The sequence below is a fragment of the Xiphias gladius genome, chromosome 1 (genome assembly GCF_016859285.1).
Source record: "Xiphias gladius isolate SHS-SW01 ecotype Sanya breed wild chromosome 1, ASM1685928v1, whole genome shotgun sequence".
Taxonomy (NCBI): Eukaryota; Metazoa; Chordata; class Actinopteri; order Istiophoriformes; family Xiphiidae; genus Xiphias; species Xiphias gladius.
Window position 1 is genome coordinate 10,002,283 of NC_053400.1, and position 144,179 is coordinate 10,146,461.

At 39.2% G+C, this 144,179-nt stretch overlaps 1 protein-coding gene and 1 long non-coding RNA gene across 3 annotated transcripts; both read right to left on the minus strand.

Annotated features, from left to right (window-relative positions):
* Window positions 1–19,929: 19,929 nt before the first annotated feature.
* Window positions 19,930–59,089, minus strand: tox3 (TOX high mobility group box family member 3). Of its 2 annotated transcripts, none has more exons than XM_040138102.1 (8): window positions 59,045–59,089; window positions 57,371–57,648; window positions 35,305–35,370; window positions 28,050–28,301; window positions 21,579–21,842; window positions 21,247–21,477; window positions 20,981–21,061; window positions 19,930–20,778 (listed from the first exon to the last, which is right to left on the minus strand). In XM_040138102.1, the coding sequence occupies exons 2-8, from the start codon at window positions 57,470–57,472 to the stop codon at window positions 19,930–19,932; spliced, it is 1,845 nt and encodes a 614-aa protein (XP_039994036.1). In that variant the 5' UTR covers window positions 57,473–57,648; window positions 59,045–59,089. The 2 variants fall into 2 exon arrangements, with proteins under 2 accessions (XP_039994036.1, XP_039994027.1); XM_040138093.1 differs by lacking the exon at window positions 59,045–59,089 and adding an exon at window positions 58,217–58,270 and having other exon boundaries at window positions 57,371–57,645.
* A 61,279-nt stretch (window positions 59,090–120,368) lies between these two features.
* On the minus strand, window positions 120,369–120,949 carry LOC120796513. The gene is made up of 2 exons (XR_005708387.1): window positions 120,907–120,949; window positions 120,369–120,565 (listed from the first exon to the last, which is right to left on the minus strand). It is a non-coding gene; the product is annotated as an uncharacterized LOC120796513 (long non-coding RNA).
* Between the last annotated feature and the right edge of the window lie 23,230 nt (window positions 120,950–144,179).

The following is a 144,179-nucleotide window of genomic DNA, read 5'->3' on the forward strand; positions in this document are numbered from 1 at the left end:
TTGCTACGAGTGGATGTTGTAGTACAAGAGTGAATATTGTAGGGGGAAACGATATGGTATTGGTTGGTAAAATATTGGTTGCAGGTTGCTTTGTAGAAGTAGCTGAGGAGGACAGCGTTTAGAGGTGAGCTCAGAGTCCTTCAAAAACTGTCATCTATCCAGAAACAGATGAGATGTACTGCCTTGAGGAAAACTGTTAACAATTGCCATATTATATGAGAACTGAAAGAAACAATTATGTAAGGACATGCTCACATCAGGTTTTTGTTACATGTTAGACCCAGAGGGACACTTTCTCAAAAATCACAGTTTTCTCAGCTGTTAATGTCTGATCTGGCACATGCTATACTGTTAACCCTTAGCAGCTCTACTTTTATGTATAATTGTTGTTATATAAGTGTTTTTTAATATCAAGAAATGGTCGGCTAGCAGTTTCCTGAAAGCTGCAGTAACCTGTCCTTTCTCCCAAGTTCTGCCATTTCCCTACAGCAGATGGACACGGAGCCCTCAGAGAGCCAGTGAAGCATGCAGGAAGCTGGCCTCAACATACAGTAAGACCTGCAGCAGAGAGAAAGAGGAGCAGAGAGCGAGCAAAGGGGGCTCAGGTTCAGCACGTGTTCTGCTGTTCTCTGCTCCAGATGTGCAGTCTTGCTTTTTCAGCATTTTACCTAAAGCCTCCGTAATAGAATAAGAGGGTTTTCATTTATTCTCAATGCAAAAAAAAAAATGGCTGTTTATCACTGCAGTTCAGTTCATAATTCTCTAGAATCTCTCTCTTCAGGCATTTACTTTATTGCTGTATTTATGACTGCTGGGATTTTCTTTTTTTTATTTTTAGGATAAGCTTGCATTTTGTACAATTCTTCAGTGTGGTGTTGCACTATGAAAGACTATCTTTGTGACCTTTAGCTTTCTGTAGTATTGAGATTTAATGATATAAAGGTACATGGGGTGAGATTACATGACAAAATGAGATGAGAGTAATCAAGTGAGGAGGTCTCTGGGCAATGTTCATAGACCAGAGGTTACAATGTACAGTATAGCCAGTCTTTTCCTTCTAAGTAGCCCATAAATTTACCAAATATTCAAATTTGAGTAATTATGTCTTAGAATAATAATCCTTAAGATTTTAGTTCTTGATTGATTTGGCGGCAACCACAGTTGGTGGTAACGGTAAAGCTAAAGGGAAACGCCTTCCATCTTACAGATCAAAGTCTGATTACAGGTTTTGAGGAGTAATACTATACGGGAAAAAAAATTGCAATAAAGCCCTTTGTGGCTCCGGAGGAAGCTGCACAAAATCTGAAAACTGCGTGTCAAAGTGATGACATAGAGTCGGTTGGGGCTGAAAGACTACAAGTTGGAAAATGAAAAAAACATTTTCAGGTGTGCAGTTAAAAAGAAGTGAGCTTACCAGACCACTGCAGACCGCTCCTCTTCTCAGCTTGAGGCTACATTAACAGCTACTGGCATAACACACCTGAATCTCCGACAGAGCCGTTGGCGGCCGTGTTGCATTGTGGGTAATGTAAGCGCCAGGTTTTAACAAGAAAGAAGAATGTGTGGGATAAAATCTCTGGTTCTGCTGCAATGATTCTCATCCCTCTTTTAAACTTCCCATTGTGAGTCCGACAGTGTAATAAGAGTGCAATGCACAGCAAACACATGTAATGTCAAAGGGGTCACCTTTATTGGAGAATTATCACCTAAATCTATATTTCCCCTCAGCTCTAAAGAGTTTTATTTTCTTTTAGCTCATTGTTTTGTTTGTTTGTTTGTTTGTTTTTTGCAACTTTACTGTTTTGGTTCGGTCTCATTGCTCTCTTGAGCATTGTCACCAGCAGAAGCTGGCAGCTGTTTCGAGAAAGAAGCTGTGATAAGCCCGTCCAAAAACCGACGGACAAAGTTAGCAACTAGCTGGGTGAACATAGTGCAGCATTTAGCAGCTAAAGAGCCAAACATTTCCCTCAGGAGTTGGCGGAGACTTTAGCGTTGCAGATGTATTTCTGATGAACAATCACTGTGAGCGCTGGCCTCTGTACCAAATAGGTTGTATTTCCTGTGACCGCTTCACTGTAAAAGCCACCCGGTTGTTTAGAAAGTTGAATGCTTTTAATGTAAAGTAGCACCGGGAGGAAATGTTAGGTTTGGCATTAGTAGGAACTTCATAGAGCTCTGATACTGTGTTAGGAAAGTGAAATGTAAAGAGTGGGACTGACTTAAAGGAGATGAAATTTCAAACAGTATAACATTAGATTACATACACTACATGCATTGTTTCCTGTGAATTCATTGTGCATGAGTAGGTGGATCATTTAAATCCATCACAGGAAAGGTTCACCCCGGTACTAACAATAAAAACTATTACATAGAGAGATACATACACAATGTAAAGTAAATACACTAAAAAAATGTTGCTCATTAGTATTAAAAATGGGGTTTGATTTCTTGAAAATCTCAGTGTGAAAATCTTCTATAACTTTAAATTTAATGAAATATCAAATGAAAATGAAAATGTTTGAAGCATTTCTGAGCATTTGCATCTGATGGTGTGCAGGTAACAAAACTAATCAACAAAGGCTATCTAATCTTGTCACAAAAGGAGCATTTTATCAACATGCCAGGATGTCCTACAGTACTGTACGGTGTGTAAACTGGCAGCTTGTTTGTCTTTGTTAATTGATTGCCTGTCTACAGATCTGCAGAGCTGAGCTTAGCCTTCATCAAAGTAACCAGATCACAGCTGAAAATTCTCGCAGCGGCTCAAATGAGCGATGTAACATGACAATGAAGACATTGCCCACTCTTTGCTTTTTCTTGCTGCCCTACTTTTTTCAAATGTTACCCAGGGAGACTTGAGGTAGCATTGCAGTAATTCAAGCTCTTATCCACATGTAGGGAGGGGGGAAAGAAACACTTTGAACTCCGCAAGAACAGCAAACAGATGCTAATGAAAATGATTTTCTGGTACAAGCCTCTGGCAACAGGATTAAAACAATTTAAAGAGAAGTCAGGAAGAGAAGATATCCACATGAGCAAGGATGAACAATGAAAATAATGTACTGATGAGGATTCATACTTGCCTGGCCTGGTTAGAATTACCAACAAAATGATTTTCCTTATTAACTGTTTTCATGAGCAGTGGAGCCATTTTAATATTACAATGATCCAATTCAAATGTTATTTTTTTGTTTGTTCCATAATTTGAATGGCTGTTAATATGTTATAGTATTCCCGCAAGCAGTTATTCTTTTGAGGTCAATCACTGTATACCGAGTAAATGAAAATTAAAGTGGCAATAAACAACTTTTCAAGTGTTTTCAAGTGCTGATACTGTTGGCGCTGCTGTCGCAAAGACTGGATGACTTTCCATTTCCCTCAGAGCCTGGCGACTACCAGCAACACAGCACACAAGATGATCAACACCACTTTGGAAATAAGAGAAAAGAAAGAAGCATGCTCACTGAAGAGGTAAAGTGAAATTCTCATCATTTTATTTGGAGTAATAACATAGCTTTACTATTCTTTTGCAGAAACAAGTAACTACAGCACTGCTTTGGTAAAGGGAGAGTAAAACACCCTGTTGTATTAATAAGCAGACAGGTTTTTGTTTCTAAACGCAGGGGGTGTCATTATTCTATAGCCATTACATTGTGCAATCAACATTTGCTTCATAATCACAAGTTAAAGCGATAAACTTGTCTATTGCCACTTTTAGGAGGTCTCCTCAACTGTCAAGCTCTCTGTCAGTGAATTTTCATCAAGGACAGTCTAATGGGTTTCAAATGATCACTACACCGTCTTTTATCTGTAGCCTTGAGAAAGAAATAGAAAAGACTCGTTTCTAGCATCATCATATCAATTATGGATGTGAAGAAGACTGTTTATTTATCCACCTTGTTTTCCTCACATGATGTCAAGTGTCAGAGTTTTGTCCAATATCATTGTATTATTATTTATTATTGAACTGACCATCTGTTCCTCCCACCCCAGCACCAGTAACAGGAGAGCCAAGTGTAATTGGTTACCTGACCAGCGTAGTTACGGATGTTGTGGACCGTGATGGATGCAACAGTGAAAGATGAGGCGTAAAATTACATATTCGGAGACAGGCCAGCCGGCTAGATTTGTTACAAAAGGTTGGAAAATGTCATAAGCTGCGTCTTGGTGTAGCATTAGCGGGCAGTAGCATGGCACAAACAGAAGCATGAATAATGTATTTACATGTGCACACACCCGCCCCCAAAACCGAGTACACACACACACGTGTGCACACACACACACACACACACACACAAAACAAATCACGTCAAATAAATGCTTGATTATAATGTATGAAATGTTTCTGATCAGTCAGCTGAAAAACTAATTTCATTTTCTCATTAGAAGTCTCTGCCTGAGGCTCATTCTCATGTCAGTGTTTATTACTCTGAAAACAGAAAATTAAAATCATCAGCTTGGTGAGAATCAGAGCTGTGATTCACTATTTACGACCGAGAGAGCGAAAGAGATGGAGGGAGAGGGAGAAAAAATATTAAAGACTGGACAACAATAGAAGAAATATATCTCAAGTTCCTGTGGCAATGGATTTATAGCCCACATGACCTTTCCTTCTCCAGAGATTTGTTTTATGCAGTCGTCCATCATGTTTCTAATTTGGCATAAGGTACAGTAGGTTAATGAATAGTTTCCATTAGGTTATGAGTAGATTTTGGCAGGTAAATAAATGGGTTAGTGTAAACATTTGAAGGACCAGAGTTTGACTATATTTATAGCTGGCTAAATCATTTACATTTTGTGTTATTAAAGAGTTTAAAATGTAATTAATTACGTTTGTACATCACCATAACTCATCATAACATGTAGTTTAACTTCAGCCAATTTCAACGCAACCAAACCGCCTCTGTGTTACTGTAACATATTGTCCCTGACACAGACACATCACAGAAAAAAATCCCCCACTAGTTTAAATATCCTTTTATAAATCGCAATGAAAGACCAACAAATGTCAAACTACAACAGTAGCTGGAGGGGAGTAGAATTTTTAATCATATTTACAAAATTCAATGCAAGAATCTTCCAGAAGAACTTAACCCATATAATCTGTTGTTTGTTATGTGAGAGATGTACTTAAAGCTGCACTAATCAATATTTTTGACACTAACAATGGACCAAATGATGACGTGTAAAGTAGGGGTCTCTCATAGTGATGAACCCACAGAGAATTAACACTCAACTCTGCAGCTCCACTCAGCTCTACGTGGCATTGTAGCATCTTTTAGCTCATTGATTTGGTTTTGCATCCAACAACTCCACAGTTTTGCTTCTGTCTCATCCGTGCTGCTTCCAGCAGCAGCAGCAGCAGGCAGGTGTTTTCAGTGAACAAAAGCTTTGATAAACTCAATGTAAACTGCTTGCCCAGCACCAAACAACAGACAAATGGAGTTAATGAGTAGCTAGAGCATATAATGGAGCATTTAGCAGCTATAAATCCTGAGGGAAATATAGGAGTTGGTGGAGTCAAAACAGAGCTAAAAGGAGAGTGAATATTGAACTTAAATTTGCCAAGTAGCTAGAAAAACAACTTAAAATGAATGCCAATGTTGGTGCGCGTCTGCTTTATGGGTACATTAGCCCTCTGGATGGGTTATGATATGTCAGTGTAGTGTTTACAACTCGTACTGCCTCAAAGGGGCAAAAAAATCAATGAATGCAGGTTGAAGTTAGTTACTATTCTTAAAAAGCATGCTTCAATATGCAAGTAACCTCTGTGTAAAAATCAGGACCATTTTAAAAATGTCACATGTATTATTCTTCACAGATGCACCAAACCCAGCAAACCTTGGCTGGTATTTTGATCCCTTCTCCTTGGATCTTAGTATAGCTCAGATTTACATTTGTGCCAAACAGTGTGCTACAGTGGTGTAAACTACAGCAACAGTTACAACATAGACCCACATTTGAAAGGCACATGATTCTTTCTTTTGAGGATTACAGGTTTTTTGGATACAGTTAATGTAAGGTTTTACTCCACATCCAATCCCCTAAAGTGTGAAATAATTTTGATATGATTATATGGAGATCAAACCATGTGTTCCTCCCTTTGGGGTTGATTACTCTACCACAGTATTTTTTTTTAACAAAGTTTTACCTGACCTTACACACCTAAGCCCGCAGATTGTATGTGTATTTTTCAGCACGGTCATGATTATTTCATAGTCTACAATGAAAATATTTGGCTGCATAATACTACTACTACTAATACTGTAACTGGATTTAAAAAGATATAACAGTGATCTAGCCCTGTGGTGATTAAGCCCCGAGTGCGGGCTGTAGGCTGCAGAATTGACATTTATACATAGATGAATCCAATGAACCGATCCTGAATCAATTGAGTTACAGAAGTTAAAAGAATCATGCTTCTCTCCACTGAGGGATGTGTGTGCATTGTCCTCACCAGAATATACTGGGGGCTGATGTGCAGTCATTACTGATAGCTCAGTTTCTTTATGCAAACTCGGGTAAGTCAGACGTGTTGCTGTCTCTTACTGTGCCTTGTTATTAATGCAGCTTAGGCAATAATTTTCAACAGATCACTTCTTCTGTAAGTTGAACAGTGCTTGAGATAATGCTGTAATTATTGCAAAAAATAACTCTTAAGTATTAACTCGTTAACTATAATATGTTGCTGCAATAGAGAACATGAAATAAACATGAAATAAAAATGAACATGAAATAGAAAATAGAAATAGAAATCCTTACCCTAATATGATCCTAGTATCTCTACTGTCTTATTATTTCACTGCCTAATATCTCTCTACGTGTTTTGTAGACCCCTCTGCAGAGACATGCTGGCCATTCTGTATCACCTCATCTTGTTTCCTCTATACAGCTGCAAACCCATATTCTACTCACAACTGGTCTTAGCTGGTCGGCTCTAATTGTTGTCTGTGGGGAAACATCCAAGTTGGATTTTCTTTTCTCATCTCATCAACTAAAAAAAAACAATGGTAAGTACAGTGTAAACCATACAGGTAGAAACACGTGCTGGGTCACAGCCTTTCTGCCAACGTTGGTTATTATAAATCCACTGATGTTGGTCATATCTGATGAAATACAAAACAAACTCAGGAGTCAGTGTTTTAAAATATTTCGCTTATGTAGGTCAATAGTTTCGGTTTTAACTAGTCAACCACAGAATGTTTTATAGGTTCCTCAGAAATGATCATGCAGTATATGCAGAAAGTATTTCACTGAGACTCAATAAGCTTTGATTTGTTGAGGCCTCTTTTTATGGAGGTGCAGTCAGGCAAACCTTGCTATAAACAGACTTTATTCCACATCACAGAAACATGTGTCCTGACCTTTCCACCAAGACCTTTCATTTATTTTCTAATACACTTCCCCTTGTGAGTTACTCTGTTCTCATAGTCATAGAAAAGGTCAAAGCAAGCACTCATGTCTGATGTCTACCTGCTGAATTAGCTGTGTCACCTTTAATTTCTCCAGAATCAGACCTCACCACTCTGCCGAGTCTCATTTGTTGGTACTATGTGTTCAGTATTCATGCTGTATTAGGCACAGCGATTGTGCTGTATATATGAATATGAAAGTTTGGGGGCAATAATAAACTGAAATACCTTAATTTTGTATTTACAGAGGGTCTCCCTGTCTTGTAAGTCAAGCTGTTTAATATAAAAGAGGATTCTCCGAGGTAACTGGTATTTTGTTTTGAAAGAATCAAAAGCTTTAGCTGTATATTAATAAAAGCTTACAAATATTGAGTCTTTTAGAGCTGTATCATTGTGGGCACCAAAAACAGTAAGTCTGTATCTCTCTCTGCTTCTTTCAGTGAGTAAAACAGATATAAAAGAACTGCAGAGTGCTGCATCCCTTCTGCAAACCTCATTCATCCTAAAAACAGATGTTCCTTTAATAACCAAAAAAAGAAGAAGGGGATGTGATCATCTATTAATCAACAATGGCATAGCAAGCTCATCTGTATTGTGAGGGAGTGAGATTCTGAATTTAGGACATTGTGAAGAAATGACCCCCTTATGCATGCCAACAGCCTCAGCAAGGGGAGGCAGGGGGTGGAGCCTGTCACAGCGATGTTGATCGATGATGCCGCCTCAGATTATGAACACAGAATTAGCACATTAGGACTTGTATGATAAATAGACCAACCACCAGCCAGTCCCCGAATCACCTCAAAGAGCAGCTAGACAAATTGACAGCGACAGGAGAGGCAAAAATGGAGCCTAAAAATGAGGATTGACCTAACTACGTACAATATTAATGTAAATGGCTGGTCACACCGGTATTAAAAAAAGGCCATCTAAATGGAATTGCCATGATTAGTGGATTTGCTCACAGGGGCGAGGCAATTTCAAAGAAATATTTCATGTCTATTTCAACATTAGTGAACTGTGACACTCAAATGTGGGCTGCTGACCAACTGCAAGCCACCTTGGCAGCGCTAACCTTTCGAAGGGATGGATTTAAAAAATGGTGGAAGCTGTGTTGCACCCTTCACTCTTATTTAACCCATCCTCCGTTGGAGTGTAGACTGCTCCACAAAAGAGGAATGGCTTACGAAACACTGACGTGACATCAGGCAATGGTGCAAATATGTCTTTTAAGTAAACTGCGGGAACTTATTGCCCTGCTAGCAACCGAGCTAGCGAGCTTGTGAAATGACAGTTAGAAAGCAGTCTTCCCTCTTCCCTGTGCTGCGAATTTAGCTCAAAGTCCCTGCACAGCCACAGTCCATCCACACAGGTGTTTTCACTTATTTGCCAAATGAGACCTCTTCTCAGGACTGTTTGGCCACGTGTACAGACTATCAAACGGACTGTTTGATTGACATCTCCGTGACTCGTTAGTTTTGTTGCACCTGTCAGGGTGGGACAGCTTTATACCTTTATCGTTCTTATTTGTATATGGAGTTCTTGACCTCGGGTTATTTCCATCATAGCTCCGCCCAACTTCATCCTGAGCAGAGGGCTAATCTGTCAGAATAATCAAAAACACCTGTGTGGGAGTGAGGGGTTCTTCACTTAACAGTGTAACTGTTGAAGCAGGAAGGAGGAAAATATAATCGTTTAAATTAAATTAAGATTTCTTTAAAATAAAATAAAATGCCTCCGGTTAATTATTACAAAATGGATGGATTCACAATTTACGGATACGGTTTAGGCTTTGAATGTCTTTTCGACACATCTATCAAATATCATCAATCAGCAATTCCACATTTGTTTTGATCAGTGCAGTCCTAAAAAGCTGCATAGCGATGTGACCCTGTGCCGCTCTACTGCTGATGTTAACCTCCTTGAGTTAATGAGCCACAACAACTGAAATTTGTCTGACAGGATGAGATGAACCTTGGTAGTTTGTCTGAACTGTTGTTTTCAATATTGCTGCTTTAAACTTGCTCAAGACACACAGTGTCTTGACAGCAAACAGGGAAAAGGAGAGGAGAGAGCTACTTCAGCGTGCAAAAGAGTAGAACTGGCTACACCCCCACATCTGACACTGACACGGGCTGAGATGAGGCTGGAAATGAAACGAAAGTAAACTTTCTAAATCGCTGATTGGCACGAGCTATTTGTGACCTCTATCTTTAATCAGTGATACATTTTAGACGCAAATTCATCTGGAAATCTAAAGAAGAATGTTGCAACCGTGACCATTCATAATAACAATAACACATTTTTTTTTTTTCAAATATAAAGTCAAAATTAAATCACTAGAGAATGTTAGCTGGAAAATTGACTGCATGTCACTAATTTCTTCCTCTTGACTGCAGAGCATCTTCAAAAAAGTTGCCTCGTGTGGCTGAATGTTTTGTCGCTGTTTGATTAAAATTTCTGAATCATACAATACAGTCCACTGACTGCTGACAACAGTTGAATTGCTATTTGCTTCTGTCTGTTAATTTGTCCCTTTGTTGACTGATTGACTACAGAAACACCACAGCGGTGTGAACTCAATCAGCAACAAAGACCAAACCAAAATGGTAAAGGGGTGCAAAAGTGACATCAAGAAACAGTGAACTGTCCAGCACATTAATCTGCTTTCCCTTTCAGGTTCACAAAGGACCTGGATTCTATCACAGCATACAGGAGGTAGAATACTAGGAGAGATTACCTATTTACTGCAAGGAGAATCCAGATACAGTTAATAAACCTGTATGTGGAAGAAATGTGGGTCTCTGTGAGATCAGCTTTAACCACTGAGCTACCACGCAACCATTCAGTGCTTCACAGCATATGGACTAAGTGCTCAGTACATATTACGATAGCTGAAAGCTTCCAGAACCTGGGAAACATCCAGTTATTTTTCGTATACAAAAATTCTAATTTTCATCACATTACTAGTTGAGAAGTAATCATCTCTGCAGATTAACCTCTGTAGCCATGCTAGCAGCCTGGCTCTGTGGATGGCAGAGACAGTTGGTCCACAACTTTGGTCCAGACTGAAATATTATATCCCCATGGCGTTTCCTCTGGTGCCATCATGAGGTTTACAGTAAAATCCATGAACCTCAGAGGATGAATCCCACAGACTTTGGTGATCCCACACTTGTCAATACAGCACTATCATCAGGTCCAAACTACCTACCTACCTACGTTCTCAGACAGTCTCAGCTGCACTAAATGGTAGCATGCTAACGCGCTAAACCACGATTGTGAAAATGGTAAACATTATAGCTGCTTAACAGCAGCATGTTAGCATTGTCATTGTGAGCATGTTAGCATGGTGACATGGGCATTTGGTTCAAAGCACCGCTGCGCCTAAGTGCAGCCTCAGAGAGCTGCTACAGTGGCTGCAGAGTTTAATCTAATGTTTTGCTTATTGAATCAAACTGTTCTGATCGCCTCAGTCCAAACCTGACTGACTCTCCCTCTCTCCTCCACTGCTCTTCCATGTTAATGTCATTGCATTTTGCATGGAAGCAGATACTAATATTCTTAATTCTTTGTTACATTCCAGCTTTTTTTTTTAATATGAAGCTTTTATATCAGTGGGAGAAGTCTGTTTTTTAAAACCCCTCCATACCCTTTAGGTAGCCGTTCTATACTATTTTTGCCTGCCTTGATGCTAAGAAAGATTCAATATTTGAAATATTTCAGCTGCGTATAGAAAAATCTGACCTCCAAAGTCTGAACTGAAGTGTCTTCAGTATGTGTATGTGCAAAAACACTGGTACACATAATAAACATTATGCTGCATGGCCTTCTAGGACTAAAAGGACTGTAGGTGAGAATGTGCTGAGGCTAAGCGCAGACCCCTGGCACCCAGCGAGACCCCAGATCTGCTCCTTCCCTCCCCTTTAGCTGGCCCCTTCTCTCTCTGCAGGCAACTGAACAAAGAGAGGACCCAAACAATGGATCACTCTGAGAACTGAATGGCTTTGCGGGTCAAGCACTAACCCCCCTCCCTCTCTGACAGAAACACAAACCACACTTGTTCTGCCGAAGAGAGGCTGACCCTCCCGGCTAAGAAATAATGAACGCTGCCTGGGCATTAAACTGATAAAACTAGTGGGACTGGAATCAGTTTGGCAGACAAATCACCTCTAATGGCGTGAGGCTGGAGCCTGTCTTCTGTCCTGTCTCTCCTCGCTTCATTACAAGTCTACTGTACACTGTCCAGGCATCCACACTGCCGTGTTAAGCTCCTCAGCAGAGGCCATAGCTCAGGACCTTAAAGAGCAGCTGTCCAGACATTGCTCATTTTTACATTTATTTCATTTTTGTTTGAGTTCAAGGTTGCTTGAAATGGTGCTAGAAACAAAGAGGCCATCATGTGCAGCCAACTGAAAATGTGTTGGAAAGTTATTTGTTAGGCAAATTGACTGATCAACTGCCACAGAAGCTTCTGTTTATAAATAATATCCACCTATGACATCTCTCACAGCATCAGGGTCCAACCCAGAGATTTGCATGTTTCATAGTCAAATTGTTAACGAATACATTTGCAAATCATCTCCAGCATTTAGTATAATCCTCCTTCCTCTAACGTCCTAGCATCTGGAATTTCAGGTAATTTCACTTAGGTTATAAATCACATCACAAATTTATTTTAAACTGTTTTCCTGAAGCTTCTTGTGCACATTCTCTTGCTTTATGGCCGTGAAAACACACCCAACCATCTGGTACTGTGAGGTTAAGGAATTATTTTAATGTTATGAATTATGTGAAAATGCAATTAGATCCAGGTCTGTTCATAGTCAGCATAAGGAACTGTAAGATAAAACCTAATTATCCCCATGGGGACAATGGGTGAGATCATCATCATTTACTGATCCCTCTCTCCTTTTCTTCCTCCTCCACTTTAACTTTGCTCCCTCTCAGACCGCTGTTTAACTGTTGTATTGTGACTTCCTGTCAGCTTTGTATATGGCTGCCGTGACACTTCTCTGTGGCTCAAACGGTGGTTTTATAGCTCGCCGTCTGCATGGGCAGCTGAGGTCTGGAGGCACGCAAGCTGTTCGGTCTTTCACCTTCGCTCGCAGCCCCTCCTCCAGGTCAGCGACCATACATTAGATCAAGCTAGGCCTCACGGGGTCGAGGACCGGTGCCAATCACACCACAATGCAGCATAAAGCAGGGGAGGGCAAAAACTATAAGCCTCACTGAAGCAAGGACACATGTGTTTTTCGTCCCTTATTCCAGTCCATGTATGTTTTTTATAAGTGGCTGTTGGTAATTGTTTGTATTATAATTGTTATATCAGATTTTCTGTGTAATCTGTCCCAATTTAGAATTGTTGTCTCAGTTGTGGTCTTAATTAACTGTCTGCTGTCAACAGAGTGGAGCATGAAAAATGAAATAGCTGACGTAATCAGTCACTTAATCAATTAGTTGATTTTAAGAAAACTGAGTAGCAACAATTTACTTAAGTATTTTTTCAAGCAAAAATTCCCAAACTGGTTCCAGCTTCTTAAAAGTGAGTACTTGCTGCCTTAGACGTCTATGATAAGAAACCAGTGGTGGAAAGTACATTTACTTCACAAGTGGCAATCTCGAAGATTTCAGTCCACGGTTGATTTGGCGACACCTGTAGTCTGGTGATAACAGCAAATGTGGTTTATTACTACAGGTCGCGGAATTCTGGAGGCAGCAAAACAAACTATTGTCGTTTTAGTAAAGAAGTCAGGCAATAATTGGCCTTTCTCCATTATTCTGTGATGATTCTGTGAAGGCTTGAGTCTGCGAACGGCAGGGCACAGTGAAAGGAGTTGGTTACCTTCCTGAGAAGTTGGAGGTGTGCAGCCTGTCACCTGCAGCTCTTCATCTAACAGTCCACTGTGGCTGCTCCTTTATGTTCCATTACTCCCTGCAATATTTAAAACCAATCCGCTGCCTGAAAATGCCCAAAATAACCGTTGTCTTGTTTTGTAGACGCGGTTTTGATGAACGATAGCGGTAAGGCTAGTATTATACTTCCAACATCCACAAGTACGTGAGGGTCCGATCGGGTCCGAGTAGTGTAAAGTTCATCATCAGAGGGTGTACGCGAGGCTCTATGCAAACGTTTGCGTACCCACCAATTTGCTGTGACGCAAGGGCGCCAACTGTCCATGGTCCACGCCAAGCAGACTCCAAGCAGACTAGAAAGTAGTATAAAAAGAACAACTGTGCGTCTTTGGTGTCTGCAGCTGTTCGTGTGCACGTCTGCAAGGGAGTATAATTGATTCTTAAGTGCTAAGCTCACTGACAAACACATTGCATTTCCTGTGACTACTTCATCATAAAGGTCAACTTGTGTTTCGCCGGTTAAATGCTTCTATTCTGAAGCTGCAGCAGTAGGAAATGTTCAATTTTTATTAGCAGTAACTTAATACAGCATTTATTTTCCAGGAATGTCACCACAGACACCCAGTTTGTAATACTCCAAATATATAAATATTGCAGTACTTTTCACCAGAGGGCCATAGGCTCAATCACCATTGAGAGATAGATAGTAACTTAACAGACATTTATTTAAATGAAAATCTTCGAGATTGCCACTTTAAGTACTATGCGTACGTACAAAATAGAAGTTCTAGTTCTTTACTTGAGTATTTCCATTAGTTAGTTTATTTCACAGATACTTTGCAGATTAACATTTTACATTTTACATTTGACATTGGTAGTTTTTTTTTTGTTTTCTTTCAGCTCTGACAGTAAAATGCTCTTCATGTGTTATTACAGCAATAATAATTCAAGAACAGTAACAGTGTGCTCTTCCTGGATGGCCTGCATGTATAGTACCTGCATGTGCTTCAGATGGCAGCTGTACACTGTGAGGAGACTCTATGGCTCATTTGACTGTGCTCCTGCAACCTGAGAATTGACTGTGTAAAAGAAGCATCCTCAGTTTGAATCTATTATCACCTGACCCTGTACTGTTTCAAGTCTGCTAGGCCCACAGACTGAATGCCTTATATTTAACCCTTTCCCTGTCTCTCTGCTGGATGGCATCCCATTTCCTTGACTATTACCAAGAGTAAATGTTTACATTCGCCCTCTACAATGAGTAATTTTTCGTGTCGAAGTTGTCTCTAACCTTTTCCTAGTCCTTTTTGTTTGGCTTTTGTTTGGCAACAGCTGTTATCATGGATTTCTTTTTTTTTTTTTTCTTTTTTTTTGGTCAGCTGTGATTGCTCCGGGCAAAACAGGAGCAGATGGTGTTTTGCTATGCATGAATGGAGCGTTAGAGGAGTTGGACTGAATAGGCCAAGTTTTGAATGGTGTCTACACAGCACCTGCCTCTTGTAGCAGCAGGGACATCCTAGTGGCATGATCTGTCTTGGCTTCACTGGCATTGTAAGGGATGAAAGAAAGAAACAGAGGGGGAACCTTGTTGGGTACCGTCCATATTTATTGATTTTCGTGCAAGTCGTGGCATAATGTGGTGTACAGTCAGTTTGAGTTAATTGGATGTGACACAGTGTGCTCATGTAATCTATCACTCCAGTCTCCTGGTACACTTTATCAGTTTTGTTGCCATAGAAACATGTTGGCTCTGTAATAGCCTATATTAACAGGCTAAGTAAGTTGCAATAAAAGGCAATTTCTGAGTTTGGATCCTCTGCAGAACACAAAGCCTATAAAAAACTGATGAAATAAATCGGAAAGTGGCAGCGGGGGGGGGGCAGCTGCATTTTACATTCTTAAACCAAACAAAGTCCAAATAAAAAGAAACTGCTATCGTTTGCATGCAATGCAGGGACATCTGTCAACCTCTGGGGCATGATGATCTGTCACAATAAAGAAAGCTTTCTCAAATCACTGACAGCTTGCAGTGCATTTTTTTTTTTTTTTCTTCAGAGCACTGTATAACTCATCAGAGAATAAATGCTCCAGATGCATTTGGTCTGCTAAATACTGACAATGCACAGTAACATACTGAGCAAACCATAATAATCTGAAACAAAGCAGCTCCTCATACGCTCACTGGTGTTATTGTCTTGAAGAGAACCGCTCCTAATAAACAGTTTTACTTTGGGCTTTAGATGTTTATTCCATGACCTTTATGATGTTGACAGCAGGGTAATAGGGGTTTGCTTAACAGCCCTCAGTCTATCCTGTGCTATACATATATAAAAATATATATATATTTGCACCACCGACTATGTTTACCAACAGTGGCACCGCTTCTTCTGGCTATATTAAACATATAACTGATGTATCCTTGCTGTATGAAGTCAAATATATTAGAAAGGCTGTATCAGAATTGTTATAGTGAGGTGGTGCACAGGCTGACAGAGGTCAAAAGACAGGCAGATCAGACTTACCATAACAGCATTCAACAAAAGAGGGGGATACGCCTAATGGCTGAATCAGTGTCACCAAGACAACATCACTGCACAGAAATCCAAGGATGGAAAATGTGTCCATTTGTGAGTTTGCATGTTCCATGTGCATGCATGTGGTTGTGAAAGCCAAAACCATGGAGAGGGAACAAGAGAAGTGCATATGGGATTATTTATGCTTGAGATCATTTTTTAAACATTTATATTTATATATTTTTTGGTATATTTTCCTGATTATTCATGAAAATGAGCACTATCTTTAATTAAGTGCTAAATCAACTTACCAATCAATGATGAACAGAGAGTTTAACGCCCCAGTTCAAAAATTTAGATAAGATTATCAGAAAGCTTGTACAAGGGTATCATAATATTTATACTAGTCCCCCTGAATGTACTATTAACTTTGCTCGGAGGCGTCGTCTGTGGCGCTCCTTTAGTCTGGCAGGTCAAAAGTTCTCTAAACAAACGTTACCATTGGTCAGGGATGTCAACAGTCCGACCAGCCAACAGTCCCCCAAACAAAGTTCACTATTCATCTAAGAGGTCAATAGTTCTCTCCATGAAGCTCATCATCGCAAGGTCAAGAATTTCTTAAATGTAGTCAGCCATTTGACTGGAGGCCTACTTCCTCCCTGTAAACAAGGCCTGGCATTGGACTTGTAGGGTCAGCTGTCTCTGCACTCCCCTGAACCAGGTCTCATCAGCAAAAAAGGCCTGTTTTCTTATTTCCTTTCTCTTAAGTAGACAAAGTTTAGTGTCAGAGCAGAGTGGCAGGTCCTGCATCTGTGACCTGAGTCCAGACTGTGAGACTGGCTGCAGCGTGGGTCTGATGGTCAGATGGTCAGTGTCAGCAGGGCTTTTGTTACGCTCACATTGTATCTGTGCACTGAACGGGAAAACAACAAAAGAGCCAAATAATTCATTAAAATACAAAATCCCCTAGCTTCCACATCTGACTCCTTAGTCATCCTTGGCACTGTGCCGAGCAACTGACCTCAGTGGGGAGGAGCAGTACAATTAGGTCACCTCGTGATTGCATTACTCAAATGACATATTAATGTCATAGTGCCCTTCATGCATTTCACCAGCGATAGTTAATGATGAGCACAGAAAGAGAGAAAAGCATGGGTGAGTCTGATTGCTTCATGCTTCTATGATCATATCATATCGCACTGTGAAAAAAAATAGACAGTCTACTGTATAAAGCAGGTGAAATTTATTTATTCACCTATTCAAATTAAACCAATCCCCCTTATAGAAGGAACAGTGTATTATCCTTGTAAATTATGTGTGTGTATAGCAATGTTTTGAAAATATCTGTAACCTTTTTATTGCAGAGTCCCATAAGTCCAACCCTGGCTGTGAGATATTTGTACACACAGTGACCGCAGTACTGAGGGGTTATGGAATAACAAGGAGCTCCATGCATTATTAATGGGCTCTGCTGTGAATCTGTTCAGAATAATAACACCGATTTCCCAGAGCCTCATTATTGTGTGTTTTTAAAGCATGTGTTTGGTATCCATGGACACCCGCTCTCACATTCTTCTTTTCTCCCCTTGTATTGAGATTCAGGTCATGCACGGCACTTGCTGTTTTTAATTTTCATTTCATCATAAGCACTTTAAGACTGTTGCCAGCACTTATTTGCAGTTTTCCTGCAGACCTCTTCACTCGGGCTTCTGACAGGACAGATGCTGCAATTAATCAAGGCAGAGAAATGGGCATCGTTTCCATAGCGAGCTGAAGAGCCAATCACCGCAGCAGCAGTGACAGGCCTCGGCCCAAATTACAAATGCGTTTCTAAAACTAACTAATTGAAAACAAACCAAAATTTAAAAATTCTATCAAGCCGCTATCACATAGGCACAGGAGCAGATTCTCGCTCGTAATTTGTAACTAACATTAACCCGCGTTTAAAATGTCTCAGCTGCCTGTGGAAAAAAGAAGGCCCTTCTCTGGGCCAGTGGATTCACAGCCCATTGTGAAGATATGATAATTATTGTTTGCCTGCCTTCCCTCCCCCGCTCGCCATATTATTCAAGGGAGCTCAGAAAACCCTTGGGGATGTCTTGGAAATGAAGCGATTTTGAAGGGAGTAAGAAAGAGGCAGAATCCAATGCACTGGTGTGTGAGAAGGGGACTGTTATTGAGACAAGTACCAGTTACATGCTGACCTTGTCCAGTATCAACACTGTTTTTACACACAGTTACAATGGACTTCCATTCAAATCACTGGGAAACAGCACACACTATAATAATGCCCACATGAATGCTCACATATCCCTGCAAAGTATTTTTTCTCTTGTAGAATTACTCAGTAGAAAACATACAAATTTATTTTGTATATCTAGTAAAGAACTGAGTGCTTTGAATATTTATTAGTGTATTTATTTTCAATAGCTAACAAGGAGACGTGAAGAAATACCTCATAAAAATTATGGCTAATGTAACTTTTGAAATAAACCGATTCCTTCAAATAAATATTTGTGATTGATAGTTTAATTTTGAACAGAGACACAAAGAAATATATAATACTTCATACAAAATTATGGCTACTATCATATTAGTGATGGAATGTCTCTGAATTCGACTTCATGGCCCAGCAAAAACTCAGACATTAAATTACTTTACCTGTTTTGAGCTGAAAACCAGTTTTCTAGAACTCCATACCGATATGCATTTATTCTATGGACAGTTTTCAGAAGCAGTTGGTTTTTTTTTAAGCAAGATACAAACAAAATTAATTGCTGCTATTGTAACTCATAAAAAAGTATAAAAGAGCAGAAATGCACTATGTGATATAGCAATCCACAGGTCGTTAAACAATGTTTTAATTAAAGCCTCACATATTAAAACTTTACAACAGGTGATATGAAAAATGTACAACATTTTCTTTTTTTTCCAGGGACTTCTATACAGCTGGCAAAAATACCTCCGATGCCTTTTCAGTTGGCTTTGGCAGTGCAACAAACCGGCTCTGCAAGTTTTCTTTTTTCCTTTTTTAAAACAATGACGGTATCAAGGAGCAGAGTAAAAATACATCAATCCCCAAACCATCCTCCTTGATCCGGAAATTTTTGTTTACCATAAAATATCCCCTTTGTTACACAAAATAAAAACATAATTTAATTGTTAAACATCTGAAGTAAAAACAAATAGATAAAAGAACAATTTTTTTTTTTTTTGGAGGGGTGGTGGTGGGGGGGTTGTTTTGGGGGGGGGGTTGCCAGTTACACGCTTTTGGGCAAATCACCTGGAGGGTAGATTACTGGATAAAGGAGGTCTCATCTCTCCCCACTCTACAAAACATGTACAGCAGATTACAGCTACAGTTTGATGATGTGATAACATAAATGATTTATGGCAGTCTCTGTCTCAGTCTGTTCAGTCAGTCATCCAGAGATCTGCATCCCAAGATCTCTTATTTTCAGTTCCCCTTATTCTTCAAGACACTGTCTGCATTTGTGACATGGTTTATGTGTGTTCAAATATCACCGGGCCTCTGACATGTGACAATTTCATCAATGATTTCTTCCATGCCATTTCTGAACAGTTACATCTGCGAGAATGATTGGTGAAAGAGAAAGGTTGGAGTAAAGAAAGTCTTGTTATATACTGGCCAGTGTTGGAACAAACACTGATGTGTGGGTTACTGGTTTCCAGCAAGGATCAGGTGAGTCATTCAGTCCAGGCAAGAGCTGATAAAAATCCTTTGTTTAAAACGCATTCAAAATGTCCTTTTGCTGCGGTGAACTGACAACTCTGGCCTCATAAATAAAGCTTTATTGTTAAATAAAACAGTGAAAGACACATCTTTCAACATCTTGTGTGCCCAGTCATTTTAAATCGACAACTGAAAGACCTCACAAACAAACAAATAAACAATCACTGGGCGCTTGCCCTAACAGGCATCTGTCATAGCTTAGCCTATTTTATAGACAAAAACCCCAGCTAACATGTTTACCTCCTGTACACGCGTGTGCATATCCGTCTATAACAATGGACAAGTTCTTTGTATAACATTCTAAATCTTACACACTTCTTAAGTGCAACTTAGAAAAGCAACATGGAATGATGCTTTTATTTTATTCCTGTTCTTTGAGATAGGATTTCCATTTGGCTCAGTAAATGCTGACCTGGGACAGGACCTGGGCGTGGGCCTGGATTTGGGAGGGGTGTGGTTGCTGCTGTGGGGCTGGCTGGGGGCTGCCAAGCGATGCAGAACCTCCCACTGAATGGGGTGTACCAGGAGAGTGCTGGGGTGGGGAACACTGGGACTGGTGCTGCTGCTGCTGCTGCTGTTGTTGCTGCTGGAGATGTTGAATCTGCTGCTGATGCAGCTGATGCTGCAACTGCATGTGCTGCAGCTGTATCTGCTGTTGCTGCTGCTGTTGCTGCTGCTGCTGCTGCTGCTGTTGTTGCTGCTGCTGTTGTTGTTGCTGCTGCTGCAGGTGGTGCTGCTGCAGCTGTTGCTGGAGGTGGTGTTGGAAATGCTGGTGCTGCATCTGTTGCTGGATCTGCTGGTGATGCATCTGCTGCTGCTGCATCTGATGGTGCTGGAGGTGCTGCTGCATCTGCTGCTGCTGTTGCTGCTGCTGGAGCTGCTGCATTGCATGCTGCTGCACTGGTTGCATGGGTGGGCTCATCTGAGACACCGCTGTGGATTGGGCACCTGCCACCATGGCTCCTCCGGCACCCATCTGGCCAAGCAGCTGCGGTGGCATCCCGGAGGACATGTTCTGGTGGGAAACTGTGACTGAGGTCACGATCTGACTGCCCCCTAGTCTCATCTGCAGAGGTTTCGGGGCAATGGCCCGTGGTAGGGCTTGTTGGAGGGCCTGGGATGCTGATGACATGGAGGGGTGCTGGTTGAGGGGTGAAGGCAGCACCAGGCCTGGGGACAGGCTGGTGGAGGCCAGGGTCTGCTGCACTGAGCGGATAGTCTGGGCCTCAGCTGATTCTGCTGCGGCCTGAAAGGAGAAAAAAATATCAGAAATGATCGATAAAGCACCAGCTTTCGCAGAATTCTTCAATATACAAGTATACAGTTAAATTCTTTCTACAAATTCACAGTGCATAATACAGTATATTACAAAGAATCCTGAGAAATTATATTTAGTGTACTGTCAAAATCACACAATTTTCAGGTGAAAACAAGAAGTGGTTTCTCACCTTGGAAACCAGGCTAGCACGGTATGCTGCAAGGGCTTTTAAATATTCTTTCTTGGCAGCTTCCGTTTTGCTTTTGTAAACCTGTAATGACACAAAGTTACATGTGAATGGACACGGGTTAAATGGACAGGTTCTTTTTAATTAGAGATAATTCCTTCCTAATGCAACATACATTACACACATATACCATATATATTCCACATATACATAAAATAAATCCACATTTGTTTTCTGCCAGTTGTCTGAATAACTACATTTTGTAGTACCTGCTTCTGCTCCTCTCCCAGACCATCCCACATGGAGGCCACAATCTTGGACACTTCTCCGAAGGTGGCGTTGGGATTCTGACCCTTGATGGCAGCCTGGGTGTCTCTGAAGAAAAGGGCATAAGCTGACACTGGCTTCTGAGGCTCATTGGGATCCTTCTTCTTCTTCTTCTTAGGAGTCTTGGGCTTCTTTGTGGGATCTATGGGGGCTGGTCGCTTCTCTCCAATCACCTGCAATGATTTCAATTTTTGAGATGATAGAAAGAATTTTTAAAAAAATGCTTTTTAAATCAGCAGGTTAATTCCCAACAATTACCATACAACTAACTCACCCTGTTGCCATCGTCCTGGTCATCCTCATTTATTGAGCTGGAGGGGGACGGTGTGGCGGACTTGCTGGCAGGCGGAGATGGGGACGTATGGGTGATGCTGGGTCCTGCCATGTTAAGGCTCAACTGTGCGTTGAGTTGGGATTGGTTGATGGTGGTCAGCTGATTCCGTGATAGCATCCCGTTGGAGCTGTTCATGCTGATGATGGATTTCATCACCATGGCTGGGTTGGGTGGGTACTGGCGAAGGTGGCCTGGCCCCACATTCTGTGATACAAAAGCAAAGAGAAGGGTTAATGAGAAAGCAATAATATAATATTTAATGGAATATTTTACTGACCCATGTTCCTCTGCTTTCACACTGCTGCACAAAAGATATCTCTCTACACATTATAACACCCTGCTTCGCAGTGAATGAATATCATGAAGCTGTATCCCTTTACCAGAGAGGAAATCGGGTCATTGGATTCTTTGGATTGTTACGTGGCGGATCACATGTCACAATGTCCTGGGTCTTAAATGTCTCTATTGCAGGCCATGATAAATTATCTTGACACCCGAGTAGCCATTTTATAAGCCAGTAATAGATGGCTACACAGCTCAGTTGATTCATTTCAAAACTCTATTATATGGAAATTTGTGGCACAGCTTTTGACTGCTCGGTCCCTGAAGGGGAAAAGTGGACTCAGTCCCCCCCACTGTGATTACTTCAAAATGTTTGTTACAGTCGCAGCTTGTATGCATGCACCTACATGTCACTTTAGTTTGAGGCGACCACAAGTCTACATGCTTTAGTGTAATCTAACTTTAAACTTATAACTCTGTGAAAGAGGCACCTTTCATTGATCACGTTTGACCACCAAAGAGTGGAAAAAGACTTCTATATAATCAAATCCATAAATCAACCAGTTGAAGGTATGAAGCCTAAGAGCTTTGGACAGGTCACCTCTCTCCTACCATCGAGGGTATAATGTAATAACATTTTCAAAATCTCTTGAACTTTTCTCCTGGTAAAACATTCAGTTCTTGAAAGAGTCTTAGAGAAGGTGTAGGGAACATGTTTGCATTGATTGTGGTGAGGATGAAGTTATGAGGCCTGCTAGCTCCCCAGAGGGAGACTGATCAGAGAGCCAACAGAGCTGACGTGGAACAGAGGAGGGGACGTGAACACAACAGAAAAGGTGATTTGTTCTCCCTGGGTACATCCATCTGGTATTCAGTAGCACAAACTCAATCTCTGCCAACATCAACACATCATAAACCCACGCACCTGGCGTTATTGAAAGAACCTTATGAATGCCCGTCCTCAAAAACAATATTGTAACACCATTTCAGACAGAAACATATTGGATCTACGATCCATTTCTTTCTCATATGCCATGTCTACTGCTTATCATAAATACAATCTATGAAGTTAGAGCAGATTTATATTTACATGTGCGAGGAAGATTGTGCGAAAGGTGAGACAAAGGTGGGGAAGAACTGAAGAAGTATTGTTGTGACTCTTCAAATATGGAAGCCTTCAGTTCTTTCAAAAATAAAAGCTGCAATAAACAAGCCTGTGACCAAATGACTGTGATTTACATATCTGCAACCCACCATGTTCCAATTGCTATTGTCATCTTCATTACTGAGAACACGATGGCTCGCAGTTTGCTCTCTGCTCGCTGTGAACATCAAAGACGCACACACTGAGCTCATTAGTCGTGGCCATCTGTATAATAACACTTTTTCCCAATCCCAATGATGCAGTTTTGATTTAGAGCAATGGCCCATTCTGCCATTGTTTGGAATATGGTGATCTCTTATGAATTTCCTTTGGATGTTGTGCATTTTTAAAAAATGCACTAATGACCACAGTTAAACACTTAATCATATCACATTCAACATGCTGCACATATTATAGCAATAACTGGAATAGCAGCGGTTTTGCTATTCACTTTATGTTACAGAAGAGGGAAGACAGTTGTGTCACTGAAACTCCAGCATTAGCATGATTCTGATTTGAATGAAAAGATAACAGCTAATAACACACTAGTGAAAGAAATCATCTTAAATAACAGTTGCCTTGATTGTGAATATGAATCTGGTACTAGGTTGTTTATTTATGTCCCTCTGCCTTCTCATTTGCATTTTGATTGCAGTATTGTCAGCAGTCACAGCAGACATCTAACCAGATATTTTGATAGTCATTGTAAATCCGCAAATAAGTCCTTATCTTGAGTACACAGTGGCCAGATGTGCCCTCCTCAGTCGGGATTGTGTGCGGCTAGGTGTGTTGTCTGTCTGTGTGTTTGTACTTCAAACACTAACAAGCTGACATCTACTCTGTAATCAATAAAAATATATATTTTTTTTTTTTGGTAAATTCAGTTCATAATGTTCTCCATTTTGTTGCTTTTAATGTCAAAGCTGAAATAGTTGGAATCAACATTATGCATTACTGTTGGCTTCATCCACTCTTAACACAGCAAACACTCCACACATAGCCACATAACGCATCTCAAAAGATGAGAAAAAATAACCCACAATTGACACTATGTGTGAACCTTTTCCACAATAAACGCAGGCCAATAAACACAGCAACTGGACGCAGAATGCAACATTATGCATTCACCGAGTGATAAAAATCTCAACACTGATGTCAATGAAAGCCAGTTCCGGTCTGTTCTTAAAGATATTGGAAATCAGAATTTGGGGAGAATTTATGAACAGTGGCACTACGCACTAAGCTGTAACAGGCTGAAAAGAATGTTAACAAGTTCAATTTCCATTCAATCAATGCTAGAGCTCTTGGAAATGTTCCATGGCAGGAGAGGGGTAAAATCATCTATATGGTAATTATAAGGATGAATCCCCCAGTAACTTTCGCCAGCATGAAAGGTCAGTCCTATTAAAGATAGTTTATCAGCGCTCTGCACATATTCCTTTACTCGGCTTCTAAACGGGTACATCATTTTATTTTTTTTTTCCTCCATTTTCTGCAACCTGCTGAAGTCTGTGCTTAAGCCAAATGAGAAAATGGAATTCTGAATGCCGGTAAAGGCTATAATAGCATGAAGATAAATTGTTTTTCTTTCCCCTGCCCTGTCTCAGTCAAACACACTTCTCTCTCTTTCTCTCTCTCTGTGGTGTGCAAACTCAGACTATCTATCTCCCCAACCTATAACCCCCACTTAAAAACAAATCTCTCTCCCTCTCACCCCGTTCTCCTCCCCCCCTCAGACTGTGAGGCCAGGAGGTTCCCTCTCCTTGGTCCGGTACAGGCGCTGACCCATACCCCTCTCCACCATTTCTCCTGATGCATTATGGGTATTTAAAACGTGTCCAACATGACATCATTTCATCTTGAAAGCTGCCTGAGAAAAGTAAGAATCAATCATGCAGAAGGTCAAGCTGAGACTTCATTACAAGTATTGCATGCCTGCATGAATATCTTTCATTTCTGACTGACCCAATATGTCACAATAGTGGCCTGTCGAGGGAGAAAAGAAAAAAGAAACGAAGCGAAAAAAAATCCACTCTCTTAAATTGATGTACAACTCATGTCAGTGCTTCTTGGCTTGGGAGGGAGATAAGAGGGAAGTGTAGAGAAACATGCTTTCTGCAACAGTGCTCACATTTTCCATTTGATTCAGGATATAGTGGTTTTTGACCAGTCAAAACCAAGGATATTATACTTACTGGCAATCTCCACAATATCAAAGCATATCAAATCATGTGAACAACAAACTGCAAATGGCTTTTTCAGCCTCACTTTCATCTTGCATGATGCATGTGGTCCAAACACTATCTTGGGTTAGACATTAGCATATCTTTGCTGCTGTAAAGCTAATGACATGTGAAACAGCCAGTCTGTAATGAAAAATATATAATACATCACCACATAGTGGTAAATGTAATAAGACAGCAGGGCTCATATCTCCTAAATATTGATTTTAACATGTAATACAACTAGTTGACTACTGTAGGTTTCGAATCCAATCGTGGAGGACACAGAGCCCATTTCAGTGCACGCTTACATGTGTCAAGAAAACCCTAAAATGCGGCGAAGGCACCAGGTGTTTTTTGAAATAGAACCCAGAGACCCTTGCTGTGCAGAAGGGAGAAAAATCGAGAAGAAATTGTGAATAAAGCAATACTGGCAGCTCTAACTCTAGTACTATTTGGCACTATTGAGACTCAATCACAGATTAGGGGGACACATGCTGGGAGACAAAAATGAGAGTCAGAAGCTTGTTAGGAGAGCAGATTAAATAAATAATGACTTAAGATTCAGGGCTTGCCAGGCACATTGCAGCTGAGAAAATGTATTTCTCTTTGTAGAAGCGCGGCATCTGTGGCCAATTTGCAAGACATACGCTGAACGTTACGGGGACAGGAATTAGCAGAACACTTGGCAATGCAATGACATGGAAGAAGCTTCTGAAAATATCCCAGGTATATTCACTGGTTGGGTTTCTCATTAAGTTCTGATAAGAGACAGGCTTTCACACACACTAAATATTCTCCACCAGTAAGCTAGAAAGAAAACCAAGACAAGTGTTTGGGAAATATGAGTATGGTGGCTTGATGAAAAATGTAATTGCAACAGTGCACGGTTTATTTGTTTGGCCCTGCAGCCATAACAAATAACACAGAATGTAATCATGTATATAAGGTTGTCATCCCTTTATCAGTGTGCTGACAAAATGACAAAACACCCCTCTTAGGGCCTTCGTAAATCATTGTCTCTGTATATAGAGAATGCACTGCAAACAGCACTGTTACTTATCTCATTTAAAAGTTGCATTCTCTTTTCAAGACAAAGATTAAAACCGTAGATGAATAGAATTTCTATAGGCATTGTCACAAGACTTTTGGGGATCAATCCCATTTACAGGAAAAATGAAGGGCCACCACAAGCCTTCCTGCGGTACAATGTGTGATGACTGATAACGAGTGAGTGGTGTGCTGACGACAATGCCACAAGGCAAGGAGCAGAAACCCATATTCTCCCCTCAGTTTTTAATAGAGTCTCTGCACAATCAGAGACATGAGCCATGCAAATGGTGTTAAAGAGGAATAATGTTTGAGAATCAAATCTAATCCTCCAGCAAGTCGTGAGAACAGTCAGGAATGTAATTGTGTCAAGGTTCTGTTTCTTCCAGATGTAGAAAGCTTAACTGACCATGAAATGAAAATTCTTTAGGCAAAAGCCTTCTGGGGCTCACTTACTGTATGCAGCAGAGATATTTTAAGAGCTGCAATTATTTTACATACCAGAAGCATGGAAGCAGGAAAAAGAGCTGTAAAGTTTTATAGCCCCTTCCCATATGGAATGTAAATAAATATCGCTAATATCAATGTGATTCAACAAATGTGTTACAGAGAAGGGGAGAAGCAGGGGGTCTAAAACACATTTCATTTATTCACACAGTTACAATGATAATGGCACCTTTTCTGTACTTTTTGGTTCACAAAGCAAATTCAGCATCAATATCATCATCTCTCCGCTCATGCCCTTGTCCTTTCATTTCTTTTCTCCTAAATGAATTTTCCATTTTTGTAATAGGTCTGTAAGACAACTAGTCAGCCAGTGACATTTCCATTTTTCCTCCTCAATGCTTCTATGATTGTGGCATTTGAAAATGCCTTTCCACCCCAAGACAACAATCTCACAATCTTCAGCACAAAACAGTATCAACATAAAGAGAGTGATTACTTCGTCTACTGTTCCGTGTTTGACCATCTGTGTCATAGGAAAGGAGGATTAAGCTAAATATATGTTCGTCAAGACCTCACTAGCAGGGCAATTCGCAACAACACAAAGACAAAGCAGATCCTAAACTCCACACAAAGCAATGTGTCTTTTTTGAAGACCTTGTGAGCCATTGGACAAATGCATGCATCAGCATTTACAGCAGAAAAAAAAAAAAAGTCTTCTGGAGGCAACATGGATTAAATATGAGCATGTGAAACTGTGGCACTTTTGGGTCCCATTTTCACTTTCCTTCTGGGGCTGAATGCGCTTTGTACTTTAACACCTGTGATCTATTCACATCTGCTCACCTTACAGAGGGGGATCATCTGTGCTCTGTGTGCTTTTAAAAAAAATTTCCTCACAGTAAGTAACATAATATCATGACATTTACTCAATGTGATCATATACCTCCTGTGTTGTAAACAAGGCCAGATGCTGTGCCAGATGCACTGCCAACAGGAGGCGTACAAAAACTGTGAAGGTGACATTGTGGTTCAGTATAAGGGCTCATTTAAGGACTATATGCTTCTAGTATCAGGGGTCTCCAGTATAATCATATCGCTCATGTTTGGTTACCACATCTGGAGATGCAGCTACAAGATGGACACATGCTAGAGCAGTGCTAGTGCAGGATCACTGTGTGTTGACAAATGAGGATAACATTTCTCTAGTCACAGAAAATAAACAGACTTCTTGATTTACTAGTGGTATAAATGCATAGCAGTGCTCACCACAGGTTGGCCGTTGTTGACAGACATCCCTTCCTGGTCCATCATGTTGCGTGAGATGGTAATAGAGGGCAGATCCAGGCTCTGAGGGGGGAACTGAGGGATTAATGGACCCCTGTGTGGACCCGGGGGCTCTGGCATTGCTGGGAAAGGTGAGTCGACTTCCGACAGACCCAGACCGGACTCCGTTTCAGGTGGTGGTGTAATCGGAGGAATCTCAAACTCCTCGTCGCCCAAGCTGGGCGTATGAAAAGTCTGAAAAGAAGGAAGGAAAAGGAAAGTCATGAAATACATAAATGCAACGCATTCACTGAGGCGGGCCTTATCTAACATGCCGGAAGGAAACCTTCAGGCATTAAATCAGACAACTTTGTTAAAGAGAGGGAGTGATTTAGTGTAGTGGTAATACACTTGTCTGGAAGTGCACTAAGATGTAACATTTCCTAAACCTATTAAAGTCCACTTTGAGTAAAAAGAAGGAAAAAGGCAAGTGCGGAAGAAGACGTCAAAAGCAAAAATATCACGCAGCAATCACGGGAGAGAGAGGATACATAATAAAAGCCCTTAATCTTGGGGATGGAAGATGTTGGGTTGAAGTGCAATGAAAATACACGTCACAGGGAGATGGGTTTAAAGAACATTTTCAAAGATTATTACGCTTGGCCAGAAGTGTTTCTTTTTGTTCCCCTTTCCTGCACCCTTAAATCTGCTCATCAAACAGCCTAATCCTTCTGCCTTTCAAATTAAAGCTTTTGGTCACACTTAATTTGCTTATATGCCTTCTTGGAGATGGGACTGTTCACCTACTTGGGTCTTGTTGTCATCTGAACATTGCATTAAGCTACACTCTGGAATGCCAATATATTCATAACCTCACAATGACCACACTGCAGGTCCACATAAATGCAGCTGAACACAGGGCCAAACGGTGTGCTATCTGGGGTTCTGGGCTCAGCTACCACTGTTGAGTTACTGAAAACCTCTTCAAAACATGGGTCTCTTACTAAAGGTGATATGGCTTTAACTGCTAACATGGCTTGGCATACTGCTTGAAAGCATAGTGGTATAGTGCTATAATCATATTAAACTCCCAACGCTGTTGGAAATTCTGTTGGAAATGAAACAAACAGATGCCAGCTCTACTTTGGGAGTGATTCAGGTGGATCTCAAACACTATTTTCTTGTCCTTGAGTCACTTTTACAGCAGTGTTTAAGACCTGCCTCTCAAGACCTCATCAACAGTTTCTCACTCTTAACAAAATTTGACAACATTACAGCACACATAAAGCATCGTAGCCTGGCTTGTCACATATGAATCAAACTCCTACCATTACCGAGGTGAAGTTCTACTAATCTCAAAGGATACTACACTCAACAACAGAGCTAACCAGCCCTGTCTCCCCTGTCTTCATCGGCTCTGTCTCTCTGTCTCCGGTAGGGGATGGAATGTAAAAAGGGGGACAACGGAGGGAATATGCCAACACAGCCCTTGATTAGGGAGTATTAATGTTCTCCTTGCTTGCTTTAGCACACAGACACTTGAAACTAATTCATTGCCTAGTCAGGGCAGCTGTCTTGACAAGCACTGATGAATTCCTGTGGCAGAGACAGCTAATAGAGTTTTCATTCCCCCTTTTCTTTCTCTCTTCCTGCTCTCTACCACTGTTTCACTTTTCAATGCTTGTTTCACAGCTAGAGATTCAGTTCTCCTTTCAGAAGGAGCTAAGGTCATATTCATCACAGCCCTGGCCTCTGGCTCGCAGAGTGCAGAATAAATCACTAGCACCTTCAGTAGGAACCATTTGCTCTAAGTCTTCTGCTGTCATATTATGCTTCTGTCCATTTCAAAAACCTCCAGAACATCCAACCATCCATCCATTAGCTGTACCGCTTATTCTTTGAGGGTTCAAACATTCTTGCTGTGAGGCAACAGCACCACCATGCCGCATTCCTCTGTAACTTATTTCACAATAATTCCTGTTCAGCATCATGTGAATAAAAACACAAATTGTTTATAAAGTTAATAAAACAAAGCTGTCATGAGTCATGGACCGCAAGGTCCAGTAGCACATGGAAAGGATAAGAGATCGTCCATCATCTCAGTCTTCATTCATCTTTTTCAACTTCCCCTGTAGAGCAATGTCAATCTCCACACTAGCCTCAAGATCTATGGTCGCAGTCTAATCTGTATCATGTCATGTAACAATCTGAAAACACTGTCACACTATTATAACCTCTCTGACAGAAAAGTGTCAGCCCTGACTTGGTCTCCTCTGTCCAGTGCAGTCAGATGCACAGCAAAAGCTGTGATACTTTGGCTACATTTAACCACAAAAGCCCATGAAGGGATGCGTTTGAGGAGAAAAATTATAGTATGGTTACTATTTGCTGATGTAAGCAGGCTTCTTGTGGTGTTACATAGTGTAAGGTAAATCAGGCCAGAACTATATAAGCCCCTGGATCCTATAGGCTGGTCCACCATGGCCTGAATTACAGACCCAACCTGGAGATTAGAGACAAATGTCAACGAATGTTGGCTGAGGTGAGCTCCACTTTTGTAGGGGAGAAGCACAAGCATGACTGTGACCTTTAACTGAAACACAGACATTCACTTGGAGGAGAGGTGTGCTGGTGTTTAGTGTCTGCTAGACAGCATGGGAGTGGAAGATAGAGAAAGAAAAAAACAGTTGGGGAGCAAGATCAGTATTAAAGACTGTGCCTGTGTGAATCGTCTCTCTTTGTTAATTTGTTGATACAAATTAACATCTGCACAAGGGGCACTGATAATGGAGACATGGCGTTTGTGTCTCATTTGGTGGGGTATGGAAGATGTCAGCTGTCTGCAAAGAAAAGGCTCTCTCCCTGGGGAAGAGGTGCGAGATTTAACTGGAACCCACAGAGTGTTACAGTGTTGCACACTGTCTGGTGTCATTTCACATAAAGCCAGTCTAATTCTGCACCAGGAGCAGCTTAGGGGGCTCTGATCGGAGATTAAGAGATGCACAATCCACTTTCTTCGCATCACCAGCCTGATTATCCATTTAAATTGTTCTGAAAGCCTCAGCAGAGCCAAGTGCCAAGCCAGATGCTGGCTTGGGATGTGCAGGCATGTACATGTTGAGGGGTGGGCAAGGGAGAGCATAACAAAGAGAGAGAGAGAAAGAGTAGTGTGTATTTGTCTTTCCATTGGCAGCCACAGAGTTCAGTGGTATGAGGGCAGAGCAGTGCTTGTAACAGAGAGGCCTGATGTACCCAGCAGGAGCATCCTGAGCAGGTGTGTGGCAAATCTCCAGTCCTCAGTGCCTATTGGAGGTGGTAAACCTGGACCAAACTGTACTGTGCTGCAAATTAGTCTCAACAGTCCTTATATTTTCCTTGGAAAAATTTAGATGTGAGGTTATTTAATTGAAGTTAAAAAAAAAAAAAGTCTCATGCTGTAAGTTGTCAGTTGCATTATGGACTATAAACCCTCCGTTACACTCTTAAGTGTAAGACCAGGACCAGCACTAGTGCTAACATGCTGATATGTAGCAGGTAAAACGTTTAGCATGTTCACCATCTTAATTAGCATGTTAGCCTGCTAACATTTGATAAGTAGAATGGCACTCAGTAGAGAGGGGTAATGAACGTGTGCAACACATGTCATGTCAATTCATCCAAAACCGGAGACATTTCACTCAAAACCATAAATTTGAATCTCATGGTGGCACTAGAGGAAAAGTGAGGGGACCATCAATTCATATTCATGAGTATTCATCCTCTAGGAACCATGAGTATCTGTACCAAAGTTCATGACAACAGTTGTTGAAATATTTCAGTCTGGACCAAAGTGGTGAACCAATTAACCAAACACAAGAAAGACCCGTCTCTAGATGCTGCTACCATGGATAAAAAATGATCCACTAACAAACATAAGTGCAAAAGGTCTTTGCAAGGTCTTGTGGTACACAGTATGAGTTGGTTTACATAGAGTATATGTCCACTATTTTAACTCTATATATAATAAATAAAACCTACTATAATGTTCACAAAAATAAAAACACACACAGAGGTGAACAGGGGATGTGTATTACTGAATTTTCCCTTCTGACGTTTTATCCCTTTCCTGCCATGATACTCTTTCAATATCAGGACAAAGAGCAAGAAAAAGCTTTTCAGGCAATATTCCCAGTCCTTCAATAAACGTAGTAATGCAATTCACAGATGCAATAACCAAGACTTGTTAAAGGCAGCATTATACAATTACTGCATATAATAGGCCTCAGAATCAATAGAGACAGGATTGAGGATAGAGTTTCAAATATCTAGACAGGCAGAGTGCAGCTACTCAAATGACAACATCAACCATTGCACCCCTAAACAACATTATTTCAAATTTGGATCATTTGTAGTCCATTTCTACATATTTATAGTTCATTACATGTCTCTAATTTGATTTGGAAAGTAAAGTGATACATTTGAGTGGAACACAATCTCAGTGTACAGTATCATTTTCCCTGAGGGAAGCAGTCAAGCTTTCCCTGCTAGGATGTATGCTTTACCAGGCACACCAAGGTCATCTTATCTCATCCTCTAAGTGCATAAGGTAAATGATACACCGGCCATCTAAACAGCAAATACAGGTCTGCTGTTCTGATGTAGAAGCATTCTGCCTTGAGCATAAACACATTTTAAATATACAGTATGTGTTGTGAGGAAAATAGTATCATGGTGAAAACAGGTTTATATTTAGTTTATATTCCGTTTTAGTTTTAAGGCACAAGGTTTCTAATGCTTAGAGCACAAAAATGGTGAACAACCATCTCCTTTGAGCCAAGAGTCAAAGCCCTGACAACATCAGTGGTAAAATAAATTCTCACCAAAGACAACAAACTGTAACATGTATCCAAGTGAAACTATGTACCTTTTGCAGAAAGAAATAACACCATCTTACAAATAAAAAGTTTAATTTATAAGCAGTAAAACAAACCCTTGGTCAATTCAGCACTCTTTGGATGTTGCTGCTTCAGTCTCACTGGGCTGTTAGCAAAAGTTACATAGTCTCACTTTACGTCAACAAGCAAGCAAGCAACAGAACCCTGGAAGGTTCTGGAGAGAGGTACAGGAGAGGACACTTATACAGCATTTTTTTCACGTAAAATAACAGGTGGATTTAAAAAAAAAAAAAATAAAAAAAATTAAAAAAAAGACAGCAAGGGCAGCAAGATTGTTAACTGTCATTATTCACACCAGTAAAATTTCACTAGGTTGGAGCTAAGCACTGATGCTAACTTAAATGCTTGTGAAAACCTGATAAAATAATCCTTTTTTAAATGATTTTCTTAAATTGAAATAGAAAATGTATGTCACAGTGCAAATGCAAGCTAGCATTCTAGCTTGGCAAACAACAGGATCTTTCTACACAGGCTAAAAATTTGTGAGCTAATCCAATGAATAACTCTAAGCTAATGATATTTTTTCAGACGTAAACTTGAGAACGAGATGTAGCTACACAAAAAGTAGGAGTGTATTTTCATAAAATACATAAAGGGTGCATCTTTTTACGCATTAACCCTCTAGTTTTGTTTGATAACAATAGCTAACCAAATGTGGTGGCATGAATTTAGCCTTGCTGTCATACTTAGCTTTTCATCATGGAGCCCTCATAAAGAAGACTTCCTTTCCCATTGTACCCTCAGCCCAAGGCAGACACATTAAGTAGATTAATATAGCATTACAGTGGAGATAGTGTGAAACTTCACAACTCAAAGAGGAAGTCACTTTAATCTTAGTTTAGCTCAGGTTGCAACAAACAATACTTTGGACACTCCAACGCTTGACAAGAAATTTCTATGCTTAAGACTTCTCTCTCTCTCTCCTTCTAAGCACAATACCATCTGTGCCTTAACACTGGAAACAGTTGTTCCTTTTGATAAAATGCAAATGAGCTGGGCTGTTTTTATGAAGTAGTCCCCCCTCCTCCCCCGGCCCATCCCCCCTTTTCCTTGACTGCCACAGTGGGCCCTCACAGCTGGGGGCTGAATGCTATCCATGCAGCTTGTGTCGGCGTGGTCCCTAATGCATTGGGCCTCAGCAGCCTGTGGATACAGAGGATGCGTCCACTCAGCGTAAATGTGGGGGAAAATTAAACTTCTCCCGTAACACTCTGTGGCTTTGTAAAGCAGCCACTTTATGAACAGGAGGTCACACGCTCCAAACACTTCTGAGCTTGAATGTCACTGTTCTGTCTCAACTGTTCAACTGGCATGAATGAAAACAATAAGGTTAACAATGACATCTATCGCAGTATTTTTGAGCTGTAGAGTGATACTTTACTGTGGGTTTTGAAGCCAGATTAATCTCCTCTGCTAAACTGGACGAGATTGGCACATTTGAACCACGGAGGATGACGGTTATTTTTGGTGCACTTGTCTCTAATGACAGGGCAGTGGAGTGGGTGGAGAGGAAATAAAACGGGTAAATTTAGTACACTGTTAGGACTACTATGGCTCCGGAGAAACAACTATTACCTTCTGTCTTTTAATGCGACAGAGCAGTACGCAGAGTTATTACAGCAGCTCCATAGCCAAAGATTGTTGGTGACATTTCGCTTTTTGTAAGTGCCAGCAGATAGAGCGGCTCAGAGAGTGACAGAGCTACAGAATCTCTTTGGGCTCCTTCATTATGTCTTTGAAAAGAGGAAGAAAACAGGTGTGTATCCTCAGCTTCCTGAGATATCACTTTATCTTGGAGAGTCCAGTCAAGGCAGTCAGATCACATCAGCATCAGCTCTCAGAAGTTAATATGAGACAGTATAGGGTGAGCCTATAGCTCATCTTTTTGTAAGCTTAGAGTGTTGTACGGGGCTCAGGACAGGCAGCACTTGAGCATGCAGCATTTCAGGTAATAAAAATAATGTAGCCTATCATTAAAAATTGAAAAATTCAAATTGGAGTTTCTTTATGGATATTTTAGAGGGCTTTACTTTATGAAACATAGGGCGTCTGCTTCATAATATTGGTTTTTACTTTGCCCATCTACATTTCCTTAAATAATGAATCAAAGAGAAATGTCAATAGAAAAGCAAAATACATGACCCCTAAGACAAGGTTTAACTACATGAGAAATATACTTATGTATAACCAAGTAAGAAAATGAGAAAGAAACATTACCGACCCTGTACTTGGGCTTTATTTATATTGGAAAGGACGTTTGCATTAGTTGAATTTCCAATGTTCAAAAGGGAATTTTACTATGGAAAAAAGTAAAGTATACTCACATCACCAGCAGCAAGCAGGGCACCGTTCGCCTCCGCCATGTTCATGTAGTTGTTGTTATTCTGGAACTGCAAATGACAACAAAAAACACAATCAGCCTACTAGTGTCCAGATAACATCCAGTGTAACTTGAGCTGCTCCCCTTTCATAATGGACACCTATCACTCAAACAGATTGTCACCCTTGGCTCTGAATGTTTACAGACTGACTTAACCCCTTTCTCTACGTGCACGGGTGCATTCTGCCACTCTGCCATTATTGTGACATGACAAGAGGTATGTGAGAGGCCCAGGCCAATTCAAACCAGGGTAATGAGAATCTGGTCTGGCTATTCAGCTCTTATGGGATGGCAATTAAGGATATGTTTGCATCACAAAGCCAAGTATCAAGATGCACTGGCAGGTTATTAACTTCAAATAACCTATGGGATGTTGTGATACTGAGGGGAAATAAGTAGGTGGAGAGTGTTTTTAATATGGGCGGATCTGGGTTTAACAATTAATTTCACTTTTTTACATTTATCCATGCTTATGAAGAATTCCGATTTGAACAAAAAAGTATTTTGGGTCCATCCTATTTAGTGTAACAAATACAAGGTATTATGCTCAAGCATTTACCTGTTAATATCAGAGTGGATGTCAGAGTAATAACTTTATAAAATGAAACCAATAGTGGTGAAATAATGAGTGTCACGCTTTAAAGACACATTAGTGTTTAAGATGGTCGATAAACTATTAAAACCAAGTACTTTAGTAAGAAATAACATGTTTTCACAACACCACCACCCCCCAACCCACACATAGCCTGCTGGCAAAATGGCAGCCACTTCCTTTCTTCAGAGACACAACCATGCTGACAGGTAGGAACAATGGGACATAGAATGAAGAATTATGGGCTAGCAGCTGGGCCCAGGAGCACAATGCACCTCTCTGTGAGTGAGGAGTGCAAAACCCAGCCTACACGGCTCAGAGGAGAAAGAATCACAGTGCGTTTGCGTCTTCATGAGGTTCCAATGAGAACACGCTCCCTATTTTCAACAAAGCTCTGCAGTAATCTCTTTTGTGTGTTTATTACAAAGTCACTCTCTTAAAACATTATGAGTGATGAGGAACTCCAACACACAGAGAGAAAAAAATGTCTTCTTATATGAGCAGAAGCCAAACAATAGTGGAAACAAATTAAGATCAGAGCGAACTGAGAAGTGCATTAATATATTTTCTAGCCCTCTGTGTTTTTTTTCTTTTCTCCTTTTCTTCTGAGTGGTTAGTATGCGAATGTAATTACCGAAAGAGCTGCTGCTAATCAACTGCGAATGGTATCCATTAATTAGTCTATGCCCCGGAGAGAGAGTGGGGAATCAGCAGCAATGTTAACAGTGTTACGCACCAATGAGAAGGGGACCCACAAGCTCTGCTAGCAGTTGCTGAAGCAGGTGGTTCGTGCTGTCTAGGCCTCTGGTGCCATCTTACCTGGAGCTGCCCCACTAAACTATAACTGACTCGAGCACTGGGGTTTACATGTTTGCACAAATGCTCGCACAAATGTATAAAGACACATACACACACAGACTCAAAGGCATCAAGTGAGAAACGTCTGTCAATAGCCAGTCCTCCTTCACTTCCCCGCTGTGTGTAACTTTGAGACATGACATGGCTGGGTTACGTCAGCCACTCGGCTGGTAATTAACCTTATGCTGGGTTTATCTTGGAAGTGTTACTCCGTCCCCCCTCTTCTTTTAGATAACAAATTGAAGTCTCAGAGATATCCCTCTCTATTCAAGCACTAGGAACATTGTTCTGATTGTTGGGGGAGATAGGGCTTCATGCAGTGCTGTCTCTGTTTCCTCTATCCCTGTGTCTCTCTGGATGTGACCAAACTTTTAATGAGAGAGCAGACAATCGGTCTTCATTGTAAATAGTTCCCTGATAATTTGGGGAAACCCCAGAGGAATACAGACAGATCTAACATAGATGCTTGTATACTTTCCTGTCTATTGCATTGAGGGAAACAGCGAGAAAGGTTTCTGTAAGTGGAGCAGTTTTTTCTCAGGTTCCGTGCAAACTATAGTCACACATTTTCAACTCAATTACTCTCCATGTTACACATCACTGGTTAATGTGGATGACAACTTCACGAGCATGTAAGTGTTTAGAAATCACAAAGCGATGTGTAATTAAAACAAACACAACACTGAGAGGTATGGCTGAGTTACATACTGTAAGCCCGGACACTGATCCGAATCACATTAGCTTCATTAGAGAAAACACAATCAAGTTAAGTCCAAGTGTTAATTAGTAGTGTGAAACTCCCTGGGCTCTGTCTCTGTGAGTCATGTTTTATTTTGTTTCAAGGCCCTTTAAGAGCAGATCCAAATCTCCTCTGAGAGCTGTGACTAACATCCCAAGAAATGTCCCCAGCCACCAGTATCAATCTTCACCATTAAAAGCTGTAGCATGTTGCGGCGCAGCCCAAGCCGGAGGCCTCGGTGGACGACCAGAGCAGGGAGTGGAGATTGTTATCATTATTCCCATTTTTTTTTTTTTTTTTTTTTTTGGGGGGGGGCTTCGGTGCTCATGTTCGCAGCAGTGCCGATTGAGTCAAATGCCAGATGAAATTAAGTGTGATTGGAGGGACCACGCAGCTGACGGTAAGGGACTGCACTAAAATGGGTCAGCGCAGACAATGAAGGCTCTGTAATTAAAATGATGTGACGAGCTAGACGAGAGCTGCGGCAGCTATGTTAGGGGCCAAACAAGCATGTGTGAGTGTGTGTGTGGAGAAACAATATTTGAAACAGAAACGTAACAAAAATGAAAAGTTGGGGAAATCCGAGGAGTGAAATCACTTGATTTATGCTAAATAAATGCTCCTGAAACACAATAAACTGGCCTTAAATGTCTTGTAAAGCACTATAGCAACAGCTCAGGCGGTGGTGTTTCATGCATTCAAGAAACCGGCATCTCACTTCTTCAAATTTCCAGAAATCAGTCATATAATTCTAGAAGGGAAGCCACAGAAAAAGGGGGCTTTAAATAGCTGTAGGAGGCTTTTATTAACAGAGTGAATTCACAGTTAAAGGTGCTCTGTAATATGAGTCGCACTAAGAACCAGACATGGCTACATGGCAGAGCAAACACCGGGCACTCAGTGTTTTTATTTCTCCTTCTGCACCACCAGCACATTTCTTCAATAACTGTTTAACAGGAGAGAATTAAGAGCTTACATGGACCCTGATCCTGATGTGAAAAGACTCCACTGTCTGCATGATCGCAGGCAGACAGAAAACCAAGCAACCTTGCAGTGAATGGGATGAATATGAATTTCTACATTTTTCTGTAAATGCACAGTACTGCCTTTCTTTTCATCCTAAGTCAGGATAATACTTCAAGGATATCCCTTAAGTCAAAATTTAAACAACAAACATCAGCATGCATCCTGCCCATTTTTTATTTTTTCTGACTGAAGCAAATGTAATTTTGATGCTTGATTTTTTTTCCCCCCACCTTTTAAATCCCAGTGCAGGACTATTTGTGTGAAAGAATGTCCAGTGGGAAATAAGGTGTTTTACAGCTATTATAGCAAACAAAATTATTTCAACCTCAGGGTGAACACAATATTGCACCAACATGACCCCATCTCACCCCCAGTATGATGGAGTAACCACACAGATCCTATCAGTAAACATGAACTGGACAACCAAGATCCACAGAATACATGCCTGAAGAGCCTCTGATAGCACAGCTGCCATCTCTGCATGTATACAAATGGAAAAACATGCACTAATTTACACCTTTTCATCTGATAATCGAATACTGCTTTGTCAGTGATTATTAAATGGTCATTAAATAAAGAATGACTGGGAAAGATACAAGATGACATAAGATTTGACTTTAAAAAAGAATTGAAGATTCAAAGGGTTTCATTAATACATTTTCAAATCAGCTTTAGCAGACTGTTCTTTGGTTTCATAGTACAATGAAAAAGTCACAATACCAGTGCTGTCTGTCAGCAGGTGACCAAATTGGACACATTCTTTCTCCCCACCAAAAGCCACCAAACTAATTCAATCAAGCGCCCAAGCTTTTCCAGAAACATATCAACTGCTGACAAGCCATTTTACAGTTCAGCTTGAGCTCACTAATCACAGACTATATGTGTTCTCTGGAACATGACACTTGTGCTAATATGGTCTCCAGTGGTCTCCATAAAAGACAGCAAAAACACCACAGTTAAAACTCAACCTCCAATCCTGAGAAACCCACAGTAATTTGCTATGTATTATTTTTTGCAATTTTCTTTAAAGCTCGGCTTACTGCCAGGTTTGAGCCTCTCTCTTAGTGAAGGAGATTGGAGACTCAAAGGAGCTCTGTTTCCTTTCCTGCAGTCCTAGTCAGGGCCTGTTGTCGCCTCTGGAAAAGTTATCTTTTGATTCCCGAGGTCCTCCTCACCAAATACATGCTCATTTACAACCCAATTCAGCATAAACACTCTGCAGCTGCCTCGCTGGTGATCACAAGGCCTATTCACGCCCAGCAGGCCGCTGCGCATGCAGTGCAGAGCTGACATATATAGATATATTCCCTCCTATGTGTGCAGCAGTCAATTTGTAAAGCGACTCCACAACACAGCATGTCCACACAGTCGGCTCACAAGCTGTGTTCTGATCTGCAGGCCGAATCGATTGGTAATTCAGTTTAAAGCTAAAATCATTACTCCCCATGCCCAGCACTGTCTTCCACCATTAGGACCGCTAGTCCTCAACTACATAAGGTACCAGTGATAGGAAGTTCATTGTAAGCATCTCACTCTTCCTTGGCCTCTCAGTGTGAGTGCCTTAACAGCAGTGCAGAGCATCCAGCATGAGGATAAGTCTAAGTCTTATCTGGGATCCAAATCAAGCTGATGACAGTTTTGTTCAGGCTATGTGCTAATTTATCTCCTCCCTTACACCACAGTCACCACTATGGTCTGAAATGATGTCGTCACAGCTTGCTTTGCTTTAGTAAACGTGAACCTCAAGGAACAGTTTAAACACTTGTGGACCATTGATTCTGGTATGTGTGACGCACCTATCAGAGTGTTATACATGTATGAGGTTCATACTTGTACACCCACTAAAATTTGGACTTTCAACTTCTGGCAGATTTCATCACTAAGGTCTCTAAAATCTAAAAGCAAGGAAATATAGATGGAGGCTGTCATGAGCAAACCCAAAAACTGAGCCTCTGTTCTTCAAATGACACTACATGGTACAAGGACATTACAATTCTGTCATGGGCATGAAACTTGAAAGGTTGCATATCCAACCAAAATGACAAGCTTAACTATGAAAGTAAAGGAAAACTTTAAACGATTTCACAGCTCAGCAAATATGTATTATGTTTTTTCAAGCTTCCTAGTCATTATGGCAGCATTGAAAGACAGTAAAAGGCGGGCTGTAGTTGATGCATTCAGCATATTGCAGATGCATTGTGAAAGACTCATAACATGGAGATGCAAACATACCAGGGTTAAACAGCATTTGTAAGATCTTTGCATTTCTTTTAAAGTATTTGCAAATAAGTGCAGTTGAGTTCATACATTAGTTCAGGCAGAAAAGCAGCCAATGATATGATATGATTTTTTAAAACAATCTTTTCTTCATGTATGAAGGAACTGTGGCTATTGAAATGAAAGTGATTTTTGGGATATTTTCATTAAATAACAAATGTGAACCTCATGGTGGCACAAGATGAAAGTCTGTGCAAAATTTCATAGCGACCCATCCAATAGTTTTTAAGCTATTTCAGTCTGGACCAAAGTGGTGGATGGGCCGACAGACCGACACTGCCATCCCTAGGGCCACACCAGTAGCATGGCTAAAAATAAGACAACTCTTATTTTTTAATAATAACATCCCAGACTTCCCTGTCATCAAGTTTTGTGTGTAAATTTTGATTTAAGAGCCAACATAGTGATGCTACAGTAACACATTAACATCATAATTTTGAAGCACAGCCACATCCAATGCCAGCCTGTTACACAATGGAACTAAAATACACAGAGGTTCACCATAGCTACTGTTTTTTCTAAAGGCCTAAGACTTGCAAATGCTACAAAACCAAGATGTTCTTGGCATTTGTCATAATGGACCCATAGCCTGGGCCCACTAGCCTCAATAACTATGCAGGTCAACATCCAACAACCCGGTTTTTTTTTTCTACGCGTTGAGTCTGCTCTGTACTCTCAAGAGCAAATCCTAAAAGAAAGCGCAAGCTAAATGGGGTGCCATCTTTGATCTGGCAGGGTGCAAAGCCATTGGCCCGAAGCCACAAAGGGGCTTAGACGATGGAGAGGGCCTCAAAACATGGTGTAGCTTTCTCACAATGGCTGCTGTTGCATGGGCACACAGTTCTTGAGGAAGCAACATGAGAAAGGCTTGGCCTGGTTGTGTTGTCTTGCTTTTACTGCTAAGCCATGTCTCAAAGCTGTTTACTCTCGACAGCTTTGAAGCAACTCCAACTCAAGATGGTATCAGAGATGTGGATTTGAACCAAGCTTACTCTGCTCTGCTTGCCACTCTTCTACTACAGAACAGGAGGCTACTGCGAGGTTAAGGAAGCTAATAACTAAAAATCTCATGGTTAAATTTCATACAGGGGAAGAACAGCTTTCTGTCACTGAAAATGGGTTTGTTTTTGGTGGCACTAATGGAGAGAGCTGTGCTACTTCTCTTGGTTTTTCGGGTGGCTATCAGCTCTGGGACTTAGATTCACATAAGGCCCTATTGAAAGCTGCTGGGAGTGGAGTCCTCTCTTATTGCTTTAACAGCACAGATGCATTTTTCTATTCCCCGTGTGCCATTACTGGCTAATACACTCATTATAACCAGCTTTGGGAATGTGCACAGTCAAGAGCTTTTAGTGATGGACTCAACAATATCCTGTATTTCTTATCAAGTAATGGCAGAAAAGGGAAATATTTAATTTTGTGATTGAAAACAATACATTATGTGATGCGTTTATAGTGCAGGTACGAAAGCCCAAAGTATTGAGAGCAACAACAAGATATTCAGTCCAGTAAAGCCTTAATGTATAGTCTAGCATTCTTCTGAACGTCGCCAAACTTAGTTGGGTAGTATCCAATACTTATAAACATTATTAGAAATATACAGTGTGCGAAATGAAATTTACCCTTTTTAGGGGCTGTGCCATTTGAAAAAACACAAGCAATTACTAAAACTCTTAAGACATCTTTACACTATGCCTTAAAAGACTTTCCAGCAATTGTAGAGTTGTGTGCAGCCAGTTAGATGTTTAGTCTTTTTGCCATTTCAGCCCGGTAATAGAGTTTGAAACCTTCCTGTGTGTACTGTGACAATACTTTCCAAGTTGGTGTGTAACCTGTGTCTTTTCTGTTATTCTTACCATAAGTCCACAGTAAGCACAAACCGACCAGTTGTTCAATCTCTATAAATCTGAAAAACACAAACTGCTGAGCGGTGACTCATATATCAGTCTATTATATACTACAGGGCTGACTGTATTAAACAAATGGCTAGGCCTGCAGCTGGAAAAGAGAGGCAATATAGAGAGAGCAGAGGTTATTGTCTAATTTAAATCTTGGCTGCTTTCCCAGAGCTGTAGCACATTCCAATTTGTGGCTGTGTTGCTTGGCGCTACTGACAGAGGTCCGGCTGCAAATACTCTCGGGCTCCTCTCCAGAAATGTGTCTCCAAACTGACAATCAACAAGTTGGCAGAGATTAACGGAATGACTGAAGCAAATTAGGTGAAATAATGAAAATTCACAGATATGGATGTTGTGCTTCGTGCTGTTTCGGCACGTGCCTTTTTTATCTCCCACTGTGGTTGCAATAATGTATCTATAATCATTATGGCTTGATGTGCAACAGCACAGACTCATCAAGAAAGCCAGCGCATTGGTTCTGTAATGTCTTTGATTTCCATATTGAAATAGCAGCTGGAAAAGACATCTGTGAAAACATAGTAGTTACAGAATGGTTGAGCGGGCTCTTACAAGCAATTAGCTATTTCAAGCTTTTTCTCCTTGGCCTACTATTGTCTGTTCATCTGCTAGATTGACAGCACACCAGGACATCATTACCAAACCTGACGGCTGTTGAGTCGCAGACATTGTTTTTCTTGTGACAGCAACCATCAGGCTAAGTGCTTCACTAATGTTTTTAACAGTAGTTAAACTCAAAATGTCACTTTAACATTTCCTACTTCAAAAGCAGTGTGAGATTAAGATACAAGCTTTGAATAATTACAAACACTAAGCTTCAACTTTGATTCCATATCATTGCGCTGACATTTAAAGAGATTTGGAACAAAGACACATTACACATCTTTTAGTCATAATGTAAAAATGATTCCTTTCCTCTGTGTAAAACGACAGGTTGGAGATCAAAGGCATGCAGAAACCTGGAGATCTGCCCTGTATTGAAGCAGTGCTTTTACAAGAACAAGGTAAGTTAGCAAAAAGTGTTCACACGAGGAAAAACAAAAAAAAAGTAAAAAGCTCTATGCAAAGATCTTTTCTGTTGATGACACTTGTCAGCATGTGGCAACCATTACCTCCAGACTAAATTTCCCTATTGATGCTATCAGGCAAACTAGTGAAAATCCATTTGTCACACAAATGCTGCACATGTGCAGTGCATGTACAGTATAAACACACTGAAATTAAAAAACAAATGACTGTAAATCAAAATAATTTGAAAAATGTACACAGACATCAGTTTGTCTTGTCCTGTAGATGTAGTTTTTACATGTTCCTCCAACATCCTCTTTCATGCACATGAAAGAGTTTTCAAGCAAATAACCCTGAATCTGTCTCTTTTTACAATTGAAAATAATTGCATACGTTGTATTTGTAGTACAACCCTCCTTTACAGCTGTATTGATTTCCTCCTTTGACCACAGCCCCCTCCGAACACTATTATCCCATTTCTCTAGTGCAGGCAGCTAAAAAAAAAAAAAAAGGAGTCACAGACATTTTCTGTATTTGAGCTTTGACCTCTATTTTAGGATCATGCTGTGAGTTTCTCCACTAAAATAAATGAGAGCAGGGCACAGTCTGCTCTGCACTCACCTTCCTGTGCACATGTTCTCCCATCACTCTTCATTTGTCTTCATTGGGCTTATTCTGGACCCGTTTCTCAAATTCTCTGCCAGTATATACAGTCTGCAGAGTGAACGTATGGAATCTTGTTGTTTGTATGCAAAGGTGATTAACTACTAAATAAAAATAACTTGTAACTAACACAACCAAACCTTTTATAGCCTAAAATACATATAAAAAGGGTTTCCCATGTTCATCAGGTGCATTCAGTGAACAAACCCTGAGAGAAAAATGTCACTAATCCAATTAATCAACATATAATCAGTGATTTCAACAGGGGGCGGCATACTGTAAAAACTGACTGCAGCTTTAGGTCGGAGCGAGAAACAGAATTCCCACTGTCAACTTGTCATCAGCTAATTTACCTGGAGCCAGAGGGGGAGATTCACTGGACACATAGGGAGAGTTAATCTCTTCATTCATCTTCGCTAAAGAGATCGACCCAATTAGCTCGCCACATTGACTTACAGCGCTTGTGTTTGCTTTCCTCCCCTGACTTTTTCACCCTTCTTCAATCAGAAGTTATGCAGTTTATGCTGGCTCCAGCTAAAGGCCTCTAAAATTATTTGAGGGTACTGTACAATACTGAAATAATCATGATGTCTTTATTCAAATCTGTCGAGTCTGAAATATTCACCACTGCAATTTGCTGTGACTGATTAGCCAGTGGAAGGGTTGCTCGGGGATAGCTCTCCAGAGCTCTGTAATTGAGCGGATTTGACTTGGGAGAGGTTTTTCTGCTGATAACTACACACATTCCCTTTTCAATGTACTTTTCTTTTTTTAGCCTCTCCTAAGAGCCAGTGCGCATCAGAATCGTGATGCTTGCAGAAACAGCAGTATGTAGCATATAGGACAGTTTATATATTTCAATTGCTGTCCCTAGAAAATATGATTCCATATCGTGTTTCATCCAGTGATTTACCACAAAATATCTGGCCGTAGCCCAGAGACCAGTTAGTGTTGGTTGGCCTGGTCACTGCAGAATTGTCAGATCTGGAAACTCAAACATCAGGGACAAAAATGGCCCAGAGGACTGCCACTGTGGTCTCTGACATCCCACAATACACACATTAAAGAAAAAACATTGATGCAAATGTTTGTGTGCAATTATTAATTTTGTATTACTGGATATGAGGTCTTTAAAAAATGCTATACAGGCATTATGCTAAATATTAAATGAATTTCATCATTGGGCATCTTTTAGATCTCCATGGTGGGGAGAGTTATTATGCCAGTCAAAGCAAGGGTTTTGCTGGAACGGCCTTGCTCAATCTGGTTTGACCAGTAGCTTGTGGTGGTTAATGTTAACTAATGTCAGCAAGATTTAGATCGATATTGTTGTTTGACACTACCAAGTCAGTTTGCTGACTGTATAACTCTTCCCTTCTACTAATTTTATTCTACATTTTAACATTTACCCTTTTTTTTTTTTTTTTTTTTAATTGTCACTAGTTGCCACTGTTTAATAAAAGTTACATAGGATGACTTTAAATTGCTGAGGTGACATTTCAGTGAAAGTAATCACTGTTGTCCTTTCCCAAGTCGCATCCTGGGGGACCTGGGAGACTACTCAAATAAATACTGATAAGTGATGACCTGTGACAGTTTGACAAATGTATGGTTCGATTTTGTAGCTGGCACATACATGTGCGGGATTGCCATGCTTAAAAGGGATGACAAACAGTGAGCTGAAAAGGGTAAGCCATCAAATAATGTCTAATAATGAGCTGTTTCATTATAATCCTGTGTGGATAATTATGAGATTATTATGTCATTCCTGGTTTTGGCAGGTTCTGCAGCCAGGAGAGGCTATATTCACCACAGTCCCTGTGCCACAATGCACTGAAAACAGTCTTCTTCTTTCACATTAAAATCTCATTTATTTGGTACAGAAAACAAAGCGATATGCTGTTATTCTTTTCCAAAACACAACACTAATGCTCTGGGGCATGATTTGTCATTGTTATTCAGTGCTCACTCACCTACACTTAAAACATGATCCTTCTGGATTTTAATTAAGCACCAAGGTACCTCCCAGGGGGTTCTGACTTGGCAAAGGAAACTACTTTCATTTATGTACTACTTTGTTGTTCCTGCTTGACGCTTCCCTGTTATGATGAATGAAAGAGTGGGGCAGTTATTCTTATTTGTTAATTAGTTCCTGTTAGGGATGTATTCTTCTGAAAATATCAATACCCACCATTAGTGAAGCTCAACATAGAGCTGTCTCTTTACATGTCATCTCTCAACCTCACAACAATCAAAACAAAGACCAGTGACTGTGTTAGGACTGGCTAAACTGGGACTCTTACTGTAAGCTGGGCACATGTTCATACATGTTCAGCTACATTGGTGACAATTCACAGCTACATTAACTAAAGCTGATAGGCATGTGCCTCCGTGTGTTAGACATGCCAACAGCATAATACATCAATTTGTATGCAACCCCCACTCCCCACCACCCTTACAGTAGGAAATAGCACAAATCGGCAAAATAATTATTTGCAGGACACTACAGTACGCCATTTCAACAGCAATTGTATTTAAACACAATTTACCTGCTGTTAAATCGGTAATTAACAGCTAACATTATTGTAGCGTCAGACAGTTTCATAGGCAGAAGTGCACAAGTTGTCAATATGCCTCTCAGTAGTCTGGGTATGACATGAACTCAACCTTTTAGTTTCTATTTATAATGCAAATATGATCGTATCATTATGGACACATCAATGCACAAGGCAAAACAATAAACACATAACAAACATAAAATAAAAAACATAAAAGTGCAGGTACATGAACATTATTATCCTGTAGTAAGATGCCTCACAATTTTCAGAATGATTAACATACATATGTGTTATACTTGTTAGCAAAAGCTAATATTGTTGTACTACTCAGAAACTGTATAGCAGGGATAGCGGCCAGTTTTCAATATGATATGTAAAGTACTGTCAAGAGTATAATCCAACTTCCCAGGTGTACAATATCATGCTGTTTTTAATAACAGATGACAAATACTCACATGTGATGTAATGCTGCTCAGACAATTCTTTCATAATTTATTTATTTTTTATTTTATTATTATTATTTTTTTTAATACAATCCGGTTATGGAGGCACTATGGCTGTTCATTGTGTTATTGTGTCAAACTACGAACGGAAGTTTCTTCCACTTTTCATTCATTGACCACAATATAAAAAGGGATAATTCTAACAACTTCATCGTGGCCTGCTGTGCCACATATCCACATTTACAAATCAAAGCAGCAGCTGAAGTCATATCCCATGCTGAGAGTTGAAAGTGATGGTCAGCCACCTCAGTGACACAGGAATGGTTTCAGAGACAGACCTTGTACGAGGTCTGCTCTCCTAGATGCATATCAGAAGCTAACGGAGTCTCGAAACTACAGGGGTGCTGCAGGCTTGCTACAATTAGCTTGTGGAACTGCTGAAGGTCACCACTGCTGGGCTGAGCAACCACAAGCCATCATAAAACCATGCAGCGTATCATTATTTTCAAAGTGTTTCATTATGGACGGTTAACCTTGGCTAACTCCGACCTAACACTTTAATCAGCTGCCTGTAATGCCTTTGAAACAGCGTAATCATTCAGCTTCTCTTCTTGTTTATCAGCGGGAGACACACAAATGGATTGGAGTCTATTCAAAAAAAAAAAAAGACAGAATCCTTTCCCAAGGCTGCTCAGGTATTTGAAAAGTTACACCATGAGTTAGAACCTCCAAAGATGAAGAAGTAGATCAGTTTCCTTAGAGGAATGTCATTTGAAAGTAGCCATCCAGCAAAGGAAACCCTGCCAATGTTGAGGCCTCAAAGACCTTGCTCTTGTTTCTACCGCTGCCATCCCACACAATGACCACATGTGAGAGTCCATGAGCCAGCAGAAACACACACATCATAATAAACAAGGACATGCAGTGAATGAGCCTCGACTTCAACTCCTGAAAATATCACAAGTTGGCTCAAGAATTTCATGGACCATATTCATAATCCAAGCTGAGGTTTCAGGGACTGGATTATTATATGGCTTGAGCTTTAACTGACATAAGTAAATAAAAACTAGATAGATTCATGAATACTGCACGAGTTTCATGTAATGGAAAATCTGAAAGGAGTGATATTTCTGTAAAATATTGAGAGCTTTGTTCATTCAAATGAAGGCAATTGTTGGGCAATTATGGGTAAAAGGATGATGTAAGAGTGATGTAATGAGTCAACAGTGTTTCCTAAAATTGTGCTCTCTGCAGAACATCTATGATTTGTTTCCCCTACAGTGTCCAGTCCTGACAACTGAAGCATGATTAACATTTTTATGGTCATGATTAGATAACTCAAAGTTCTTGCTTAGAATATAGGGTTAGATAATGATCTCAGATCAATATTAGAAAATGTCAGTGTCTCCTGTTGCATGCTTCTAGTCAAGTTTGCATAGTCTGCACAAATACAAAAGTTCTTTATAGTGAGAAATTGTAGAAATGCTTACAAAAATAGGTGATAAATTGGTGACTGAGCAGAGAATGACAGTAAATTAGAGGGAACAAAATAATAAAGAAAAACATACATAAGTAAAGAGAAACTTGTTTAATTCCTGTGCAAAGTTCCTTTTTATGTGAAATTGGTCTCTAAGATAAGTACACATTTCTGAGAAACCATGTATTGGGAAGACACAAAGGGCAATCGTATTCTTCTTGGAACAGCCGTTTCATTCTCCTCCAGGACTTAACGGTACAGCCAGACAATCCTCCACCAGTGCGCTGTATTGAGATCTTGGTATCATTCTGCTGAGCATGAATTACAAAAAAAACAAACAAAAAAAAAAACAACCTATTCATGCTAGTGAATATTCTTATCAGTCTAATGCATATACAGTATATAAAAGATTCATTTTAACTGTGGCAGAGTAAGATGGCAGTTTTCCAATTCTGGAAGACTATTAAAGCTCATTTAGGGGGAGAAGTAGCTTTATAGGCTGCAGCATTATTGCTATAGCAGTAACTGCTCAGACAGACATTAACATTATCCAACTGCCACAAACAGACTACATGTTTGAGGAGTGTTTCACAATCACTGCAGAAATTCTCCTCAAGCATGAACAGAATCATGCGGAAAGAGGCCAACAGATTGACCAGGCTTGTTTATTATTCCTTTAAGCAACAAAGGCATCAGTCTAATCTTTTAAAGATGTTTAAAAACCGATGCTTCCACGTTATATTTAAAGTTAGTCCTCCTTTAACCCTGCGGCAGTTTGCTCCAATATGTCATCTATTTGACCATTCAAATAAAAGTTTTATTTACCCCCATTATTTAAGCTCTTTGTCCAAGAGGTCTGAGGGATATTTGCACACCTGCTACTATTGTCAGTCCTTTTAGTACAACCTGGTAACACGCTTTATTATGGGAATGTGTGATGTAGGAGGGGGCTGCTGAAAAAGGGTGAATTAATCACACTGTGTAACATATAATACTACACACACCTGCAGCGTGTACAGTCCATAATGTGAAAGAAATTCACATCCAAAACTTGTTCATGTATCAGTTTGAAACAGTGACTAATATTTTTATAAGTAGGCTGCTTTAGCTAAGATGATCACAGCTAAATCAAAGCATAAAATGAAATTCTACACCCAGCCAATAATTCTGGTTCGGTTGACAGGACTAATTTACATGTCACAGGAATAATATCTTCACTTTGAAAATGTGATTCTTAAAAGAAAGTAACAGTAACAGCTGAAGGAAAGAATTCTGATGTAAAAAGAGCAAATTAATTCATCTAGTCCAAGCTAGAAAATATTCCCCATAAATTGTGGGATAAGGAGGACATTCGTCAGTGGCCTGTGCTCCTTGCAAAGAGCAAAGGGCTTAAGTCAAGCAAGTGAAGTTCAAAGGAAAACAGTAGAATGTTTTGATACAGTCTGTGAGCCCATTAAGAGAACTGGACATCAGATCTATGAAACATGGAATGGCTGCCTCTCTGGAAAGCTTTAAAAATGAATGTGTCTTAACAGCGAGGCTAACCACTAAAGGGACACACCACTTATTGAATCAGCCAACCAGAAGTGATTGACTGGTCCTTTTAAAAACTGCTTAATTCACTGTAAAAGCAGTTTTCTGGGGCACAGGGACTTCTTTCCCCTTCCTTTTAATAAGTCAGCAAGGTTGAGGCTGTCCGACATGTAGTGAGCCAAAACCAGATTAAAACAGTTTATCATGGTGGAAAAATATCTGTTGTGGGGGCCCTGGTTGGATTCAAAGGAGCACAATATTCACAAAAAATAAGAAGACTTTCTCATAGATGAGTTCCTTTTCTGCTTGGAACTGTGACTTAGGGATGCTTCTGGAGGAATCTTAGCTTTTGTGGAGTTGTGTATCTCCTCACAAAAAACACATTAGTTCCAATATGTTTGAACTAATTGAATACAACATTGCAATTGATGCCAGTGTGGACAGCAATTTTATGCTAAACTGTATATGGTTTAATCACCACAATTAAAATCATTTAAACATTTGCACTGTGGTGACGCATCAATAATAGGATATTCTGAGGAAAGTAACACCAATGCAATTTTCATTTAAGCAAGATTGTATTGTACTGCACATCTAAAATCTCCTGTGAATCTGATGATCAGAAATTAGCAAAAAAAAAAGAAAAAAAGCATAGATATCAAAACAATCATGAAGACAAACCAATGATCTTTTACTGAACATTTAAAAAACCATTTAACACTTTGAGGACTACAAGTGAAAAACTAACTCCTCATTTAATGTCTGACTTTGGATGTCAAAAGAAACTATTTTTCCTCAGGCACTTACTTGATTTGATGGATGGTGTAGCGATGTTGTGTACATGATCAAAATCCAATAACAAATGTGTCTCTCCTGTGCATTCATCCTCTTTGTATCACTGAATGAGCTGTTTTTGAAACCGACATGTAGCTACAAACTTTCCAGAGAGAGAAGGTTGTTTTGGTTCAGTGGGGACCAACACTGCCAGAGTTAAATCTCAAGGAAAAACATAAAATCATACACACATGGTAGGCCTACTGTACAAAGTTGGGACAGGCGGTATGGCCTAAAATTTATATCACGATATAATTTGAAGCCCGGACGGTAACAATATACATCACAACATATATCACGGTATATTAGTTTTTCTTAACACCTTTGCAACCACTGTTGTCCTACACAATTTGCGGATTATCATTTTCTGCTCATTCTCTGACTTTTTCCATGTCCGTATAATGAAAGTTGCGCCGGCCTTTTTTACCAGTTCCTCCTCCTCTTCGTTGCTCGCAGCGCTTTGAGTCATTTTCTTGGTTTCCAAACAAAGCAGCATGAGCTCTCATTTCTTCCAACGCGGCAAATCTTCAACCCGTTTTAAACCGAGATCCCGCTATATTGCTGTTAAGAAGACCCCTCATTATGCTAGCTTTGCTTGTTTACACATAACCAAACAAAGTTACTGGTTTTACTGTACTGTACTTTGGGCCCTAATTTGTCCCTGGTCATGAGATCACAGCCTAAGGCACAGGACTAAAATGGTCTTGCCTACAGCCATGTCAGATGGACATGTGATGCCCAGTGGGGCCCCAAACACACTAGTTGAGAAACAATTTTAGAGTGTGAGGTCTGTCTAAATGAACCATACTGAGTAAGTCACAAGGAGATGTAATGAAAAAGATTTATGAGCAGTGATGGGAGAATTAAGGAAGGTATTTATGAGAGCTGATCTGGGTAATGGTCTATGTCTGTATAAGATTTCAGAGTCTTATTGTCATATCCACCTCATAAACAAAGCAGACAACTTGGTCTTATGTTTCCCACAGGTTCAGACTGTTGGTTCACATCATCAATTATACTGGTAAAACAAGTTGAAGGGACCAGGAACAAATTCAGAGGGACTAAGCTGGTGCTTGTGCACGTGCATACGCGCTATATGTCAACATCTTAACATGATCAACAAAGTAAAGAGAATGACAGCTGTGATAATGTGGTGCCACAGGAATCAGAAACTATCAGGCTCACGGTTTAATACAAGTCTGTGGGTCTCGTCTTCAGAAACAATTACCATGAACCCCTTAAAAAGCCAGTTTTCATAAACAATTAGTTATTTATTATTTATTTTCAGCAATATGTCGCCATCACTGCTGTTTCCTTGTAGGATCATAACAACCATCATCAATTTTGATCAGAGGAAATCCATGTTAAGACACAGAGCAGGAGATGGAGAGCTGTGCACTAAGAAAAAGTGAACATCTGCTCTATACAGACGTACGTGTAGTGCGGTCTGTCAGACAGAGCAGTCATTCATAGATGCAAGAACTCCAAGTACAGTGTTTGTCTTCGAGTGGGCGGACTAAAAATAACACTCTCTAATCTCAGTGGGAAAATTAGGTGTCTAATAAATCTGTTAAACTACATCTTCTGACAGGCTACAACTAAAAGATGAGCAAAACACATCAGCTATTCACATTTTTGGACACTTAAACATTTGACATGCACCTTGGAGTCATATCCATCAACTGTTGAGTTTCACGAAGCAGAGAGCCTCTGAGCCCCACCCCACCCCACACACACACACACACACACACACACACACACACACACACACACACACACACACACACACACACACACACACACACACACACACACTTAAAGTTGTGTTTGGATATGTTTAGAATGTGTGTGATGAAATGGCACCAGCTGTGTACACTGGAGAGATGCACAAGGCCCCCTGGTTGAGCAGAGTGTTAACCCCTTCCTGCCCACTGAAGCAGGAGAGACAGCAGACACAAAAGAAGTTGGCCCACTATGGTTTGGACACAATAAAGAGTTTGCTGTTGTGAAAGTACAGTAATTCACTAAGATCCTTCCCACTGTTCCTTACATCTGGGTTGTTTTTGATTTCCTTAGCTATGCATGGGTCAGTAGGAGCCATATGAACCACGAGCAGGCTTCTGTTTCACCTACAGCACATTTTACAGGCTCCATAAAATCCTCTGATAATTGCAGCTGCAGCCCTACATCATCATGTCAAGTCTTACAGTCTGAACAATTTCCTAATCATTGTTTTCACAGCACAGTTAGTCTTTTATATCATAGGTGAGTGGACGATAAAATACAAAGTAGATGGTAATTAAATTCTCTGGAGTGCTTTATCCACGTTAGTATATTAGTATATTAAAAAAAAAAAAAAGAAAAAAAGGTGAATATGTGCAGCAATAGAGACTTTGTCTTGTGAAGTTGTATTCCTTAAGCTTTTAGTCCTGGTTGATCTGATGACACCCGTGGTTACTGGGGATAACAGCAAGTGTGGTGTAATACGACACCGAACACACCTTCAGCTACTTTGCTACTTTGTCAGAAATACGACAGAACAGCACCTAGTGTATCTGTTTACAATGCAACCAACCAAACTATTGAATGTTGCTAAAGAAATCCTTAAACAGTAATTAAAACTGGGAACAGTTTCTGAATCCAGCGAGGGAATGGCAGACTCTGTGATCACCAATAAAAACTACTATATAGGAATATAGAGAGATTACTAAATGTAAATACATTGAATGGCTATTGCAAGAAAAATACCGATCATAAAACAGTAGTAAAAATGGCATGTGATTTCATGAAAATCTTAAGGATTATAGCTTTAATTCAAAAGCAGCTGTCATTGATAGAAATTTGATGATAACTTATCTTTGTTATAATTCTTTACTAAGCACAGAAGCTGAAAATAGCCTTTCAGAGCTCCACATCAACATTGATACAGTAGGTCACACTAGATGATTTTAGTTATGAAGCTAGTTATCTATATGCCTCTGGAAAAGTGCCATTAAAGAACTCTGATGTATGGTCGATTCTCGAATAAAAAGAATCATGATGTCTCAGTAGTGCCGTAATTAGTTTTTACATATAAACCTCAAGTTTTAGCACCAGTGCAGGTGAAGAGTTTGTATTAACATCTGTTGGTAATTTCAGTCTCCCTTTGCCTGGAGGTAATGAAAGCCCACACTAAGTGGATACTGTATCTGAACATAATTAGACCTTCCAAAAAAAAAAGAAAAAACAGATGTCCATAAATATGGGAATAACACAGGGTCCCTTTCATGAAGCCATTAAAGTCAATCACATTTGACTTTTACAAATACCAAAACCAGTCAAATCCAAACAGCTCATTGTCCTTGGTTAGTGCTGTGCCTGACAAAACCACAGAGAAACCACATAACTTTAACTGTCTCACATCAACAAAATAATTGTATACATATATGTAGATATACATATACATATAGATATACATACACATATACATATATGTATGTGTGTGTGTGTTTGTTTGAATATGAACACTTGAAGACTTTAAATGTGTTCCTTTAAAGTTTTCCAAACTTTAACCCAGATAAATTGAAAACAACGCAACTTGAAGTAACAACCAATAAAAGCCAGTGAAAGTAGGGGCCTTGGTGGGTATATGCCCTTGAGCGTAACTGATCTGGGCTCAACCTTAAGTCAAGGTAGCTGAAGAGAAATGGACCCTGCTGTGACAGCCCTGTCACCCACCTGAACTCTCTGCATTTAATGTTTAAAACTCACAAAAATAAACCTTCACATTTCAATAAAAGAACTGGGTTTAATTCTCTCAGATTACAGCAAGTGATTTTCTTTGCTGAATACATTTTATGAGCATTATTCAGCTGTGTGAAGTAGTGGCATGTTTCTCTTCAGGACCGCCGTGTCTCCTTCATCTCAGTGCCAAAAAACAGACAGCTTCATTAGTCATGACCGCAGCACCTAATTAAGTTTGTGCCACTCGTTTGGATTTTTCTGTACATTTAAAAGAATCTCTGATGTTTCAAAGTGCCTCTGAGCCCTTCTGTCTCTGTTGTCATTAAAATTGAACACTTCCAGTGCCAGCGTTATGAGAGGGTATTGCCTGTTTTCAAATCAAAACTATGAATCTAGTGAAACTCGTTTGCAAAAGGTACTGTGACAGCTTATAAATAGATGTAAGAAGCAATGCTTTAGTTGTGTGCGACGTGAAGCAACGCCACGTCTTTTGGGTGAGTGTTGTAAACTGTGCTACCGCTCAACAAAGTGATTCAAATAAACTGGAAAGATGCATGCAAAAGAATCTATATGTTCAGCATGGAAAGGCTTTGTAATTATCATGAAATGTATGCTTTGTACTCTCCCTCTCTCTCTCTTTCCCCAACATAACTGATAGAGATACTGGATAAGCACCCTCTCACCACCCTCCCTCTCGCTCTCTGCCTCCTTTTGCATTGTGACCAATTACTTTTACAGATGGAAAATTTCCCTTGACCTGGGGAATTTATGGGCAGGAATACAATCGCACCTCGACTCTTGCACCAATTTAAAGCAATGTAGTTAAAATTTCTCAAGGCTGATGAAGACATGATGAAATTGGGCACATATGACAACTTGGCCACATGACAAAGAGCTGATGAAACAGTTAGAAACCTGGTAAGTGTTTTGAGCAGCATCAGATTACAAGGGTTGGATAATTTGGGGTGGGGGGGGTGTACGTGTGTGTTTGTGGAGGGGTGGGGGAAGCAGGGGTACCATTGTTTAGACTTTATGAAAGCAGCAGACCACTTTTGTGTGATTTTTGACTGTCACAGTGATGGTCCCTCTTGCTGGGGAACAGGGGAGTCAAGCTGCTGATGGATCACTGGCCTATTAGTTCAAGTGTTACATCACTGACAAAATATCACAAACCATCAGCTGTGTTTTACATAACCTCAGCCTCACATTTGAGACTTAATAAATGTCTCATACTTCAGCAATGTTAATATTAACAACTCAGAAATAGTACTGCTTGTATGCAGATGTGGCCCAGTGAATAAAACAACTTTCTGCATTAACATTAACAATGTTAATGCAGAAAACAGGCAACCATCCAACCTGGGAGTGAATAGAGAAAACAGTGTTGTGGATCATGTGGCCGTTTTTATTAGTATGACAGTCTGGGGGTTTACTGATGCCATGTTTAAGCTAAGTGCACAACGCAGCGCAATGCTGACAATGAACGCATTCATACTGAACAGATAAAAAGTCTGCTATAACCTCTTTCTGTGTGTGTGTGTGTGTGTGTGTGTGTGTGTGTGTGTGTGTTTCAATGTGGAGCTGTAAAGTTGAAAACTGGTAATCAGAGTTCATTTTAAGCACTGTCTGCTAAAGCGACAAACAGCAACCCTGATTTGTGAAAGCTGGTTAAATACTCAAAATAAAGTTAAACAGTGTGTGACAATGACTTTGAAGTTTTCTGTGCATTGAGATAAAACAGAGTAACACACTCAGGGATCTACATGCCACAGGACAAACAAGTGTTTCTCTAACTCGGTCTTTAACAACATCATGTTGAAACTGGATCCCATTGGAGCAGAGGAGTTTATCTGACACTAGACTCACTGTATCATACTTCCATCGCATTTAAAGCTTAGACTGTAATGCCGGGTTCTGATGCAATGATCCACCACTGATGTTGAGGAGCATGAAACTGTCTGTCCAACAGCGCCTATGCCTGTGGACCCCCCCAATCACTCTGGTGGGAGTTTAGCGGTGCGGGGAGGCTGGCCTGAGCCAGGCAAGAAGCGACCCGGAGTCGCTGCACTTGCATTGTGCTCTCGTTTCCATGAATACACGAGAACAAAGTTTGTGGCACGGGAGGGAAAGTGTTCATTCAGCAGCTTTAGGGAGACGGTGGTGGTTTGCGGCTGAAGTCAGAAGGAAACGGGGAAGCAAATTGGGAAAAATCTGGATATCCCTTGTTTTGAACGAAGTCATTTTTTGAGCAGATTTTAGCTCATCAGCCCGTAGTGACGGAGCATGGTTTCAGCACCAGCGTGGTCACACAACACAAAACAAGGCTGCAGCACAAAACAGAGACGGGGGGGGGGGGGTCTCACCTTATTGAAGTTGTAGTAGCCCAAACAGTGGGAAAAATCCAGGTTTGGTGGATCCCCTGGGATAGAATTTCCACCAGCGGTCGGATAAAACCTTACATCCATGGTGTGCGTGAGGGAGCCGCGCGGCTGGAGCTGGAGCTGGAGCCGACTCTGCACGGAGCTCAATTTGTTTCCGCCGGTTACAATCCAAGCGCACAGAGAGAGAGAGAGAGAGAGAGAGACGGAGGACGAGAGGCAGTGAAGCTGACCCCGGCTTCGTCGGGGTGAATGAGGATCTGCTGTTGGGGAGAGAGTGGCAAAGTTTTTGGTATTCCTCCTCTACACCTGGTTCAGCCGCTTCATATCCGAGGAAGCCCGCGCGAGGGTTGGACGGAGCCCGGCAAGCGGTCGCTCAGGGGAGCAGGAGACGCGGTGTGCCCGTGCATTTACACACAGCTGCTGCTGCTGCTGCTGCTGTATACAAAGGGGCCACGAGACCGGCGACTGAGCGTGGGTCCACCTCTTTTTCCTCCCCCACCCCCCCCACCCACCACCACCACCACCCGCAGACGCAGGAGAAAGACAGACGAAAACTGTGTTAAAAGTGGTGACGATGACCGCCAGGTAAGTCCGCGCGTCAAGACAGCAGGCGTACACAGAAACGCGTCCCGTGTCCTTTCGCCGTGTCTCTCAGAAGTTCGTTTTCTCCAACTTGGGAAAAAAAAGAAAAAACTAGCTGGCTGAGGGCAGTCTAACTAAGAAGTAGCTAACCGGCCTCCCGAGCCCTTCTGCTAGCCGCGGCGTTTGGAGGGGTTAGCAAGACAACACTCCACAGATGGTGCAATTAGTGACTGCGATGTAGCTCACCGAGCGTCCCGCTGCAGCCCTCGGCTCTGCCCGTCGTAGTGATGAACAGGGCGAAATGTGTGAAGGAGCCGGCCACTCCCCAAACACGCTAAGCCACGCCCACGAAAACACTGCATTTAAATCCATGTGACATGTTGGCAAGCGTTGATTAATTAAAACCGCAGCAGTCTTGTCTTGCGTGTCTGTGTACATTTTATTATCCTCCCATATACCACACCGGTCCTTTCCTTATTTTGTTGTTTGTTTGTTGTTTGTTTGTTTGTTTGTTTGTTTTGACTTCGGAAACAGCAGCACAGCTCGGGTTCAACCAGTTCAAAATATTTTGCATCGCTCAGTGGAGGCAATATTTTCTCATCCAGATGGTGGGAAGAATCTTTGGGGACGCTAAAGATACCAGAACAGCGGTAAGCGTTTCTGAACGACCTTCTGGGTCTTTCAAACATCACCAGTTAATTCTCTTTTGGAGAAGCTGATGGTTAACTCTGTGACCCCGGTGTATGCTAGCTAATACAGTTCAGTATTTTGACTGTTTCCACATATTCACATACAGGCCACAGCCAACTTTACATTTCATTACATTTTCACTCGCATCACCAACGCTAATGCTAACAGGAAGCTTGCCAGTTTTTTGGTTTTTTTTGCGAATGCACCTGCCAACTGTTAAATTTAATAGTGTTTGTTTTTGCCTTTTCGTCTCTGCATTTTCAACTCACTTTATTCACGCTTGACCAGCTAATGTACCAACCAGATGTTAGCTGGAACTAGCTAGCAATGTAGGGCACTTTCGTGTCCGCGGTGTGTGTGCTCAGACTCTGAAGCAGAACTTACCACGAACTCCGGTCCTTTCCACTGTTTTCCTCCAGTCTTTTTCCTTTTTCCTCCTCTCTCAATGCGTTCATGAATTAGAGTCATAAAACCCCAGAATAAAAGGTCACATGGTCGTCTTGATTTTTGCACCTCCCCCTAAAATTCACCTTGTGTTCTGTCTGAGCACAACTTTAGTTTCAGGCCACCACCATGTCAGAGAGTCTCATTGTCTAGACATCTTGACACTGATGCCTAGACATCAGTGCCCCTAGTGCACATAAATAAATACACAGAAAAGCAGCAATTTTCAGCTGACCGAGTGCAAATAAATAAATAAATACATTTGTAAAATGTTTGTGTGTAAAATTTGGGAAACAAACCGAGGTTGAATCTACAGCGTTATCTCTGCAATATATTGTTATTGAGGAGGTTACGAAAGTCGAATCACTGTTTTTTTGAAAACTGAAGAAGGTGAGTCACACCACGCTTTCCTTTTTTCTGCCTCTGGGTGCACATACTTGTATCCCTGTTGCCACTATACTAGTATCATTACTGTCAGTCATCCATTTGTATGTCATTTGGCTAGCTACGGTAGTTTGCTAATTGTTTGCTGCTTTTATTTTGTTCAAAGATTCATGTAAAACCCCACCCTGGGCCCTGTCCTCCATTTGACCTCATTATCTAGCTTCGATCCTGGCAACCCTTGCTTTCTGTTTACAGTGTTCTGCACTTGTACTTGTTCTTATGCATGTATGTTCTGTCGCACTCACACTTTTGTCTACAGTGGTACAATATAATCATCCAGATGCACCATATTCATGTCTTCATTTGTAAAATACAGTTTGCTCACAATTACAGATTGTGGCAGGCTACTGTTCTAGACTGCAGGAAATTGCAATGTATCAGTCTCTTTCCACAAACCAGACGTCAATTAGAAATTTGAACTGGCTACAGCCCTGTCTCAGACCCCATACAAAAATAATGGTCAGATGCAATAATGACAGGCTATTTAGTAATTATGAAAAAATGAGGACAAAGGACAAATATGAGAAAGTACCACAGCTAATGAGAAGGGCGGAGGTGGTGCTGCGTAGAGGCCACTGAGAAAACAAATCGCCCTGTTCTGCTAACTGTAGTATTTGAAACTGTTTCTTGAACTTTTATGCTATGAATAAATATGTGCATTAAAAATGTCGTATTGTAGTGATGATTCAACCAGACGAGATTCATACACATACCACTTCTGTAGCCCTGGCCACCTGACACAAAGCTGTGCACTTCACCGCTTGACTGTAAATGCTTGCAGTGTACATGCAGTCTGTGTACAGTACAATTCTGTCAACACACTTCTCAGTTTTCTACACAGAGTCTGAGTCAGAAACAAGACAAGTTTGTGCAAGTGTTACTTTTAGGCGGCTCAGATCAGAGATATTGTTTTTCAGTAGAAGTACTTCACAGCATTGGAGGAGAATATATGTACAGCAGGGATCTATAGAAGCCCACCTACTCTAGGGCTGTCTGATCAGGTTTATAGGTAGCTGTGCTGTATGTGCGAAAAAACAAGTAAAAATAGTTGATTGTGTACTGGTGAAACAGTTGAAAGGTTTGTGTAAAAACAAAAGGGATAAAGAAATAGAAAGCAAAGCCTTGCAAGTCAGACTGAGTGCAGTAAAAAAAAAAAAGTAATACTGACATAGTGTCAAAGTAAATATGTTACTGGTGGCCGACGAGTTTTCAGAAACAGAACCAGAGAACAGGAAATTGTACTAAAATTAGATAGGATATCTGTTTGTATTGCAATGAAACTAAGACACTTGCTATATTGTGTGAATATCAGACAAGATGAATAGTTACATTTGTTGAACTTTAATGTGATAATCCACCCAATATATATATATATATATATATATATAGCATAGCCCTTTTTATTGCAGACATTTTGACTCGCCATAGCAGGGAAATCACAGGTGTAATTAATAATATTAATGATGGCTGTCAGATTATCGTAAGCCATGTCAGTAAAACAGCATGCACAATACCAATACCTCGAAACATGTACAACTAAATGGACATGTCAAAATGTCGGTAATAAAAAAAGGTCTCTTACTATTACCACGTACATTATGCATTTCTAACACAAAGGAAGAGATGAATAAGTAGAGAAGGAGTGCATTTACTGCTCACTACACAAAAAGAGTTTTTTCATTCAACTGTCACATTCAGCTCTCCAGGGTGAAACGAAGAGGTCAGAATAAACATGGAAATCAATGGTACTGGCCATGAGAATACATAAGCAAAGCTTTGCTGTTATGTCATAGTTGTCTATAAATGTCAGATTTTCTTTATTTACTATTAAATCTCTGCTTTGAAATATGTCAAAATGTGTTCCCTGTATGCCCTAGGATGGTGTGTTCTGTTTAAGTGAACATCCACTACGATTTAATCTTAATCATTCTCCCATTTACTAATCTGTGATGTTACAGCTTCACTGTCACCTCTTATTCATTGTCCGTGGGGAGTTCCAAGGTCTACAGTATAAAATAACAAGTTATTATTCACTGAATACACTTGGAAGTACTCAGACTGCTTTTCATATTACTTGTTAAACTGTACCCAGAGAGGCCATGTGCATTAACAGAAATTTTGGGATATCATGGGTGCATTTACACCATGATTTTATGTTTTTGTACTATGTGATTACAATACAATTATCCAGGACTCATCATTTTAAGGTGTATTCTAACCTTATGAATTAAAAATTCTGTTTGAATCCTCATATGCTTTTTAAAAATGACTCTTGGAACCAGGGTTAAAACTACAATACCTTTGGCTGAAGTACTTGGAAATGGGAGTACTTTTTCCATCATTAAATACAAATATATCTACCTCTACTTCTATATCTCTTTCCACTTCTTGTTTTGTCCATTTTCAGTCTGTGCTTTAAAGGTCATATTACCCCTGCCCTTCAACTCTGGGAATTATTATACAAAGTCCCTGGATATAAAATAGAATATACTGTAGGTCACATCTGCCATACAGATGTTTTTTAACCTCTGAATCTTGCTATGCCAGATAATTCAGAATTAAACTTACACACACTGACTAATATATTGGTGTTTATAACATGACTAAAAATTATATATAATAGGAATAACACAATGTAGCTATAACTATTTTGTTTAGAGTAAAATCATACTGTGTTTCTTTACATATTCAGGTAGTATATGTGTTTGTCTTTCCTACATGATGGTGCATTAAACACTTGTTAAGAGACAGAGGAGAACACTTTGCAAGTGGGATGTGTGTTGGCATATATATGCAAGCTTAATCAATGACATACAGTGCTAAACTGTGCAGTGCTGTGCTGGAGGAGATAATCCTCATTTGAACACTCTCCAGTGCTTGCTTAGAGATGGTCAACAATCCATGATAGAGGCCAAGAAATCTACTTTGTAATTATGGACACATTGATGCATATGCAAACCATTTTTGTCATGTTCCTGTTTGATAGTGGTTCGCATGCATAACGAAGCAATGCCTTCACATACTACACACACTGATACGCCCACCCAATCAAATCTCATTCACTCTTGCACACACAGACACATAAAAAAAACCCCACGCAGTCTCCCACACACCACATATCAGATAAGCAAGCTCCACTACATTCCCAATTCAGCCTGGTTATTGGATGCCTGGTTTTCAACATGACAAGAGTGCAGTGTGTATAATTCGGTTGCTGTTGTTATTTATTCCTGTTTTTAATGTTGTTTGGTAGTGCAGCCAGGGAGTGGAATTAATTTCCTTTCTGATGGTTGGGTATCAGTGTCTCAGCCAGATGAATTATGCTTTTCTACCATATGTCATTTCCTCTCAGCCTGGCAATACTGGAACCCTTTGGTAACGCGAAAACAAATTATCATCTGCTGGCTCCTGCTCAGATTCAATTAAAGCGGTACAGAGTAATTATATGGAAGTACAAAAGAGTAATAAATGCAAAATAATTCATTAACCAAATAATATTTATTTACTATACAACCCCCCTCATATTAAGTGTGCGATGCTGTATCTGTGTGACACCTTCACAAATAACTGCTGTGTGATGTTTGTAACTGAAGTCCAAAGACAATTTGTTCATAACACACTGTTTGTCCAAAGTGTTATAAAGACCTAATTTGCTATCCCTTTTTTTTTTTTTTTTTTTTGTCATTTTAAGTCATGTTTAAAGTCAGGCTAAGGAACTTGTCATGCTCAGAACTATTATTATTATCTATCACCATCACCCATGGAGAAAATACTGTATGTACGGTACAGCTAAATGTGGTTTAATTTACGGGCAGATGGACATCAAAAGTAATTTAGTTATCAGTAAGTAGCATAATGATGAAAAACTAAACCCACTTTTTAGTACTTAAACAGCAGCTTATGGTATAATATCTTCCCATAGCCACTTGATCACTACAATAAAGCAGTAAAAGTAATTCAATAAATAATTAAAGGTAGAAAAGGCTAAGAAGAAAATTTAAGTGTGCCTGCAACTGAAGATTTGTTGTTAACATTTATATCATTATACAATAGTGAAATACTGAAAGAAGTTGCAATGGCAAGGGAAATACAATTAGTAAAAGAAGTTTAAATAGCAGTGAAAATGGAGGTGCTGAAAGAAGCTGAAAGTTCAGTTTAAGTGTAAGCACTGAATAAAGTTGAAGTATCCATTTAAGTGTAAGCTCTGAGTTAAGCTGAAGCACCTATTGAAGTTAAAGTGCTGAAAGGAGTTGAAGATTCAGATGAAGTTCAAGCACTGAGAGGAGCTGGAATGGTGAAGGTATGATAAACTGAGCTGCAAGTGTCAGCTGAAGTGTAACCACTGAAAGCAATGAACTCCCAGTTAAACAATCAGAGATGAAAGCAGTTGAAATGTCAGTTGAATGTCACTGCAGCTAGTTGAAGTGTCAGGTGACTAGTTGTTATACATGACTAAATTCTTGGTTGTTTTTAGGCGTCTTCTTTAATTTCTGCATAGTTTTGGAAACGTGCACAACTTCTTATTTAAAGGTACTATCCATTTTAATATGCTGTCTCTGAATTAATAATATTGATAAATACTCCGACCTGAGTAAAATTACACTGAACTGGCTCTACATCTGCATCAACCACTCCTTTGGTTAGTATATCATAAATCTGAACTGCGCTGCCAACATGAGGAGTTCTAACTTTACCATGACTTGCAATGGCCTTGCAAATTCCCTTATTATTGTTACTCAGTCAGCCATGTAAAATGGTTAATTAACTTCCTCTATAACGACACCTTTGTTCCATAGAAAAACATTACTGCTATCTATTCCTTGTGAAGGGTCTTAATAGTTTATTTTATCAAGCGAGAAATGGACGGCTTGTCTTACAAGAAGCATGACACAACCAAGGTGGAGAAAAATGTTATTGAATTCAGTGCATGAAGTGTTCTTTTCTCAGACAAACCATCATACATGTCATTAGATGAGAAAAATGGGCATAGTTGCAAGGCTGCACAGTCGTTTCTGTGGAGTGTTAGTGAACTGCCACTCCACTGAGAGTTAAAACACACACACTTACACACACACACAATAAACACTGGCAAATTTAGGTCTGACACCCCATGCGAGATAGACAGTGGCCTGCAGCTAGACACTGAAAACATGAGGGGATAACACACTCCAAACCTCATAGCAAATCATCACACAACTCACTTACAACTTCCATTATTGTTCTGAATACATCTAATATAAAATATGATGATAATTATGGTCTTCAATTATTATCCACATTTTATTTAAAAAATATTAAAAGGCTCTTAAGCTGAAAGGGAAAAAAAGCAATAAAACTTAATCAGTAGTGTTACAACACTGATAATCTGTTTAGTAGGTCAGAGAACACAGCTCTCTGTAGAGAATGAGTTTTAGGCCTTGAGTCATTACACATCAGCTTTATCCTTCTGTTGCCCTTGTGGATAGATTCTTTAAGTAATGATAATATCTACAACATGATCATGAAGAGGAGCTCTGCTTTTTATTGAGAGAGTTTTGCTCAAAGAGAAGGTCTCACTCTAATATACCATGTAGCTATGAGAAAGTTTTTATGGCTAAAGATATTCATTTACAAAAGTGTAACATTTTAGATAGTAGCAAGCTGAATGATGTTCTTTATTAGTTCACAGGAATGAAACAAAGGTGCAGTTATCAATCAGATAGTTCAGGCTGGTTCTTTTGGACAAAGCAGCCCAAGGCTATCCAGCATGCATACACTCAGTGGCCACTTCATTACAGTAGGTACACCTGAACAGTCTAATGCAATCCAATACAATTGTTCTGCTGTAAAATCTACTTTTATGATACCTACAGTAAAATGTAATTGAATTTATACATTTCTGACAATGTCATCACTGAACATTATGAGCTTTGTAAAGATAGATGTTATGGCAGGGCAGTTGTATTGGGTTGCATAAGACTGTCCAGGTGTATCTAAAGTGGACACTGAGTATATATCTATACTTTATACTGTAGCTTCAGGAAGTAATCGGACCCCTTCACCTTTTGAACACTTTGTAGTAGATTTAATTTTAAATGGATAAAATTGCCATTTTTGTCCATCAATCTGCATGTAATAACCCATAATGACAAAGTGAAAACATGTTTTGCAAATTTATTAAAAATCAAAACCTGAAATCTCTCATTTACAAAAGTATTTGTATAAACCCCATTGGCAGCAATTACAGCTTCAAGTCTTCTTGGGTACAACCTTTGCTTACCTGGATTTGGGCAGTTTATTCTATTCTTACTGGTAGATCCTCTAAGGCTTCGTCAGATTGAATGAGAAGCGCCTGTGAACTGCCATCTTCAGGTCTCTCCACAGATTTTCTGTGGGGTTTAAGTTTAGGTTTTGGCCGGGCCACTCAAGGACAGTCAGAGACTTGTCCTGAAGCCGCTCCAGCATTGTCTTGGCTGTATACTTCGGGTCACTGTCGTGCTGAAAGGTGAACTGTTGCCCCACTCCCAGGTCACATGCACTCTGGAGTAGGTTTTCTTAAAGGACCTCTCTATATTTGGCTGAATTCATCCTTCTCGTCTCCCTGTCCCTGCCACTGAGAAGCACCCACATAGCATAATGCTGCCACCACCATGCTTAACCGTAGGGATGGTATTGGTCAAGTAATGAATAGCATCTGGTGTTCACCAGACATAGTGTTTGGAGTTCTGCTCAAAGGGTTCAGTCTTTGTCGTATCAGACCAGATCTTTTTCCTTGTGCTCTTAGAGTCCTTCAAAAATGTGGTTTGTCAAACTTTGTCATATGCCTATGATTCAAAAAAGCTTCCCTCTAGCCACTCTACCATAAAGGCCTGACTGAAGGAGAGCTGCTGAGCTGATCATCCATCTCTGCAGAGGACTTCTGAGGCTCTTCTAAAAAGACTGTTGGGTTTTTGGTCACCTCCCTGACCAAGGCCCTTCTTGCCCAGTTACTGACAACCAACTCTGGAGTCCTGGTGGTTCCAAACTTCTGCATTTCACAGTGGTTGAGGTTGAGGCCACTGTGCCCCTGGACACACTCAAAGCCTTAGAAATGATATTGGTAAATGGACTGCACTTATATAGCGCTTTTCTAGCCTTATTTCCAGTCTCATTGACCACTCAAAGCGCTTTACACTACGCTACTACCACATTCACTCACACATTGCTAAGCGCCTTTTCTACACAAACAGCACTTTTCACACTGACGATACATCGGAGGCAATTTGGGGTTCAGTATCTTGCCCAAGGACACTTCGACATGCAGACTCTAGGAGCCGGGGATCAAACCACCGACCTTCTGGTTAGTGGACAACCCACTCTATCTCCTGATCCACAGCTGCCCCTGATCTGTGCTTCCCCACAATTTTATCTCAGAGGTCTACAGAGTGTTGCTTGAGCTTCATGGCTTGGCGTTTGTCCTGATATGCAGTGTGAACTGTGGGACCTCATATACACAGTTGTTTGCCTTTCTAAACTACGTCCAAAGTGCAGTTTGCCAAAGGTGGACTACAATCAAGTTCTAGACACATCTCAAGGAAGATTAAAGCAAACAGGATGCACCTGACCACCATTTGGAGAGTCACAGCACAGGGTCTAAGTACTTTGGTAAATCTGAGGTTTCAGTTTTTGATTTTTAATACATTTTTAAAATTTTTCTGAAACATGTTTTCACTTTTTCATTCATCCATCTACAAATCAATAAAGTGTGCAAAAAGTGAAGAGGTCTATGTTAAGGACCCTTATTTAAAGCTGCAGTAATTAATGTTTTACATTAGCGATGGATCAAATGACTATTGTATGTATAATTTGACAAGTGTTGCTCATTGTGTTGAACCCACAGAGAATTATCACGCAACACTGCAGTTCCCATCTTTCAGCTCTTTGTTTTGATGTTACAGCCCACAACTCAACTGTTTTGGTTCACTCTCACCACACTCTCAGCAATCTAATTTTCAACCAAAATTAGGCAGCTGTTTTCAGGGAAAACCTGCCCAGCACCAAACAACAGACAGTCACAGGCATTTAGCAGCTAAGAAACATTTATTTTTCCTTATATTGCTTTGTATCTGCTGGACATGTGAATAGGCAATTGTTTGCTAATATGTTGGCTATAAGAACTTTATGAGGTGGTGATATGTCATCATTGTCTCTACAACTTGTTCTGTCGCCCCCAGACTTTCTTTAAAAGAAAAAAAATAACCAACCAGTGTACATGCCGTCACTATATAGTCCAGTCACTACTGTGCTGCTGCAGTGTTTGAAAATAACCTACCGGTGCTGTTGTCCTGCTGGCAGCTAGCTAGCACTAAGTGGCCAAAATTTCAATCTATACTATCTCAGCCTGCAATGGCTTTAGCCCCCACCGCTCATGCTCGCTCTGATTCCCTCCAGCCAATCAATGTGTTTGTGTTTTATGCCGAACCCTTGGTGCCAATTACTTATATTACATCTCTCAGTAATAATGAGGGAGGTTATGCATTAAAGGTAAACTGGCCTCATTTTATTCTTTTTTCATTAACCTTCTCACTGCTGAATCTTATCTGTGCCTCCTAGATTTTCACATGAACGTGTAATACAATCAATGCCCCAATCTGTTGTTTGTTTTGAATTCATGGACATGTTGATATATATTGTACCAAATGTTATCTACAAAACATTAGTGGATTTTATGTTGGGTGTTCTGATTTGTAGTTTGTCCCTTCCTATTTGATATTCATACTGTGTGTTGAAATGAACCTGAAGCATGCCAATATGCCAAGACAATTTAATCAGTAAATACATTTGGTTACCCTCTCCATGAGTTGCACCCAAAATTAAATGATTTGCTTGTGTTCCAAATGAACAAATAATGAATAACACCTGTGCACAAAGAAAAAAAAAGAAACAACCTTTTTGTTGCTGGACATACCACTGGCTATTTTATCCCAAGTCTTAGGCTGTATGGACCAATAAGAAACAAGGACTGCATACTGACAAATCTGCAGGACACTTCATTATATTATTCTCAATTAAAACCTGTCCTCAGCAGCATTAGTCATCTTAGTACTCACCATTCATACTAATTAGTGCTTGCCTTCCGTGCCACATGCTGGAAGAGGATATTTCAATATCCCATTAAACGATTCCAAGATATGCCTTTGATTGACATTTCCTCATACCCGGGAAGTAATTATATTATATGCTTCAGTTTTCTTTTAATAAATTCAGATTTCCTCAGTTTTTTTAGTTTTGTATTTGATTTGTGTTAAATTTATCCACATCAACACAGTGTAAGATGAAAAAAGAGCAAAATAAAAACAAGACATCCTGGCAGGCTTGCCCAGGTAAAGAGTAAAGCTTGTAAACATACAGTTCATGTGTATACATACTAATAGAAGGTAAGTGAATGCATAAATCTAAATCACATATCAGGCACTCTACCTTATTTCAAATGACTTGCAAAATACAACTTCATTAGAGGACAGCGGTCAAAACTACACAGTGACCTCACTTACAGAGATAGCAAAAATCCAATTACTCATTAATTCATAAATAAAATAAACTATAGCTACAATTCCCAGTGCACTACAGCTACTTGGGCACTTTGTGATTTAAGAATTTACCATCAGTGTGTATCTTTTGTTTGGCACATTTGCAGGGGATAAAGTCTGTGCTTCACTCAGTTTACTGACTTGCTGATTTAACGCTGCATCAAGGCCTAAATGGCTTTTAATGCTGGGCAGCTATAGCACAAGGATAAGCTTGAATTTGCATCTACCTCACTGACAGCAGATTGCATTAGGAACTATTTTCTACTGAATGGAAAAGATTTTCAGATGTCATTTTTAAATGCTGTCAGCACCACAACGAATTTCCCTTACCATCTATTATACTGTGGTAGCAGGCGACATGTCAGAGATCTCAAAGTGTAGGTAAATAAAATGAAATACCACTAGGGGTAAGAGGGAAGATGTAAGTATGTACTGTCCTTTTTGTTATTCTGGTGAATTGACCCTTTAAATTTGCAGTCAGTTAAATGTATGTCATTATTCTGGCAATGTAGATTGTGATGTAATGACTCTCATTGCCTATTTTTGGTCTAGAGTAGGTTTTACTTGTTGTACATGGTATAATAATCATGGTGAACCATAATTTTCACGGCCTAAAAAAAACACATGAATTCCAACTTCCATGTTCTGTTTTTGTCTTTTAAAATATTTTCTTCAATGCAGAGAATATGTCACAAACACATTCATTAATGTGTGTCTTGACAGAATATCTGTTACTCTGGAGAGGTTTTCCCAATGAAAAATATTATAAATGTGCTGCATAGCACTGCACATATTCTAAATGGTCCAGTGTAATGACTTTTTGGAATGAATGTCCAATGCAGGTTGATTAATAGTTGTGGGCTCTTATTTGTAGAATGCAATCTGTTATTCTGTTACACATCAGGGCAAAATTCTTTTTCTTTTTATCATGTTCTTAACATAGATGAAATAGCTCTTTGTTTTGCTTCACATGTAAATTACAGTGTTCACAGGGTAACTGTCAGCTTCTCATACAAAGAAAAGGGAAACTGTCACCTGTTACACAGATTATAACCAATTCTCAGCACAGTGTAAGTGGCAAAATACCATGAAGGTAGGGAGTGAATTAAATAATCACAGGTATGTTAATACATGTAGTGTGATTCATTATAATGTGAAAAGATGAATGGGATTCGTGAACTGAATTTTGCTCATCATAAGGCAAACTGGAGCATTTACCATAGAATCAATTTATTTTTACTTCATTAAAATCAATCAAGGCACATTTTTTAAGGTTTGGGTATCATTTATATTTTTGTTCCAATGTTGATTTTTCTTACTGATTATGTTTGTTAACATTTTTATTTGGTTTCTATCCTTGTGTTTCTCTAGTATTTGAATAAGGTATAATTCAAATATATAATAATTATCAATATTCTCTATCTTGGAGTATCACAATTTTTTTTTTTTTTTTCCACTTGAGCTGTACATGCTGCACTTCCATTATAGGGCATTATGACTGTATTTGGGAATGTCAAAAACATCAAAGATATCCGTATACTGTGCTTCAGGAAAATGCTTTGTAATGGTAGACAGACTTACTCCATTGCAGGGAGTTTTTTTTGAAGAGTGACATTTGTTTTCTTCCAGTTATTTTTTCTGGCTTTGATAGTGGGCAGGAGAGAGGTGAAATGAAGCAAGTAGGGAGAGAGAGGAGGGATGACAAAAATCATTACATTCACTGTACTACTGTATTTTGCAAAGCTTGCAAAGCCCCAAAGTTTTTGAGCTCTAGCTCTGATCCACCATTGTTAACACTGCACCCTGTGCACTGACCAGCCATATCACCATACAAAAAGGATTCTGCAAAACCCTTTTTTTTTTTTTTTTGATTAATGATCATTTTTACAGTTCATAATTCACTTAAAGGGGATTCCACTACAGATATTCATGATCCCCAGAGGATGAATCCTACAGACCTTGGTGATCCCCTGACCTTACCTCTAGTACCACCAGCAGGTTGACATTTTTAGCTTTTATTTAAATGTCTTAACAACTGTTGGATGGATTGTCTTAGAATTTGATACCCAAAGCTTGAATCCTAATAACTTCGACAATCATGACTTTTCCTATGGTGCCACCATGAAGTTCACATTTGTGGTTTCAAGTGAAATGTCTTTGCAACCATTGGATGGATTGCCAAGAAACAGACATTCATGTCCCCCTCTGCATGAATTGTAATAACTTTGGTGATCCCTTAATTTTTCCTTTAGCACCATCATTAGGTCATAATTTTAACTTTTCCAATGATTTTGTTTATGATCAAATATTTGCAAGCTTTCCAAAGTTGTACTTTGTGTTTTCTAGAAAAAGTTGAAATGCTAACAGACTAAACAAAACAGGGTAAGCATTGTACCTTCTTGGCATCAGCAGGTTTGCATTGTTAATCTGGGCATGCTTGCATTCTGACATTTGGGCCTACATACCCAAAACATGGCTGTAGTCTCTTGTCTTGTATGTCTTAGCATTTAGTGGTAGTTCGTTGGTGGTTGCTGCATCTGAGGCACCTCCCCATTAGCTTTAGTTTATGGCCATGATTGTGTCCACTTATAGGAATTGTGGCCTTCATTTTAAGAAATGCAGAATGCACGAACTTGTCCTTTACAAACGTTCTACAAGCTAAGTCATTCGATATTGTCCTCAGATCATTATTGGTTTGGTTGGGTTACCATAGACAGCTCTAATTATCCCAGCACATTTGAACTCTGCTTATGGCAAAACTGATTCTGAGGGAAGAGTCACAGAAGGTGAGGTATTTTAACAAGTCCTCTTCTGTCTCATACACGGTATGTCCTCTAATCACAGTAATAATGCTTATACCTCTGCAGCATCAAAGACAGGTTATTCTATTTGATCCAATGTGACCATTCTTTAATGCCTGTCACTGGCCATATTCTTATGTTTATATCATGGGTTTGGAGAAATCCTCATGAATATTTATGTCCCACTGCAACTGAATGCTCAGCATGAAATGAAATACTGCACTGCTTGAGGGTTGTTTGCCTTGAGACACAAATCTAAGTCTACCTATTAACTATTGCATACAAATAGAAGTGCTACAGGCTTTGAACCTGCAGGCTACTTCAATCTACTGGTCTGGTCAAATTTGAAGATACTAATTCATTTGGGTATGCACACACATTGTCTCTGCTGTTAGGTAAGCGTAAGAAACAGTCGTTCTCAGGTTTTTCTTTCCATTTCTGTTGATTTTAAATTTTATTTTGATTCACAATTTTGTATCTAATTTGATTGTAAAAGATTTGACTGAACTGGTGAACAGAGTACTTTTTAAAAAATTATTTTCTCAGTTTCTTCAAAACTGTCTTTTTACGGATGCATGTCTGTTTCCCTGACGATCACATCATGCTCTGAGCACCAAGACGGACACAGTGTATGGACACTATGAACACAGCATCGTTTTCCAGCTACATTAAAATAACTGCATTTTCTCTTCCATGGTCCAATAACTGAAGAGAGAGTCTTGATTTGTTTTCCCCTATGGCTGCAAATCTCATTTTTATAGCACAAGATATTATGTGCAAACCAATTCCAAATCCACTTTTCCAGTCCACTTTTCCATTATCACAATAAATCGGGGCTCATTTTTATGATGGCTGAATGCTGAAATACATTAAAATGGGTCTGAGAATAGCCTTGCCCTCTTGGCCGTTGTCTTTTGAATTAAATGTCAACACAGGTGTAAAACAAAATGTAACCTCATATTCTGCTGAATATAAATGTGCCATTTGCTGATATAGATGAGTCTGGAAGAGAAAGAGGCTCATCTCTGTGCCCATAAATTAACTAGGGGCTGTCCACAGTTGAGTGACACATCTTTGATTTGTAGCAAGCAGTTAATTTCAATCCAAATCCACCATGCTGTAATTTCTCGCAGCATCTTTCCTGCTAGACTGCCATGCAGAGGGGGAAATGAATACACCACCATCAAATAAATGACATGTCATGCAACCTTTCAAACTAACCCATTTGCTAATGTAAGCTAAAGCACACAGCATCCAACTTCAGACCCTCGATTAAATAAATGTGAGCAGTCAGTCAGTTAACTAGTCAAAACTAATGGCTGATGGTGGCTGGTGACAACCAATTTAATGATTTCCACCAGTGTTATTTCCCCAGTGTAATTGATTTTCACAGTGTAATTATGTCAGGACAAATGCTGTGTTTTCGGTAGAACGCTATAATAAGTTGTGTGAAACGAGGCACAGGAGGGCAGCCAGTTTGGACAGGAGAGCAACAGAGGGGTGGCTGGATCCAAGCCATGACCCTTCTACTGTCTCTCTCCAAAACTGTCATTTCCATTAGTGTAGACTCACCAGGGCCCTGACAAACCCTCATCCCTTCCAACTCTATTGGATTGGTCAAGCACTGGACTGTATCGTTAAACTCTTCATAAATGGTAGTGTTTTCTGAAGCATGAATAGCTCCACCATACTGGTAAATGAAATCAGTATACAGTACATAATGGAGAAGTTTCCTATAATGCTGAATCTTTCATTGGGATGTGAAATAGTGAGGCGGTTATGGGCTAAAACCTGGAGCTCGTCCAATATGTGTTCTTGAGTGCTGGAATTTGGATTTGAAATCATGATAGCTTTAAGATAATTTTTTGTATGGGGCATTTGGACCATAAGGCCTGCATATGTTGTCGTGACTGATTATGAAAGCGCTGTTACTTTAAATTTGCCTGCATGACCTAAGCCTGGCTCTTCCTCATGATATTCAGTTCACTTCAGTTCAATTCAAATAGCAACAGTAGGCTATATGTAGTCTGGCAGGAGCTGGGCTTATAATTTATGTGTATATAAATTAAAGATGTGTGTAACTTATAGTTTATGTCAGTGTTTTGCCATTATCAATGCATAGTATGGAATCAGAAAGTATAATTCCCTACCTGTGAAATAAAAGCAATAGAATACGTTATAATAAGGGTATTGTCTGCAAGACATGAGACTGAGAAGACAAGACAAGAAAAACAGCAGAATTGAGGAGATGAGAAGAGAAGACAAGAGAAGAGTGGAGAAGGTTCACAAAGAATGAAATGCCCTCTACAGAACATCCATTTACTCCCAAACACACCTTAGGTTATTGAGAACGATAACAATGCAGCAAGGGCCTTTTGTATTGCAGCTCACAGACACATGTTTCTCCTAGCCTGACATAATTGCCATTCTTCCTCTATTTTCTATCTGGGCAACATCAATCTCTGTTGCTGGTCTGTCAGAACTGTCGGAGGCACAGAGCAAAGTCAGGCTTCCCATATCAGGGCTTTGTGAAGTGCTGGAGCTAAGCACAAGATGCAGCTGGGGATGAGAGACCATACAACTGGCTCAGCCAAAAGACTCCATCCTCCTCTTTACATCATGTGTCACCCGATAGATTTAGTGTAAAACTCTGACTTCAGCACCAAAGCCCCATATAGGCTGACAGTAACAAATGGATTCTTGTTGTCTCTGCAATTTCTAATATCACATCAATAATGCCTAAAAGGGAAGGGCAAAACCAGGGACCATGAGAATGGTGAATATGGGGCACTTTAGAATTGATGATGATATACACACATTAGATACATAGTGCATTAAGGAATCATATTTGAAGAATGCACATGAAATCATAAAGTATGAGCCTGTGCAGTCGGCAAAAGTACAAAAAAGCAGAAGAATATCCTGTGTGCTGTGAACATAGACTAATCACTGTTTCAAATTTTTTTTTCACAACTTTGGGATGAAAAAGATTGTTTGAGGAGAGAAGCAATATTTCACTGGGTGAAATAGGTGCAGGCAATCTGCCTTTGGAGTGTAGAAGGCAGCAGTGTTTTATAATGGAAGAAATTCAATGTGACATGTCGAGAATGAATTGCTCAGTCAACCAGAAATATCCCTTGTTCTAATGGCTTGGGACATTCAGTGGCGTGTTCTCTCCTCCTCCTCCCCTCCCCCCATATTTCTCTCTATCACTCCCTTCCTCTATCTCTCTTTCCCTCTCTGTCTGTATAAACAAAACACAGCTGTAATGAATAAGATTATAAATAGTCCTTGATTGTTGAAATCTGCCAAAATATGCAGCAGCTAAATTTGAACAGCTAGTCTTAAAAGGGTTTGATTGAAGCAGAAAACAACTGACCTACTGAAATGCATTGCTTGGAATAGCAGTACTAACCTTGATATCATGATTATTTTGCAAAACAAAGAAGGACTTAAAATGCAAAACAAATATAAATTTTAGTTAGATATGCTTGTACAAGGCAATCACAAATGTTTCTTGTTTATACATCTTTTTTTTTTAAATTACTCAAAGAAAAGTCAACCTCTAAGTAAACTTGCCTAATTTTCGATAAAAATTAGTAATTTACCTCAAATTTAGTAAGATATAACAGTTGGTGGCACTTCACATTATTCAATAATATTCAAATATAATCGTAACATTCAGAAGGGGTGGTATATTTATTGATAACAGCTACAAGGTTGGCTAGTTGTGGTAATAATGATGAATTGCCGGTACATAATGTCTGACAATAGTATCTGAATGGCAGCATCTAATGACACTGCCAGCAACTCTGTGCTGTCGCTGCTTAAGCTAACGTCAACGCTAGCTTCACAAACTTCCAGAATTTGTGAAGCAGCTCGTTCTGAAAGTCCTGATTGGTGATAAGCCAGAAACCATAATATGATGTGTTTAAAAGTTTAACTGGTAAACTCTGTTTACCAACTAATTTTCATTTTCACCCACTTGCTGCTGAGCGACCTGCTAGCTATCTGTCTGAAACTGTGGTGAGATATCTTGTTTATGCAGAAAAAGACTTGCTACTTTGTCAATGTCCACTGCTTATTTTTTTTTTTTTTAAATATCGAAAATAATAGAGTGGTGTTTCTTCCTCTGTAAAAGTCCAAACAACAGCCAAAATGTTTTTTTGTTTTGTGTCTGGGACTCGAGGAAATAACGTTTATTAGCTACAGCTGGGTTCACTGGCCGGCCAAAGTTGTCATCATACTGTAGCTGGTGAAATGAATGGTCACCAGCTGAAGCTGCTACATCTTGTTAAGGCACTGTTAATTTACCAATCAAATAATTTAAAAAAACAAACGATCATTTGTTCAGCTCTGGTAGATAATAAAGTTGCTGCCTGATGTTCAATGATCAATATTTAAAAACAGAAATGGTTACAGAATGCTATTATTTTGTAAGTAAAAACTAATATTCAGTAGTAACTTTAATACCTTCTTAGAGCTAATGTCATGTTTTTCAAATGATGGATTTAGACTGAAACTCACACATGCATTATGAACATTTAGCAAAAACAAATTTAGTTTCATCCACAGAAGCATGCTAAAATGGTCACGTACCTTTATCTGTGAAGCGGGTTTAACATAATGTGGCGAGGTGTGTGCGCTGCAACAAAAGAAATATATTTTCCCCGGGTCACTGCTATGTTGTGATAGGTGTACTGCTGCTGCTGATAGAGAATATCTATTTTATCCTCAGTGGCGATAGAGAATGCACCGTCATGTATCCTTGTGCAGCATTGGTTTCTGAGTGTGTACACTCCATGATTGGCACTTTAGATATTCCTCCTGTCCACAGAGCATGTCTTACCTTACATGAAATATGATTTCTTGAGAGGTGTAATCATGGGCCGGAATATTGCTTTCTATTATCCAGGAGTGCAAAAGATAAATTGGTGCTGGGAGAAAAAAACGTTTCAGATGTCAGCTTCTTCGCAGGGCTATTTTGCACACTAGCTCAGTTTCATTGTGTTAGGTGTCTGATCGAACTACTGTTGAAGATTGTGATGATTCTCTGCTCTCATCAGAAGGGTTTTGTGAGGGCCAACACAGCATATAATCTGTTCTAAGGATGGGTTAACCCGCAGTCACCGCAGGCAGGGGATCAGGGCTTTTCTAAGAACACCTTCTTATTCACAAAACTTAGCTGCTGTCCTTGTGCTGACATACAAACTGGAAAAAAACTCTGAGGTTAAAAATATAACAGCATTAAGATAGGCTATCTGGTTCCTGATAACAGGCTGCACAATACATTACATATTAACCAACATTTTACACTCTGGGGTTTCAACACTTGTATGCCGCACAAGGTTATGGAGGAGCTGTAAATTTCAACCCAAAAGTGTGCCTGGTTTCAGAAAGCACACATCTGTGTTTATTTTTGCTTAATACAGACACATCCAGTTTATATTAGTTGTATTAATCTTTATCACTTAATATAGGCAGATGCGTCTTCCCATGTAGTATTGCTGAATCTTTAACACATTAGTGATTCAGCCTATTAGCAGTTCATTAAAGGATACGTCTGCGATATTATATTTTTTTGTCTACTGTCAGTAAGCCATATTTTTTGGTCTATCCCATCAAAAGATTGAAAAACAAACACTGAATTGAAGTATTTTCTCTGTACCCAAAGCCTTATATAGCTTATTCCTCACAAATGCACCCAAACTCCATTGTTGCCTGAAAACTATTAAAAACTCATAAATGAGCCACATCATTGCACTGGCTGACACGTCCCATCTTTATGATGAAGACGGGCACTGTAGTTTGTTAGGAGTCGATCCCACATACACCATCCTGCTGCTGTAAATACAAGCTAACGGACGACTCCTGCTTGAGCAACATGTGCCAAAAACTACAGTGCCCAGTTGTGTTAAGTAGTCGTTTTGCCTGTTTCAAACACAAAAGTATTTATTTATGACCCATTTTTAAAGATTTACCTCTTCAATAGTAAATCAATAGGCCTTGGGGCTGGGTGCCAGAGAGAGTGTACGAATGTCGGAAAGTATTAAGAGATGGACTAACACATTGTTAGTTTTGGTCTTTTTATGGAATTAGTTGACAATAACAAAAACAGAGAATAACACCAACCTCTCTCTTTAGAAGGTTTCACATTTCCCTCCTCTGTACAACTCTTGTGTGTCAAAGTGTTTGTATAGGATTAAAGAAAAAAGTCTGGTGCATCGGAAGTAATGTGTCTCATGTTTTATGCAAACAAAGCAAGAGAGGAACTGGGTAGTTAGCATGAGTGCCGATATTTATCATGGCTGAGCAATGAACGATAAGAGCACCACCCACAGAAAAACAAAACCCACAGTGTATGATTTCACATTATTTGATGAACTGTTTCAGTTACACGTAATTTGTGGGAAACGCAGTGCAAAAATTGTATTGTTAAAATCATGGAAAGAGTTCACCCTGCAGATTGCCACTGGATCATAAAAACGCCAGTGAAATTATGATTGTTAACTCATGCTGGCTAAATGGTAAACACCTGCGCTGTCAGATGAGTTGAACAGGAAGATACTGTATGTAGATGGAATGTACAGCACAACAAAGTCCCAGTAGTGGTGTTTATAATGCATGCAGTATCCCAGCTGTTTGTGGCAAAAATCCAAAGCAATCCACGGGGTATGCGGTTCAACAAAGTGGGCCAGAGAATTTGTTATTAGATCATTAGCGCTGGAAACCCCCTTCCTCTTGGAGCTAATGCACTGCTGTCTATTCACACAGACGCATCTCCTCCTGAGCTCTAGCTGCACTGAGCTAATACTCTCAGAGGCGTTAACATTAAGCTGGGCTACAATGTCCGGTGGAGCTGTGGAAAAAGGGGGCTCCCTGTGCAGCCCCATCCAGCACGCTGTTTAGAGTCAGCACACCATTAGTCAAATCTCTTCAGCCATGAAAAAAAGACAGGGGGGAGGAGGGAAAAATCAAAACAGAATATGCATGCATAAAATTCAAGACATTTGTTCCCATGGCAACCATTCAGCATGTCATTCACTTGTCAAGCCGCATCAGGGTCGATGGGGTCCATTGTCTGGGTCCTGGTGAGCATGGTTGCCTGGAACAGACCCGGCCCCCTCTTCCTCCCTCTGACCGACATCCAGGTCATTCACCACGCTGTTATTTCTCTTTAATTCACATTCGGCTCGTTTTTTCATCGCTAATCACACGACAAATGACCACCACGGCTAAAAAAAAAAAAGACGGAGGATAATGCAGCGCAGTACTGAGGAATGGCTTTTATGATTCTTATGAATAGGGGTATAGGATTAGGGAGAAATTCAGGGCCACTACCCTCAGACCAACATCTCAAAGATTTCCCTGCTTTAGTTTATAGATTTGGTGGGAGCTGAAGGCAGCACGGAGCCTCAATGTCTATGACTGGCTGTCAAGATCAGTTTAACAGTCACAATGGGAGAAAAGGCCATTTGACTTCTGTAATCTTTTCTGACATGCTCCAGAGTTGCTGCTGATTGGCACTGCTCAGGCATTTCCCCTGTGAATAGCACGGTGCTGTTTGGATGTTAAGCTTGTGCAGAGGTTGTTGGATGTCGTACATTGTTTTAAAACACTTGGTCAGGTTAATTGTTCTTATCGTTTTCACAGAATTATTGCTTGAGACATTGAGTGAAAGGGAGCAGCATTGCAGAACAGTTTCCCCAAATTTGTTTCGATCTCTCATAGCTTTGTGCTTTTTTGTCTCTCTCCTCTGTCCTCCTGTCGCTTTCTGCAGGTGCGTCTGCCTCCGGAGCTGCAGAGTCTGGATCTGTGACTGCAAACCTTCTACTGTCCCCATGATCCTGCTCAACACCCACTGCTTCAATTATAATTATTATTGTTATTGTTACTATACATCTCTATGTGGAACTTGAATTGTGCTATGTTCTCTTTTCTCATGCTCTCTCCCTCTCCCTTTCTCCCCTAACCCCCTCTCTCTTTCTCTCTCATTCCTACCGGGCGAGACAGACCGCCGCCCACCCTGAGCCCGGGAGTCTTTCTTCGCCACCATCGCCAAGTGCTTGCTCAGGGTGGGAACTGTTGGGTCTCTGTAAATAATATTATAAAGAGTACGGTGCGGATCTGCTCTATATGAAAAGTGCCCCGAGATAACTTTTGTTATGATTTGGCGCTATATAAATAAAACTGATCTGACTTGACTAACGTTTTCTGTTTTGAGCTCTGCACAAAACAAAATGGCACTTCCTCCTTCAGTTTCTAATCAACCCAACCTTTAGCTTCTTAAAATGACTTACAAATTTGTAAAAAAATTTGGCTGTGTTTGACCGTCAAACACGGCCAAAAATTTACAAATTTACAAACCAATTTGTCGTACTCATTTCCATGGCAACAGCAGTTATGCAACTGCGAAGCCGTTCCTTCTCATTTACAGCACTTCTTGACAGGGCTTTCTCAAGTTGATAACATCATGTCGCCAACTGTTCAGATGCTTCCAAGCGGCACAACATTCATTGAAAATTAAAGCCTGTGCGGTGAAGGCTGCTGTCCCAGCTCTGCACATGTGGAGCACCGATGTTGGTGTTCGTGAACTGCCGATGGTCCTCCTGAGAATGGCTGTAAGCTGAGGCTTTTGGTCAAACAGCCATCTCTCAACACAACAACATAGCTCCTCCAACCAATCACCTGCCACAGCCTAATCAATACACATCAGTGGAGATAATATATGGTATTGAGCAGTGTATAAATCTGTGTTGTTGTCAGTTCATTGTAGTTTTTATTTGGTCTAATCCTCTGCTGTGTTAACTTGAAGGGGACTGCACCCACACCTACAGTGATTTTATTGTGCTTTGCAGTAGCATCCACCATAATAACACAAAATAAGACTTTTTTGTTTTATCATATTGACTGTTTTTCACCAGCATTCTTATTACTCAATGTTTCATATGCTTGTACACATTCACCAGACACAGCCGTCATGCTGCCAGAGATCAGTCAGAAATTGGGCTGTACTTACTTGTACTACTATTAAATAAGACTCCTCACAGACCATCTGAAAAGCGAGAGAAAGGGAGATTTTCTTGGTAGAGCAGTGTGTCGGAGCTATTCACACAACAGCCAAATGATTAAGTCAGCACAGAGGCATGGGAGATGAATAAACGAGAACTTTATTCTGGTAAATTAAAAAATGAAACTAACATACAGCATAATAATACACAGGGAAATGTCACTGTAAATGGAGGGGAGTTGATAAATTACCAAATAGCAAATGCGCAGTGAGGGAGAATTAATTGCAATTTTAAATTTATAATTAAAAATTGACACCTAGAGAGAATATGTTGTTCACTACTTTGCAATTGTATTTGTGAGGCCAAAAGTATTGAAAGCTTAAACGTATCAGCCAATATGTTTTTACAGATTTCAACAAAATATACTCAACATATTATCATATAGTCAGTATATTGCAAAGAACAGGAAATCATCTTGTTATTCAGAGTCATGAGAACATTAAGGGGGTAAATGCTGACTATGCACTACAGCCCCCAAATTTCAAAAAACAAAAAACAAAAAACAAAAGTATCTTCAAAATCCAATTTTCATCTCGATTTTTTTTTTATTGATTTTTATTGTAGACATTTTTTCTTGTTGCTATATTTTTAAAACCATGTATCTCCAGAATGTCAACTTTTAATGAGGTAATGAAAACATCCCTGTTTTCAGATCGGTTTCAGTGGATTTATGGGGTTTAAAATGGTTTATTTTATGTAAGAAACCAGAGTTCTCTTAACAGATAAAGAAACACTGAATCTCTCAGTTTAACTGAAAAAAAGCTAAATCTGGACACATCAGATTTTCACTGGAAAGTGAAATTCAATTTTTTTTAAATACAAAAAGTGAACACCAAAGAATTCCTGGATTTAAAAAAAAACATGATCATTAATATTCTTGATAAATAGAGGTAGTGACCTCTTTGGCACAATGGAAGTATCGTATACACTGTATTTTATGCATGGTAATGGTCATGGACTGATAAACAAAGTAAAACCTTAACATTAACTATTCACGTAAGAGTCAAATTAGTTTTTTTCATGGAGGCTGATGTGATTGAAAGCAGCATAGAATTCTTAGACAATCACATGCAGAGATTGGGGATAAGCTTCGACAAATAAAAAGACCCGATGGTGCACTCTGGCCCTGCTACAAAGTGGAGGGTGTGAGAAAAGGGGAGTCAAACAGTACCCAAGTTTGGGGCTTCTTAATAATTTCTCCTCAGTGGTGAAGGTTTGGGTGTGGGCGTTGTGCCTAAATAGACGTGAGACGTGCTCGAAGCCCCTTCTCACAGCCAGTATCAGGCCTAATGAGGCATTAATCGGAGGTGTGGGATGTTGTTCTTTAGAAAAGCACAGGGTCAGCAAAGCACAATGAAGATGACAACAAGGACTGGGGAGGCGGTGGCCCAAATGAGCGTTTCTCTGAATTGTATGCTCAGCAATCACTTCAAAAGCGCAGTGACAGAATATTCACCAAATTTCAATGGAAAACATATGAAAAGACCTTTGAATGCTTTTGTTTGTAGGTTTTCCTTTTTCACCAGGATGATTAACCCCCCTTAGCTACCCCACCCCCACGCACGTGCGCACACACACACACAAACACACACAAAACACACATGTCAAAGCCTGTGAGTTCTCAAAGCTAGTATGTCATCATGCCTGCTGTCAAATAATGGGCATGTTTGTTAGTTTTAAGCATTTTTAACTAAGGAAAATGGGTCCTGTTATTTTGATTGCCATATTTTTATTCCATAACAATTCATATGTATTTACAAAACAGTAATTACTGCATACAAAAAGATAAAGATCTGCATTCATCATTAGCAGAAATCAGCAGTTGGTTGACCCTGCTCTTAACGCCAATGCATTTTGAGCCTATGAGGTATGTTCTTTTCCTCCTGGTCTCTCTCTTTCTCTCTCTCTCTCTCAACCAAACCAGGCAAGGCAGACCACCGCCTACCCATAGCCCGGTACTGCTCAAGGCTTCTTCCCATTTAAAGGGAGTTTTTCCTCCCCGCTGTCGCCAAGTGCTCGCTCAGGGTGGGAACTGTTGGGTCTCTGTAAATAATATTATAAAGAGTACGGTCCAGACCTGCTCTATATGAAAAGTGCCCTGAGATAACTTCTGTTATGATTCGCGCTAAATAAATAAAACTGACCTGACTTGACTTGACAGTTTCGCCATAATAACTAGAAGGGTGAAAAAAGGTTAATTGTTTTTCAGTTTTTTTGTCAAAACAGAAGATTGTTTGGTATTAATGCTATTGCATCAGTGTTTGGATGGGCTCTGTTTTCAGACTTCACTTTGTTGTCATTGTTCTTGGTACTGAGAAATAAAACAAAAGGCTTGCTGAATATGTTCTATTTGTGGAGAAGATTCATAACTGCCTCTACATTATAGCTAAAATAAATATTCAGCTAAAATATTGTATTATTTTTTGCACAATACTCAGTATGAGAAAGAACTTTTAAACCAGTGGGTTCCTTTTATACAAACAGTCCAAAAATAAAATTTTTCCAAAGGTACTAAATGTTAAGCACAGGGTCAATGATCATATGCTGGTTTCGTGCATTTTATATTTGGTTCATGCAGCCACAGATGGCTGTTAGACCCTGCCATCTGGATGTGATTGTCCAGCCCAGAAAGTGGGTATCCCAGAGGAAACTAACCCCAGATACAATGAAGGGTCTGAGTTTGACCTGCCCCCAATGATATTTGCCATTTATCTATGATATCTGGGCACAGATCTGATGTTTTCACCTGCTGCCATTTTTCATCTTTTAGTGGAGCAGAAGCTTGGGTGACATATAAGTATGCATGTAAGTCACATGTCCGGAAGTATGTCATGTTGGCTGGCAATTGCTAAGTCTGTTCCCATTGCACTTTAATGCATTTTATGTTTAGCCATAAATTTTCCAAGCTTTAAAACTTTTTTTGCAATAGTTAGATTTTTATCCAAATTTCCAGCCTTACCACTCAGGGTTTTATGTGCAATTTGAAAATGCACCTAAAAACAGAGGGATAGGAAGTTACTGACTAATATTACCAGTGTTCCCACTTTCAGTATGTAAGCTCATCATATGACCGCACATTGACCTACTCAGAGCTTGACTTAAACCTGCAATGACTGATGCTTTGGCCATTTGATTGCAACGGACTATTACCTCTTAAGTTGATATTGTTAACTTGTTACCATGCAGTTGTCTTTTTACACATCCAATAGATACATAACAACATTAGCATTTATTTGGAGCTATGATTTTAGCCACCTGAAGAATGTAAGTCAAATATTATCCCAATCTTTTAGCTTTGGTCTTTGTGGAACTATCATGCTCTTTCGCTGATAAATACTCACATTGTTCACCAGCTCCTTGATAACTGTGTCTGTCTGCTGTTTGGTAATGGGAAGGTAGTGTACAGGGGGGTTTTAGAGCTTTTCCACTAAAAACAGCTGCCAGCTGCAGCTAAAAATTAGGCTATTGGAATAAAGTTCCGGGCCATAAAACCATAAACAAACCAAAACAATGAGCTGAAGGACACTAAATTGCTTCATAGTCCGAATTGGAACTGCAGAGTTGGGGGTTTATTCTCGGTAGGTTCTTAACTAGTGGCACCTTTTACATAAACATAGTCATTTGATTCATTGTAAAATTACTGATTACGGCTGCTTAATTATAAAATATGCTATGCCTATCATTTGCCTGTTGCCTGTTATTCATATGGTGGATGAACACACTTGTGGATTTCCATTTCCTTTTCCTGACTTTTTGGAAATTCACTCAGCTGTAGTTTCCCAGCTCTGCATAGGATAACACAAATTATAGGGCATTTCAAATTAATACGTTTTTCATTTGCTTCTTTCTGATGTAGTTGGGGATAACATATCCGCACAGCCAAAGCAGACTTTTGTGCTAATTACCGCTGCAGCTGTCAGAAGTACTGACAGGTCGGGAGCCGTGCTCTAATATCAGCTGCTGGTGGGACCCCCTGCTAGGAGAGATCCCATTGCCCTCAACCAAAGATCCAAGCCGAGTGAAAATATGTTAAAAATTAGACATCTAATGAGGACCAAGAACAGAGATTAGAAAATTACGTCAGAACACAGTGGTGTATCTGTGTGTGGGGTATGCCAATAATTATTTTTTTAATAATTTATCATACCCGATTATCTGATCGCATGGCAATCTTAGTAATATCTGGGGAAGAAGACATGCTCGGTTGATATTCAATATGTAATGAAATAGAAAGAGACAATAGTTTTATCAGCAAATAATTCAATTACAGTATGAGAAGAAAGTAAACAATCATTATAGTACTGGAGATTGTGGGAGCTGTAGTGCTGTAACACAGAGTATAAAGGCTAGTATTGATTTGAATTGCCTTCCAGACACTGCCTCATCATGCCACAAACGACATTAGACTTTGATTGAAAATGCCTTTAAGGTTAACTGCTGGAAAAGGTAATTTATTGGGCAGCTACTTAATTTATTCCTCCTCTAATGCACATTCATCAGAGAGATCAATAATCAAATGATTCCACTGATTACGTGAAATGAAATGTACTGAATTAGCTCATGTAGCAATCTTAGACAGCTCTTCAAATTACAGTGGAAATATGGGATGTATTACACGGTTGCAATAGTTTTGATGGAGCAAATTAGATGAATTTCGAGAGGTGTCTGCCACTTACTCTTGATCTCTTGTTAAATGCAAATGAGCACTGTCAGTGGCATCTTAGTAAGTGCACCGTGGATCTTTTGAAAAGGGAAACAAATGGCTAAGAGGAAGACAAAGGATGGGGAGGTAGACACGAGATGGTTGAATGAAACAGGCACCCACAGATTTCTCTGACCTTTTTTCAATCCAAAATATTTTCTCCTGGTTTCAGTTGAATTTTAACCATTGACCTTGTGTGTGCTCAGTGATCAAAGCAACAGACCCTTCAACACTGAGGGAGATATTGAACACTCGTTTTTGACAAGGACCTGTCAAATGCTGTTGCCGTGGCAACGCGGACACACTGCAAAGTGATACCTCGCTCACTGTTACCGCTTGTGTTCAGAAAATGAATTAGAATTAAATTTCACTGTAATGTCATTAACTGCTAAACCTCCAGCTACAAAGGCAGCTCACCGATGTACTGACCTCTCAGTATACAGTACGCCATTGGACACTTTATTCTTCTCTGAACATTGATCCAAACATTGATCTCAGTAGTTACCATAAAAATCCCTCCGAGTTATTCCACTTTAATACACAATTGCCAAAACGGAGACATAGGTTTCCACTTGATCTGTTACCCTTTCCACCTTTTCTTTGCAAGATCCTTTTTTCCCTTTTTTTAGTCAGACAGTTAGTGAGTGGCCATGGGCTATCCCACCAGCAAGAACAAAGTTTACAAAAAGATAGTGATATTTGCATAAGGCTACATGTTTTTTCAAAGACTAGGTCTTTAAAGTTGCACTGAGAATAGGCATCCATGGACTGACCAATGATCAGCTCACCATCACCTGTTTGAAAGTGCAAATGAGATATGTGATGGATATATGCAGCAATTACAAAATAATGCCAAGTCATGTGAATAAACACACCCCTAGTAGAAACAATTAGATCAAATTCAAATGTAAAAAAAAGTCATGTCTGCAGAGCTAAATAGTAATAGATGGTTCTTACCAGCTTGTGACCTCCACAACTGCTTTTAGGCTGTATGAGATCCTTCCCTTTGAATTAATACAATCCCGCAGCATTTGAAATACCTGGACCTGTATGTATTGCATACACGCACTCTTTTCAGGCACATGTCTTGCTGCACATATTTTCAAATCAATCACACACACCAAATCATTGACTGAATTATGCACAGCTAACTCCAGGAAATACTATTTGGTTATAGCTCAATATTCTATTGGATTCAAAGTTTTTGCAGTGCAAATCATTAGGAGTGTATCGGATGTGGGAGAGAGATACAATTCATGCCCACATTTCATTGTACTAAGTCTCTATATTGTTAGTCTGTATATCCATGTGTTTTGAAATAAGACTGGACAATTTCTCATGAAAATAGACAACAATATTCTTTTCCTAGCTGGAGAGGATGTTTGGTGAGCGACTGTAATTATGTGGCACTGTGACTGACACAGCTGTTTAAAAGGTTTGAGATGAGTAAAGTGACTGGTTGAAAGGATTATGAGTTATTCTCATGTTGGCTTTTCATTTCACACTCTTATTGTCTAAATGTGCACCATATAGCACTTTGCATTGGTTGTGATCACAGTGTTTAAATACAGGCCTTAGTTAGACATAAATAAATTGCCTAATGTGTTATTAAATAACATAAAGCTGATGCATGCTCATTGGATGCATTTGGCACAGTATATCAGAATTAGCCATTCTAGTGTACAGCATGCTGACACTGCTGGATCAAGACTGATAAAGCAGTTACCCCCAGTCTATAATGTTCTTTCTCAAAAACAATAATGGAATCCCTTATTAACAATAGGAACTACACATTAATCCTTTAAAAGTACAAATGACAGAGTCTGCTCCTCATTAACTTGGTTGCAATCATCAAGCATTAGTTGCTGCACTTGCTCATGACTGAACAGAGATGGCTCTGCGCATGGCAGTGAAAGGCTGGCAAGGCTGGGTGAGTGAGCTATAAATACTTGAGAGAACAAAAGAGCAATTGACTGCTGCGGTGTAGGTGTTACGCCATCTGTTAAGACAACAGAGATCCTACCTTCTGGATTCTTTATTTTCGCAAAATATTTAGCATATACCCCTGTTTTGTTCCTGTACCTGTTTGATAAAACTTTGACTTTGACTAATGGAAATAAATTTTGTGTTGAGAGGCTTAGTTCACCAACAAAAGAAGACAAAATGTTAGCTACATTTTTCCTCACGTGAGGCTAGGATCGAAGAAAATCCAATTCAAGCTCAAATTAGGTGGGAAAGCAGTTTTATAACCACACTTCCAGAAGCAGAACAAGGCAAGAGTAATAACATCAAGCTGTGACCTCCATCTAGCTCTGTATATACTGTTTTGACAGCAGAGCTACTTAATCCTGGCACAGACTCGCTACTGCAATGCTAATCAGAATCCATTTAATCGCCAAGTGCATTATACTGTATACAATAATGTATCTAGGTGACATTGGTGGAGGGACATATTGACAGTCTTGATTAAGACAGTACATAATACTGACGTATATGGCACAAGTACAACAGGACCTCAAATGCATTGCAAAGGATCAATGCAACTCATGACTGAGCAGATGTGACAGCAATATACTGAATATTTACTCCTCAATAACTTATATATTATTAGGTCTCAACCAATGCAATGTAAAACCCTTGCAAATAGTTATGTGGAAAAGGTATTAATGAAGTAGAAAATGTTTGCCGATGACATTTGTTGCAATTAATTATGCATACAGTATATGTGTCTCGATATTAGCACTGTCAATATGTTTTTAACTTGATACTTGATCCTGCACCTGCACGCAACCAAGCAACGACTAAGAGTCCCATCAGGATATGACAGCTTGCTTCCTTTAATACTAAGATTTAAGCCTTTGCAAGCTTTTATTACTCTAAAAATGAATGACTGTCATGCAGAGAAATGTCCAAAGTACTTGAAGTAATTTTGTACACTGTGTTTTAAAGTAAAACTTAGAACCTGGAAAGATCAAATGGAAGAAAGATCTGGCAGACCAAACACTCAGTCTTCTACAGGTGCCTAATTAAAAAGAGTGATCGAGGCCATTTCCAATTACATCTAGGTCATCTCCAGCAAAGCAAAAAGACTTCAGACGGTATAATTTGCTTGCAACTAGTTTTAAACCTACATTTTTTTTTTTTTTGAATTTTGTGGCCACTTGGGATCAGCACAAGAAACTAGAAGAAAACAACACTGACGTGTTTGTGAACAGTTGCTTATTATTACACATCCACATAGCAATACACAGCCAGCAAACACTGAACAAAATTAGCCTTCATTTGAAGTCATGTTTCTGTCCACATGATGGAATTAATCCGATATTATATACAGTCCCTTTACCTCTGTTTTTTTCTCCGCCAGCTCCTGAGGGAAAAACATGGCTCTTTAGCTTCTCAGTGCTCCACTATCTTCATGAGCTCGTCGCTAACATCGTCTATCTGCTGTCTGGTGTGGGACAGGTAGTGTACGGTGGGTTTATCTGAACTTTTTCCCCCAAAAAACATTTGCCAGCTATGGTTGAAAACAGTGTTGATGGGAGCAGTGAGAGTGAAACACAACAGTTAAGTTGCAGGCTACAAAACCAAAACAACTGTCATTTTACCCATTGTTAATATATATATAATGATTATTGCATCATTTGACATCAGGTGTAAATTAACCAGAAAAGCCAGATATAAGGTGTTCAAATTTTGACTGATAATGTACATTATGTTCAATAAAGATTGTACACAGCAAACTGTATTGGCACCCATTTATGGAACAGCGATAAGGCAATAAGACACCTTTCCCAGTGAGTTTCTTTTAGTTGCCTAAATTTAACCAGACCTAAACCGTATTTGTTTGATAAAATAAAAAATCTATTACATATTATACAGAGAAAGCCTGCAGCGGAGCAAGGGTTTTTTCAATAGTTTAGTGTTTAAATGAGACAAGAATAGTACCCAAAGCCGGGCTGTGGAAATATATTCTGCTATGTTTTTATGCTTTTGATGTTTTGTTGTTGCCCTAATGAACACAATCATCACCCATTCCATTGCAAATTTGATGGTGCAGGGCATTTTATAATAACATGTTTCCACAATGCCAGCCGTTTCTTTACATAATGCTTTGATAATGAATTGTATATATAACTGTTTGTTTTTAGAATTGTCATGCTTTTTAGGATGCAGTGAGGGAGCAGAGAAAGGCATCTACTTCATTAGCTTTCAAGTTTAGACCTGGTAACCTAAATCCATTAGGGCAATCCAAAATGGATCTCATGGTAAATATACGCGTGAGTGTTTTCTTTTTGTTTTCTTTTTTTTTTTTTTTTTTTTGTGAAGGCAGAGACTGGCTCTTCAAGCAAATGTAAATTTGTGTGTGCCAGACGGTGTGTGCATGTGTTTGTAATCCGTGCATGCCTGCACAGCTAGAGAATAAAAAGAGGAGAAAAGGTAAAAGGGGGAGAGGGAGAGAAACAGTGAGTTTAAAAAAAAGAGATAGAGAGGGAGAACTGAGTGCAGTAATATCCATTAGATTTATTGTGGTGCAATTCCCAGTCCCTCCAGTTCTGCCTGAGGGGGACTATATTACATTTCATCACAGTTTCATTTTCTCCTGCAGATGAGAAATGGGAGTTCTGTTGCAGTAATGTAGCATGTATGTGCTAAATTTCATCTCTAATAAAATCAAACACATCACAACTCCTGGCACTTTTGCTACAGGTCCATGACAAAATGAAACACCATCTGTTATCGTATCAAGACCGGCTTATTAGAACATAAAAATCAAACACACCCAAGGAATAAGAATGAGGATAATGAATATAGGAGGTAATGGGATGTGATGGGAGGACTGGCCTTAGAGGTGGAAGACGGCTCCTTTTGAATCACAGTCACTTTATCCCCTAAGTGCATTGAATATACACTATACATTGAAGACAAACTGTGGAATCACATGTTGAGCAACGTCAACATGCGATTCCACAGATGGAGACACGCAGCTCAGGACAGGCGAGCCAAGCCAACACCGTCCCCTCAAAAAATAGTTACAGTAGTTCGGCTTGCATTGATGTATTTGTAGACCTTTAATGGGAAATGAAAGACTGTCTGGGTATAAAAGTTTGCTATTCGATTACAAACATTTGATTTATTTGACCCAGTTCATTCTTCTTTTATTTCTGTTTTAATGGATTCTGGTAGCAGCAGTATTGCTAATATTAAAAAAGTAGTCAGAAAACAACTGAGCATGAGTACTCTAATATAAGTTACTTTCCCTCATCTCTTTTACTTAACTTTTAAATATCATTACACGCATAAATGTTAGTAAATATTCATTCAGATTATGCTTGCAAATTACACAAAAATGCTAATTTTGTCATCGGTTTGCTTTGTCTTAACACATATACAGCAGAACTAGTTATTCTTGTTTGTAATTAGTGAGAGAGAGACAGCTAGAGAGAAGGAGAAAAAACGAGAAAAAGAGGAAGGTTGACAGTATCGTTCTGGCCCGTCCTGCTCTTTGTAATCACCTATGCCGTGTTTTAATGCAGCCGAATTTGAGATATGATGCAGATGAAATCTCTATTTTATTATCACTACATGGGCTGAAAAAATGAACAAAATTACAGGTTAATGACAGCAGCTATACTGACATTTGAGCTGAGTGATGACTGAGCAAGTTAGAGGTACACAGGGTTGTCGTATACAAGTACAGCCACATAGCATACAATCAAGCTGAAAACGTATATTCAGTATGTAAAATATGAAAAATGTTGGCAAAACAACTCTGCATTTTATCAAAAATGGGAAACAGAGGACATTGGAGCAGAGACAGCGCCGCCGGAGCCAGAGCGCAGTGGGAACACGACGTAGCTGGATCCTGTGGACGTAAGGGTTGATGGTAGCAGCAGTCGTGTTTATTTGCAAGAGTAAAGTCAATAGCAGTGGTGGTGCTAAAACTAGACTCATAATAACAGTTGTAGTTGCTGGAGCATACTTTTAATAATAGCAGTAGTAAAGTACTAGAAACATATGCATATTTAAGACTCTTTTTTACAGGGTTCTCTTCTTAAAAAAAAGTCAGCCGGAAACATTAAAACATCTGCTGGAAACTGTATGGAGCTAACGTTAGATTAAGCTTAATAAGTTAACTAGCTACAGCTGATAAAATCTGCCAGATAAACAGTCGTCATTTCAGTAGGCAAAACCGAAAGTCGCCAGCTGGAAAATGAGAAGCCTGTTTTTGTCTACCTCTGTCTAAATCAATGACCAATTTTTTCGAAAATTTTAAAGAATTTCAAGTAAATCTGACAAATCTGAATTAAGTCAATGTAAACTGCATACATGCTGTACAAAACGGGAGAGGTGTAGCAATCGTAACTAAGCGGGATGGGGCTGAGTGAATGCTCAGTTTTCAGGGTTTGCTAGTTTACTGTGTTTAATGGAATTGTAAACTGAGACTGTCCTCCCATAAAAAAAAAGGACCCCATAGGTCGTATGTGCACGCAGCTTATTACAACGCATAGTCACATTTTATTTCAAGCAACATCTAGTGTTCGTATGAGTATCAGTCATTTCAGCAAAAGACCAAAAATGACATGTTTACGTTCAAGAAACAGAGCCCTCTAGAGGCCGTAACTTTTACCACATGTATTTACATATTGTAACTATGACGACAAAGGTCCTCAAACCTTAACAATGTACTTATTTTAACCCAAACCGTGATGTTTCCATAAACCTAACCAAGCCTTTGCTAAAGCATTGTCATATCATAAAAGGTTATTTATTTTTCAACAGCGATTTTTAACAGTTTATCTGTAGCATATCTCCTGCCACTGTAAAGGTTTTAATTATATGTATGGGTCGTATCAGAGCGTAGGGTAAAACAACCTATATGGTCGTTTAGGTTGGAGGACTAAGTTGTGTAAATTGTGTAATGGGCAGTGTGAAGGCTTCACCTTGGGCTCTCAGAGCCTGTGATGGGGCTTTTGTCACAATTGTATGATATTTTACAGACAAGTAATAAATAATACGTATAGCAGTACTAGTAGTATCAGTAGTAGCAGTGGCAGCAACAGTAAAAAATAGAAGTAACAAAAGTAGTAGTGTCAGTAGTAGGAGTACTGCAGCAGCATTGAGAGTTTTAGTATGTGGCTTGCTGGCAGTGGCCTCATAAAGCAGCTCATTAGCCAGCGGAGCGACAGGGTCAGTTGCATTAGCTTTATATCGTCTGTCAGTATCAAATAGCTGACAACAGGTGGGGGATTATAATCATGGTTGCACAACTAATAATACCCACTGCTTAATATATCAGTTACCGCATGGACAATGCACAGTAACAGCTAAAGGGAAAAGCAAGAGCTGTGATAGCAATGCTATCAGCACAGACTTTACTGTCTTTGTTTTAAATGGAGCAAATCCAGTCAAATGCATTTGATCTACAGTGAGGGAGCATTGGGAAATGGGCGTAAGAAAAAGAAAAGAGCAGTAGCAGAGAAGAGAAAAGGCAAGTGTGTCATCGCGAAAATGATTTCCTCTGCTCTGCTTTGTCAGTTTCAGAGTGCCATCTCCCGATAGTCATTAAATAAGTTGTGTTGTTGTTTTAATTATCGATAGTAAAGCAATCTGTTCATAATTACAAACATTTGCTTGTGGCAATTACAAACAGTGGCTGGTAGCAGTTTAATTTGCCCGCTCTAATCTTGTCTGTAATTAGAGCACACACAAGCAGAGCACCGGAGTTGTTCAGCTCCAAGGCAAACAAGACAAGACTGAAATTCCCATTATAACAAACTGCTGACTGCCTGCGGCACAAAGACTCGCCTGCCGTCAGTCTGAAACATTTTTTACATTCTAATCCATTTGTTTAGCTTTACAATGCAATTGCACTGATTTGGCAGGTTCTCATTGCGCCCTCTCTGTAAAGAGAAAGTCAAATGAAATTGGAAAAATATTTCATAATGTTGCACTACGGTGCCAACAGGGACTACATGTTGTGTTTATTCATGCTGAAAAGAGGCTCATCTTAGATCATAACACCTATGTCAATATAAGCTGCAATGTGCACATCAAGTAGGCATAAAAAGGGTTATCATTATCATACTACTAAATCAAATCCAACCTGCTTGCACTTGCTGAATTTAAAAGCTGCAAGTTGATGGGCAAGATCGACACTTACAATGAGGGGGTGTGTGTCTGTGACCACAAATTAAGTACAAAGACGTGTGTGTATATTTATAACAATCCCGGGAACATGAAAGTGTCTAAACACAGAATTTAATTGACATATAGTATATAACAAAACTGAGTACACAGCTCGAAATATCACTAAAACATTAAGTGATTCAACACTCTGTCATCGTAAGAAAACTGTATTATTTTTATGTGGAAGTGTATGGTATTTGGTCTGATGTGTAATCAAAAACAAACAGGTTAGACTGACTAGGTTGAAAAAACAAACGGCAACCTCAGTGCGACAAAAGTGAGTATACACGTGATCTCATCAACAAATTTGGGTTCTAATGCAACATGGCTCCAAATGGTAAGTAAATTGCTTGAACAAGTAAGAAACTGGATTGTGAGACTTCATAAAGATGGGAGATGGCACAAGAGCATCAGGAGGCTACCGAACATAAGCTGAAACACAGCTGCAGCAGTGGTTGGGAGGTACAGGAAGAGCCATACTTCCAATAACAGAAGGAACAATGGCCGTCTCCAAAAAACGATGCCACGCGATAATGTGCTATTTGTACAACCTTGCTTTGCAAAACAGACAGGTAAGTGCTTCTGACATGGAACAAGGATTATCTGTGGAAATTGGTGTTTCAGTGACTGATTGTACCAGTGCAAAGGACAATGTATGAAGTCAACCAATAGACGGCGTCCAAGAAGAAAACCATTGCTCATTAAACAAAACAAAACAGCAAGATTAAAATTTGCCAAAGAACATGAAAAGAGACTTGATGTGGCACATGAAACCAAACTAAATTTGTTTGGATCGGAGGGAGTCTGCTCGTTCGATGTCGATCTGGCCAGAACTGCCGCAGAGTCTGCATAGTGCCGACCATGACACATGTAGGCTGGAGTTTGCTGATATGGGGATGCGATGTCAAAAGGTGTAGGGGAGATGACATTTATAGACGGCGCTATGAATGCAACTTTTTAGACCCAAATTCAGTGATCCCAAACACGCTTCAAAAATTACACAAGCGTTTGTAAAGAAGAAAAAAGTGAAATCTATGACCTGGTCAAGTATGTCCCCTACCTTGAACCAAGTAGGACACCTTTGGAGTATTTTAAGGCAGAAGGTAGAGCAACAAACCACCTCTAGCAAAGAGCAACTGATAAGAATCATTTGTGAAAAATGGCAGAACGTCTTTCCACTTATTTGTGCAAGACTGGTATCATCTATGCCCAGGAGGATCGAGTCTATCATCAAAAATAAAGGCAGACAGACTAAATATTAAAAAATAATAATAATAATAAAAGAATGGAATCTGACTAATGAAGGGTATATTGACTTTTGTTGCAGATGGTTGTTAAGTATGGACTTTTCATTATAGTTTCATTAGTCAGACATTTCTGTTTTTCAAAAGAATTGGTTTCATTCTTCTTGGGCTCTGGCTAAAAACAAATAAAATTGTACCAAATGCAATTACAGGATTTGTTATTACTTAATATTTTAGTGGTACTGACCAGGGCTGTACTAAGTTTTGCTATATACTGTTAATACACCTTTTTTTTCCCCCCTTCCTCCGCTGCAACATCAGTGGACTGCCCATTTTAATCAGATGGGCTTACGCTGGGATCAGATGGGACAAACAGTCCTTCGCTACAATCCCACCATCCATCTCTGAATCACAGTGAGGACGAGGCTGGGGGGCAGGGAGCAAATCGTTTGACAAGGCTAGAGATGTGTGTCTATCATGTATCTACTCGGAGTCTCCTCCCACATGCCAAGCACATGTCAAGAAATCTCTCTCTGGGGTCAGCCGTGTGAAGCCACAGTAGGAACTTGAGGGGATGGCATAGAATTTGGAGGGGGGGGGTGTATCCGGGGTTATGTGTGGTGCAGTCACACAAGTTCGAAGTTCTTTTGTACTGTATGGCTGCTGAATGTTTGGGATCAATCTGGAGCTTGGTTGAAGGGAAGATGTTTGTATTTTGAATGCTAATGTATGCACATGAGTTAACTTTTATGCAACTCTGCACAAGCGAGGGAGGGATAGCATGTGTATGTATGTGCCCACAAACATTTTCTTTCTGTCTCTCTTTCTCTCCCTCTCATGCTATAATAACAATAACTCCAGGGGAACATTTTTCACTGTCACTGCAACCCCCATTCCAGTCTGTCTGAGGCCCTTTTTTTCCTCTCAGATGATAGCTATTAATTCCCTTCAGAGGCTGCTTGATGGAAGGCTAACAACATTTTATATTGTTGATACACTTCTGACTCGAGCTGCATGCTCTCAATTACAGATGAAACATAACTGGTAACCTGGTTACAAATAGGCTTCGCTGTTTAGATGATGTCAGGCACCTTTATCAAGCAGGAATGAAAATAGAAAGGGGGCTGTCTAAGGACCCCCTCAGCTTCTTTCAGTGCTGATGTTATCCTCCTGTAAAGAGATGGTTAACTGCACATACAGTTTGGCTCCGTTCCATTCCAATCTGGTGTAAGTGATTATCATTCACATTCATTTATACTGTCTCTCTGTAGAGATACTGACAAGAGCTTTCTAGATTATTCTCCCCAGCCCAGTCAATTAAACGCCCAAACCGTAATTGTGGTAATTGTGGCGCCCCCTTTTGAGAGATTGTCACCCCAGCACCAGTTTTGTTTGCACAGAAGATATTTTCCATTCTCTCAAAAACAATTGCCTGAGTTTTTGTTACAAGTGTATCACGCTACATGAGGGGTTTATGTGTTTAGGCACTGTTAAAGCTTTGTTTATGAGGGAAATGTTTGTAGATATGAATATGATGAATCAATGAAAAATGCTAATTTTTATGTTTCCATGACAAATGTTTCATCTGGGGTTATTTTCTAGCGGTAAATATGATTGAATAATACCACAGCTAAATATGACAGAATTTTTAAGGTTAGTGTCTCTGTAACAGCACCTCAAAGACTGAAAATAATATTCACCAAGGGCCTTCATTTTCCTAACACAGCGTACTGATTTCAATTTTAAATTAATTTTGACACTGAAGAAGACTCCCTGCACACTAGAGCAGGAGAAAAATGTATCCGATTCATTATCAAAGTAGATATTTGATGACACCTCTGAACAAAGGGATTTCATTATTGATAAAAAGCCATTTCTAAGGCTCAGTTTCATTTCTGCATTTCTTTGTTAAGCAGCATGTAATAAAGATTTCCTTACTCTGGGCTTTTTTATTAGTAGTAGTAGCTTGTAGATTAGGGAGAGAAGGGAAAAAAAGAAGGGAACAGAAGAAGTGAAAATAAATTGATGTTTTTTATGAGTGGCTCTTTGAATGTTTCTGCACCCTGGGTCTGTGGCCTGAATACAAACTGTTACATAATGAATGAGCGCTTTACTCAGGGAATAAAGATTAGCAGCTGACCCCTTTTACATCATCATCTTATTTCAGGAACCAGAACCTCTTGGGCATGACAATTTCTCAGAAGTATTTCTCCTTCAGCCTCCACTTTGAGAATACCCGCGTTGGTATGAAGGCAAAGAAAAATGATTTTGTTGCATTCATTATCGAATGATATACATGCATACACAATCATCATCAGTTTATAATGTCTCATGTAAAGCCACTGCTCTTGCCCACACATTGCGGTGCTGTCGTGAGCAAAGAGAATGAAGAGATGATGGGAAGATCAGGGGGAATTTAAGTGTCTTTCTAGCTTACTACTGAGGGTCAACAAACAAACACAAGCTTCTGGTTAGTGAACTTAATGAATAAATCATTGAGCATGAACCACCCCCCATCCCCCCAACTCCCTCCCCCAATGTACACACACATCAATCCATCGCCCATCACAACAGAAGCTACACGCCCCCCCCCCTTCTCTCTCTCCACCCTTAGACACTTGCACATCTGCTACCATTACATACCCTGGCCCATATTCACGATGCCATTCATTATATTGTGTCACGGTGCGCTCTGGGTCTCCGCCAGCAGAAATTAAACTCTTCAGAAAAGATAAACATCATATTACTTCATTACCCTTTTAAAACACATGCAAATTAGAGCCATTATCCCCCCCCCCCCCTCCTCCCTGCAACACACACCCGGACACACAGACACACAAACACACCCGGACAGACACACACACACACACACTTTCTCTTTATTTTCCTGGGTGATGAAGTTTGTCTGGCCGGTGTTCAGTCATTCCCTTTGTTACAAACTGACCATGAATGGGTCGAACCATGCGTCCCTACCCTGCTCATTTTCCACCTCTGAATTAAACATTAATGCCGCTTGACAGCAATAAATAACATTTATCACAATGGGGATCTAATAATGATTTGGCTACGCTCAGGCTGCTCATCAGAGTCCATCAACTGACGGATATGGTGCATGATTAAGCCGGCAGCTGACTTTGACAACTGTATCTAAATCACTCCGAGCACATCTACTTCTCTTTGATCTCCAGAATGTGTGTCGTTATTGCAGAGTTGTCTTTCCATTCACCTCTCTTCTCTTTTCACAACCTAATTACTGTCCCAATCACAGATATCATTATGGTGTCATTAAAACCATTCTGCTGCTTAGTTCTCATAGGTTTACAGTATATAAGGATTTGTTGCAATCAAGCAAAAACACAACACTGTACAGTTAAAAGTGTTAAATGTCATTTGCTTCTCTGTTTGTGTTTCAGAGTGTGGCCTTTGGCAGCCATGTCTGATTAAATCCTGCCTATGTATTCTGAAGACTTTTTTTCCCTCTCTGGTGAAGACTATAAAACATTTTGGTTTTATAATGAAAGTTATTTCATTTACCAATCACAGTGTAGCAGACTTTTTCCTCTGCAAGTTAAATGTTCCCCGTGCATAGTTTTGGCTTTTAAAGAGAAAGATCATTGGCCAACTGGATGGAAAATAACCACGAGTTGGATTAAAAGCTGTCCTCAGAACTCAGGCAAGTGTGTTTTTGATGCTTGTGCCTGTGCGTATTTATGCATATGTGTGTGCATGCATTCAAGCATGCTCATATACACATAATGCGGTCTGCCCAGTATTAATAGGCTTTGTGCCTATTAATACAGAATTAATAGGCTTGCTCTATGGTGTGATACCACAGCATAGAGCAAGAGTGAAGTCAAACAGAACATCATGATGAGAGTATTCTTTAGCTCCGCTTTTGATCTTTCTGTCTCATGTGAAAGAAAAACACTATTCTCAGACAAGTCTCTTTTTTGATCTCAAAAGGCATAATAAAAGTCTTGGTTATGTGCCTTTAAGATAAGATAGCCATCAGACCTTGTGAAGATGAAAAATATCAAAGATAATTAGAGTGAGGGTGAAAAAAGATAATTAAATTGTATGCTGGGAAAGTTAACGTCCTGGGCTTCGTTTAATAAGCAGATTCATTAACCACAGCGCTGTATCAGTATTCCATTTGTGTTTGATTAATAATGAGCAGGACCCATTTAATAAGAATAAAACATTCATCATAAACACTCATAAATCAACTAATGATATTTCTTTGGCAAATAGTACAATTGGATCTCATTAAACTCTCTCCATACAGCGGTATCCTGCATGTTAATTGAAATGCCTTAGAACCTTTCAAAATGTGTTCAAGTTAATCATTTGGTTTGATTCACAATTAGTCTAATCTCTGTCAGTGGGAAATGGAAAGTCCGGCCAAAGAGTGTATCAATTCCGCCTGACAACTGGGTCTGAGTCACCTTTTATGCTTGTGATTGGTTGTTAAGTTCCATTTTAGAGGGGATATCAGGAGGCCACACAAAGCACTAGCTCATTAATCTTCCATGAAACTGCAAGGAAATTGAGTTCAGAATCAGGACGTAAATCCCTAAAAATGGCAATAGACTTGCTGCAATTCCTAATGGGAAGCAGCAGCTGTGCAAAGCAAGGCAGCGGTGCTGTAACATGGAGCCCATAGAACCAAGTCACAGCTTAATTTAAAAACTAGTAAGCATCTGATATTTGAGGTGGCTCAAATTGAGTGCTACCGTTTCATCTTCTTTCTTGTTTCGGACACAGTGGTTTCATGAGTTGCTTGTCACCACAGTCAGACCCTTAATCGCACTTAACGTGTCAGAGGATTTTTTTCTAGTGGCAGCTCAGCCATTACAGATGAGAGAAACTGTATATATGATTACATTTTTGAACCTTTGTTTTGTGATGCAAAATCAGCTCTTATCTCATCTCCACAGATAAGTAATAAGCTATTTTTTAACTCAACTGCTTCTTTTTTCTTAAGGGTTTTTTTTCCCCCTTTATTACAGTAAGTAGTAGAGATATGTCAGGAAATGAGAAATGACAGGAAATGAGACAGAGAGAGATCTAACAAAGGTCCCCACTCAGACTCGAATCAGGGACCATGATTTGCACCTTAACCCCTAAGTCATGGAGGTGCCTCCTGATTATTATTTTTTGCTTTGCACAGTTGTTGAATATCTTTTTTTTGCAAATGTTTAACAATTACAAAAATTTGTATTTTATTCTGCATTCACTTGAGGGTTTAAGCTGTAAACACAACATCAACACATTATCACCCTTATAGAACCTTACATTCTTGTGTTTGCAAATAATTACCTCCAAATGATAATATGTGACATTAGAGTTCATTTGGAGTCATGTGTCTGGCCACTTGACAGCCTGACAGTCCAATATTTACTATCCTTAGCTCTGTTTTGGTCTCCACCAACTCAGGTAAATATCTGGCACTGTGCTCTATACCTGCTAAATGCTCCACTATGTTCACTAGCTAGTTGCTAACTTTGCCTGTTTGCACTTTGGTGCTGAGCAGGTATAGGGTACAGTACAATTTATCGAAGCTTTTTCTTTGAAAATAAAACCAAAACAATGAGCCGAAAGATGCTAAAGTGCCTCACAGAGCTAAGAGGAACTGCAGAGTTGGTTGATCATTTTCTGTGGGTTTGTCACTACAAATGACACCTTTCACATGACATTTAGTCATTTGATTCATTCTTAATATAAAAATGTTTATTAGTGCAGCTCTAAGTTTATGCTCACTAACTCTGTATAGAAAATAATAATGAATAATAATATGTAAGTTAAGCAGTGTACCTATTTTTGCAGCAACATGAATGCTCTACAGATTTCAAACAAAAATGTAATGAGGAAACATTGTTTTTTGAAAAAAGTCAGTCAAAATGTTGCCTAAAACATCAGACTTCGGCTAATACTAGCATCGAAAAGCAACTTTCATTAAAGGTTTGGCTTTATGCAGAGCTACATACAATGAATTTGATTATAAATAGCACCTTTAAAGGGTTATTCAAAGCCCACTCAAAAAGAGTAAACATCCACTGTGACAGGCAGCTGTTTTCACTCGTATCTCTCGCTACACTTCACTGGACTCTTCAAAGCACCACTTAAATGAAGAATGATACAGAGATGCCTGGGGCAAGAAGAGGGCATCTTTGACTGCATACAAACTAGCCTGTACCACTACACTGTGTCTGATGATTGGTGCCTGCTTCAGTGCAGAATAAGCTTACTTAAAGACATGGTGAGGAGCCTCACCATAATCTACACCTCACAATGCAGTGTTCATGGTAAGTCAACAGTCTGATGTTTTTCGCATTTAGAATAGATGGAATGAGTCAAACACTTATAAGTTGCCACCAGTCTTGTGTGGAATTTAATCAGTTTTCCACTGCCTCACTTATACCATGGAAATGAGTAAACAGCCACTAGTGTTATTTTTTAAAAGCAAACATGCATGTATGGCCACACCAAGAATTCCACCCTACAGACGTACAGCATGGTCACACATCAGTCTGAAGATAATTAGTAGTTATAAATTGAATTTGTTTAGTACAGCCATATATATTGTTTTGTTTTATCATCTGCATGGTTGAAAATATTATAATGCAAACCAGTGCTTTTACGGGATGCTCTATAGTCTGGTCAAATTTATCATGGTGTACAGTATCAATCTGTTCATCACACAACCATTTAATGGAAGCGAGACGTTTCACGCTGTATTTTAATGCATCAGCATCAAACATAATCCCAATGGTACAACACTTCATTAGCTGTTGCATTTTCTGCAAGCCTTCTTTAAAGCAGCTTTAATCAATATTTACATATTAGAGATCGCATGGTTACTTGTATGTCTAAGGGGATGGTCATAGTGATTAACCCAGAATTATTACCCCATTTTTCATTTCCCTTCTAGCTCATTGTTTTGGTTTTCAACTATCTTTAAAAGTTATTGTATCAGTGTTGCATTTACAGCTTGTTTTTGCTGCCCCCAAGTGGGCAAAAAATCTGTTATTACAGGTTTGGGGAATGGGGGAAAATAAACAGTAACCCTAACCCTATGTTTATCTTCCCTATGTCTCTTTCTGACTTTCTCAGCCTGCCTGTTGCACTCAGCCCTAAACCCACTGGTTCCCTCTGAAAAAAAGTGAATCTTTAAAAACAAATCACAATAGATTTTCATTTTTTAAACATAAAAAATGGCTAAATAATTTCCAAAATCATCTGGCCAGTGTAGGTTTTAGTAAAAGCCACTAAAACAGTAGGAAATAGTGTATTTTCTGGGGACTATTTTCACCCGCTAATTTGGCGCACTAGTGAGTATTTACTGTATGTGGGATTGACTCCTAGTCTTTTCATGGGATTTGTTGACCAAAAAAACAAACAAGGAAACAGAAAATATCACTTATTGTAAAAATTTTCAACTGATTCTCTAACAACATGATATTTCACCTTTGCAAAGGGCAACAATGTGTGGGAAGTTACCAATTTCAGCTTTAAAGAAGAAATGTTATTCATAAATAATCAAAGAAAAAATAGAAACAGTTATTTCAAAAAAATAAAACATTTAAAATTATGTAAAAAAACAGAGGAACAGAGGAACCACAAGAGACATTGCTAGTTTTGGGCCCCTGGTGGCTGCAGGTTTCCTTATGCTTCAGGCTCTCTACCTGTACATGCATACCCAAAGACACACTCATACTCATACACACACTCTGAGGCATTTACAGTACATGCCCACATACACATATGTATACATGTTTACTCAACAGTCCTATACTACTCTTATCCCAGTGAAGTGAAATGTAATTGTATTGGGTAATACCCCTGATATAAACAGAGAAGCTTATGAAAAGTATAGTGGTGACCTCAATCACTGGAGTGGATCACAAACACTTGTCAGCCAAGCATTTTCAATTTCAGGCACATCTGTTTACATATCGTATGTTGTTTGGATTATATTGCAGACAAATCCCCATGGAAAAACTGTTGTAAACTGTTCTCATAAATGGCTGTTTACTGTTGCATTAGTATTATATAATCTTTTTACTGCTTAGTTTCCATTGTGAGAAATTAGGAAACTGTTATTAGGCTCCAGTGGCGTCTAGATTTATTTTCCTCCCTTTGCCCCACTCTTTGAGAATAGTCTCCTTATGACCCAAACATACCAGCCTTTACAAGCTTCCTGGTATTTGGACCAAGTCCTGATGGAGAAGTAATATCATCCTTTTCCATGTCCACATCATTTCGAACACAGCAGGGATTTGTTTCATTTATGTAACAATGAAAGTGGCTGGCAGAGTGCCCACATTTTTGCTAAATGGAACACCAACGCCAAGAAGCAAGGTGCTTTTTAAAAAGAGATGGAGAGACACCAGAGAGCGCTTGTGGGGAAGAATGAAAGAATTGGATGGCAGAATAGAAAGCAATCAATGCAGCTTTGTGTTGTGCACAACTTTTACCCAATAGCTCTTCCGCTCTAGGAGCATTTGTGAAGAAAATACATGAATCAAGTTTAACTATAGTAAGGCAGAGTTATAGAATGCAGTAGCAGTCATTGCCTCAGTGAAAGACAATCGATCAACCAAAGACACAAGTGCTTTGCTCAGTGCCAAACCTTGCAGCTGTATGAAACTGTATGCGCCTTGGCTTCTATACAAAATAAACACCACACCCACACATGTAAATGCTGTCTCTCTCATTTGTACTTACATGTTTCAGCAACATCTGCACTCATTTGTATGTCCCGGTGCTTCGAGGCCACGATGATCCATGTTCTCTGCGGACTGGCAACGATCACTGATCACATAATGTGTATTAGTGAGTGTGGGAAAGTACAGACCTCTGCAAAAATGCACCTGTTGTTGGACTAAGTCAAAGTTACACCCCTGGTGTGGTGTCCAGAAAAGGGAAGATTATTTTAAAGCCGCACTGGGCAGGTTATTTTGATAGAAAACACACCTGTCTCATCCCATTCTGCCAACTTGTGTTACCGCACAATCTCTATTTGCCCAAATTACTTCAAGCTTCACTGTCAGATATGTCTGCACTGAATGCAAATGCACTGGAAGTGATCAAACCCTGAAAGCCCTATGCAGAGACAGCTGGACTTTTGCTGGCATTTTTTTGCATCTCTCATGCTTCTCTTTTTTTAGTGTCCCTGGATATAAATCAACCAGAGGCCGGCATTTTCAGTAAAACATCATGTCGTATTTCTGTCCACACAATGTAAACAGTGGTCACCGGCATTGCGGACTGCCAGGGTGCATAGTTTTTGAAAAGAACTCCGAGACGAAGAAGATGTAGCTCTGAGCAAGTAACCACTGGAGTAAGTAAAACAGCATCCGCGGAAGATATTTGAGGCTTGAAAGATCTTTTAGCTGCGATGGTCGAAACTACCCACCCGATCTACACTACATTGAGAAGGTCTTCATTTTTTTATACTTTGCTTCAAAGGGTTACTTTGGTAGTGTGTGATTGGATTTAAGTATGAATAAATTGTTATGAGTCCCTTTTCCTCACCAAAACCATATATAGCAGCTTTGATGCATCTCGTTCCACGCAGCTCACATCAGAACTGTGTTATTTTCCCCAACTTTATGTTTACCCCACAGCACTGTGGGGCAATATATTTTATTCCAGCAAGTAAATAAAGAAGAGGTTATGTAATCAATCTTTTGGGGGTTTGAAATCATAATATTGAACACAACTGTCAGCCATGCCATTAGCATGATTCATTTCTGCCGTTTTAAATTTACTATTTTCCTACAAGAACAACATTGATTCTCTGTGTGTGTGTGTGTGTGTGCATGTATGTGTGTATTCATCCATTTTTTGCCTTTGAGTGTGTGTGCGAGAGCGTTCCCCAGTGCATTGTATATGTATGCGTCTGACACAATTTCCTTCCTATTTTCTTCCATAATTTGAATCAGAGAAAATGTATTAATTTTGCAGGGGTGTGAGGAGCCTGCACAGAGCCAGTAAATAAATCTCTCCTATTATTACCCACAATGCCCTGTCAGGTCCATACATCATCTCAGCACATCATAATTAATTGCACACTAAACTATTCTGTTCAATTAACCATGAGGGAATGGATAGAGAGGGAAACGGAAAGGATCGTGAGGGGCTGCAGAGTGTCCAAACCCTCATTTTAAAATAAAACACTGATATAGTGATCATACAATTATTTATCATATAGTTGTTTTGCTTAATTTTATATCTTTTAGCCTTGTTTGTTTTCCTGTTTGTATATACAGACCAGCTCTACCTGTTTTGATAGCTTACTGACTGTCCTGGTGGAGCATATTTCCATATTTTCCAAAAGTTGTTCTATTGTACATGGACAGGAGACTTGTTCAAATTCCAGTTGCCCTTCAGTGCTGTTCTAATGGGAAATGTGCTTATGCAAAACGATCTCACCCTGGAGGCTTCACATTTTCCACCAAGGCTCTGTCAGGTCAACAGTCTCATAAAAAAGTGGAATAACATTATGAAGACAGTAATAGTTAAGTGAGTTTGTTGCTAACACATTTCCCATGTTGCCTCAGGAACATCTCAAGCCAAACATATTTAAATGTAACTCCTTAAATCTTAGAAACACTTTCAGTTTGGGTTGCATCAACTGTCCTCCTGCACCCAAACACTAAGATGGTGAAATCTTTGGAATAACTGGGGATTATGTATTGTTTGTCAGATGATTTGGACCTGGCTGTCTGTCTGTAAGGATACAATACCTTAAATTGCGACAAAAAGATAAACATGGCGAGTCAAACAAATACCATTTCCCGTCTCCTCAGAAACACATGTTTTTTGTGCTGTCAGGAGGCATGATATATGTACTGTTTAACCCCCCCCACAATGATGCAAATCTGATGCAGGGATATAGGTCAGCTTGCTCCTCCTGACTCACCAGCCTGAAATAATCAAGGCTAGAAAGTGAAAAAGGGAGTCTTAGTTCAGATAGGATTTGCGTAGGAACGCAGAGATGTTATGAGTGCTGTAGATATGGAAAAGGGAAGAGGAAATGTACGAGGAAGGATTACAGTTATGGTAAAGTAAGGATGGGTTTTAGCATTACAACATAACTGGGTCAGTAACAGATGCTGAGGTGCAGTTATAGAGAGCATTTCATCAATGAAACATGCAGTTCAGATGGCCGTCAAACCAGCCAGACACTGAGTTAACCTCGGAAAAAGTAGAGGAAATTAATCACTAACTAACACTGTACATTAAACTCCACCTAAAACAGTGATTGTCCAGTCATAGCTTAGCAACCATAACTAGGTACAGCAGGCCTCTCCAGCTTTAGATTTCTCCACATGTTGAAGCCATGTCCAATGGCACTGCAGTGGGAACTATACATGACATTGAAAGAGTTTAAGGGTTGGGTATTTTTTCTTATTTTTTTATGCCTTGGTGCCGGTGAATGCCGTGGCTGTAGGCATTATGTTTTTGGGTGGTCATTCTGTCCGTCCATCCCATTCTCATTAACGCGATACCTCAGGAACCTTGAAGGAATTTCTTCAAATTTGGTACAAACATTCACTTGGACTGATTAGATTTTGGTGGTCAAAGGTCAAGGTCACTGTCACTTCACAAAACACATTTTTGGCCATAGCTCAAGAATTCATATGATAATTATAACAAAATACACTTAATACCTTTTATCAAAGGCCTTCAAAGTCTTCACTATATATATGAGTCTAGACAGACATGGATGTAAACTGCAGCTTGACTGGTTGGCAGAGGAGTACAACCACAAGGCGGTAATTCTATTTTTTTTTGTTGCTGTGTATTTATTTATTCATTGGGTTTGTGTCTGGCCTTTTCAAAACCAAAAACGCTTGAGTAAAAGTGTAATGAATAGATTAAATAGTGTGTATATCTGGTCTAACATAAGATGCAAATGTTAGCATGTCCACTAACTAGCTTACTACCTAGAGTAGTAAACTAGCATCACATCCAAGGCTAAGGAGCTTATTATTAACATAATAAAACAATAAAACGTATTAATAAAACAGCCTGTCTGAAATATGGGACCAATTGTTGCAAATATAAGAAAGAATTTCTAGTGGTGAATCTGCCACAGTTGTCACTGTGGACAGCATGTGTGCCATAAGAGATGGAAAGCTTGACAGGCCTAACAACAGTAACCAAGGGGGGGCGGGGTTTATCAAGTGGACACTTATGAGGAGGCTTTTTTTCTCTTTTATAACATTGTAAATTGTATAATGAGCACTTTAAAGGCTTCACTTTGGGCTCTCTTGCAACGGGACATTTTCTACTATTTCATTGCATTAAACATACATTTTTTAAATTTAAAAATCTGTAATTTCATTAAATATAATTAACATAGTAAGTTGCAGAAAAATTTTAGTCTATTTTAGGAGTCTATTTTAGGAGTATTAGCATGACAAATTCTTTCTGAAACTAATTTTAACATTAGTTACAAGTTAACTGCTTTGTTTTCCTCAGTAAGTCAATCTCATTGAACTTAGTTTGTCTCACACATGAACTTTATGTTCTAAAAATCAATTTGGCTCCCTTACCTGCTTCGTTGTCATTTTCCAGACACACTCCTGAACTGGTGTTTTAGTATCCCATCACAAATCCTCTCCACGAGCAGATCTACACACATCATAGCTGCAACTTTAATAATATAGTTTCTTATAAAGAATGCACTGCAATTTATTTTTCCACAGTCACCCTACCTTTTCATTTAGCAGGATAAATACTTGTTTCATGTAGAAACCATTTCTGGAAAAGGATGAAAGTCCCAAAGGAAATTTCATATCTGATATACCATTTGTCACTGCTGCATGTAAGTCAGAATTTATGGTACCCATTACCAGATCAGTAAATCCAATGTTCTGTAGCCGAAAGCTCTTTTGTTGCTTGATTTAGTTTCTCTGAGAAATACATCTCACAATAAAGTATAAATATGGTTGTAGAGGCGATTTATATCACAAAAAAGTCAAAATAAAAACTACTTGCATGGATTCATACTATTCTGGGACAGGCAAATTACTTACTGCAACCATGGGAGATAGTTAAAGTATGTGTTGTATATATAATAACTCCTGCAAATAATACAATTTCACTGCTCAAATTAAGTTGGTGAAACACCATTACTGTTGGGAATATAAACACCATCACTTCTGGTTCAAAGCACTTATAATGAATTTGTGTGTGGAGATACAGGCCATTTGCAGTTTTCCATTTTTAGTGTGTGTATGTATAGTAGATCAGTGCAAAATACTGTAATACAAATGCTCTCCTGGTATTTATTTTATGAATACTACATGCAGTGTCCCCCAGAGCAACAACAAATCTATAGCCCGTATCCAGCTAACCAGGAAAATCTCACTGTGAGTGTGTCGCTGTGACAATTTTTTTGTTTTGTTTATAAAAATAAAGTTTTTGCCTTCCATCAAATTGTATGTCTATAAATTAAAGTGCACAGTCAATACAGTTTCACTCTAGAAATTCACATCTTCTTCCTCCCACAACTTGTTTTCCCTTGAGCTCTGCAGTACTGTACACATCCTTCTGTTTTCAAACAAGCCACTTACAGGGCCTTTAAATAACTGAAGAGAAATTCAAGGGGAACTGTGTGTGTGTGTGTGTGTGTGTGTGTGTGTGTGTGTGTGTGTGTGTGTGTGTGTGTGTGTGTGTGTGTGTGTGTGTGTGTGTGTGTGTGTGTGCACGCGTCTGTACAAAAGATCAAATGAAACCCTGCTCAGTTGTGAGCTCAGAGGGCAGGAGGGCTGAGGGTTATGCAAATGTCTTGCGGAGTATTGGAGTTCCCCTTTAGAACTGTTCCAGATAATATCCAGTGTCAAAATTATATATATTCACCCTGAGCAGCATGAAAATGAAATAATTAAATAGAATCACTTATATGATACATTTCAGCTCTAAAGGGTGATTGGGGTTAGTGTATATGTCAAGGATGGTGTCCGCAGTGTCATCACAGATCTTTATTCCCCCATTCAAATTGATTCCTCTATTTAAATTCAATATGGGTTTCAGGCCTCACTCTCCACAGTACTCTTAAAAACCTCCATCACATGTGACATGAGTGACATGCATTTCTCCATCTGATGGGTCATATACAGAGGCAAGGGGTGGAAATTCTCTCTCCTTTAAAGATAGAGCCCAAAACCGCCGTCTCCGTGTATCAGTAGTGAGCAAGAGGAGAAAAATACCTGCTTATTATGTGCAGAAGATGATGGATCACACATACATCTCCCTTATCTTGCCAACAGCAGTATATACTGCACATATCACTTACCAATGACAGAGATGCAATGGCTTACAGAAGTCAAATGGCAATTTAACTTTGATCATACTACATGTCTGATTTACATTTGAATCACTCTATGATTGCATCAGATGATTTTTTTTTTTTTAAAGAAAAGGGGGGGACAAAACAAGGTCAGAATACATTTCAGCTGAACTTGAAAGTTGTCCCTCTCCTAGCCAGTCATGCACTTCAATTTACTGTCTCATTATTCAAAGTGAAAATGAAAATTGGAGCCTGAAGCATTTGTATTTGAACAAAGAGAGGGAAGCAGATTATGAATGTTCAAAATGTAATTTCTATTACACTTCCATTATTCTTCTATTAATCACAGATTCATTCTCTCTCTGCTCTTCAAGTAAAACATGCTCATACAGTATTCATGTGCATAGAGGGGGGAAAAAGAAATTGGCAAGGCTTTTCGAAATGTTTAATTTATTGAGGATACAGCCTACTGCTGAAAAGAGAAACTAAAGTATATGTTCTAATCACAACTTATGAAATTACTCGCTATTTGACAAACATACTGTAAGTAATTATAGCAGAAGCAAAAAGCCTTCGTATCAGAATAATCCTTGTTTCTCCCATTTCTAAATCACAGTATTTGTGAATGGGGACCTGCATCTCTCTTTGTTCTCCCTGCCTTCTATAGAAAGGCTAATATTCACAAAGAGAGATGAGATTTAATGCATACTGATTACTCTGGAGACCCACTATTCAACTCTGGGAGAAAGCGTCAATTAAAGAGTTTTAAGCCTCCATAAACTGCACCTTAAACAGCTGATCAACACTATGCAGGCCTACCTCCTGGATTTCAGCTGAGTTTTGTTTAAATGGAGCAAATTCATCTCTGGAGAGAAACCTTGTAATCCCCTTCTAAATCTCCAAGCAGTTGAATAAGTATGCTATTCATACACAATGATTTTTTTACTCACACACATGCACAGAGCCGCGCTGCGCCCCAGAACGATGGCGCTGCTATTACAAATCATACACAGTCACTGTAGTGTTTAACAAAATATTAAACTCATACCACGGAAACATGTCAGCTTGTATACAAATACAAAGAGTGCATGTTAAAAGGAATGCTATCAACAGAGCACAAAAACCCTCTTGGGATATATTTGTATAGATTCATTTGGCTTATTTATGTATGTATTCATAAGCACTGGGGCATGAATGCATGGAGATATGTTCATTTGTGTGCAATGAGGCTTTGACATTGACCTTGCTTTAAAACACACCACAATGGATATACAATGAACAATAACATTTGGCTGGAGTTCAACTCTAAACCCAGTAGTTTATTGATACTGGCGCAAACAGATCTGTACAAACTGTCCTCATTATTGGCTGGCCGTTATTTTGATGAAGAGTGCAGTAACCCCTCGGGGCTAAACCTCGGCCTGCCGCAAAAGCAGAGTTCTTCTGCGTACGGTGAAGTCTTGTTGTGGTATGGCAAGTGAAGAACACAAAACTGCATTCGCCGAGCCTCAAAGCATTGCACAATAATAACACAGCAGGATTGTTTTGCCGTGCTCATTTTGATCCAGACCAAATAAAATGAATTAAGCTTTTTGTATCCAGCAGGAGAAGGAGAAGTTTAAGACATTGATTCACCTTGGGTTCAGAACCACAGTATCTAATTATAGCCATGGGAATCTAGTCAAGGCCATGGTATTTCAGGGCTGGAGAGAGACAACATTGTGCTGTAACTAAGCTCTGCTCTACATGAATCATATTCCCTATGTGGTTTGGCAGCCATTAAAACAGAAAGAATGCCCTTTCTCAGTCAGAAGCCATGGGCTAGTGTACTTCTATTGTACCAGAAAGGTTAACATTTTTTTTTGACAATGTCTGAGTGATCAGCAGAGATTGTGGCAACATACTAAAAGCAAATAAAATCAGGTAGAGTGAAACAGGAGCAGCTTAGAGGCAATTTCCCCAGTAATTATAGGAAGCTGGTTCTAAGTCAATAGGTTTGCATTTCAGGTGGAACATTTTTGATATAAGTAATCACAGCATTAGACATAGACAGGGCACCAGGCTTCTAACCCAGCAATACTTGGCACCCCATGAAAGTGTTGCTTATGCATATATCAACTCCATCAAAGAGGAGGGGAGGAAGGGGGATGGTGTCTTTGTGTGTGTGTGGAGGGGGGGGGCTGCTCTCTGAAGCACACAACCTCATTATTCAGTCTATAGAACAGCACATCCACTTCATTGTTCTTGAAATCAGCCCGAACTCACTGGGCTCATCCGAAACCCTCAGAATAGAACAGAGCTGCTTTATGTTTTAAAAGGAGCTGCCTGATGAGATCTCCAGACTGATCAGTCAAGAGTGCAGTTATTTCTGTTATTTTTTTAATGCTCTTCATTGTCAAGCACGTTGATATGATTTTTTCTTTAGAACATCATTTTTCATTAGCAATTCAAAATGATACAAGGCTGACACAAACATGAAAGATGTCTCACTGAGATGTTTTGAGCAGCGATCTCCCCGGGGCAGAGCTGAGAGGTTGCTCGGAGATGACGTGTCATGGTGAGGGATATGTTGGGAGTAGTGTCTGGAAGGCCTGGGCGAAATGGTGAATCATTCCCGGTAATGTAAACTGATTTCACCACATAGGGAGCCGTTAGAGATGGTCTGTTGTGTTGCAGCATGCCCGTTTGGCAGGCGCTCTGCCTTGGAGTGTGCAGGACAAATAATTGCAACACAAAGCAGCCTGCTCATGTTGGTCCTCCCACCAGTGTTTCATGTAAATATGCGCTAAGTATTCTTCTGCAGTTGCATCAATCATGGCAGATATGACAAGGCCCCTTTGTTCCACACAAAGAGTATAAACACAGCTGGAGCATGCTGGAGGAACCTTTCCCTCCCCTATCTTGCCACTACACCTGTCGGACACACTGCATCAAAACCTCATTTAGAGCTCTGATTATCCTAATGACACCAGTGTCTTTTCACACCACCATTATCGGTTAAATCTACCCTCCCCTAATTAAAGACACACAGTCAACACATGGTCAAGCATGAAAAGGATCCTCCTTCCCCCCACACAAAAGGAAATCCATCACTCTGCCATTCATCATTCTGTTTATTTTGTCATTATTTATTTAACAAAGATTTCCCTCAAGTGTTTTTAAAATGACTTAAAAGTTCAATGGTGTTAGGACTGTATATTTTATGTTGTTGAATTTAACCACAAATTAGATATTGATATTTAAGCTCTGCATAAATTGTGCAGACACAGAATTAGAAAAATGGTTGTTAAAAAACAACAAGAGAATGAAATAATCAGTCTTGTGATTCACTATCATGCAATCATCTTCTGCCATTGTATTCTGCCATTAAAGTTAAAATCAGAATCATACATTGAGGTAAATAAGGTACCTCCAAAATTTTAAGTCTTTTTTCTTTCAGTGCTCAAATACACAGTCACAATGAAATTACAATTTCACTCAATTTACCGATTTTGTTGATTTCATGTTTTCATGACAGTTCCATTCATTTCAAAAGCTGACAAAATTCTCCAACCATTTTGGCAGATGACATCCACTCAAATAGCTGTTTTTCATGTCAACAAGACTAAGAGTCTACAGCCGTGCTAGTGGCACTGTGAGGCTCTACTTACTGCAATATGCTAAATCTTGGCCCTAAACGAAATTACAGGACATATTAAAATTCTGGTAATATATTAGTTAGTATAATTCCTCCTGTGAACATGAATGCATGTGATAGATTTTCTGACAATCCATCCTATGGTTTTCAAGACGCTGAACTCAAAACCACAAATGTCAACCTGATGGTGGTGCTAGAGGAAATCTCAGGCATTCACCAAAGTCTTTAGAATTCATCCTCTGTGCACCATGAATGAAATTAATAACAATTCATCCAATATATTTCAGTGTGGGCCAAAGTGATGGACCAACTGTCAACTAAACATTTAATTTCTTTTTAGAGGAATGCAACCACCATTACCCTCATTTCAAGCACTGCTGTGTTTTTGTACTGTCACTTACCCAAATAAAAAAAAGCTGATAAACAGCAACACACTCTACTTAAGCTAAAACTGGCTGTCAATTATGGCTCCAAATACACAGCACTGTAACTTTTTTTTTGCTTCTGAAACCAATTAAATTACTTTAGCAAAACTGTATATTCAGCTAAATAGCCAGCAAATGGAATGGAAAAAGCGATGGACAGGCGGGATTCGCACTAACAAGACTCTAATAGCATTTAGTGTTTAACATTTATTCAGTCACTGCAGTCACCCAATCAGCACTGCCAAAGTAAAGGTACTGTGAAGTAAATCGTTGTAGGCCTGAGCTACATGACCCAGCTGCCCTTGCAAGGGATAAGGCACTGTTGCTGATATGGGGAGTATGAGAGTGGAGAAAATTCAATTTTGATTCAGCAGAGTAGTTTCAAGTGTTTTTGGTCTAATGGAATGGGAGAGTTGTTGCATACAGAGGTCACCCTGGACTGGCTTTTTTCTTCTGTTGGCTGCAATCATGATCTGGATGGGATTTGTTCTGCGCTCTCAAAATACAGTGTACCAGTGTTTCCTCTGCTGTTTAGTTGCCCTAATGCTATCTTGACTGCAAAAGTGCAAATCCTATCTCTCTGCATTCTCCTTTTCTCACATCACATCCTTATTTAACACATTAGGTGTGTCAAAATAAACATAATATTCTGACATTCCCGAACTGGTGGTGAAAAGGTAGTAATCTAGTAAGGGCCTCGAGTAAGTATATCACACTTTTATATAAATAAACTGTCTAAATCCCATAGAATCAAACTGACAATCCAACGGGTAGACAACCCATAAGCCCACAGTACCATCCAGTAAGTCCAGAATCTTTCAAAGTGTACTCCACTGATTTAGCATTGGACTCCTATAACATTGTCACACGCATGATTGAAAGTTTTTTTTAAAAAAACATCTAAATTGATGATGCCGAATAAGAGATATTGTCTTTCTTATTCCATGCATTCTTCTTCCTTGTCAACACCTGGTGCCTACCTTACCCACAATGCGACTCAACTTGATTAGCTCAACTGCACAAATTCAGGTATGACCTCACTTGAGGCAATTTTTTTGATTTTGCTTAGCTCCTGCTTGAGCTACAAAAGGTTTTATATAACTGTAGTACTCCCCCAGTACTACAGTAAACGAACTCTGATGTGTAAAATCAGTGGAGTTTGCCTTTAAGTGGTCACTGTAATTAAACAGGAAAAATAGTATCAGAACACAAGAGAAGAAATATTGATGTTTAAACAAGACAAAGAGTCTGAATGCTTACATCAGTATACTAGCATGATCACAATGACAGTGCCCACATGGTGATGTTAATCATGTATGATGTTGACCATGTCCATCATCTTTAGTTTAGCATGTAAGCATACTTACAGTTACAATTACAAAAGACCTTAAAATGACATGAGTTAATTTTGATAGCTCTAACTTTAATAAGCCGTGATATTTAAGATTTCCATCACTAGGCTCCAGTTGCTTGAAGATTTTTTTATTTCAAAAGAAAAACCAGCGGCGTGAAATAGTGAACAGAGAAAACCACAGCTACTGATTCTGAAAAAAGAATTGAACATGAAAAGTGAGGACAAGATTTAAACTTAATCGCAGTTTGTATTGTAAATAAGCGATATCTGTCAATATAGAGCCAAGGTCTCAACAAATCTCTTGCCACTTCAACCCAGTGAGAGAGAGAAAAAAGTCACTGCTATGCTGCTTCCATGTTCTCATTCTCTTCCATTTTACCTCAAGGCCTCTGGACTTACCTCAACAAGACCTCATCAAACTCTGCAGCTCTGTTTACAAATTATGTTAGGAGACAGAAAGACAAATCCAATTCTCCACAGAGGAATGGCACACTTTTTTTCTTTGTTCATATATTATTTGAGACATGGCAGGAACAAAAAATACAGAGAGTCAGAGTGAGCAAAACCTTCAGCAATGTATACCTGGCCATGCTTTCTGAATTATTTACTTTCTGCAACCCCTTTGAAGGAGGCTGAGAGTGTACTGTATGTCCCTTTACATGACAGCTGAGAAGCAATTTCTCCAAGTTTTCTCAGCTCTTCTTTAATGCTCTGCTGGTTTGCCCTTTAATTTCACCTCTACTGTGAGTCTGCCTCAGTAACCAAATGAAATACAACTTGACCTGTGGCAACTTTTTCAGAAGGCCCAATGGCATTTTTTCAAAGGCAAAATTTTTAGACATTTATTGAAGCTGAAATGTTTATGTTAGACTTGGATGACCGTATGCCTCAGCATCACTGTGCTGGTGGGAAGATAATTCCAAAGGTTTTTAACAAATGTTATTTGTTAATGTCTATTTTCTGCAAAATGGTGAATGCAAGGACAAAAACCGGGTTACGAATTGTCTCAGCAATAAAGGTGTGTCACCGCAAATATGACCAATGGACTGTTTGTGCAGTCCGTGTTGATTCTCCCCAAACATTTAATGTACCAACTGTACAGACATTAGCTGTAAGCTTGCCAGAAACAGATGCTGCAACCGTGTGTATAGGAATGTGTCCCACACAATTGTAACTTTTGAGGCCATATCTTTGCCGCCATTCACACCACCCCAGGCAAATTCATGCCCACTTGAGCCTTTCTATGTACTTTGAATGCATTTGTGCCACATTCTGTCTGAACACAGAGCAAGGGCTGATTTATGGTCTCTCAGAACTAGCTCTTAAGATGTGCTGTCTGACCACGTCACAAATCAGATGTGCTTATAATTGTTCCAAATGGCCATGCTGGAAGGTAGAGTGAAAAGCTGACTGTCAAACAGTTGTGTAACAAGGTAAAAAAAGAGACCATACACCAGCCGTAAGAGTCTACAGCCATGCTAGCAGCTCTGTGGTGCTCTACTTTTGTCTAAATGCTAACATGAGCATGCTAACATGCTCATGTTTAAAAGGTATAATGTTTACAATGTTTACCATCTTAGTTTACCATGTTAGCAAACTAACATTTGCTAATTAGCACTAAATCCAAAGTACAGCTAAGGCTGATGGGAATGTCATTAATTTTGCAGGTATCTGGTCATAGTGGACTGGACAAACAGAAATTGTGATCTGACAGCGACCCATGTAATGGTAATTTATCCAATAGTTGTTGAGACATTTCAGTCTGGGCCAAAGCAGTGGACCAACAGACAGACCATCAGACAAGAATTGCCATCCCTAGAGCCACGCCGCAAGCATGGATAATAAAAGCAAGACCATTGCATGTACAGTATACGTTAACTTCCATGTGATGCAATGTGATACCACACATGTTGATTCCCTGCTTCATTTACCTTAACACCAGCCTGGAGTAAGTTACAGTACCTATGGGGGAGATGTTTTATCAAAATACATTGCCCCACTGTGTAAACAGCATCTTGAAGCTTTCAATCAAACAGCCTGCATGCATTCCTTTTTTATTATTGCCATCTCAGAGGCTCTGCTCAGCCAAATTGCAGACGCACCATTGGCATGTCTACCTGCACACACTGTAATGAAGTGCAACCTTGCAACCTCTATATAAAATGCTATCGGTGTCCCTTTTATTGCCTGTAGGGAGTCGAAAGCATCCTGATGTTTTGCCTTAAAAATGATTCTTGTTTTCCAATGGGGGGCTGTGTAGCTGCTTGTAGCTATCCTTAACCCCAACTGACAGAGACTGGATAGGAAGGGTGGGGTTCAGCTAAGTAAAAACCGGGTCTGCAAGCAATTTTCATCAACTTGTACTGTTCTAAAAGAATGTATGTGTCCGCTCAGTCATATAACAATGTGAAAGCAATAGAGGGGAGTTGTTTTCTCTTGATGCTTTCTGTGGTATAATATGGTGGAATTTAATTAAATTTTTTTACAGAATGAATGCAACAAATTCACATAGAAAAACAAGCCATAAACTAATCAGTTGAAGTATGCCACATATGGCTGCTTGAAACCCAACATGAAAATGGAAAACAGTAAATATCTCTATAAGATTGATTCTTATTCAAATTTAGGCCCATTCGTGAAATCCTTAAGCTACGTTACTTCCTCTAATTCCAGAGAAATGAAGAAGCCTTTAAAGCAGCGTGATGGAATTCAGTAACATAAGGCCTGGTTTGGGATACCAATATTATTCAAATGAGTACTACAGGCTGCTTGCACTGATAACATATGGTGCTTCAGACAAGCACTGCCATATGGACCCATATGGTTGTCATTCCAGACATAATGACGACACAACCAAATTTAGAGTCGTTTCTGAGTGTATTTGCTTCTGAAGGAGAGATTGGCTCTGAATTTGGCTCCGTGTCACATAGTCTAGCCAATCTGTGATGGCTGGCAGCAAAAGCAAAGAAGATTGACTCAGACTGATCAAAGTGACAGAACAATGACAAGCGTGAGTCACAGAGGGGAACAGTGCCATACAGTAGGGATGCTTGGCATGCACACTGTTCTGAGTAAGGCAAATAAACAACTCAAGCGCTCATCAAAATACTTTGCATACACAGGCAGGTACAAAACAGTGATAGGGATTGATACCAAAATTCAATCAACTCCTGGACCGAAACATGAGCAAATAAATACAGCCTTGATTGCCCATCATCTATGAGTTGGAACCAATTGGACCCTGGCAGAGTCAAGTGCGCAATTTTCTCTCTCAAGCTGTGTAATTCTGGGCCGTTCAAATCACCTTTCCACGAATGAACAGGTCTTGATGAGATGGAGAAAATAACACAATTTATAACCTGTCCAGTAATCACTGCTTTGCATATAGAAGAGGGATGGACTGTATAAGCCCATGGTTATGATGCTGGGACTTAATTACTGTACCCTGGACAGATGAAGAACCTTTGGGTTTTGACATGGTTGTCAAAAACTTTCTCGAGTATCACATTTAAAATAAATATATGTGCGTTTGTTGCAATGTGGGCACAGAGGGATGAAGATACACTCATTTACTTTTCAGTATTTTCTCTCCTTCCCTCTCTCTCACTCTCTCTGTCTCTCTCTCCTCATTCCATGATGTTGGAAGTGCTTCAGGCTTGAAACTCAATTTCTCAGCCATTGAATAGGCAGCAATTGCACCGAGCTAACTCAATTGTGAAGATAGTGCAGTGAAGTTTCTTGAATAGATTGAGGCCTCAACTTTAATACAGCATCACTCATGTAGCACACACAAACACAGTGCTTTTCCATTTCATCCAAAGCTCTTAAAAACAAGATGTTTTAGAGGGAAACCATAATCATTACAGTCAAGCAAATAAATGGCAAAAATACATTTACCAACAAAGTTACTGATGACCTACTGATGTGTACAAGAAACTGCACATTCAAGGGGTTTTCTATTAACCCTACACCCTTCATTATTATTGGAGATTTCTATATTTACTAATTCCTTTTACAGAGACACAACCACTGAACGACAAAAGGCATGAATAGCCAAATCCACTTGTATAATTACACATTTCATTATGCACTCTACTGACATGATGACATTTGTAATTAATTTATAATGAATGCTTTGACACATGTTTGTCCCAAAGCAATATGTTTCATGTATTTGCAAATGCTATCTTACAATGCACCTAGAGCCACATGTATCTTGCCCCTTCACGAAGAAGTCTACTGCAGTTGCCTGCAAACTTAATTTAGATTCACCTGAAGATATTTACACAATTAATATTATGATATCTATTATGTTATAATTCTTTTTACAATGCAATATTTACACACAATCAGAACCAGTCAGGGCAAAGTACATTTAAACTGCACTGTGAAACACAATGAAAGCAGTGATCACAGAACTATGCCCCATAGAGATGTGCCTTTCTATTTAAACCAGCCATAAACACTTGTTGCTACAAGCTTAACTTGCAAAGACCACTTGATTCCTTCTTTGGGGAAAGGAGTTTTTAGTAGACCAGTGTTTGAAAATTGAACAGCTGGAGACACATGGTGATCAGCCTGGCAAACCCAGTTCAGTTTCAGTGATTGCAGATGTGTACAAGATACAGTAGTCCAAGTGGCCAAGCATTCTGATATATACACCTATGTGATAAAGAAGCCCAGTGTGCATACTAAAGGGAGCTGTTGTGCTTCTATAGTGGGGTCTGTATGAATCTGGATAGTGACACATTTTTTGGGCGTTGGCTCGGTACTTCAGCACACTGGATGTGAAATGAAACAATGACTCTGAGGTTAAAGAGCTCACCTTTAGCTTTAAGGCGGGTGACCCCACTGTAACACAAAAATGCAGCTTTTTTCCCAGGAAACCAGGAATCCATCACTTTGATTTAATTTAAAAAAAAAGATAGATCTATGTAAAATCTTTTATACAGAATTGGTTCAGAGTCAACATTCAAAGTTGGTCGTGAACAGAATATTTTGTTTGCCAAGGCTGAATCAGACGGTCAACCTTTTATGTTAATAAAAATAAATAATAACTATGCACACACATTGATTTTCTGTAGTTACTGATTTTTGCTCTTTTTATCCTTTGTATCCTTTATGTGCACTGGTGTCTGATCACCCTCACTGGATGTGTCTTCTCACCATCATCCTGTGTTTTTCCTGTCTTTTCCTCCATTCTTCTCCGACATGTCTTTGCTCCCTGACAGATAATTCACTGATACTCTTCAACTCTCCTTCTTCCCTCCATTTCCTATTTCTTTCGCTCTGCTTTCTTAAATATTCTTGACTGGGTTATCCCTCAACCTTTGACTGTGGTCTCTCAGTCTCTCTGCTCTGCTTTTTGGTGTTTTATGTCTGTCTCCCTGTATACGTTAACCATAGAAATTGACATGACTGACACATTTTAAGAAGCCAATAATACTAATTAGAAAGGAGTGGCAAAAACAGTGCTAGTCTGAGCCTGACTACACCTGCTCAAAACCTTTTTTTAGATTACAATGACAATGCCCTCTCATTGCACGTTGTCTTTCCTGTGTATTTTTATTCAGCTTTGTCGTTTTAGCTGCACTAATGTAACATGCCGACTTAAAGGTGCCGTCTGTGATTGTAATCCAACACACTTTAAGTTAAATGTAGTGAAGATCTCCTCACGGTGCTCCAGCTGACTGTTCTGTGTGTGCGCTCAAAACCACTCTGGTGTTCGTACACGGTCCTGGCTCTGTGAATGGAAAACAAAGTAGCTCAGACCGAACCATACACTCTTATCGCCAATCAACATGTTCCCTCAGGAGCACGGAAGGGAGGGATGTAATTTGATTGGCTGTTTTCACAGACAGGAACCTTGAAATAAGTTTTATAACATATCTCAAAGATGCCAGTCAGCACATGGTTAGCTAGCACAGGTCTGAACAGTTGTACACACATAAAAACTCAATTTCCTGCAATAACACCCAAAAGGGTTTGCTTTAAATAGGTGTTTGGTTGTGACGTTCCTCATACAAACTTATTTCCAGACTTCTGAACACATGTATCTCCAGATGATGGGATCTATCTACTCACCATGCAGCTCGGAGAGAGAGGGATGCACTTCCTGATCAAAAATGTAGGGGCGTGGCCAAAATCAGTCTCAGACCATGGCCTTAAACATACATTGTTTAAGTAGTGACAGGAAAATGCAGGACAACATTTTTCTTACAAAAAGCTTCATGATTTATAAAGAAAATATAAAAATATAAAATGTATTTTTTTTAAACTTCACTTTGAAAAAATCTAACAGATTTTTTAAAAAACAACAATGAAAAAATATGCAGTATCATTTTCATGAGTTGAAATTTAGAGGTTAGGGTTCGGTATATCCACCTCCCATCTGAAAGCTCTACAAGTGATGATTTTATATATATTAGGCTTACTGCTATTTCAAATACTATTTTGGGTTTCAATATATAATAGAAGGATCATATTAAACATCTGAGTTCTTAAATTACCTAAATGCTGAGAAACTTAAATTACCTAAATGCTTATTAAATTTGCTTTTGGTTGTGGTTACAGTACTAATGTCTTTCCCTGTTTTAATTCAGTTTCTTAAATCGGTGAAATGGCGCCCCCTGGATTGCCACGGTGAAAGTGTGTGGTGAGACAGGGTAGTGCGCTTCTAAAGTACAGGAGAGGTAATCATGGGCAACTGAAGGAAAGCCAGGTGATGTTGACATGCTTTGATTAGAAAATGTTGAGTATCAGCCAGTCAGATGCGACCACTGCCATGCCACTGCCAGACGAGTTAAGCTGCGTCACAAACAATGTGTTAAAGAAAGTTAGCTGATTAGCTAGTTTCCCAGTAACTGTTAGTTAAAGTGCTCATGTGCTTTTGTTTGACAGCTTAGCTAAGAATACTTGGAGCTCGGATGAAAGTTACACTGGGGACTTTCATGACATGGATATTGACAACTTCGCTTCCCTGAAGGACAGGGAAATGTGGGCCTTGTTTTCAAATACTGTGAGTTAAACAAGTCTGTGGTGTTTGTCTCCGCTGCTTGCGGCTTTACTTAGCCTGCGGCTGTACTTACTTTCTGCGGAGCTTAACGCTTAAAGATTAAATTGTACAGTACTGATGTTTGTCTGGACACTGAAGCTGTTGTTCTGCTGTGAGAGACAGGGCCTGTCAGTGCTTTGAATCAATTGGGAATTTCCCACTTCGCATTTGTTGTGGTTACAGCCTGAGCATGAGGTCTATTGGTTGCGTGATAGAACTTTTCGTCCTTGTTTTGTTGTTAAGCTGTCCTCTATAGTGATAAATTAACTTTAGATAAAGGATATGACTATGTGGGGGACTTCTTTTGTATTCCAAGCATACAGCTAAGAGTGTGTGTAAGTCAGGTAGTCTGTGTGCATTGATACTGGTGTGACGCTCTGTTGAATGGCTGTGTTTTTGTATTACATTACAGATCTGCACAGTGTATTCTTTGTGTTATATATATATTTTTCATTCTCAGAAGATGGGTGGGCAACATGTGATATATACTCTGCGTTTAATCTTAACATAAATACATTGCTTAAACGTTATTCTGCAGGTTTACTCATAGCATGGGATGTGCTTTTTGTACTGCACCATGCAATAGTGGCACAAATCTGAATATATTAATTTTGTAAAATTACACCAGCAGTGTCCCAGCTTATACCTTATTTTAATGAATTTGTCTGACATATGGCTTCCCTACAATTTTTTCCCACTCCATGCCAATGCTATAATCAGTGCTAAAAGGACATTTTGACTTAGGAAAGTTGGAAAAGCACAGGTTTTACTAATAACCTTTTCTATGGCTATGTTCTTGTCAAGTTTCTCAGTAAGCAAGTGTGATAGTGACTCAGCATGCACAATACCTGCACCATGAAACCGAAGTAGCTAAATTAAATTCAGCTATCATTAGTTTTATTATTTACTAGTGGGCAAACTTTCCCCTACCATAGAGTACTGACAAGTTCATTTTTCTACTGTAAAATCTCCCATAAAGTCAGGGGGGAGGACAAGATATCGGATATTTATGTTGTTATGATGTGTGCTGTTAATCATTGCATTTTGGGTAAAAGGGATGTTGAGGGACATTTTTATCATAAACATCCATAACACAAATTTATAATGAAGCAGAGCGTCTGTGTCATTTCATACAAAGATGTGTTTGTTTTTTATTCATTAGATTAAAAAAAACAAACATCCCAGCATTCAGTTGTTGGCTTGGGAGCGGAAAGAAGACTTAAGGTTAGATTATTTCTGGTTCAAATAGAATTTATAACTTGGTTCCTGTGACAGTGAAAAATCATAAGGGACATAAAATATAAGATGACAGGCCATAACTTAAACATTGCTTTTTGCTGTTGGAGCTTGTTACACTCCCAAAGCGTGGGCTGAGGAGCACAGGCAACATATCAAACTTAATTACCTTTCAGGTTGCTTCATCAAGTCAGAGCTTCAATGAAGACAGATTGTTCCTGTTCCCACAGAACCTTTAAAGCCACAAACACCACATGGCTCTTTCTCTAATCTTAGCAGGCTTTTTGAATTATTCCCCTACTGCTATTGTGGACCCTTCGGAAAAATGGGCTTTATTGAATAGCATTTCATCTATGAGCTCCATTCCTCATCTTAACATGCAGACGAGACCTCTAAGTCTTATGGTAAAGCAGCACCAAGAGGTTGCAATTTGGATTACATCTGAGGAATAACAACATGTTTACCATGTACTTCCATGGTAATCTTTCAGTTTTATGTTGCAAGTGTCAGTTGCTTTCCTATTTTATTGGGTATTACTTTTGTTTATGGAGCAATTTTCACATCCTGCCCTTGATGATAGTGGCCTCACTCTCTGTTAGCACCAGCAGAGCAGGCCTACTGATGAACACACAGCACGGAGGGGTGATTATGGAGTGCTAAACTAATGATTGCCGATGAGAAGCTGTTCTCACCATAGAGCAAATTCATTTCTCTGTCACCAGGAGTTAATGGCTCCTTTTAAGGAGATGAAATCTGGCCAGTAGGGAACGCCATCTTGAAAGACTGCAGGTAGCTCATTCCATTTGTCTAAAGTCCTGCTTCTGTAATACCAGTGCATATAGACAGTGTGTTCTTTAAGCTGCCGAATGTAATACACACATTGGCAAGCACATCAGTACAAGTCTGCAATTCTGATATCAGATCCATCATCAGTAGCTATATCAGAATTTATTGAACATGTCAGGTTAAAGTGGTAGACTGGAGGGACTATTAGGCACGTCACCTGTGAGTGATCATTGCAGAATCTCTGCACACTATACCGGTGCCCTAGATGTTTGCTGCCATGTCTACAGGTTGTGCACGAGGCCAAACACAAGGGGGATGGGATGACATGGAGCAATCTTTATGAAGCACTCAACAATGGGCCCAGTTCACTGCCCATGCATCAGGAGGTCCTTAGCCTCCTGTTTGTAGCTTTTAATTATTAATGTAGAACTGAAGTTTAGACACATGTTATGGTAGAAGCTTTAGGCTTCTAAACGGCGATGCCGGAGCACATTTGCTGCATACAGTACTGGGTAAACATTTATGAATGATTTAGGAGTGCAGGCTGAGCTGGTAAAGCACTGCAGCTGCATCATGGCGTTCCCAGCTACTCTCTGGACACTTTCCACCTTTACCATGAACTCTATATAAACATTGTACTTTACCAAGAACTGAGAGCCTACTCTAAACCGCTTTGCTTCTCATCCTGTTGGAGATGAACGAGTTGTCTTATTTTCCCCAAATATACCTGTAATATTTTTTTAACTGGGTATGATATCATCTGTAAAAATACATTGTGATACTGTGAAAATGTCTGAATATAACTGTGAAGCGATGGCTGAGAGCAAGCTGATAATTATGGTGATGCAGTCAATACAGAGCTCTCACTTTTTCTACATTTAGCTGAAAGGCTGCTGCACTTTATCTGTATGCTCAAGAGGAAATGTTCCAAAAAGGCCCTGCTCTTATATTAACTGCTGGAAGGCACATGGAAAGGTCTGGTAACTGGCTGATTGAGAGACAATAGAGTTTGGTCTCACACTCAACTAATTTGATCTGACTATAAGACACTGAGAATTGCCTGGAGGAAAAAAAAAATCATGAAGGGACAAAGGGGTGCTACAACAGTAGGACCACTTGCTCTAATTTTCCTTCTCAAAATGTATTAGCACTAAAAACACATTTAAGTAGCCATCAACCTTCAGGTTTAAAAGGCAACGTTGGTAACATATTTAAAATGTTTAATTGATTTAATTTCTATTAATTACTGTTATTCTCAAGACTGTTGTTACATTGAGAGTTGAATTTGATTGGTAGAGTGCTATTTAGGGCTAACAGGTCAATAAGTTAGCACTCATTTGGCTCAAGTCCTGTAGCTTTACTGAGAACTAATCAGTTTACAGTATACATTTTCAGAAGAATTATTGCTGTTTGTAAAATGTATATTTAATAACCAACTTTTGACTAATCAATGTTGCTCTAATATAAATCTGAATATATATATATATATATATTATATGGGGTCAGATGTGTGACATAAATTATAAATGCTCTACATCCTGTTCAATATCAGTGCCAAAGAGAGACTTGAATAACCATCTTGGCGTGCCCCTTTACACCGTATTCCATGTAGGCGTATACCTAATTTTCAGTTGTGTTTTTTTCTCATAAAATTGGTTTCTATTGTGGTGAGTATTTTTGGTTTGATTGTTTGAATAAATATATGAAGAAATTGCAGGCAACTTCTGTGTCAATATCAAACTATTTATTTCAAGTTTGTATTCAAATTCCAGGGTGAATACAGATATGATTGAAGTTTCCAGATAAAGATAGCGTTGCATTACACCTCTAATGAAAATTAACAAATCCAAATCTAGACGTAGTGCACTAGAAGTTTGATAAATGCAGATGTAGGATAAAAATGCTTCTGATCATAGTAATTACATGACACTGCCTGAATTATCTGTTCAAAAATTTGCATCTTAATTCCTATTCATCTGTTACACTCACTGGGTGTGATGCAAAGAATGTGCTTTTACAAATAAAATATACTTGTGATGTGCTGTCATCTTGTTCATCTGACTGACAGATGGTTGGTGCGCCCCACACAGCTCTATTTTACACTTACTGATGCTGCCAGACATGATATCAATATATTAGGAAATCAAGTATATTTTGTTGAATCCAAATGTTGCTATCCTGTTCTGTTGTCATGCTGTTGTAGGTCTGTCTTACTGAAATAATTACAGTCCCTACAATTCTTAATTTGTCAGACAGGAGGACACTCCATCATTGTCACTTTGTCATGTTCAATCGCCACGGTCATTGAGACCACGGATGGGCTGTTTGTCAAATGCTGAATCCTTTGATGAATGACTGTGTCCATGAATGGTGCTGGACTTTCTTTCGTGTAGGGTCCTGTAGAATAATGCTGTAAATCTCCTGAAATTCAGGGAGATGTAGGGCAACATTTTCACGGCACTGGTTCATGACCTGTGGTCTAAAACAGGTGGTTTGGCATAAAATATAACTTGCAGTAGGATGATTAAAGTTTACACATGTGATAAAAAACCTTCATTTATTCCGTATGACTCAGCCTGTTTATATTCAGTACCTGGAGAAAAAGGCTGCAATATCACTTGAGTTAAATACCTCCAATATGCCACTTCTCTCTAAATCTGGGTCATCCTACAGTTGCAGTTACAGTAAGAGTGACATTGGCGCACATGCAGGTTTCTCATTAAATATACAGTATTACTTGCTTCTGTAGTGATACAACCATCTACACTGTCCTTCCCAAGACATCTGGTTTTAGTTTGCAGAGAAAACAAACTGTGGTAAGCCCTGCATTTTAGTTTGCAGTGCATGGAGCTGTGGCTCTGCAGCAGTCACAGTTGTCCCACTTTCAATACCTAAGTTTTAAACAAAAAAGGAAAGTATGTAGATATAGAGAAAAAGAGTAGAAAGGAATGTGCTTCCGTGAAAATCAGCACGGCATTGTTAAAGTGGACCTCTGATCTAAACAGAAAGCAGTTTCAAAACATGTTGTGTCTTCAAAATGAGTGAATTAAAAAGAATTTCAAATAGCTTGTGACCCAAGTACCAGTCACAGAATGCCTAGGCAAAATCTGATCAGAGACAATTAAATTGCCTACAGTATATGTGGCAGAAATCATTATGGGAGATCCCTGATCCCTCTCATAAAATTCTCCCATTTCCCATAAAAAGTTTACATGTGACAAGCTTTGTCACAAGCATGATGTTAGTAAGGATCAGTTGTGGTATACGAGTGTAATATTTTAGATAAAAGTGTTTCAATACAACTACATTTCATCACTGTTTGTTTTTATTGCTACCTTCAGAAATACTGCTATTGCTTTGCCACTTATGAGCTGGACCTTCCTACAGTTTGGCACACAGCTTGTTCTCATATTTCTTTTTTATCACAACCACAGCTATGACCTCAACTCTGATTTGCGCTTCAGGGAGTCTTTAATGAAACCTCAGTAAGCATTACTCTGTGTCAGGCTGCCTCTGTCAATCTGTGTTAATAAAGTAGAGATCATATTTTTATGGTAGAGGGATATTGGACAGTAGTTCTCCAAAGCAAGGGTGCAGTGTTAAAACACAATAAACAATGATCTCTTAATTGCAAGGATTTTTCTATTCACATGAGGGCAGAGCGGAGTAATACTGATAACTAAAATAATATTGAGTTTTTTTTATTATTTTCATCTCGTTTTTATCTTGGCAATATCTTTATTGATTAGTGGTCGTCAAATTGTTTTTGAGCGAACCAAACACATTGCCTTGAATTGGAAAAATGTGCACAGACACACACAATGAATATTCAAAATTCAGTTGTATAATCGAATAGTGAAAAAAAAAAAAGAAAAACCCAAAAACCCATATTCGATTGTGGGGAGAGAAAAAAAGAAGCACTACCGCGGCCATCTGCCTCATGAGTTCTTGCATAGGCCTGGGCAGATGCACTGACTGCACTGCATGACGGACAGGAGTCACACAACATCACTTTCATTGATTGACAATGAACTGTAGGTCAAGATGAAACAAGCAAATAATTCAGAAACCGTGTGGTAATGATGGCATACAGAGAGTATGGCAGAGAGAGTGATTTGCATCCCGAGCAATTTTAAAAAGCCCCATTTGGAAATACTTAGGATTTTGGTCAGTAGACGGCATAATTGTGGAGCCATGATATAAAGTTGTATGCAAGCTATGTAAGCTACGGTTAGCCTACCGTTTCAGCACCAGCAACCTGAGGGCAAATCTCAAAAATATGCACCCAAGTAGTTATGTCTCTCGTTGATTTGGTTTGACCTCTTATGGATATAATGCACAAAAATAGACATTTAAATTGTTTAAACCTATGTGTTATCTTTAAGAAGCGCTAGTCTGAGTTACTGTAGTTCAGATTCAAACATAGTTTTGGTTACTGCACTACATCACCTCTTGGTCAACAGTGTCACTTAGTTTTGTTTTGTTTTTTAAGTTTAATTATGTCATTTACAATTGGTTACAGGCACTTTCTGTTCTTCTCAGATGAATTAGTTTGAGACTGGACTTTGTTATTTTTCAATGGTCTCATGCTAACACTTAAGTCAAGTTAACCACAGATGATCTACCATGTGTAATTGTGGTTTGAGACTGCAGATATATGCAGACTATATGCAGTCAGTCAGACGAAAGCCCCCTGTACATGCAAGCTGTTGCGGATGAGGGAAAACCATGTATTGTTTACTCTGCCTTGTTGTTGTTATTATTGTCCCTTGAATACAACTTTTTTCTGTGCAGTTAAATGACTTTTTTGGTCACGAAAGTAAAATATGAATGAAAGAGGGTCTCTGTGACTTTGGAGAGATTTGTGTAGGTCTGTCTACATGATTTGAAGGACTAAAATATCACAGAATTCAGGTGGTTCAGGTGATTGAACCGCCCTGAGCTTGTGGGCATTGGACTGTACAAAACTTTACATAACTTGAGATTCTCTCTCTTGCATGTTTGCTGTCTTGATCGCCCCCTTGTGCGCACTCTTCCTTTGTCTCTCATGCTCACTTTCTTGTCTCTCTATCTTGCTTTTTTATAAAGTCTAAGTCATACATCTTATTATTAAATGTTTAAACTTCAGTAACATCAAACTAAATTAAAGGAGGAGAAAGGCAATTAAGCTACTTCTAGATGATGGGCGTTGACCCATTAAAATCAGGCTCACTTGTGGGTTTAATCTACATTACTGCATCGGTTTGAAAGATGTATACACCTACACTGGATTAATCATACTGTTTTGGTCCAGTGTGCATTTTTACAGAATGAAATTAAAACTAATACTATGAGTATTGGAGAAGAAATTAAAATGTTTGGTGTCTTAAAACTGAATTGTACTTCATAAGCCATTAGGTGTAGAAAGGCTTCCAAAGTTGTAATGATTTCCTCTGAGTTCCTGGTCAAACACACATCTGTTGGTAAATGTTTGATCATCTGATCAGGTGCTTTCTATACGAACCCTTTGTACCCCTTATCCATAATTCATGCTTTGCATACTGTACTATATGTTCTGAGAGGTCTGTCCACACTCATTAGAGTGAAAAGCACCTCTCCTCTCAAATCATGGAAGAGGCAACTGATGCTCGGATCCCAAAACAGAGGAACACGATATGATACATTATTTAAGAGTATTGATCACTTTTATCAAATCAATGAGATGGCAGGAAAAAAATACCTGCTTGTATGAAAGTCACGCTCGGCTCTGGGCCTTTTCTGTTTGAAGTGTTTCAGCCTTTCAAGAGAACATAAGCAGATCAAAGACTAACCAGAGCTGCTAAGATGGGGGGTAGGTAAGTAATGTGTGGATGAATGGAGGAATTCCTGCAAAAAGGGAACGGCCTCTGTCCATATCAGTGTGCCAGAGGGGTAGATGTGTAGAAAGTCACTGTACTTACCTTTTATCTCACAGTCCTCTTCTGATATGTGTTCAAGCATCTTTGTTCAACGACAGCTTGATGGGTTTTTTCTTTTGGTCAGCAAAATTTTGAATTCGAACCAGCAAGTCACTATTCTAGTCACAAGCCCATTGCGATGCTTGTATACACACAGCCTGCAGGGCTTGTTTGGTGAAAGATACGGCCAATTCAAGGGACCCAGTACCGGAGGAGTCAACAAAAATTCCAGTAAGATTAGGGCCAAATTAAATAGGGGGGCCCTTAGCAATATTCTTTCAGGGGGCTCAGAATTTCTAGCTACACATTTGAAGGCATGAAATATACTCATTGCAAGTGATGGGGCAGGCAAGTCAAGAGAAGGGATAACTAGCTGAGTTGCTGCAGAATATCAACCACATGGATGATTCTTTGCCAACATTTAGCATACCAAGGAGTTGTAAACACAAACCTGAAATATATTACCAAAATGATCTTCTACAAGTTTTCCACGTTGCGAAGTGGAGGCCTTTAGGGTCTTTTTCCTAATTTAACACAAGGACAAGGTATAATAGATAATTCCATATGTATTTGATACTTTCTCTGTTGGTCCACATTGAAACGTGTTTTAAAGGACCATTCACAATTAATGCAAGTGGCGCCCTAATTTTTCGTTGGTTTCAGTTCTTTTCAGTAAGCCATCAAAATCAAATCACAGAGACTTGGAACTTGCTCATCATATCTAATTCTTCATAATGAAACACAATTCTGCACTGTTTTTTGTTACGGGTAATTAATTTGGATTTTTGATAGTTAAAATTGCAGAGGGACCTGTGAATTCATTATGGGGCATTCATGAGCTGAAGTGAAGGTCTTATGAAAGAGCTTATTCATCTCCAAGCTGTGATGTTAGGAAACTCAACAGGGAATACAAATACTTACCACCAGGAGTGTCATAAAAATTTGTCCTAATTTTGACGTTAGTTGTGTTGAATGATGTGTGGATGTTATTTTGCTGAACTCAGAATGGAGCACAGTTATAGCTGCACATAGCACTAAAAACATGGTTTGCTTCATGGAGCAAAGTCTGTCCAATCAGAGCTACTTGTAGGTGGGACATCTGTCCTGCTAACTGATCCAACACAGAACTACACAGAAGGAATGTATATATCTGCCATGGAAATTAGTCCCAGTTTAAAAGATTGTTTTACAAGCGAAATCGTGATTACTTTGAGTTATAAATGCGGATGTGTGCTTTGTAAGGCAAAGCACTGAATTTTTAGGGTGGGTCTATCCACCTGAACATTTCATTCTGAAAGTTTTTTGATGATAATAAACTTGCAGATTTTTTGAAAGTGCAAAATATTTTTAGCAGACAAAAGTTATTTGGCTTAAACATGCAAAATCCCTTGAATGGTAGTTTAATCACCACCATGTCAAAGCACAGTGTAATTCTGACATCACGATATAAATCCAAAGCATAATGTATTTTGCTGTCTCTTATCTCCTACTGCATGTTAGTGCTAGTGCTGCTAATCTTGTGTTCCAAAGTGCAGGGGGACGCTGCTCTGCCTTACATTACAGTAGAGCAGCTTCATCTGTACTGATTGATTATATGTGTGTATGTGCATCAGAAACATGCTATGCACTCTTTTTAACATGAACAATAAACATACTAATGTTAATAAGGTTACAGATAAAGATGTTCTATTTAACACTAAATTGCACTGGTCTACACATTTGACATTATACCTTTTACTTCGTTTTTCTTTCATTGGAGCAGAGCCTGAATCTTAGATTCAGTTACAAAAAAATTATCACATACTTGTATTTTTCTAATATAATCAAGCACCTTTTTTTTTGTAAGAGACAGTAATAATTTATTTCTGCCTCTAATAGCCTATACATCACTGGCAGGGTGTATATTTCATTTTCCTGAAGCATGAAGGCGATTAGAAATCTTAATGATTTGCCCTTGCTAGCATAATTTTAATTATGGATTTTCCTCTCCATGATCGATTTGGAGAAAGCCATAGTAATACAAGTTGTACATTCTACTGTATTAAATATTTGATATCCATAAAATTTTTATGATTAATGTTCTGGAAAGAATCAGTTTCTCTAAGCCCCTTGGTTTTATTGCAGACTAAATTAGCGGTTTTACTCCCTTAGCATGAGAGATGACTATATATTGCACCAAAGCCTTCCCTTTCGTGAGAAATGGAGCAATTTGATATTGATTATGAGGGAATTTTAAATTGGGAGAAATGGTCCTCAAAAGGAAGGTTTTAAAGATGTTCTATGTTTCATATTGTGGGGAATTACATTTCACACTCCACTATGTCATTGTTCTGTTCCTTAGGATTTGGTGCAGCTGCGCTTTTATTTTTCAATGTATTGATGTTTAGTATCAAAGACTCTGTGTGCCATACTCACATAGACTTGCAAGACAATCTCTATCCCGTCACCAGTATGTACAACTTTTTTTACAACATAAATAGAAATCATCCAAACAGAACATTTCAGCATCATTTCCTGTATTTACAAATGTGTACCTGGTACAACCTTTTCAAAATAAGTCTTAAAGTTTAACTGGGATTTGAATTCTCCTCACTTTTTGTGTTTTGGAAATATAAATTATAATAACACTGTTGTTATTGTCTAGGCAGTCATGGCAGTGTTTGACTGAGTCCTGATGTTGCTAGGAGATGCACTATCAAGTATCACGCTGCGCTACTGACTGCAGCACGTCATAGCCCATGAACATTGACAAAAGATGTTTTTTCCCCTTTAGCCCACAAAGTGGTTGTTCTGTTCACTTACTCATTAAAGACATCTGTTCCCTTATAACATTCGACAGTTGGGAGGACAAGTCAACCAGCTTCAACTTTCCGAGTTGAAGATTGTCAGACATAGCTTAGCTTGCTAAAGTTAGCACTGATCCCCACTGGACATTACTTTTCATTCACGTTATTTAAACATCTGTGGAGTCATCGGTTCCTCTGAGCCCTGTGTTCATCCCACATTACAGAATAAAGGGTGTGTAACTAGCATTTGTCATCTCTCTATCATTAGTCAAGCTGTGGTGATGGGAACGGCCAGACTGTCCAAACTTAAAGGAACAAGCAGTCTTTAGCCCTCCATACATTACCCAGTGATTCATATCACAACACAGAATAGGGAGTGCTTAATCACATACTTTATTTGTTACATATTTATATGTAACAATAGCTAATTCTAAATCAGCTGCAGTGTTTGTATGTCTGCGTTTTTCTTATTTTTTTTATCCAGATGTTAACTGACAGTGATGGTGACTCTGCAACCATTTTGCCAACAGTTTGTTGAATCTGTAATTTTTTATTATTGCTGTCAAAATTTCCACATATCTCATTCTTGGAATTCTAACTCGGAGGCTTATGTGAATGTTTTTTCCGACTTGGTTGCTTGTAATTCTAGTTTATGCAATATGACGTTAATGCTACAATAACAGTCTTTGTGTCCATTGCAACAAAGTGATATAACAAACTGTTTTTAGCAACTCCATGCACAGATATTGCACCAATCAAATTACCAGTAACAACACTATCAGCCAAGCCAAAAATGTACTCGTACTGGAGAAGGCTAGTGTAAGGTGTGCCATCATGGCACAAAAATAAGGAAAACTTTAATATCTTCTTTTATGTAATTAAAATTTTTACACATTTTCTTTAGTAATTTGTAATTATTGATTTAATTTTGCTTGCCGAAAAACAATGTATGTTCAGCTCACTAAGCCTTTCCATCAACATTATGGGAATGGTCTGAAGGGACTATGTTATCCTCTAGTCACGATATATATGACACATGTTTGAGTGTCACAGAACAGATACTGATGTAATAAAACAAGCAAGAATCACCCCAGCCTCCAAAATCATATTTCATCAACTGAGCAGGTATTGTGCCGCATATAGTCCAGTCTTTTAACCAAGTACCCTGGTTGTGTATCTGATTGGAGGAGACTGCGGCGCCTTCCTATCTCTGAACATGGAGGTGTTGGAGGGCAACACTGTGCATGAGGAGATATGGGAAAAGGGAACAACAGGAGAATAATGAGCCACCAAACCCCAATGCCTGAGTTTTGTAAATCCTAATGATTCTGGTTCCAATTCAAAGGAGAAAGGCCCACTTGGAGCCAACTTTCATTTCCCACTATAGAATGGTGTGACTCTCATCTCGTAAAAAAAATTACGGGTATTACACTCTTCACTGATGGTTTACACACCTTTTCTGTCAATCAAAATGCAGCAGCAAAAAGCACCTACATTATGTCCAACAAAGGAGGTAATGTGTCCTACAGGTTAAGGGCTGTAGACCAAAAAAAAAAAAAGTTTGTTAATAACTTATCATGTAGATAAAATCTAATTTGCCACACTCGTTTGATAGGTCGTTGTCTCAAATGTTGTTTTCAACAATTTGCATGTTCGGCCGTCCACAGTACCATGTCAGTTGAGAAAGTAAGACGACATTGTGCACAGCTCTATTATCAAACCACTGTCACATATGGGTAATGCAATAAAAGTGAATAGCTCTTAAATTCACCTTTTGAAGTGTTCAAAGCATCTTTGTGCTCAGTAGCTGTCTCACTTATGTAATTTCTACTGGGAATAGCTTTGGCATGCTGCTCTCATTTTGGAATTGCTGCAACATGTTTGATGTGGAGATATAATTCTTAATGTCGCTGAGTGCTTAGTGTTATGTCGAGTGCAGGCAGCAGAGAAAAAATACGGTCTCCTTTTCCTTGTTGCACTCCCTTCTTTGTTGATCTTGGATCATGCTGTAGACAAGCCACAGCAAAAGGTTTACTCCTCTCAATCACAGCTCTCAGTTTGAGTAAAATAACACACTTTGTGTCAAAGCCAACGTATATTACACAACAGCAGTCCTTTTGTGTGTGCAAATCAGAGAAAAAGTGATCCACTGAAGGTTGTTTCTGCCACAATACCCACAACAGAAAAGAAGCAAGAAGTGTTTCTTCAGGGGAGTAATTGTCACTTCATCTTTAGCCCTCGGCATCTCTGACAAAATATTTATCTCACTGTGGCAAAAGCAGTGTTGTGGGCTGGGTATAGACATAAATTGCATTTTTATGTTGTTCTGTTGAAAGGGGTGGGTAGAGACTAAAATGCTATTTCAGAAAATCTTACTCTGCCACATTTACTGCTTACTTGGGATTTCTCTCCAGTTCCCCCTCTTAATATTACTCCCACATGAAACCCTCCATGCAACATTCTCCTATCTGCAAGTTCATTATCATCAATAAGTCAAGTATATTCTATCTTTCATCATCATATCGTGCATTACAACCGCAGCACCTTTTTTTGTTTCTTTTTTTTTTTTTTTTTTTGCAATGTAAACCAATTTATTTCTCCTCTCTACTGCAGATAGTATTAAACAATGCCCTAAGAGTAGAGGCTGTCTGAATGGGAATGATTTATTACAAAGAGAGAAGTCTGTGCGTCGGTTTGCCGAGCTCTGCAGTGTAAAATAACCTCATTTATATTCTATATTGCTCAGGCTGCCTCACTTAATATTCCTGTCAGCACTCTTATGCCATGCCGTCTGTTGGCTTAGCCTGCAATAAAGCCACTGCCTTTGAAAAGTGTACAAACAATATTAAACACATTTCATCAGATTAGTGCAATGCAGAAGGAAAACGTTAATACAAAACAGTGGGGTCAAGTGAGCCACAGAGCTCACTGTGTGATGATAGATTTGCATCATTGTGCTGCAGGCATCAGGATCATTAAAAAGTAAGAAATGTGACAGAATGTCATCTGCCATTGTGCTGCCTGTATGTACCTTCAGAGGATCTCAGAGCACACGGGAAAAGTAAACATAGTCATAAGTAAATAAAGTGATCACACCACTAATGTAGCCACAAAGCATTCAGATTGTTAACTTACTACATCATACTGGATCTCAAACAGTTAATACAGTTTATTGTAAATATAATTTACTTATCTGTTGTTAAGAGCATGCTTCCTACGTGAATGATAATGATGATTAATCAATCAGTCAACAGACAGAAAATTTGGATAATTGTTTCATCATTTTTACAGAAAAATGCCATTTCTAAATTGTGATTATAATTAATTAATTTATTTATTTATTTATTTTTGCTGGTTTTCTTAGTCAAGCATGATAGTAAATTGGATACATTTCTGGATCGTTGGTTGAACAAAGCAAGCAATTTTGAAGACATCACCCTCAAGTCAACCTTATCTGCCATTTTTGACCAAATGATAGGTCTAGATTAATAATAGAGAAAACAATCTGTATATTAACGCTAAAAGAAAATAATAACCAGTTGCAGTCTTAGAAGCTTTCAGTATGACTTGGTAAATTACTCAGGAGATTGTTAGTTCAATTAATGTTTTTCTGGTAGTTTCCTTTTTTTTTAAAATTGAATTATGGTTTCCCTAAACTCCCACACAAACAATCCAACAGAGTCAATTGGAAAAAAGACCAGACTTTTCTGTGCAGAAACAGGTTTAAAAATGCAACACTACCAACTGAAGTCTTTTGTTCACGTGTGGTCTGTAAAACCTTCATGCCATGTTAAGTTATTAGTGATGCTTTTCATAGAATTAACAACAAACACGTCACATCCCAAAATGCATTTCACATAATCTTTCATCAAGATATATTAATTAAATACTTTTGTACTGAGGTCTGGTTTTCAGTATTCATCCTCCCTTCACACTACCATACAGAATAATCCAATGTTTTCCCCCCTTTTCATCATTCTTCTTCTTTAATTAGCTAAGTCAGATTGGGCTAATTGCTCTTTATGAACTACAAGACTGTAATTGAGTGCCCCTGCTCCTACAACATCATCTCTCTCTTCCACACAAATGGACAATTATGACCACAGCTAACTGGCTTAAGAATTGATTTACTGTGGCTAAGAAGATGTGGAGACGCATTACCAAGAAACACACTATCTTGACAAACATAAATGTTGAGGGCAAAAATAATAACCACCAAATTTTAGGAGCAACGAGACAGATGCAGTCAAATCCATTAAACAGATAGGGAAAAGAGTTCTCTAGTAGCAGTCAAGTAGGATCAAAGTTTTAGCTAAACAAAATTGACAGCTTTAATTGAGTCTTGTTCATCATCTTTCAGTATAATTCAAACACTACCATGACTGGTTGTATTTTTTCAATTTTAAAATCATTTAGTAATCAACTTCAAAAACAGGGCGCTGTGCTGTGTATGGAAACCTTTTAGACTCTAGCAGCTGAGACCTTGGGCACAGATTGCTTGAGTAGTTCCTTAGCCTGTAAAGGGAACAGAAATGAGAGTATTCATCAGCTGTTAAGTTGAAATATATTTATACCTTGATAGACTACAGTTGTGTGATCTCCAGAAAAAAATTCCAGTTAGGTGTGAACGCTCTATACTACAATTAAACTAGTGCAGTAAAACAGACATTGTACAAATCAGCTCTCTTTTATTCATAAATACATAAGTAATTGATATGTAAAATGGAGAGCAGGTATTTGTTTCTCAGCATATACAGTATCTATTATACATTGATTATCAATAATTGCTGTCTCAAGTACTTATTGTGACTTATTAACCATGCTATATTATGTCAGCTGAACCTAAAGGCCCTAAACACCCTCACAGGAGTTTTTACTTATAATGCCTGATTAGACTTTATCTGAGGACTGTGTGGGTGTATGCAGACTGAGCTTGACTGACATCTATCTGACCTTCCTCTGAGTTTTGTTGCACTGCTTAAAGTTGGAGAGGTTAGTTAGTTACCCCATTTACTCCTGGTATTATCATGCAATCTGTATCTGGATATCCTGTCTGGATAACGAAGAGAGCATGTTAATGCAAGCAGAATGCCTTGTCATTGGAACATGATCAAATCGACAAGACCGCATCTGGAGGTGGTCTTTTTCACATTGTGACTGGATATCAGCCAGGCAGAAATGGTATCCATACACCATGACCACATTCTTCAAAAAAGAATCTGCCCAGAAAGTTGAAAGTTGATCTAACCCTGCCTCTTCCTGCTAGCTTAGTAGTAGTAGTAGCTAGCAAGCCTTCCCTTGTAAAAAGGGATTTAAAAATAAATATTGCCCATGCATGGCATTGCTTCCCTTGACCCAGGACATGCCATGTTTTTTTTTTTCTCCAGCCCCGCCTAAATAATTTGCATATTGAGATCCAATCACAATGTGGGCAGAAGGGAGATAACAAGAACACGTATTAATACAAAGTGTAAATGGGGTATAAATATTTGTTCAATGGCCATCAGGATTGGAATTCAACTACTGTATCAAGTTTTTTGAAAGGGTTCTTATGTCTAAACTGCCTTGTGTTGGACCACCGGATTATTGTAATTCTTCTTTGCTGCATGAACAATCCATATTTTTTTAATATGCTGCGGAGAGGCAGTCCAGACAGAAAAACTTTAGAAGTCCTCCCCCAGTAGAAGAAATTCTAACTTTTGGTGAGGTTTTGTGGGACTGGAAGGACAGTTTCATAGCATTAGCAAGTGTATCCACTGGACTTACTTTATCATTAGAAATAAAAGGCTGTTTCTTAAAATATAATTTGCATGTTGATTAATGTTTATTCACTAAAGCTTAGTTAGACCACAGGTTTTACCGGTCTAATTCTGTTCTGTCTTAAGTAAAATGTTAAATGCAGCAGCAGGAGCATAAACTCAATGTTGCATTTAAACAAAGATGAGATGTTCAAGTAAATTAAACTAGAAATAATGTTAAATGACATTGAATATGTTCTGAAAGACAGAGAATGCTGTGTTGACCTGCTTGCCAGGTGATGTTCCTGAGTTTTGAGAGGCAGCTGTGCCACCAGCAGTACAATGCCACACCTTTGGGCAGCACAAGAGACTTTTATTCTTCCATACACTTTACACAAGCCACTCAAGACAAGCAAAAAAGAAGTATGCAGCCATTAAAAACTGGTCGATTCTCAGTTCCTGCCCTCTTCAGAAAGTGTTCAAGATGGCCAAACCAAGCGCATGATTTTTGTTCAGGCCTTTTAGTAGAGACCTCTTATGGGAGGAAACAAAGGTGCAATACAGTAACCGGTTTGCTCCTTATCTCCCCACCCCACCCTTTCCACAACACTCGCACAACAGAGTGGTCTCACAGTTAGCATCATAATAAAGCCTTTTTAATTGACATAAGTAAGGATATGAGGAGAAAACCAAGTGCCCAAGGGAAAGGTTTTGTTTGCCAGGACCTGATGCAGTGAATGTTTTCAGTTTATCAGATGGGAACACATGGCTGATGAGTAGGGGCCCTCTGCTAATTGGCAGTGTTTGTCTGCTGGTGGTTGTTTCTTCAAGGACCCAGCAGCATCCCATTGGTATTCAGGGTACTGCTTTGTGCTCCCAGTAGTGACGCCACACCATAAGGGAGCGGGACCCAGGACCCTTCCATTTATTAACAAGAGGGACGTTCTCTCAGCACAGAGCAGGACTCAACCACTCCACCACGTGCCAAAAATCTAGGAGCGCAACTTTTTAAGAAAAGTTAGCTCTGGAAGTATTTCCAGCCGAACGCTACTATCAGACATAATTGGTTGAGCTGTAGCAATAAATGCAATTGGCATCATTTGAAACACTACAGCAAAGTTTTTCATCATTGTAAATGATTTAATCGGTCTTTTATCTATAATTGGAAACTATGGGCACCATAGATACAGCAGCCCTTTGATTGCTTTGGATCCATAATTAAACGTTTATAGAAAAGTAGACAAATCATCAGATTTCAGTTAATTATTGATATTATTTGCTTTATCTTATCAGTTTAATTTGAGTGACAGTGTTTCCTTTCAAAAAATCAAAACAGGCTCAAAAGTCTTACTGATATGGTGCTACATAAAATACTTAATAGGAATTTCAAATCTGATAGATTTAGAGATACACTGCGTATTAATTGCCAAATCTGTAGGGAGCAGCACAATAACACAATCAGAAGGTATCTAAATATGGATGCAAATGGCTAGTATCTCTGTCAGGTCTAAAAATGACTAACAAAGAAACTGTATGAGATAACTGAAGCTCATTTAAATCCCTGATCCTTGTAGCTGGGAAATCTGTTCGTACTTATAATGTCTGAGAAATACCCAAAGAATGTCTGTAATGCTTTACCAAACTCTTACAGAAGCCATGTTATTAAACTGACTAACTCTATTACACATACAGATGGCTAGCAAATGAAAGAAAAAAAAACTGAATAAATGAGTGGAGAAACATGTTGAATGCAGGTGCTTCCATTCAGGGCTTCAGGGTTCACCAAATTGTATTGATGAGTATGAAAATGATGCGAATTGTATGCTATAGCCTTCGGTTTCCAGATGTTAAACCACCTAAACACCTATGGGAGATTTTGGAGTGATCTCCACCACCATTATCAAATACCTAATAAGCAAGTATCCTATGAAACAATGGTCCCTCCAGTAGAGTTTCAGAAGCCTGAAATATTTATGCCAAGTAGCAATTAAGCTCTGTGTATCTCACAACTCAAAAAAGAAAGAAACATTAGCAGTATAGACTGGAGAAAGAAATGATTAAAATGTTATAAATTCCATAAATAATAAAACCTATATTATGAAATTATACAGGTTTTAAATAATTATCTGTAACGCCAATAAACAAAAACCTCAAATAAATATTTGCCCATATCCATTACAAATCAACTTGTGTATTGTCAGCATCACTTTACCGAGGCAATATTGAATCCTCAGCTTTAGTGTTTGTTTCTCACTGATATTATTTAGACGGCCTTGGCTCCTTTGCTTTGGAATCTTTGAAAGCAATTTCCTGTTCATGATCACAAATGAAGATTGGACAACTCAACAACATGCTAATTACAAAGAAGAAATCTAGTCTGCAGTCAGTTACTCTTGAATCATTCTGTATTGTCAGAGGCCTCTGTTATTGTTAGTTGTTTTAAGAATAATTTAACATACAGTAATGTAAAATACATGCAGAAGCATAAGCGCGAGATATGCAACAATACATTAGCCCCCACTTCATCTGCTAGCATATGCTGCCAACTATGCTTGCTACTTTATTAAAACATGCTGACTGTTTGCAGGTTCCCCCCAGCTTTAACATACTACATGACATCCTAAAGTGTGCTTGTCTGCAAAACCAGCCCAGTTTAATATTTGATATTCAAATTCAAGAAAGGACATCATTCTCTCACCTTGGACTTCCTTCAGCTAAAGTCATGGCCCCATGAGAATGAGTTTTACTTTAACTTCACTGCAGCTTTTACTGCCGATTATCCATTTTTGAGTTTAAGATTGCTATTAATATGTATATTTTGAAATTAAAGTTTAGTTTTGAACCCATTTCCAGAAAGGTCAAGTCTTTTATGAAAGTTAAGAGGGAGGTAGAGGTTTGTGACAGAAGAAAAACATGCTGTATGTCTGCTGTCTTTCTAGTGAGTAAATGCTAGTAATTATTAGGTTTGTTTTTTTGTTTTTTCCACAAATACCACCAGTCAAGGCAGGGACACTTTTTCTTACAAACGCCAGACCTTAAAATCAGTCAAAGCCTCTTTGGATCCACCATTTTGTGTATGTGTTCCTAGATCTGTGACAATTAATCAATGAATCAATTCATGACTTGTCAGAAAATGAATTGCCAACTGTTTTGAATATTGAGTTATTAATTTTTGTCCTTTTTCAAGCAAAGATGCCAAATATTAATTGTTTCGAGTTTCTCCAATGTGAGGATTTGCTGCTTTTTTGTGTCATTTGTGATGATAAACTGAATGTCTTTGGATTTTGGACTGTTGGTTGAATGATATAAGTAATTTCAACACATTAGCCTGGGCTGTGGGGAATTATAAGATGAATATTTTAAACAATTGTCTGACATTTTATAGACAATTATTTTCTCGATTAATCAAATCAAGTTTTGTTTTGTTTTAGTTGCAGCTGTTTTACACATATACCAGAGGGTTGCCTAATTCATCAGCATTCTGGGTCTGGATATGTGCACTAGAAAACTTCTATGTCTCACGAGTTGAAACTATCACCTGAACATCAGGTGCTTTGTCCAGAGAAAGGTAGACTTGCCAAACATTCCATATTTTGCCTTTATCTTATAATATAAAGCTGCTTTATCACCATTTAAGACTTTTAAAAAAAACACAACATTTCAGACAAATTTGAAATAAAGCCGAATACACATTCATTTGTGTACATGCATTTACATTGTAGGCAAATTGCTGAAATGAGAAATGAAAAAAATATGCTCTTTGTTATACCAGAGGTCATACAGCAACAAAGCACCCGCTCTGCTCAGTTTTTCACCTCTGCACCACTGGCTCATCAGTCTGTCATGTAGTATTGGAGCTGTCAACAGTGACCCCCTCTACTAGTCAGGTATCAAGGATGGATGGTATGGCCTCTTTATTTAACCTAGAGTTCTACTCTATAGCCATGTTAAGTTCACTGAATGAACCTGGCTGCTGTATGGAGGAGATATGTTTGATCAGTCCAACAGATGCTGCTGTGGTGGGTTGTAAATTGAATTGGCTCTGGGCTTGAGGAAAAGTGGTGACTGTTCTTTCCCAAAAATCGACATCCAAAAACCAGCATTTGTTGTTTGTTGGAACAGCATGGTTTGGGTTTTAATCATTGCCGACGCAGGAGGTAGTATGATGTTCCTATATTGGATTGGGTTGATGGATGGAAATACGAAGCATATGTTAGCAATTGAATGACAACCATGTGGACTGAGTTGCATGGTTGTTATTTAAATGTGAATTATGTAAACCAAACCATGATATAATGGAGGGATGAGGGATGATATAGCAATTACAGACTGAAATTTTAATGAATAAACCAGGGCAATGAGTTTCAAGAGTACAGGTGGAGGTTTTACCTAGATTACGATGATTTTGCATGGGTGTGGACATTGGTATTAACTGTTTCAGAGATGAGCTTCAGAGAGGAAGTCATTGCCTTAAAATCAGGAAGTGAGATCTGCTTTGTTTTGTTACATTTCTCTTGGGAAGAATCAATATAAAAACCTGAAGCTGCATCCATGACATAATTGAACACTTAGAAAAGTACTCTAGGATTGTGGGTAATTGTTTCAATACTGTTTGCAAATTACCTTTTGATTAAAGTTTTCCACTATTTTAATTGGACTCTAAGCTTCAAAGGCTATTGGCACTCAGCCTTCAATCTGGTTATTATAAAGGATTTTTTTTTTTGTTATAACTTACGTTTTTTTTTCCTTTTTTTTTTTTATTAATTAATTAATTTTTTAGTAGTTTTGGTCATTCTTCCTAAAACCTTAAAACATTTTATTCTTCAACTTCATTTCTGTGATTGGAGGATGCAGCAACACCATTAGCCACAACTTAACAACATGTTGTTAAAAAGCATTTTTTTTTTCCATTTTTGAAAGCAAGACTCTCTACTCGCTTTAGTTTAATGAGAGTTTCTTCTATGCTTATATGGTGCAATAGGTCATCTAACTTTTGGTACAAATATTATGGCTGTTTATTTTAGCACCAACATCTGGGGAAAGCTTTGCAGAAACTGGCATGTGCACTGAAAATGATTTATGACCAGGGTTTTCACCAAAATCAAAAAAATCTCAGGTTAATAGTTTCAAGATGTAAGACCCAGCAAAATGTCCCTGCTGAGGATTTCTCTCAATTTTCTTTTTATTGTGACGACATCCAATCCTCATCATAACATGAAAGAATTACGGCATGCATACATGGCTGTATGTCCATGTTCCCACACGCCTACACACAGATACAGAAAGAGATCAGTCAAATACTGTGTACATATTTTTAATAAGTCGTGTTTGTCTTCAAATAAAGGGCAGGACCAAAGCAAATTAAGGGATACCTGGATGAGCTTTACACTTCCCTGGTCTCACAGACACTCATTATATGTTGCTGCATAGTTTTGATCGCAGTATACAAGTCGTTTTTACACACAGGGAATAGTTATCTGCAAACTCATCAGCAGTAATCTGGTACCTGTGACAGGAAGTACTCATCACAACTAACCAGTGATCGTACACTTTATTTTGTATCAAGCTTGGGTTATTTTCTCCCCTCTCCCTTATTTTCGCTGCAAATATTTTAATGCAAAACCCAGCTAAGATCAATCACTCCCGATAAACCAGGACCATACGGAAAAATGTCTCGAAGGAGCAAAGGAGATCTTATATTTAAAACATTATTATATATAATGCACATGGATCATACATTTTTAAACTTTCACTCCCAATACATGGCTATAGGGCTGTGTAGTGATGTGCTGCCCATATAAAACTACAAGGTGATGCTTTT

Excerpts from the sequence above, each read along its gene's own strand:
- tox3 (XM_040138102.1), bottom strand. The coding sequence starts at position 57,472 with ATGGATGTAAGGTTTTATCCGACCGCTGGTGGAAATTCTATCCCAGGG. Across the intron at positions 21,062-21,246 it reads TGGGAGAGGAGCAGAAGCAG|GTTTACAAAAGCAAAACGGA; the intron begins GTACTACAAAAT and ends GTGTCATTACAG. Across the intron at positions 20,779-20,980 it reads GTGCTAGCCTGGTTTCCAAG|GCCGCAGCAGAATCAGCTGA; the intron begins GTGAGAAACCAC and ends TTCTCCTTTCAG.